Source organism: Peromyscus californicus, unplaced genomic scaffold (genome assembly GCF_007827085.1).
Source record: "Peromyscus californicus insignis strain IS unplaced genomic scaffold, ASM782708v3 Scaffold_6__1_contigs__length_162567912, whole genome shotgun sequence".
NCBI lineage: Eukaryota > Metazoa > Chordata > Mammalia > Rodentia > Cricetidae > Peromyscus > Peromyscus californicus.
Genome location: NW_026294584.1, coordinates 141,421,154 through 141,565,332, shown reverse-complemented (window position 1 = coordinate 141,565,332; position 144,179 = coordinate 141,421,154). Strand labels below are relative to the sequence as shown.

General features: G+C 44.3%; 1 protein-coding gene and 1 long non-coding RNA gene across 14 annotated transcripts; one reads left to right on the top strand and one right to left on the bottom strand.

Moving 5' to 3' along the window:
• Positions 1-53,175: 53,175 nt before the first annotated feature.
• Parp11 (poly(ADP-ribose) polymerase family member 11) lies at positions 53,176-93,855 on the bottom strand. 11 transcript variants are annotated; one of them, XM_052719789.1, is made up of 10 exons: positions 93,697-93,855; positions 75,939-76,059; positions 75,726-75,848; positions 73,866-73,994; positions 72,992-73,112; positions 70,387-70,462; positions 67,078-67,150; positions 66,861-66,991; positions 57,767-57,918; positions 53,176-56,030 (listed from the first exon to the last, which is right to left on the bottom strand). In XM_052719789.1, exons 4-10 carry the CDS (start codon positions 73,989-73,991, stop codon positions 55,714-55,716), a joined length of 996 nt encoding a protein of 331 aa, XP_052575749.1. In that variant the 5' UTR covers positions 73,992-73,994; positions 75,726-75,848; positions 75,939-76,059; positions 93,697-93,855; the 3' UTR covers positions 53,176-55,713. The 11 variants fall into 11 exon arrangements, with proteins under 11 accessions (XP_052575749.1, XP_052575750.1, XP_052575752.1 ...); XM_052719790.1 differs by having other exon boundaries at positions 75,726-75,845; XM_052719792.1 differs by having other exon boundaries at positions 75,726-75,821.
• A 161-nt stretch (positions 93,856-94,016) lies between these two features.
• Positions 94,017-112,750, top strand: LOC128098542 (uncharacterized). Of its 3 annotated transcripts, XR_008214278.1 has the most exons (4): positions 94,017-94,291; positions 95,051-95,139; positions 109,052-109,246; positions 111,968-112,750. It is a non-coding gene; the product is annotated as an uncharacterized LOC128098542 (long non-coding RNA). The 3 variants fall into 3 exon arrangements; XR_008214277.1 differs by having other exon boundaries at positions 109,052-112,750; XR_008214276.1 differs by lacking the exons at positions 109,052-109,246; positions 111,968-112,750 and having other exon boundaries at positions 95,051-97,996.
• The last annotated feature ends 31,429 nt before the right edge of the window (positions 112,751-144,179 follow it).

The window sequence follows — 144,179 nt, the reverse complement described above, 5'->3', positions numbered from 1 at the left end:
CTCTCCCACTCTGACCCTGTTCCAGTTCAACCACCCCATTCCTTTATGTTCTCATCCCCCATTCCCTACCCTCTATTGCACCCCACCCCCAGTTTACTCAGGAGATCTCATCTCTTTCCCCTTCCCAGGGAGATCCATGTGTCCCTCTTAGGGTCTTCCTTGTTAGTTAGCTTCTCTGGAGCTGTGGGTTGTAGTCTGGTTATCCTTTGCTTTAAATCTAGTATCCACTTATGAGTGAGTACATACCATGTTTGTCTTTCTGAGTCTGGGTTACCTCACTCTACAGAGACAACTGAGCCAAGCTCGTGGGAACTCACAAACTTTAGACCAAGAGCTGTGGAGCCTGCATGGAACTGAACTAGGCCCTCTGCATAAGCAAGACAGTTGTGTAGCTTGGTCTGTTTAAGGGGCCCCTAGCAATGGAAGCAGGATCTATCCTTGGTGCATGAGCTGGCTTCTTGGAGCCCATTACCTATGGTAGGATACCTTGCACAGCCTTGATGCAGGGGGGAGGGACTTGGCCTGCCTCGACTGAATGTACCAGGCTTTGCTGACTCCCCATGGAAGGCCTTACATTTTTGGAGGAGGGGATAGGGGGTGAGTTGGCAGGGAAAGGCAGGTGGGAAGTGGAAGGAGGGATGAGAGGGGGATCTGTGGTTGGCATGTAAAATGAATTTTAAAAATTTAATAAAGAAAAAATAAAATCTTTTTTTTTTTAGTTTTTTGAGACAGGGTTTCTCTGTGTAGCTTTGAAAATCTTTTTAAAAGTGTGTGTGTGTGTGTGTGTGTGTGTGTATGGGGGGGCATTGCCACATGTGTGTAGAAGCCAGAGAGCAGCTTAGTGAAGCTGGTTCTTCCCTTCTACCTTTCACTCGGGGTCTGGGGATCAAACTAAGGTTCCTGGGTTCACAGGACAAGCCCCTCCACCCACTGAATCTTTTCTCCAGCCTGGTAGAGATTTAATAAGTATTTAGCTTTAAATGATCCAGGAAGTTTCTTCAACTTCCTCATCCATAAAAATCACGCTAAGTCAAGGCACAGCTATCTGTTAAGGTTGTGGTGAAAAGCGAATGAGACACATCACATAAAAACAACTTGTCCGGCGTCTGCTTCACAGTGCGGACTCTCAGCTGGAGGAGGGAAAATGCAGAGGTCAGGGAGGGCGAACGAAAAAAAGGAAAAACAAACAATGCTCTCTCTTCCTTCTGCCAGAACCATAGGCTCCATTGCTTTAGGAGGAACCTGCCCATATTATCTTTCTTGGGCACAAAATTTGGGTAGAAATGATCCTAGGACCCTGGCAAATGTAGGATCGATTAACTTTCTAAATATTTGTTATGTTTGGTGTGTGTGTGTGTGTGTGTGTGTGTGTGTGTGTGTGTGTGTGTGCAGTTGCCCATAAAGACCAGAAGAGAGCATTATCTCCTGGAGCTGAAGTTACAGGCAGCTGTGTGCCTACGATGTGAAAATTCTGGTCCTCTGAAAGAGCAGCAAGTCCACTGAGTGATTTCTCCAGCCCCTGGTTAATTTTGGGGATCCACTGTATAGAGTTACTAGCTGACTCTGGGCTGCGTTAGACATTAACATGTTCAAAATGGAAGGAAATGCAGAAAGTCCCTGTCCCAGGGAGAGTGAACTGCAGAGAGAGAGCTGTAGGGGACAGAGTCCGGACTAGAAAGTGTTCAGCCCAGTGCCCCTCCCCACCTGCACACTCTTCCCTAGGTCAGCAGACTGAGCTCAGAGAGCAGCTTCTGGTATCAGAGAGTCGAGAGGTTAATAAATTGCTTTCTCAAAGGCAACAACAGTGCTTGTTCAGAACTGCCAAGAACAATCATGCTGTTCTGGAAATTGACTGGTGGCAGGCAAAAAGCTGAGATGTGTTTGCTCGTGAGGACGTATGTGTTTAGAGTGAAATCAATGTGAATCTGTAGTGTTCATAGCTCTTCCCACTCCTCTCTCCAGCTCTGTGTCTGATAGTTCAGTCAGGACAAGGCAGGTCATCAAAGCCTTTGGCCACCAGAGACACTCTCACTTCATCTAGAGTAGTGTTAGTTTAAGAGGTCATCTCAGAACCAAGGGAACAGACAGGACCAGCGGCTCCTCTAGTCAGAAACTGTACAGCAATCCCTGGCCAGGTAACTGGGAGGCATTTAGCAGGGTATTCTAGAAGGTGAAGCAGCCCTGGAGAGATTGGTAAAATTCTGGTGTGTCATGGCTAGCCAAAGCTTATGTGCACCTATTATACAGACAGGAAGCAGCCTAACCCCTCTGCCCAGGGTATGGCCACCCATATACAGGAGCTTAGAGACTCCAGAGGAAACTAGAAACAAGGGCAACCTTGAGGGAGGGGTCTACAGTCTAGTTCTGCAAGTCACTTACAGATCCACCAGCAAGGACTGGGAGTCTTACTTGAAAAGCCTCTAGGCAGACAAGGGACGACATTAGATTGTCAGATTAAAAATAAAAACACAAGAAATCAAGCATCAGAGTGTTGTGAGACACTATTCCCCAGGGAGAATGTGAGTAAACATCCATTCACCTCAGACACAGTCCCTACTACAGGTCAAGGTAAGGGGGATACCACCAAGGTTCACTTTCATGAACCAATGTTTTATTGGGGTTATGTGTATGAGTGAGGAGTTACTTAGGAGAACAGAAATGACTCAAAGATACTGCATCATCAAAAGTCAACCTTAACGCGGTGATAGCTTGTGAAACGGGAAACTTGGTGTAGCATGTACAGTGGACAGGCAGATCAGCAGGTTGGAGAGCAGCCTTTCTACATAGCTTTGGTGGCCTGAATCCCTTCCAGGTAGCTCCACTAATCATTGCTTCCTCTTGGAGGCTCAGCTTGTCTGAAAGTAGCTCTCCGCACTCCGTTCTGCTTCTATAAGGTTGGGGGAGAGGGGCACGGAGTGGATCTGGTCAGTTTCAGGAACTTCCTGAAGCCTTTGAATTGTTTACTTCTTGAGTTTAACAAGCTTCCTTGTAAGATGGGATGTTTTTAGCTCCCCTTAGAACATCCTGTGTCTTAACGAACTTTGCTGAAAGATGGAGAGTTAATCTCAGAGGAAATTGCTCCACAAGACAAACACATCCACAGACGCACCTTGCTGAGGCCGAAGACTGAGGTTTCAGCCAAACGACTTACTATACAAGCACACAGGACACCATCACCACTCAAGAGAAAGTGTAAATCCATGGTGGCTTTAATGTAATATGTACAGTACACAGTGCCCAAGAGCAAGCCATGCAGAGAGAGAAGATACAACTGTGTTCAGGAGGAAAACAAGCATCCAACAGAAAGCATCTCTGAATATCACTAGATGTTGGGTTAGCAGGTAAAGTCTGGAAAGCGTCTATTGTAAATACATTCCTGGAGCTAACAACAACTCTATTTAAAATTGTAGGCAGAGTATTAAAGCAGAGATTTCAACAAAAAGATAGAAACTATACAAATGGATCAGTTCAAAAACAAGGGTGTGGAAATGTGGCATTCATTTTCAAACTAGTAAAAAAAAAAAAACCCTGTCAATCAAGATTTTATATCCAACAAAATGATCCTTCACAATGAAGCCAAAGTAAAGACATTCCCAGGTGGCCAAAGACTGAACAGGTGATTTCCCAGAAGATTTACCTCATAAGGAATATATACATTTGCCCATTTCCTCCACAGCACCTGTATCTTGCTAGCCCTGTCTTTAGAGTCCCTCCCCACCCCAATGGTCCCTCTTTAACTTCCTTGTTTTGGAGATTACTCCAGGTTATATATTCAAATCTGAAGATTCAGAGCTAAAAAAAAAATAGGAGAGAAAATGTGGTGTTTGTGTTTTGGGGTCTGGGTTATCTCATTCAGTATAGTATTTTCTAGTTCCATCCATTTACCTGCAAATTTCACGATTTTATTTTTCTTTACAGCTGAGTAGTGTTCCTTTGGTTATATCCACCCCATTGTATTACCCATTCATCTGTTGAAGGACATTTAGATTGTTTCTATCGCCTAGCTGTCCTAGCTTTTTGTTGGTTGGTTGGTTGGTTTGTCAAGCTGACACAAGTTAGAGTTATACTGGAAGAGGGAACATCAATTGAGAACAGTCCTCCATAAAACTGGCCTGTAGACAAGCCTATCGGTCATCTTCTCTATTAATAACTGATGTGAGAGGACCTAGACTACAGTGAGCAGTACAACCTCTGGGTGGGTGGGTTGTATAAGAATGCAGACTGGGCAAGCCATAGGGAGCAAGTCAGTAGGCCATGTTTCTCCATGGCCTTTGCTTCAGTCCCTGCCCTGACTTCCATAGTGATGAACTATACATGGGGCATGCAAACTGAAATAAACCCTTCCTCTCCAAGTTGCTTTTGGTTGTGGTCTTTAGTATAGCAGTAGAAAGCAAACTAGAGCACCGTTCAAGAATATACCTTTTCTTCCTTTCTAGTTTATGTGTATGGGTACCTTGTCTGCATGTGTGACTGTGCACCACGTGCATGTAGTCCCTGTGGAGACCAGAAGAGGGCACTGGACCTTCTAGAACTAGATTTACAGATGGTTGCAAGCTGCCATGTGGATGCTAAGGACCAAACCTGGGTCTTCTGGAAGAACAGCCAGTGCTCTTAAACACTGGGCCATCTCTCCAGCATCAGTTTTCACATTTTTATTGGTGGCTTCCTTCATGAGTGAGATTATTCACAGATTCTTCAGGCTTATACCTTCAGGGTCCTCAGGGTGACTGGGCACATTTGGTGTGTTCCCATCATCTGGAATGGGCACCAGATAGTTGTAGGGTAGATCCTAGTGATCATGGCATCATACTTGGTGTAAGGGCTGTGTGAGGGTACAATTACCACAAGGCTGCACTGTGGTGGTATTGTGTTCCCCAAAATATTGTGCACGCTAATAAACTTATCTGGGGTCAGAGAACAGAACAGCCACAATATTAAACATAGAGGATAGGCAGTGGTAGCACACGCCTTTAATCCTAGCATTCCAGAGGCAGAGATCTACCTGGATCTCTGTGTGTTCAAGGATACAGCCAAGCATGGTGACTCACGCCTTTAATCCCAGAAAGTGAGCCTTTAATCCCAGGGAGTGATGGCAGAAAGCAGAAAGGTATATAAGGTGTGAAGACCAGAAACTAGAAGCTTGTAGCTGGTTAAGCACCCAGGCTTTCGAGAAGCAGTTCAGCTGAGATTCATTTGGATAAGAACTCAGAGGCATCCATTTCTGAGGAAACAGGATCAGCTGAGGAACTGACGAGGCGAGGTAGCTGTGGCTTGTTCTGCTTCTCTGGTCTTCCAGCATTCACCCCAATACCTGGCTTCAGGTTTGATTTTATTAATAAGACCCTAACAATTCTGCTACACTGTACACAGTGATGGACAAGGCCAGCACCAGCAACTTTGTCCAGGTACTCTTGAGAAAGGTGGAGTCTCCTAGCCCTTTTAGTCACACCCTAAATATTTTGCAAAGAACAATTGATATGTTAACACATGAAAGAAAATGGAATCACACAAAATGATCAGTGTAAACCAGAGAAGGCAGAAAAGGAACTTTTAGAAAAGAGACATTGAACAGATGAACAAATTAGGAGACAGTTATATTTGAGGTTGGAATGGATCTGATTTTAAATGTAAATGGTCTGGATATATAGATAAAACAAGAGATTGGAGAGAGAGAGAGAGAGAAAGAGAAAGAGAGAGAGAGAGAGAGAGAGAGAGAGAGAGAGAGAGAGAGAGAACCTGACTATAGCTCTATGAGAAATTGACTTTAAAGACACAGATAGATTAAAGCATAAAGAGAAACCAGATAACACCAAGCAAAAGAAAGTTGCAGTAATTATACCGATTTCATACAAAGTGAACTGCAGAATATGAAAGATTAACAGGAGCATGATAAATATGATGATGATAGAATGACGGGATTGTTCAGTCCCTGATGTGTGCACTTGACATCAGAGCGTCAAAGCAGGTGAGGCCCAGACTGACAGAACAAAAGGGAGAAATAAACAGACTCACTGGTGTGGCTGCAGATGTCAGCACCCATCCTTCAACGACTGAGATCCAGCAAGCAGAAAAGTCACTAAGGATATAGCGAGCTGAACAGCACCATTAATCAACCGAGTCTAATTGACATTTATAGACTATTTCATCTAGCAGCCGTAAAACGTCCATTTTCAAGCTCCTATGGAACCCTTGCCACAACAGAATACATTCTAGACCTGTAAACAAACCATAACAAATTTAAAAGAATAAAAAAATCATACCAAAGTATGTTCTTACCACAATAGAATCAAATTAGAAATCAATAACAGGAATAAAAAGAGATGGAAACACTCCAAACATATGAAGAAGAAACACACACAGAAGAAAATGTAAATATTTTAAATTAAATCAAAATTAAATGCAACTTCATCAAAATGTGAAGGATGCAGTGAAAAAAACCAATGGTAGGGAGATTTGCAGCACTGAATGGGTGCTTTGGGGAAGAAGAAACACCTAAGCCAGTGGTCCATGTATCCCCCATTAGAAAGTAGCAAGAGGGAGGAAAAATGAAATGCAAAGTCAGAGCTTCGTAAATTAAGATGCAAAGTTCACAGACTAGATGACATCACAGGATTAAGACATCAACTTTCAGTGAAGTGTGTTGCTGCATGCTCATGATCTTGTTGTGGGATATTTATACACTAAGTGAAGATGTATTGCTATGATTGGTATAATAAAAAGCTGAACGGCCAATAGCTAGGCAGGACTTCCAGGTAGAGAGAGAACTCTGGGAAGAAGGTGGAGTTGCCAGACAGACACAGAGGAAGCAGGATGGGCAGTATGGGGATGAGATTATGAGCCATGTGGCAAAACAAAGATTAAATAATATGGGTTAGGTTATAAGAACTAGTGAGTAACAAGCCTAAGCTAAGGCCATGCTTTCATAATTAATAATAAGTCATTATTTGTGAGCTTAGGGCCCAAAGAAAAATCTCACTACATGATCTCAGCACTTAGGAGGTGGAGGCAGAAGCATCAGGAGTTCAAGGCCACCCTCCAGTAGACATCAAATTGGAGGCGAACCTAAGCTACAAGAGACCCTGTCTCAAAAAGGAAAAACAAAACAACACTCACTACTCCCTAAGCTGTTCTATAGAAGCAACATATACCCCATCATGCTTTTCGATAGAAGGTGACAAGTTGGTTTAAAATGTATATGGAGCTACAAAACAATCTGGAATAACACAGACAATTTTGTAAGAGATCAAGTTGAAGGACTTGTCACCCAATTTCAAAAGTTATTGTAAAGCTTTAATTCCCGAGACAACTTGGCATATAGGGATGTAAGTTCTTAGAGCAGAACTGAGAATCCAGATACAAACCTTACATTCATGATCATTTGAGAGTTCACTGTAGAAGGGGTAGTCTCCAATAGTAGGGGCCAAGACAGGGATGCCCATGAACATCCTTCTCTCAGCTCACACAGTAAAAATGAACTCAAAATGAGCTGTAGTCTGAACAATAAAAAAAAAAAAATGACAACTATGATACTTCTAGGAGGAACATTTCAGTGGAATCTTGTATAAATCTCTTTGGATCCATAAACAAGAGCCATGAAAACCCTACAAATCCTGATATATTGCACTTAATTCAATTTAAAAGCTTCTGTGCTTCAAAAAACAACCCAAATTAGACAAAAAGGCTGGCCATAGATTGAGATAAAATATTTGCAAAATGTACATGAGAGAGAGGATTTATATCCAGATTCTAAATAGAGGTTTTACAACTTGATATGACAAATAGCCCGATTAAGAATGGATGAAAGACTTGAGCAAACACTTCATCAAAGAAGATATAAGGGTAAGGCACAGACCCGGGAGGAAGAGCCCAACATTGCCAGCATTAGTCATCAGGAGACGCAGACTCGAGTCATGCTCCACCAATGCTCACGGCAGAGAGCTGCCCAAACAAACACGTGCACACCACAAAGACGACAACAGACAGGTAGGCAGCATCCGTTTCCATGCAGACACGGAGAAAGCAGAGTGCCGCCATGGTCTTGGCAGAAATGAATGTTGTTCAAACTGCACAAAAACACTTAGTTTTGTGTTGTGGTTGTTCGTTTTGTTTTTCCTTTCAATTAAATGTAAACCTACTGGAGGTCCAGAAATTTCACTGGGAGAAAACGGTCCAGAATGAATGAAAATATCTTGTGAGTGAATGTTCACAGTAGCATTATTTAAACCAGTCTCAAACTGGAAATAATGCGAATGTCTGGAGAAACATTGGTACGTGGTGTGACATGGATTGACTTCAAACAGTATGCTTAAAAAAGCCAAATTCAAAGACTCTACAGTGTACATGATTTGGTGTATGTTTAATGTCCAGAAAAGGCACTTTAGAGTGATGAAATGTAGATTACTAACTAGCCAGGGAGGGAGGGGAGGGAAGGGGAGGGAAAGGGAGTCAGGTCACCTCAAGAAAGCACACTTAATGGGATTTTAGGGTGATAGTGTTATAAAAATGGATAGTGACCATGGTGTCCAGTTCTAATAATGTATCAGAAACTAGCAAGTTGCTCACTTGCAATAGGTAGATTTTAAGGTATAGAAAGTATATCTCAATAAATCTGCAAAACAAAAGAAAAATCAATACCTACCCAAAACACACCAAGCTACAGCTCCTTATGGATTCAGAAAATGAATGATCTCTGGAAGATGTGGAAACTCAGAGTGACCAGCTCAACCCATGACAAGTAAATCTGTTGTGACATAAATTCTTCAGTCTCCTCCTGACCTACACCACTCCACTCCGGCCCTTGCTACAGCCAGTCAGTCCTGTTCAGGCCATGCCCTTTCCAGCTGTCTACCATTTCTGTGGACACTTTGTTTCTGTGCCAGAAGCTCTGGGGCCGTGTGCCAGGTTTGCCCAATCCTTTTCAGCATCATTAAAAGGAAATCTCTTTGATGCCAGGAATGGTATAAACCCAGCTGAAATCAATTCTTATCTACATTCTTGGCTTTTAACCAAAACAGAGTGAAACATTAGAAACACGTATTTATTGCTCGTGGATCTCTAGCTCCGTTTCTCCATCATAAAGAACCATGGTGACAGAGACCCTGGGATGCTGCAGAGAATATGTGCAAACTTCCACTTTCTCCTTGATGCATGAGTGTGTGTGCATGCACATGTTTGTGCTTGTGGCTGTGTGTGTGTGGCTGTGTGTGTGTGTGTGTGTGTGCACCCATGTACATGCACTTGTCTATTCCTATGGCATCGGTGGAAGATGGGAGGTGAAGATGTGGTCCTTGGGTGTCTGAGCCCTTGAGTTTTACTTGGGTGACACATCTGTGAAGGAATGAGAGGCTGACATCACCACTTCCTCTGCCAACTTGGTTTGGTTTGTTGGTTTCTTATTTTTCTAACAGGAAGACACTTCTCAGGGGCTGCAGTTGGCTGCCTCTGAAGACAGAGCAAAGCGGCCCATTTTCTCTCTCCTGTTCTCTTCTGTCTGAACCAGAAGCAGCTAAGTCTTCCAGGGCGCCCGAGTCCCTCAGCTACCCGTTCATTTCATGTTTCCTCAGCAATTTGTTTCTTGATCCTCGATCGTTTTACAACTGTGCTAGTTTTGTCAACTTGACCAAAACTAGAGTCATTTGAAAGGACAGAACCTCAACTGCAAACATGTCCCTACCAAATGGGCCCATGGACAAACCTCTGGGGCGTTTTCTTGATAGGTGGTTGATGCGGGAGGGCCCAACTTGCTTTGGGCAGTGCCACCCCTGGGCTGGTGGTCCTGGGTGGTATAAGAACGCAGGCTGAGCAACCCCTGGGGAAGCAGTGTTCCTCCATGGCCTCTGCTTCAGTCCTCACTTCCAGGTTCCTGCCCAGATTGAGTTCCTGTCCTGAATTCCTTTAATGGTGAACAGTGATGTGGAAGTGTATGCCAAATAAACCCTTTCCTCCACAAGATGTTTTTGATCATGGTGGTTTGTCACAGCAGTAGGAACCCTAATAAGACAGCAGGAGGTGTTTATTGAGCTCCTATTAGGTGAAAATGTCCATCTTAGATGCTGTGGGGGGTACTGGGATAAAAGGACCTTTCCTCAGATAACTTAGAGTCTAATTAAAACAGGAGAGAGATAGGTGACATAAATGACCACAGTAGCAGGTACCAAGGACACTACCAGTCTTGAGGAAGGGGACAAGCCTTCAAACCAGAACAACCCAGGAACCTTGGTGGGAAAGTGTGCTTTAAACTAGGGCTCAAGAATGGAGAGAATTTTGATTGGCAAAGTTGCCAGAGTAAAGGAAATAGAGAGTGAAGGAAAGCCTTGTACATGGAAGGGGGTTCTGGAAACGGGAAAGCACCGGGCATGTTTGGGAGGAATGCAGAATGTACATCTGCTTCCGAGAAGCAGATAAGTCTATAAATACAAGTCAGAGTCATGGTATGTAGGACATTGAATGTCAGCTGCAATTTTAACTCATCCCTAGACAGGCAAGTTAACCTCTCCACTCAAAAGGCATTTAAATGATGGAGACCAGACTCAGCTCTCTTTTGACAGGATGCATACATTACCCCTGAAAAACTTCCCAATATGACCACAAGCAAGCATATGGGTGGATGTGTTCCACGAGCGTCAGGTCTCATCCAGTCCCAGAACTGCAGCATTAGGTGGTCTCGGGAAGACTATGAACAGAAAATAAACTGCCTTTGGGTTCCATGTGTGACCAGATCTTTGAATGGCTCCTGAGTGAAAGTTCTGGTCTCTTTGAGAAGTGCCAAGGACAGGGTTTGCTCGGAATGAGCTCCTCTGGGGTATAGGAAATCATTACCATCTGTGGCACGAGGCATAGACCCTTCAGACAGGTGGCTCTGCCTGGGTTTCAAATACCAGGTAGACTGACTGGTCTATGTTACCCATATAGCAATGGGTATGTACCATATTGTCTTAGAACTGTGTGACTCTCGTTACTTTCCAAATGAAGTCTCAAATGGTACCCACGGAGGAACAGGGAGAGTCCAGGCAGACTTTGAGACAAGCTGGAGAACTCAGACAAAATTTTGGACTCTCCACCTGCTTTCCCTTCCCATGGTGGCTCTCTGGACTCCTAGCTCTGGCTGGTGCAGTGGACACAAAGCGCCTGTTAGGGTAGAAATCCTGCAATGGGTGCAGAGGGGAGAGAAAGAGGGAGGGCTTGCAGACAGAAGCACTGTGCTGCATGTCTAGGCAGCTGAGCATGGCGGGGAGGTGCTAACAGAGCAGTGGAAAGTGAGGCTAGCCACTGCCCGAGACAAGTAGGAACTGTAGGGGAACAGGGATCTGGAGTTGGAGTTGGGGGGTGAGGACAAATGAAACCCACTACCAGAATGCAGAAGACAGCAGAGGTTCGGATCCAGTGCCATTCAGTAGAGTTGATTAGCCAAGTCTGCCTTGAGCACTGTTCAAAGTCAGGCACTGGTATAAGCTATCATTTAACTGGAGCTTTCCCCTCACTCAGTTAAACTATGTGATCTTTGAAGACCTTTCTGCTTCAACTATATTCTACTTCTTTGATTTAGTAAATCTCACTACCTGGGCTCTCAGCATGTTAAAGACTTGAAAAAGCCAAGGGATTGGGGAAAAACTCTAAATGTTCTGAAAACAAAAGGATTTAATATTAGAAAAATGAAAAACACATATTTTATACAGAAGCTTGATAAGTTAAATTATATTACAATCTTCCTGAATTTTCTTTGATTATATTGAAAGGAAAATATTTCTAGAGACAAATAGTTTGAAACAGAAATGGGGAGAGGAACTAGACTCAAAAATAATATATTTAGGAGTCTATCTAATGCCTTCCCTCCGTGAACACTTCTCAGCCCTTCCCCAGATCTAGCTGGGTCCCACATCTAATGTCTCAGCCTAGTCTGCCACCCCAGGCTGCTCCACAACCAACCTCTAGGCTTCTGCCAGGACCCACCCTGCCCTGGCAGCTCCTGACCCACAGCTAACCTCCCATGCCACATCTAACCTCTCCACCCAGCCAGATGCTACACATCCTTCTCCAGGGATTAGCCTCTCACCCCTCATTGAGGAAATTTCCCTTTGCAACAGAGACCGTTAAAGAAAACCACAACCAATCAAAATGCAGAGCTGTGGAACCCAGTCCCAAATGATGCATTTACATTACTCCTATACCTAAGGCTCGGGGAACATTCTGGAAGAGGAGGCAGAAAGACTGTAAGAACCAGAGAAACAGGAAGTTTGCTGTGAGATTGTGTCTCCTAGAAATGTCAGAAGCCAACACCCATAAAGTGTCACCAATATGGCTGCCTAAACTTGAGCATAACAAGGAGAACACCAATAGACATGCTACCATGGATGGGGGGAAAGCTCATGAGGCCTCAGCTGTGCCCAAAGAATTGTTAGAATCTAAGGATTGTAAAAATGGGAGAAATAATCTTCCCCAGAGAAGAGCACACCAACTGTTTATCAAATACCAAGTGGTCAGCCTGAAAACATGTATGTACAAATAACACTATACAGACTAAGAAAACTCTAGTTATTTAGAAATACACATGTATTCCTATCTATGTAATATATGTATGTATGTAAATATATGTATGTAATATGTATGTCAAAATAATGAAAAAGAAGCACAGATTTGAAAGAGAACAAGGGGAGTCCTGTGGGATGGTTTGTAGGGAGAAAGGGACAGGGAAAATAATGTGATTATAATCTCAAAAAACAAAAGAAATAATAATATAAAAAATGAAGCACCTCCCCAAAATGATATATGTAAAGCATGCTAAAATCGCAGAAACATGAATTGCCGATTATAAATATCGGTAGCCCAATTCAATAAGAAGTTTTTAGAACCTTACTGTGTTCTACAGCCTCCCTGAAGTGTGTGTCATACCGGTGACACCATTATGGATTATCTTTTCCTCACTTCCAACTCACTGAGTGCCGAGTCTACTGACTTGGTCTGCTATGATACCCAGATGCTTCTCCTTCCCAACCCCACACCAGCTGTTTCGTCTGAACCCTCACAATCACTCACTGGACTATTGCCACCATCCCTACATGAAACATGTCCCCATACCCAAGATGTGTATCTTAAGCCAAGGTCTCTTTTAGCCTCCGAAGGTACTGTGGTGAGATGTCCATCCTTTTGTGGAAACTGTATTTGAACGAAAGTGTTAGCTAATGAAAAAGCAAATAGGTGAATGTCACGATGGTATGTTCTGGAAGGCAAATGATCTATAACAGAATAACTGAGGACTGTGAAGTGCATAAACAGAGTGGCTACAGAGGACATGTGGGAGCTGAGGCCTAAGAGCAGCCAGCCAGCCTTTCCTATAGCAAGCCAAGAATGCGGGGAGGGGGAGGGGCAGTTAGAACAGAGTGTAGAGAAATCACAGGGCTTTGCCTAGGATGATGGCAAAGGGCATGGAGAGCAGTAGATGAAGTCAGGTTATGTTTTAAACACAGACTCGACCTAATGAGCCAGTTGGGGTCAGACTTGAGGATGAAACAGATGTGCAGTGGGAGTGGCTTGGTAACTGGGTGGGTCATGGTGATGTTTAGTATGCGGAGAAAGAAAGGAAGACTTGAGACAGAAGAGAAGGCCATGCCGCTGCAGGAAGCTCTGATTTTACAGTTCTCATCCATCCCTCTTGGAGGCCATAATGTTTCCATTGCTCAGTTCTGGTCGTGATTCGACCCTGCCGCCAACGCTCTGTCTAAGACAGTCTCACCCGTTAGCCCGGTGTACATGCTGCTTCTCCAAGCAGACCCAACTCAACATCCCAAGGTCACCTGACACTTCATGGTAGGCCTTTAAAACTGTCTTGTGCTCATCTCAACACACAGGGAACTCGCCGTTAGATGAACCCGGAAGCAGGATTCTGTCACTGTTGTCCTCACAGTTTCAATGCCTGGCACACAGTGGTACTCAGTAACCTTGATGGGCAGAAGGAAGGAGGGAGGGAAAGGAAAGGAGGAAAAGAGGGGGAAGGAGGAAAAGGAGAGAGGGAAAAGGGAAGGGAAGGAAGGGAAGAAGAGGGGGAAGGAAGGAGAGGGAGGAAAGACTGTTCTTTTGGTGAGAACCTTCTTAGAAGGAGAATGTGGCAGTTAGCATCTGTGCCATCTTCCTGGTGCGTGTGGAGACTGAAACCTGGGAAGGAATGAGAAGAGCGCCATCTAGAGGTCAGAAGACTCAAGAAGGAACCTATTCTAAAAATTTTCCCCAGGAAAACAGGCAAAGCAGGAGCTTGCCCACATTGAGTAATATTTTAAGGCGGTCTGGAGTAACATCATCCAGAAATTGGTTCGCACGTGTTTCTCACATGCCTCATGGCAAAACCCGGAAAGGTAACAAAAATATTGAGTGACCTGAAAGGTGAATTTATTAATAGAAATATGATTGCTGCTTCTCCTCTGACAGCAGAGCCCTGAGTACTCTACTTCATGCAGCCAGACCTTGTGGGAGCTCCGCTCCTTCCATACCACTTGTGGCCCTTCATTAATGGCCTGATGATTCTCTGTGCAGGGAAGCCAATCGCTTCCATCACTGGGCTGGCTCACAGGAGCGTCTGTGAGACCGAGGTAGTCCCGGCTCAGGGCATGATCACTGCAGTAGAGATGGGCACAGGTCCAAGACAAAGCAGCCTCATGTCTGTGCGAACCTACCATGTCCAGGCACGGCACAGAGGCCCCCAGCAGCTCTGCTGGCTGGCTGTGAATTGCCCACCTGAATCGCTCTCTGCCCCTGAGCGGCTGTCTTTTACAATTATCCAAGAGTGGAGAGAGTGGTGGGCAGTGAGTGCAATGGACGGACGCCTTGAGCCTCTGCCTGTGGAGACCACTCTGGGGATATTTTTATCTTCTTGTTTTTGTTTGAGTCCCCTGGATTCAGGAACACGCGTAGGTTTGGTTTGGCCACGGAGCACAATATTCTATTTGCTTATTTATAAAAGACCCAGCTACGCTGTGTTCCGTGATTCAGTTAAGAACACTAAAGAGCATGTTGCAGAGGAGGAAGAACAGAATAGGGGTAAAAGACTGAATTCTTTTCCCAACTGAGTGATCTCAGCCAAGTTATGCGATTGCTTGGAGCCCCCCACCCCCACCCCCCTCCCCACACATACACACACGCACCCCACCTCCTGCACACTTTCTTTTCCTCATCCTTTTTTTGTTTATTTGCTCTGCTTTGGTTTTGTTTTGAGGCAGAGTCTTACTAATTAGCCCAGGCTAACCCCAAACTCACCATCCTATGGCTTCAGCCTCCGCAGTCCCATAGCAAGGCCCTGTCCCTAGCTCTGAACACTGTCTTCCCAGAAGGTGAGATGAGGAAAGGATTTGCTGTATTGATCTCTATGAACAAAAGCTGTAAAGAAACCATGTGAATAAAAACATTTGCTATTTTAAAGAGAATTTTACTGAGGTATAATTTGCACACAATGAAATCCATAAATCTCAAGTCCATAGTCCGATGGGTCTTGGGAACCGTATACAGGAAATTTGCTTTTTATCATGAGAGCTTTGCCTTGCCTAAACTTTCCTGTAAGAAGTTCCATCCACCACGTGGTCTGTTTCTGAATTCATCCACACTCTGTGTATTGTTGTGACCAAAGTCCAGATCTCCCAAAGACCACAACAGACCGAATCTGATGAAAAAAAAAAAAAAAAAAACCAACCAGAGTTTTTTTTTTTTTTTTTTTTTTTTTTGTTTGTTTGTTTGTTTTGTTTTTCGAGACAGGGTTTCTCTGTGTAGCTTTGCGCCTTTCCTGGAACTCGCTTTGGAGACCAGGCTGGCCTCGAACTCACAGAGATCCGCCTGGCAACTTGACTTGGGCCTCTCTGTCCATCCAATGCAGCAGCACTACGCAAGGGTTTTTATAGGGCTGGACAAAGGCGGGTCTGGGGGAATTCCAAGACTGCCCATTTACAGACCTGGGATTGGCTCAAGCCTTGGTTGGGGTCTCTGAACTGAGCTGATTGGCTCTCTTGGGTCTAGGCAATTGCAACATTGTAGCTTCATCAGAGGGACACCTGGAGCTGTTTGTCTGCTGCTGATTGGCCCTTCCCTGTGGGGGTGAGGTGTTCATGGCTTCTGATTGGCCCTCCCCTGTGGGGTGAGGAGTTCATGGCTCTCTCTATAGCTAGGCAAAGGTCAGGGGCCGTCTGGGGTGGGGGCTTCCTGCTCAGGCCTTTTTGCTGTGGCTGCAGTTCTGCTGAGGCCTGGGCCTCTCATGTCTCAGTATATTCTGATGAATGAATACAGCTCAGTGACCTTACCCGCTGACCAGTCAGTGGATACCTGGCTGCTTCTTCCAGCATGGAGCCATTCTGGATTAAGTAAGCAGCAGGGAAAATCCACAAGCTGCCAGGCAGTGGTGGCGCACACCTTTAATCCCAGCCCTTGGGAGGCAAAGGCAGGAGAATCTCTGTGACTTCAAGGCCAACCTGGTCTACAGAGCTAGTTCTAGGACAGCCAAGGCTATACCCTCATAAAAAACAAAAAAGAGAAAGAAAGAAATGAAAGAAAGAAAGAAAGAAAGAAAGAAAGAAAGGAAGGAAGGAAGGAAGGAAGGAAGGAAGGAAGGAAGGAAGGAAGGAAGGAAGGAAGAAAGAAAGAAAATCCACATGTAAGTCATTCAAGACCTTGCCTTCATGTGTAAGGGTAGGATTGCTGGGTCTTGCAGGATTTCATGATGAACTACAACTCTGTTTTCCAATCTGTATCATTTTCTGCTTCCTCATAGCAATATATGAAAGGTCTACCATCACTGCATCTTTGCCAACACCTAGTATTGCCAATCTTTTTGATCTTGGCCATTTTGGGGGGTATGTTATAGCATTTCATTCAATGACTTTAATTTGCATTTTCAAAACAACTCCATAATGTTGAATATCTTTTAATGGACAGTTCCTCATGTTGTGGTGACCTCCAGCCATAAATTATTTCATTGCTGCTTCACAATTCATAGTAATGGATCATAGTAATGAATCACAATATAAATATCTGATATGCATGATATCTGATATGTGACCCCCAAAGGGATCAAGTGAGGGAGGCAAAACAGCTTGACCACACAGCTGCCATGACAGGCTTAGAGGCCCAGACACAGCTTCTGGCAGGCAACACCTGGACCCAGGAAAAGCCATAAGCTGACCCCACCAGTGGGGGGCCTGCATCTAAGAGGAAATACCTGACATTCCAAACATTCCCTACACTCCTAGACAAATGTCAGCCAATCAGGGTCCTGAACCCTGGAAATCTCCTCACCCCAACCTCTGCTATGATAATAAGCACACCCTGCCTGGGCTCTGGGCTCTCTGTTCTCACCACTGCATCAGACAGAGAGCCCAAGCTCAGAGCTTGAAATTAAAGGCTCTTTGCTTTTACATATGGGATTCAGTCTCCATGGTGGTCTTTTGGGGGTCCCCATGATCTGGGCATAACATCGAGACCCACAGATTGAGAACCACTGGTATAGTTTTTGGCATGTCATGAAATTGTACAGTTTGCACATATCCAATTTGTGTAATTATTGATTAGTTGTGGGTTTTTTAGAACAAGATGTTCTACATACAAAATTACATTGCCTTTAAAATTATTCCTTCCAAATGTACTTCTTCCTTTTATTCCATTTTCTTACCTTACTGTACTATCAGGGCCATCCAGTGTGGTGAGGAGTCGAAGTGGAGAGGACAGACAACGTTGTCCTTTTTTTAGTATTAAAGAGAAAGTGCACAGTGGTCCACTGATCAGAATGATGTCAGCTATTGGTTTCTCATAGGTATCATATCACTTATTAGTCTAAGGAAGTTCTATTCTATTCCAGGTTTCCTGAGAACTCTTATCATGAACAAGTTTTGAATTTTCTTGTCCTTAGATGCCATCTATTGAGGTATCTGTGTGGTTTGTCTTCCTGGCTATTTAATGTTATAAATCACATTACCTGACTTTCAAAAAGTTAAATTAATATTGCATTCCTAGAATACACCCCTTTGCCAAGTTGATGGTTTTTATTTTTTAATGTTAAAGATCAATGCATGTACATGTGTGTGTTCTGGATATGTGCCCATGCATATGTGGGTGTGCCTACATGTGCACATGAATGTTTGCATAATGTATGGGGAAGCCTGAAGTCGACTTTGAGTAGCTTCCTTTCACTCTCTACAAAATCTTTTGGCTCAGTCTTTCAATGAACCTGGAGCTCACGGATCCTACTAGGCTGTCCAATGAGCTTGAGGTATCTGCCTGTTTCCACCAGTCCCCACAGAGTTACAGGTACCTAGCCCACCCAGCTCTTACATGGCTACTAGGATCTGAATTCAAGTCTCCCTGCTTGGTTGACAGCTACTTTACACATTGAGCCATCTCCCCATCCCTGATACTAATTTTTCTCTAGGTTACAGTATTAAACTTATTAGCGGTTTGTCAAAAATGTTTGCATCTATGTTAGTCAGAGCACTGAATACTAGCTTTCTAGTAATAATTTTGGCTTTGGTGTTAGGATAATGCTGGGTTCATAAAAGGAGATATGGAGTGTCCTTGATGGTGGTTTTTTTGGTCAAGTGCTGTGGGATGGTCTGTATGTCAAATGTGTTGCTGATTGGTCAATGAATAAATCACTGATTGGTCAGTGGCCAGGCAGGAAGTATAGGCGGGACTAACAGAGAGGAGAACTGAGAGAACAGGAAGCTGGGTGAGGGAGACACTGCCAGCCGCCATCAGGACAAGGAAGATGTAAAGTACCGGTAAGCCACAAGCCACGTGGCAAGGTATAGATTAATAGAAATGGATTAATTTAAGCTGTAAGAACAGTTAGCAAGAAGCCTGCCACGGCCATACAGTTTGTAAGCAATATAAGTCTCTGTGTTTACTTGGTTGGGTCTGAGAGGCTGTGGGACTGGCAGGTGACAGAGATTTGTTCTGACTGTGGGCCAGGCAGGAAAACTCTAGCTACAGTCAAGTTTATACAAACTAGAGTTATCTGGGAAGAGGAACCTCAGTTGAGAAATTCCATCAGAGGGAAGTCTGTAGGGACACTTTCTTGATTAATGATTGATATGGAAGGGCTTAGTCCACTGTGGGTGTTGCCGCACCCTAGGCAGGTGATGTGACAAAGTGGACTGGACAAGCCAATACACAGTGATCTCTGCTTCAGTTCTTGCTTGGTTTCCCTCATTGATGAACTGTAACCTCAGAGTTATAAGCTGAAATAAACCCTTTCATCCCCAAGTTGCTTTTGGCCAGGGTGTTTCATCACAGCACTAGAAACCCTAAGACAGACAGGAAGCACAGCTTCTCTTCTTTTATAAAGTGTTTCTGTAGTGTCACTATTATTTCTACTTTAAGTATTTTACAGAATTTGTCAGTTTGAAGGCATTTGGGTCTGAAGTTTGTAGAAAAGCTTGTAAATTATAAATGTAAATGATATATTCTTGAATGGGCATCTTAGTTTGCTTTCTGCTGCTATTTTAACACCATAACCAAAAGCAACTTGGTGGGGGCGGGAAGGGTATCTTATCTTACAGGTTACAGTCATAAATAAGAGAAGCCAAGGCAGGAACTGAAGCAGAGACCATGGAGGAACTCTGCTTACTGCGTACTTCCTTTGGCTTGAACAACTACTTCCCCCCAAGCTCACTTGCCCAGAGGTGGCACCACCCACAGTGGCAATTAGCAATCAAGAAGATGGCCACAGATGTGGCCACAGGCCAACCTGGTGGAGGTAATTCCTCAATGGAGGTTCCCCTCCCCAGCTGTGTCAAGTTGACAAAACTACCCATCACAATAGACTATGTTAATTTATGTTTCTCAGGGAACTTTTCATTTCCTTTAAGAGGTCAAATACATGTCATAATTTTCTAATAATATTCCAATTATCCTTTCAGTGCCTATAGGATCTGTAGTTATGCCCCTTTGCATCCTTGACATTGGTAATTTGTGTCTCATCTCCTGCCAGGCTATCTGGATGGAGACTTCTCAGCTTGATCTCATTAGAAAATCTGCTCTTGGTTCCTCCATTGGGTCTTCTCTCCTCTTGTCTGTTTTCAGTGTCTTTGATTTAGGCTTTTATCTTATTCTTTTCCTTTCTTCTTGCTTACTTTAAGTTTAATTTGCTTTTGTCTTTGGGGTTCTGTTGCTATGAATAGACACCATGACCACAGCAACTCTTATAAAAGAAAAAAATTAATTGGGGCTGGCTTATAGTTTCAGAGGTTTAGTCCATTATCTTCATGGCAGTGTGCAGGCTGACATGGTGCTGGAGAAGGAGCTGAGAGTTCTACATCTTGATGTGGAGGCAGCAGAAGCAACTGTGTGCTACACTGGGTGTATCTTGAGCATAGGAGACCTCAAAGCCCACCCCCACAGTGACACACTTCCTCCAACATGACCACACCTACTCCAACAAGGCCACACCTCTTAAGAGTGCCACTCCCTATGGGCCAGGTATTCAAACACATGAGCTTCTGTGGGCCATACCTACTCAAACCACCACAGTTCTCTTTTGTAGTTCTGCAAGATAGAAAATAAGATTATTCATTTAAAATTTCATAAATTAGGATCCGTGAAATAATGTTTCTGTGGGCACTATTTTAAGTTATGTTTCACAAATGTTAACATGTGCATCTTCATCTTCACTTATTTTGAAGTATTTTCTAATTCTTTTCAATCTCTTGTTTGGCCATAGGTTTTTGAGAAATTACTTAATTTTCAACTATTTGGAGTTTTTCTCAAGATATTTATGCTATTTTTTACTGTTGTGACCAAAGAACACATTCTATTTAACTCCAGTTACTTCAAATTCGTTGCCAATTAATCTTATGGCCCAGTTTATAGTCCATTTTGGCTTTGTGTGGATTTGAAGAAAATGTTTGTCATGTTCTTGCTGTATGGGATGTTCTATAAATATCAACTAGGTCACAGTTGTTGGTTGTCTTCTGCAGGCTAATGGAATTTTCCACTTGTTTTACCCAGAAGTGAGAGGGGAAGGCTGAAATCTCCCACTGTAATTCTGCATTTGCCTACCTCACGGTTTGTTCTATAAGATACTGGTCCCCCTATTTGACCCTCTATTTTCAGGCCCATATCCATTTAGAACTGTTTTGTCTTCTTCGTGAGCTCACTCCTTTATCACTATGGAAGGTCTCTCTGTATCGTTGATGACATTTCTGGTCATGAAATGTCCATTGTCTATCATGGATACAGTCATCCCAGCTTCCCTGAAATTAGGATTTGTGAAGTATGGCCTGTCCACCTTCACATTTTTAATTATTTCTGTCTTCAACGTAAAAGGTGATTTCCTGGATATGGTAGGATCGGGTCTTGCTTTTTTATGCACTCTAACAGCCTCTGGGTTTTAATTGGGTAGCTGAGATGTTCCATCTTGTTTTAATTCCTCTCGACTTAAGCTTGTGTTTGACCTGTCTGTTCTTTGTTCCTTCTCCTTCACAACTGAATCAGTTTTAGAATTCTGCCTCATTTTCATCCATATATGGCATTTTACTTCTCCTATGACATGAAAAACACCCAGCGTGCTCTACCTGATCCTCCTTGCTTCCTGTTAGTGTTTACAGTTTAGTGCCGCACATTTATAGACCTCACGCTATATTTAAATTTCTGCTTCAGACAGTCAATAGTCTACACAAATTTAAATATGAAAGAAGCTATCTTTTAGACTTACCCACATAGATTCTATCTTCAGTAGTCATTCTTTTTATAGATTCAAATTTACATTTGTTATCACTTTTCTTTTGCCTGAAGAATTTCACTTCGAATTTCTTTTAGCACACATCCATTGGCAATGGGTTATTTTAACTTCTAGTGATCAGAAAAGCACCCTATTTTAACTATCTTTTTCTCTTTTTATTTGGATAAAAAAACAACATAAGATCTATGCTCTTAAGGGTTCTGTTGTTTTGTTGGAGACTGTCTTACCCTGTAGCTCAAACCTGTAGCCTGCCCTCACACCTGTGATCCTCCTGCCTCAGTCTTTCAAGCCCACCACCGTGCCTGGCTCAGTCTGAACAGCTTTGAAGCATGAACCACAGGGCTGTTAGCCAGGGGCCCAAGGGTGCGCAGCTGCTTTCTAACAGTTGGCTAGCATGCAAAACTGGAACTTTATGCCTGTTGAACAACGACCTCCCAGTTCCTCCCTGAGGCCTTGGCAGCCATCATTCTAGCCATCCTGCCCTCTGCTTCTGCGTATTTGATTTTATTTCTTCTAGAAGATACTTTATGCTGGCTCGTGTTTGAGTAACTATGCCCCATTTCATTTAGCACAAATTCTATAAGGTTAGAAGGTTAATCCCTGTTCATATGGTAGACTTTGTGTGTGTGTGTGTGTGTGTGTGTGTGTGTGTGTGTGTGTGTGTGTGTCCAGAGGTTGCTTGTCTTCCTCAGTCACGCTCCATCTTATTTTCTGAGGTCTCTCACTGAACCTGGAGCTCACTGGTTTGTCTAGACTGGCTAACCAGCAAGGCCCAGGGATCCTCTTGTATTCACCTCCCTGCACTAGGATTATAGGTGCACACCATTGCTCTTGATTTTTTTTTTTTTTTTTTTTTTAGACATGTGCTTTGGGATAGTAACTGTGCTTCTATGGCACTGACTAAGCAGTCTCTCCAGCCCTTGAAATTCTTCCTTTTTAAGGCTGAGTACTATTCAGGTGCACGGAAACCTGTCACATTTTCTTCATCTGTTCGTCCATCAGTGACTATTTATATTTTCTCCATATCGTAGGTGCTGTGAACAGTGCTGCAGCGAATATGAGAGAGCTAATGCCTTCCTGAGACCCCTGTTGCATTTCTTTCCACAAATAGCTTAGAAATGGGATTGCCATGGTGATATATTGTACACCCTAATAAACTTGCCTGAAGATCAGAGGACAGAGCCAGCCACTAGATTAGACACAGAGGTCAGGCAGTGGTGGCACACACCTTTAATCCCAGCACTTGAGATCTCATGCCTTTGCTTGGGAAGCACACATACCTTTAATTTCAGGAAGTAATATGGCAGAGAGGAGAAAGGTATATAAGGCGTGAGGAAACAGGAACTCACTCTCTTTAGGCTGAGGATTTCACAGAGGTAAGAACTAGTGGCGGGCTGCTCTGCTTCTCTGATCTTTCAGCTTTCACCCTGATGTCTGGCTCTGGGTTTTTTATTAAAAGACCATCTAATATTTGAAAAACAGATTGCTGTGTATGTTGTTTCTATTTGTATTTTTGAGGTGCCTCTATGTTGTTTTCTATAGCAGCCATGTGGTTTTAGGCCCCCACCAGGGGTCTCCACAACCTCATGATTTAAGATAATATTCATCCTGAAAAGTACAAGGTGATGGCACATTGTCATTTTTATTTGCACTTTCCCTACTAGTGAGATTAAGGATTTGTTCATGGACTTCTTTTTATCCATTTGTATGTTTGTTTAAGGAGTGTCTGTTAAGAATCTCTGCTGAGGCTGGGTATGGTGGCACATATCTTTAATTCCAGCATTAGAGAGCTTGATGCCATCCATCCTGGAACATAGTGAGTTTCAAGCCAGGCCGGGCTATATAGTGAGACCTTAGTTGGGTTTTTTTTTTTTTTTTTTTTTTAATTCTCGGCTCATTTTTAAAAAGAATTTATTTTTACTTATGCATATAGGTGTTTGGCTTGTATGTATATATGTGCCCCACAATATGCACACAGTGTTCACAGAGGCCAGAAGCATGAATGGAACCCTCTGGAGCTCGAGTTAGAGACAGCTGGGAGCTACTGTGTAGGTGCTGGGAACCAAACCCAGGTCCTCTGTGAGAGCTGTTATGTTAGCTCCTGAGTCTTCTCTCCAGTCCAACTCGGATCACTTTTTAATTAGATTATTTGGGATTTTCATTAATGGGCAGAAGGACTTCCTTGTGTGTTGTGGATTGATCCTTCATCGCATACACAGTTTGAGAACATTCCCTCGAATCCCATGGCAGCCTTTCCACCTTCTCGATCCTTTCCTAGGCTACCCCAAAGCTTCTCCATTCATCACAGCTTCCGTTGTCTGCACCTGTGCTCAAACCAAGACGTCTGCTGACACGGGTGTTGGGAGGCCCTTCCGATTTCACGGGTTTTACAGTACCAGGCTTCAGGTTTAAAAGTCTGCAGTCCACTTTGAGTGATGTGATGAAGGGAGAAGGTACTGTCTCATTCTGGTGTTGCATCCATGGATGCCCAACTTTCCCAGCACTGTTTGCTGAAGGGACTAGTCTTTCTCCGCTGTACTCTTGGCTCCCTTGTCTAGCTGAACTTGACAGCCATTGTTAACTTCCAGGGTCTCGGTCTGTACGCTTGTCTTTGTGTCAATAGCAGGCTGTTTTCATTCCTGTGACTTTGTAAAGCTTCTAGCTCTTTCTTTCTCAGGATTATTTTCACCATGCAGAGTCCTTTGTGGTCCTATAGGAATTTGGGGATTTTTTTTATTTTCCAATTTTGTACAAAAACGCCACCGGGATTTTGAGGATGACACTGACTCTATAGATTGCTTTGGTTAACGTGGACTCTTTAATGGTATTTGATCCAAAGACATGGGATGTTTTTGTTTGTGTGTGTAGCTCTCATAACCTCTCATCGATGTTTTATGGTTTTGAGCACACAGGTCTCTTGCCTCCTTAGTTAAATTCTTTTCTAGGTAGTTTGTTCTTTTTGGTATTGATGGAAACAGGATTCTTTAATTTCCCTTTGGGGAAGTATGTTTTAGTACAAGGAAATACAATTGATTTTTATAGGTAGTACAAACATTTTAACTTTAGTAAGACTTCTAACACAGAAACACGGGATGCCTTTTCATTCATTGTGTCTCCTTTGGATTCTGAAGTTTCACTGAATTTGGTATTTGATCATTTCTTCTGCTGTGTTTAGGTCTGGAAGGAATCCACATATGAGATCAGGCCATGTCCAAGCAGAGGCCATTTTATTTCTTTTCCATTTAGGTGACTGTCCTCTCTTCTCTTGTTTAACTGCTCTGTTTGCCTTTGTTTTTGAAAGAGTTTTCCTTTCTTCAGCCTTTTATTTTTTTTTTAAGAAAAACAAAAAGTCCTTTAAAAATGCTTTAGGGGCTGGGCATAGTGGCACACACCTTTGGTTCCAGCACTCGGGAGGCAGAGGCAGGTGAATCTCTGTGAGTTCGAGGCCAGCCTGGTCTACAGTGCAAGTTCCAGGACAGCCAGGGCCACACAGGGAAACCCTGTCTCAAAAAATGAATAACAAAGCAAACAAACAAACAAATTCCTTAAATGTTTTAATATAGTGGAGACAGCTGCTGTCCTTGGTTCCAGTGAGTCAATGTACCTCTGTTCTGGACCTTCTCCTATTGTATCATTTATTTTAGAAAGCTGACGCAGAGTGTCTTGAGGCCATAGTCCCCGTGCTCACACCAATTGAGATTTGTTGAAATTCTTAGAACCTGTGAGTTTGATTGGGAGCAGGGGAATTTTTAACTAAGACTTCTCCAGATTTTTCCCCTCCTTTTGTCTTGGCTGCCAATGGCGTATCTGTAGAGTGATGCTGTCCCAGGGTTCACAGAGACTCTGCTCTTCTCTTTGAGCTTAAGTTTTTCCCTGTGTCTCTCAGCATGCATCCTTTCTGGTATCTGCCTGTGCAGATCCACGCTTTCCTTTCCTGGGGTTTACAATCTTCAGTTAATACCATTCCCTGTGTTTTTGTCTTTAAATACTGTGTTTCTACCTCCACATTCTACTTTATTCTGCATTCCATTTTTCTTCTGACTATGTTCTTGCTTTTTTAATGCCCTTTAACATATTTATAATAGTGTTCTAAGAGCCTTATATGCTAATTTCATCAACTCACTCATCTAAAATCCATCCATAATGCTTTTTCTTCTGGTTATAGATTATATTTTTCCTGACTCTTTGAATGCTTGGAAATGTCTCATTTTGTGACAAACACTACGGATTGCATGGTGTGGACTGCTGGATTTCGCTATGGAGTCTCTTTGAAGTTTGATAAAAACAGATCCCGAAAAAAATGTCCGCGGTGAAGGAAAATACTTTTCTCAATGTCCTGTGTATTACAAGGTTTTCCCATTCTGGTTGGAGGTGTGAACACTGATCCAGTCTTGGGTAACCCCTGGCCTAGTTTCTAGCAATTATTTCCTCAGCCTTGAGAAATTTTATCTACACAAAGACATATCAGTACTTGAAGAAAGCCCTCTGCAGCTGTCTGGAGTTTCTACTTCAAATGCTAAGACCTCTCGCAGCTTTCTGACTCCTGAACTTTGTCCTCAGTCTCCAGGGCTTGTTGAGAATACCATACTCTGTTGGATCCCCTACCTCCCATTGCAGCCTTAGCTCCAATAGGTAAGCTGGGGTAATAGTGGGGCTCACCTAGCCTGTTTCTCTTCTCTTGGTGTACCACCACCTTGTACTGCCTAGTGTCCAATATATTCAATTCTTGGCTGAAGGAGGAGAATGACCAAGACAGTTGCCAAGTATCTTACATGCACACTAACCCTCATTCTAGCCTATTGAAACAGACAGTATTCTCATTCCACTCACTTGTAAGTGAGGGGAATTAGCCCACAGAAGTTAACATTTTTACATGAATTTGCATGGCTGTGTGGGGCAAAGCAGTTTCCTCCAGGTATGATATGATCATGGTCCCTTAGCTATGGCAAGGAAATATATGGCTGCTAGTTCTGTAAGAACGGCAATAAAGCTGTCAATACTCCCAAGCAGAAAGTGGGGAACGTCACAGGACACCCATCTAGGATTCCAGCCCTCACTCCCTCCTGCCCTTCAGCTTCCTGGGATCGTAGGGGATGCTGGACTATATAGCAGGTGGAAGGTAAACTGAAGGAGGGACTCCATGCTGCATCCTCTCTGAGGTTATTGCCTACTCTGTAGGAGGACCTTACGGAACCCCTCGCTCTAGCTCTTGTCAGCAAACACCTAAGATCTCATAGGTTCCCCAAGTTGACCTTGGATACAATGTTTCATTGATCTGTCATTAGTGCCTGTCTGGGGTGGATAGAGATGGTTTATGTCCCTGGGAGAAGCAACATGACAACGTGGTAAGTGATCGATCTGGGATTGGAACCCTTGGAATCTGATGCATACTTGGGCATGCTATCTGTCTATCTGTCTATCTATCTATCTATCTATCTATCTATCTATCTATCTACCTATCTATCTATACTAAAGGCAAGAGGCCCCAGACTTGACTCCCTCTTCTCTTCAGGACTATCTATCTGTGCTGTGGGATGGTCTGTATGTCAAATGTGTTGCTGATTGGTCAATAAATAAATCACTGATTGGCCAGTGGCCAGGCAAGAAGTACAGGTGGGACAAGGAGGAGAATAAAGCTGGGAAGTGGAAGGCTGAGTCAGAGACACTGCCAGCCGCCATGATGACAAACAGCATGTGAAGATGCCAGTAAGCCACAAGCCATGTGGCAAGGTATAGATTAATGGAAATGGATTAATTTAAGCTGTAAGAACAATTAGCAAGAAGCCTGCCACGACCATACAGTTTGTAAGCAATGTAAGTCTCTGTGTTTACTTGGTTGGGTCTGAACAGCTGTGGGACTGGCGGGTGACAGAGATTTGTCCTGACTGTGGGCCAGGCAGGAAAACTCTAGCTACAAATGGCGCCCAACGTGGGGCAAGAGTTTCCACCTAAAAACTGAGAAAAAAGATTCTAAAACGGAGCTAAAAACAGTTCCTAATTGTCTCTCTCAAATGAGTGGCAGCTGCCGGTTTGAGCTACTTGTGGGTTCCTGGCATGCGAGCTCGACCTGCAGTATGGCGGGAATGAGGCCTCTGCAAGCGACACATTAAGCTGCGTGGTGGATTTAGCCTTTGCTAGTACAAAACAAAAAAAGAGGTTTCTGGGCTACACGCTGCTTGGATAAAAGCATAGACCCACGATAGCTCCCAGAGCCGGTGGTAAAGTACTACTGCCATGTTGGGAAGCTGAGGTGGACGGAGCCAGCAGCCATAGCGCCGTTTCAGTCTTACAAATGCTGCAGTTTAAAGCAATAGATTCAATTGTAATAAGACAAATTCAGATGTAATAGTTTAAAATGTATGTAAAATATATGTAGGCTTGAAAGAGACAAAAAAGGTGATATATACAGTTATATAAACAAATACATAGTTTAAAAAAATAAAGTCTTTAAAGAGACAGTAAAATTAATATAAAAAAAGCCACATAAAGATAAATATTACACAGAAAATCTGGATTGTGTTGTCTTTGGGATTTTTAACTACAAAAAAACATTTGATTATAAAAACTGTTGAGTTATGCCAAAATGTATATTTTAAAGGTACCTTGACTTCAAAATTTAGATATAAAGATATGTTGCTTTAAGAAGGAAACTCTGCTTTTGTTTCCACAGAAAGCCAGAGGCTATAGATTTGTTCCAGATTAAGATACATCAGGTTTGACCAGCCAAGACCCCCTAAAAGGTCTCCGATGACACCATGGCCCAGATGATCCAACATCCAAAATGGTTTCAAGGCAACTGGCTCAGACAATACAGCCTCATGGACTATTCCATAATCCTAAAATTTTCTTTGTGTCCCCATAAGATACAGCGCCCCCCTCCAGCAAGAAGTAGTAAAAAAAGCTACGCCCAAATTCCCAAATTATATGTAATTTTACTTTGTTAAGGATAAAACCTTCCTTTAAAAAAAAAACAGGCAGGAAAACTCTAGCTACATATCTGTCATCCTCCTAGATCAAGACCCTTCTAACAGTGAAAGAGGTCCTCACAGTTCATCATGTCCCGGATTTATTTTTTAACCCTGTTTCTCTTATGACTGTGCTAGAAAACAGAAGTCTAAAGCACACTAAGAGATTTGGAAAGGGCATGTAGACACGTTCTCTAAGGAAGAGGATGGAGGTAAAGCTATGGGCGACAGACACAAGTTATTTTCATGGCAGCATGAATCTTAAGAGGCCTTATCAATAAAAACAACCCCGGAAGCCAGGTATTGGGGTGAATTCTGAAAGGTCAGAGAAGCAGAACAAGCTACATCTAACCTCACCCCAACAATTCCTCAGCTGATCTTGTTTCCTCAAACTGAAAGCCTCTGAGTCCTCAACCGAATGGATCTCAGCTGAACTGCTGCTAAAAGCCTAAAAGTGTAATGGACTCTAGTTCCTGGTCCTCATGCCTTGTATACCTTTCTGCTTCCTGCCATCACTTCCTGGGATTAAAGGCATGTGTCACCATGCCTGGCGGTTTCCAGTGTGGCTTTGAACTCACAGAGATCTGGATGGATCTCTGCCTCCAGAATGCTAGGATTAAAGGTGTGTGTGCCACCATTTTCTGGCCTCTATGTCTATCTAGTGGCTGTTCTGTTTTCTGACCCCAGATAAGTTTATTAGGGTGCACAATATATTAGGGGACACAATATCACCACAACCGGATGGTTTAGGTGTTGGGAATCTCCACTCTGGTCTCATTCCTCCCATTCCAGACCTGGCCCCTGAGAAAGCCCACCAAGGGTCAGCCCCATGCCTACAAGGTATTAAAGACCTGGTCATCAGAGCTTCCCTGTGATTTTCTCTCCTGCCTTTCTGAGAGTCACCTGGGAGTTGTGTTGCTCTGTTTATTAAACCTGGACTTACTAATTCGGCCTGATTGGCTTATTGCATAGGCAGAGTTACTCACTAACAGGGGATATGTTGTCTTATATTACGTTTGGAGGCAATCAGCACAGACCAGGTGTGGGCAGGTAGGTAAATGTTTTATCAGTACTAGGAGACACCATTGCAAAGGTAGACAGGAGGGTGAGGCATACTCCCAATATAGAAGAATGACCCCTTGGACTGACCTTGGCAACATCCACACTCCCAAAGAATGATGTGTTCAATTTCCTCAGCAAGGCTGAGAGTCAGCAGTTTGCAGGACAGACGTGATTGTCGAGAGAGCAAATCCGAGAGGACACTGTGCAATTAGGGAGGCTGCTGTGGAGGCGAGAAAGTCATGGCTCCGAGAAGAAAAAAAAAAAAAGCCGCAGAGCTGCCCATATAGGATAGTGACACTCTCAAGACGTGACTTCCTCTCCTCCTCCAGGGCTATCTATCCATCACCCTCTTAGATCGCGTCCCTTCTGACATGAGAAAGGGTCCTCACAGTTCATCACGTCCCTGCCCTTGCCTCTCCGCACATCATTCTTAGACTCTCCAGAAATGTCAAGGGCCTAGGGGCGTAAGTGCCATTTCACATAGTAAATGTTTATCACTTCTCTCCCAAAGTCTTAATGAAGGAGGCTCCTCGGTGTCTTAGCTCTCTGCGGTTGATTTCTTTCCTTTCCCTTTTTTTTTTTTTTAAACTCGGTTTCTCCTAGTTGAGAAGTTCTAAGTTCTAAGCTAGATTAACTTTGTGCTGGACACCTGCTCACCTGGAAATCACTCGGTCTTCTGAGCATTTCCCCACAGTGGGCTTTCTGTGGCCTTGTCTTGCTTAATCATGCTCCAGAGGCAGGCTACATTTTAAAACTCCACTCAAAGAGATGTGTTCACCAAAACCTTTTTTATTTTTTTTTTAATGTGTGAATACCTCTCTTAATCAACCTGTGTTCATTTTTTGTGATGATGTTTGGGCTTCTATCCATTCTTGGATTGAAAACTGAGTTTTCTACGTGTGCCAGCCCTCGCTATCTTTCTACAGCCTTTATGGCTTGGTGCTGGGTTATAACGACAGGGGTTGTGGAAGGGACCGGGCAGGGCTGGAGAAACAAAAGGGTTGTCTCTGGTTTCCAGTTTCCTGTGCTGTGGCATGGCCATCATCAAGCAGCTATCCCAGCCGCCTTGTGCAACAGTGGCTGCCTAACCGAGGCAGCCTCCAGACAGTGTCCTCAGCACCAGCAGGGTGGCGGGCTGTGTGCTCCGGTGACAACCAGGGACTCTCCGGGTAGTTGGAAGTGGTGAGGTTTCCAAATGCCTTCCTGTTAGCGTCGTTTAGGTCAGCTGGTGGCCACTTTCCGTCATGACTGATACATCTGCCCTTAGTTCTCTCTTCCCTTTTGTTAGGCAAGGGCACTTTACTAAATGTTGTCAACATGTCTTTATATTAACTTTCCCCTGTTCAAATTTCTACTGTTCTTTCTGTCTCTTCTCTGGACTCTGATTGATCCAACTCTTTAGCACAGTTTGGTCTTAGATTTTTATTTTTGGAAGATATTAACAAGAATAGAGGAAAATGGTGGGATATTTTTTCCATCAGTGTGTGTGTGTGTGTGTGTGTGTGTGTGTGTGTGTGTCCACATACATGTCTCTGCCACTGACACAGGCTTAAAGGCATCGGTGTGACATAATGGATCAGAACACAGGATCTGAAGCTGATTTGCTTTGTCACAGGGCACCAGCTGTCCCTGTACCTCCATGTCCTCATCTGTAAAATGGGGATACACGGGGTTGCCAAGTGAACTGTCTCTGTTAAGTCTGCATTTCAGATAAACAACAAATCCTTTTGAGGCTCTTGATGGCCGAGCTGACACATGGGCACTCATCCTGACTTGTATTTGTTAAGCCTAGCAGATCAAATGTGACATCCTGAAAGGTTAAATGAATTAATAGGGGTGCTGGGCTTGGAACAAACGTGGTGAATTACCCAATAGTTAGTGGTGCTTCAGTTTGGGGCAGTGCCCAGTGATAGAACTCTGGGTTTCATGACTATACCACTGAGTCATGCCCTGGCTCCAGGTCACCCCTCTGTTTGATGGTATGGTGGACTGTCGCCCTTCGATGGGAATTCTCTGCTGTGAGCTGTGGTGCTCCTGTTTCCTTACTATTCCCTCTAAGTGTCCCTTCAGCCCCTCCCCCTCCATCCTTCAAAGCTCCAGGGAGCATTGTGGGCAGGTGTGTCTCTCATTAGACCAAAGTGTGCACCTGACTTAAGTGAGCTGACCATAGCCCAGGTGTCGATCCAGGAGAAATACCATCAAGAGGGGACTGTCCAGTAGAGGGAGTATCTAGGCCAATCAGAACTTAGGTTGGGGAACAGGGAACAAATGAGCCCATGGGGGTTGATGGAAAGAGGAATAGCTACAGAAAAATGAGAACATTGGTCATGGGGTGGGCTCGGTGTTGCATGTCTATAACCTCAGCATTCAGGAGGCTGAGGCAGGGGGCTGGACAGGAGTCCAAGACCAGCCTGGGATGCACAGTGAGACCCCCTCTCTCTTTCTACATATGTGCATCTATCTATCTATAAATATATGTATTTATACATAAAGATTATATACAGAGAGCGCGCGTTGGCAGGGAAAGGGGGAAATGGTTTGTCCGAGTCCGTTGGCAGAGAGGTCCCACTCCCAGCTGCTCAAATGCCAGAAAGAGGAGGAAAACGAGCTCTTTCAACAGATGAAAAGCCATTGCAGGGCCCTCAGCAGCACTACAGCTTCTGGAACCTGACACTCCCTCACCCTGGTGGACAGTGGGGGAACACACTGTACCCTGCAGGCCATAAGTAGTAGCCAGGGATGAGTCAGGCATGCGCAGCAGGACACCAGGACAGTTTTTTTTTTTTAAAGATATTTGGGGTGTGTGTGTGTGTGTGTGTGTGTGTGTGTGTGTGTGTGCGTGCGCGCGCACACAGGTGCCAAAGGAGGCCAGAAGAGGGTGTTAGGTCCTCTGGAGCCAGCACTATTAAGAGGTTCCTGATGTGGGGTTCTGGGAACAGAACTCTGGTCCTCTGTACAAGGAGCAAACCGTCTTAAGCACTCAGGCACCTCTCCAGCCCCAGGACTGACTTGATTGTAGGTAGACTGTTCAGCTCCTCACATATCAATCTATGCCTCTTTTATACCACTCCACAGCACTGACTGGTCCCTTGGAGATTTATGTGCCTGGGCTCTTCTCTTTCTACTCTTCATGTGTATATATATCCTGCATGACAGCAATCACAGGTGCTGGGCTCTGGAGTTGGGAAGGTGTAAATTTACATCACTATTAGCTTTTTGACCTTGAACTCACCACATTCTAAGCTTGTGTTTGCCTGCTGTGAATGCATGATGATGTGAGTCAATACCGGTGATGAGGGTGAGGTGAAAGGATGTGCGTGTGACTAGAAGTTATCTATCCCATTATCACAGGAGTCCCCTTTAGGTATGATTTGTAAAACACACATTTCCAAAGACAGGCAACACAGTTTGGCAACAACACAAACTGACCCAGGATACTTCAAGGTCTAAACTGAGAGAAATCTCATGGCTAGCCCTGGGTAGGAAGATGCTTATGGTGAGAAAAGAAAGGTGAGGTAGAGCGGGCTTCTGAGGACAACACTCATCCAGTTTTAGATCATTCACTCTAAATATTCTTTCTTGAGCATCTGCTATGTGCACGGCACCTTACTAGACATGGACATTGGAATGAAGATTGCTAAGGCCATAAGGTATGAAGCCACCTTGGACAAGTCTCTTGAAAAAGCATATCTAAGGACAAGCACAGGAGTACCTGGAAGGAGATCAACAAGGGTACTTTCTGTGTCCCACCCACCCTAGCAGGCTGCCTCAGCACTTGCATGCCTTTTCTGCTGTTGGTGGTCTCAAAGCAATTGCAAGGTTTACCCTGGCCATCAGTTCTGTGTCTCAAGCTATAACAGCATTCCTTTCTGGGGTCTAATGAAAACATCTTGTGTTGCAAAGTGGTCTCCCATCACCTGTATCTCTGCTTCCTATATTTTCCATAACTTGCACTCAACTAAGTATGAAGAATACTAAAATGAAGTATTTGGAAATAAATCAAATATTTCAGAATACTTCATAAGTTTTAAAGTGTCAACACTCCTGAGTTGGCCAAGGACGCCTCACAGTGCCCTGCTCTGCCTTGCCTGGGATGTCTGAGTGTATCCCCATCCTGATGATTAACCTGACTCACAGTATTTTTGTTCAAGTAATTTTTCTTTTCCTTATTTCTGGGTGGAGGGAGGGGGTTCATGTAGCCCAGACTGGCCTGAAACTTACTATGTAGTTGAGGATAACCTTGAACTCTTGATCCTTCCTTCCATCTTTACCTTCCAAGTGATGAGATTATAGGTGTATACCACCACACCCGGCTTTGTTCAAATGGCTTTTATATTACAATAATAGTGGCCCTAAAGTGCATCCAAAGAGAAGCTGTAAAATGCTTCAAGGGAAAGGTGGGAGGCTCCAGATGTTTTATAAGGAAGAGGGGGAAATGATCATATCTGTGATCAGTAAAATGGGCAGTAAAGTAGGAATGAAGAAACTTCTATCTAGGAAACAGCAAACTAGGGGAAAGAAGTGCATGGTAATTTTGCTGTTGTTTCTTAAATAACAAGCCACTGCCACAGTATGCAGTATGTGCAGTGGAGGAAGAAAAGGCATCAAGTCTGTGGGCTGAAGACAAGAGCAGAAACATGTTCCAACTGATGCTAGTCAAGTTTAGTTTGCATCTGTTTCAGAACCCACCCATGGTCCCAGGATACCTACCCTGAGGGGCCTATGGTTAACTGCAACTTCTCTGATGTTCTTGAGAATGGTCACTACTGGTAATTGTCTTCTGAGTAATCACCTACTGTAACAGGCCCTCAGACCTAAGCACAACTGACGCCATGTTAGAGGCACCAAGGCACGATTTTGACCTAAGAGCCCAGCACATCGTAGTCCCTAGTTCTGGGAAATTCCTGAACGTCCTGACCTTGCCTTTTGGCTTCTGCAGCTCTGCTTACTGCTAACTGTTCTTGCTAAATGAAGTGTGTCCACCAGAATGTGGTTTTTGTGCATAAAAAGCCAAGAACACCTTTTGGGCAAGTTCCCCACGTAGCCCACTGGCTGACGAATAAAGACTTTCTCTTGGCTTTAAAAGCCCCTGTCTTATCTGAAGGAGCTACCTCACACAAACCCTCTACTCCTAGAGGCCGTTCTGTTCCTCTTGAGCTCTAGAGGCTTGACCCATCCTGGCTGCCAAGAAAACTGAATGCAGCCTTCATTTTCACGGCGGATGAGCTCCTAGGGGAATGTGGTGCCAGCGAGAACAAAAAGCATTGCCTTTGGGCACAGATGCGACATCAGGGTAGCAGCTACCAGGTGGCCAGTGATTATCTCCCAAGAACAGTAAATAGGCCATTCTATAATATACCCCATCAAATAGTCCACCTCTATTAGAACTCACAGAATTGGTGCCCAAAGGGGAGAAGTCCATCATACCTTTCATATGTGGCCAGTCATTGTTGTTGGTTGTTTTTTTACTCTTTGACTCTTTTGGGGGAGCTGCCACCCAGCTCCCCAATAAATACACAGAGACATATTCTTACTCATAAATGCCCGGCCTTAGCTTGGCTTATTTCTAGCCAGCTTTTCTTAATTTAAATTATCCCATCTACCTTTTGCCTCTGGGCTTTTCCCTTTCTCTTCTGTATATCTTACTTTCACTCTTACTCCATGGCTGGCTGTGTGGCTGGATGGCTGTGTGGCTCGGTGGTTGGCCCCCAGCATCATCCTCTCTTTGTTCTTGCTCTTCCTACTTATTCTCTCTGCCTGCCAGTTGTAACACGAATTGCTAAATGGTCTTAATAATAAAAAACCCAGGAGCCAGGTATTGGGGTGAATTCTGAAAGATCTGAGAAGCAGAACAAGCCACAGCTAACCTCACCTCACCAATTTCTCAGCCAGTCCTGTTTCCTCAAACTGGAAGCCTCTGAGTCCTCATCCAAATGGATCTCAGCTGAACTGCTGCTAAAAGCCTAAAAGCTTAAAAGTTTCTAGTTCCTGGTCCTCATGCCTTATATACTTTTATGCTTCCTGCCATCACTTCCTGGGATTAAAGGCATGTGTCTTTTGAAAGCAAGACATGAGATCTCAAGTCCTAGGATTAAAGGTGTGTGTGCCACCATTTTCTGGCCTCTATGCCTATCTAGTGGTTGTTCTGTTCTCTGACCCCAGGTAAGTTTATTAGAGTGCACAATATATTGGGAGACATAATATCACCACAGCCAGCCCCACCTATCCTTTCTCCTGCCTTACTATTGGCCATTCAGCTCTTTATTAGACCAGTCAGGTATTTTAGACAGGCAAATTAACACAGCTTCACAGAGTCAAACAAATGCAACATAAAAGAATGCAACACATCTTTGCTTCATTAAAACAAATGTTCCACAGCATAAACAAATGTAACGCATCTTAAAATAAGATTCCACAACAAACCACCCTAATAAGGTGGGAGAGCTGGTGACAAAATAAGGAGTGGAGAGAAATCAAGATTCCATTTTAGTTTAATGCTAATTCATTTTGTTTTCTCTATTCAGTGGTGCTCTGACATCCTGGGAACCTCACTGGCCAAGGAGACTGCCTTTCCCAATGCTGATTCCCGGAGAAGCAGAGGCTTCCCTTTGCTTGCCTCCCATGTACAAACCGACTAGTGCCAAGGCCCATAGCCTTTAACTGTCATGCAGTCAGGCAATACTCACCCTGTCCAAAATCATCATAGGGCCAGATACCAAACAACAGAGGCCACTCTCCTACCCCAGAGCCTGATAAAATTCAAACTGCCCAATCCCACACTTGCTCAAAGCCCCAAACTTGTCCTTCTCACCTGCATCATCCCTTCCATCCCCAGAAAACCACAATAAAGACCACAAGTTCTCTTGACTCGTGTTGACTATTAAGACTTCTTTCAATGGCTTTGGCCTCTCCAGATCTGACACCTCGACACAGATTAAATTAGACCACGAGCACTATGGTCTGCTGTGTGCTGCTATAACAAAATGCCCAAGATTGAGGAACTTATAAGTATAGATCTTTGTTTTGCACAGTTCCAAGGGCTAGAAAATCCAAGGCTAAAATGAGAGAAAATTCTGGTGAGGGTCTTTCTTGCTGTGTCCTCACATGACAGAAGGCAAGAGGCCTGAGCACATTCTCAAAAGCCCTTTATAGTGACAAGTAGCTTTAACCAGGTGACCTAACACCTCTCCTTAGGTGCCACTTCCCATCATTGTTCCATTGCAGATTGAGCCTTTCAAGACAAGGTTTCTCTATAGTTTTGGTGCCTGTCCTGGATCTCGCTCTGTAGACCAGGCTGGCCTCGAACTCACAGAGATCCACCAGGCTCTGCCTCCGGAGTGCTGGGATTAAAGGCGTGCACCACCACTACCTGGCCAGATTGAGCTTTTGAGACATGGACTTTAGAGGAAACAAACTATAGCACTGGGCAAAACCTCGAAGTGATTTACCATCTCTTTACTCACTTGACTAAAATGTCCTGGGTGGTCATCATTTTAATCTATAATATGGAATGTTGTTGGACAAGAATACCAATTTCTGGAGTAGTAACTTCAAAGTAAGAAATGCTTTGCTGTTGGACATAATGGCTCATACCTTTAATTCCAGCACTGAGGAGATAGAGGCAGGAGGATCTCTGAGTTCAAGACCAACCTGGTCTACCTACACAGTGAGTTCCAGGACAATCATTGCTACAAAGAGAAACTCTGAGGGGAAAAAAAAGAAAAAAAAGAAAAAGAAAAAAGAAAACAAAAGAAGGGAAAAAAGAAAAGGAATGCTATGCTATTAAAATACTGAGCATTAAGCATCCTTGCATTTTAACACACTCCCCTCCTGGAAGCCCATGTTTTATAGACATCAGCTTTCAAGTAGTATTCAGAAGGTCACTGTCTTAGCTGTTCCCTGATTGATATTGTACAGACATGTGGGTCTCTTCTGTCTTCAAGAACTCCGTGAAAATAAAGGGTTTGTTAAGGACAAAGAATGTTTCCATGGCATGGAAAATGATCACTCTTTTGCTGTCATCAAAACAGTGGAGTCTGCAGGTGCCTTCCACCCCCATTTGTCAGAACTCCCATCTTCCTCTTTTGCCTGTCCTTCGGATTTTCCACCCTGTGCTGGCAGAGCTTAACTCCCATCTGAGGCTCCTTCAAGGTACTTAGCCTGTAAGATGAAAGAGCTTTCCTGTAATCCACTTGTCTTCTCTGGCAGCAGAATTCAAGAGTGTCTTGTTTGTACCACACTTGTCTCCAGAGACCAGACAGACACAAAGACCTTCACAGAAGAAAATCCCATTTTGTAGATGGGGAGACAGCAGCCTCAGTTACAGGTCTCGATTGAAATCATACAATGGAGCACCAGGGAGTTCAGACTTTGAACTACTAGGCAAACAGTTAGAATCTGGACAAAAATGTTCATTATGGGGGTCAAGATCATGACGGGGGAAACCCACAGAGACAGTTGACCCAAGCTCGTGGGAGCTCACGGACTCTAGACAGACAGCTAGGGAGCCTGCATAGAACTGACCTAGGCCCTCTGCATGTGGGAAACAGTTGTGTAGCTTGGTCTGTTGGTGGGGCTCCTAGCAGTGGGACCAGGATCTGTCCCTGGTACATGAGCTGGCTATTTGGAACCTATTCCCTATGGTGGGATGCCTCACTCAGTCTTGATGCGCCGGGGTGAGGGTGGGGGAGTGGAGGGGTGGGGGGGTTAGCGTGGGGAGCTTGGTCCTGCCTCAACTAGATATGCCATGCATTGTTGACTCCCATGGGAGGCCTTACTCTGAGGAGTGGATGGTGGTGGGTAGAAAGGAGGTGGGGGAGGGAACAGGAGGATTGGAGGGAGGGGAAACTGTGGTTGGTATATAAAATAAATTTTAAAAATTTAATAATTAAAAAAGTGCTCATTATGGCCAGGCTATCAGTATCCCCCCCCCACTTTTCTATTTTAAAGACCTACTACTTCATGACGTACATAGTTTGGGAAGGTCATGAGGTCATGAAGAGTATTCATGAATGACATCAGTGTCCTTACAGGAGACAGAGGTTTGTCTGTCCCTTCTAGCAGTCACTGAGAACCTGGGTGTAGACCCTCACCAGACATTAGACCCTCCAGCACCTTGAGCTTGCAGTCTCAGCCTCTGGGACCGAGAAGAGTAGATTTCAAGTGTTTAAGCCTCGATACAGAGCACTCTGAGAGGACAGACCAGACTAAGGCATCAAGTCTGGCAAGTGGTGGGAAGATGGACGAATCTTTTTGTTTTGGGGGATGGAACCCCATGCTTCTGCACATGCTAAGTAAACACTACCACTGAGTTCCAAGCCCCTGATGTGACCCGTTAAGAGGCTTTCAGTCTGGGTGTCCTTCCAAGCAATATACTATAATAGAGTAAAATAATCATTCAATAACACTTCAGGTGGTTCTGGGTTACTTTGACCCCACATGCAGGGCAGTCCCCAATGTCTCCTCTCTATTTGCCCAATGGTGCAAGCACTTTTATGTCCTATTCAGTGGACCAATTTTTTGGATAACACAAAGGCATGAAAGATGGCTGATAGTTGAGAAAAAAATTGAGGTGAAAAAGTATTTTCTGAAAGTGGAATCATCAGTTAATCCAAGTCAGATAAAATTTGACAGGAACACTCCCTTCCTTCCCCCATGGCAGGAATCTGGACTTGTTATTATTACATGTAGTTTGAACTCTGAATTTTTCCTAACAGTATATCATGAGCATGCTGCCATGACATCAAATATTCTTCAAAAAGATCCTTTTCATAAATATGTGAGACTGTGTCATATGCGGATTATAAGAAATTTAATACTTCCCTATTTGAGGGCTGGTATATTTCCAGTTACTTATTATGCTGTGCTACAATAATCATTCTTTTGTGTACAAAATAAATAATAAATTTGAGCCAATATAAAGGCCTTTGTTTAGGCTTTAAAAATGAAACCTTAGGCGCGAGAGACGGTTTACCAGTTAAGAGCACTTGCTATTCTTTTAGAGGACCTGAGCTCGGATCCTAGCATACTTGTCAGGTGGTTCTCAACTGCTGTAACTCCAGCTCCAGGGTATTTACTACCTTTCCCTAGCCAGCCTCCATAGGCACACACACACACACACACACACACACACACACACACACACACACTAAATCATTAATTAAGAAACGTAACTGTATAATTACATACTGCTGTAAGTTTGTGGGCTTGGTTTTGCTTCTTTTTTTTTTTCAATTTTTGAAGAAAACATCTGAGATTTTGTTGTCATTGTTTACAAGTCCAACAGTGCCGGCGGGGAAGCCAGTGTGGTGCTCAGCTGAAGGGGTGTTAGTCTTCCCACGCTGATCTATGTCAGATCTGCAACGCCATGTCTGCCCGGCTGCACCTTCCACAGGGCATGTGGGAAGATCTTAGGAGAGTTTCAAAGCCAAAAAGCATGGTATTTATCAGATGATGGATGCTGGAAAAAGTGAGATCTGGCCCCGAAGAAGAGATTTAGAGCTAAGGTCATGAGATTTCAGGTTCTGGATTTCTGGATGACACAAAGCTGTGAGGGATGGCTGATGGCTGAGCAATAAAGATAAGAGCCATTCCTGAAAGCTTTATGAGGCAGATCATAGAAGATGTGACCTACAGCAGTTAAAAAACCCCACAGCTAGCAATGACCCAATGGGGTTCAATGTACTATCTGCTTGGGCTGTGAAGCATGAGGCTGGAGGGCTGGAGCACCACCAACTGCTCCCTCCTCCTCTGCATAGTCTGGGGAGCTGGAGTTCTTCATCTGGCATGCCCTCTCAACCACTTCCCTCTTAATCTTAGGGAGCTCAGCCACTTCCATGCCTGTAAAAAAATCATCTCTGAAGATGATCTATTTATCTATCTATCTATCTATCTATCTATCTATCTATCTATCTATCTATCTATCATCTCATACACAGGCACATACACACAAACATACACACATGCATGCATTATATGGTTATCTTTGCCATTTTAAAATTTTATTTTTCACGTTTTCATACATATATACTGAATGCTAAAAATGTTCACCCTCCTCTCCTTTTTTCATCCTTCTCTTTTTTTTTAGCCTCCTTTGTTTCTCCAGACCAGTGGTTCTCAACATGTGGGTCATGACCCTCTTTGGGGTCAAATGATCCTTTCACAGGAGTTGCCTAAGACCATTGGAAAACACATATTTACGTTATGATCCATAACAGTAGCAAAATTACAGTTATGAAGTAGCAATAAAAATAATTGTATGGTTGGAGGACACCACGATATGAGAACTGTATCAAAGGTCACGTCAGGAAAGTTGAGAACCACTGCTCCAGAGAGTTTTGTTTCTACTTTCATGTCATAATACATGATATTATGTATCCATATAAAACTTAGAAACCAGAAATGAGAGAAGATACACACTATTAGCCTGTAGTGGGTAGCCATTCCAGCTTTGATCTGGAAGTTCCAAGCCCCATTGGGGCTTCAGTAACTGTCACGACTACAAGGTGGGGCCGCGAGAGGACCCTGAAGACCCGAGATCCGGATGGGCCGGCTCTCTTGGTTCCTGGACCCTGGACGCTGGAGGGAGACCGAGCAGAGTTCTCCAGAGAACACTGCCAGACTGTGCTACACCTTTCCCAGACCCTATAACCTATCCCTTCATTTGTAAGTTACCCCCACAAAATAAACCTCCCTTTTAACTACGTGGAGTTGCCTTAATAATTTCACCAATATTAGCCTTTCTGGATTTTCTGTTGTGTTCAATTATTGGGGGAGGGTCTTTTGAAATGTAATATATCAAAATCAGAGCTGTCTTCCTGTCTTCACTAGTCAGGACTCTTGGTTGAATGTGTCAGAAACCCAAACCAGTTTGGGCAAAGGAGTCTCAGAATAACCTCAAGGCTACCCTGGAACTATGTAGCCTAGGTTAGCCTCAAACTCATGAACCCCCTGCCTCAGCCCCTTGAGACCTGGGATTACAAGCTTGCAGCACAGTACTCATCCTAGAAAGAGTAATGTATTGGTTCATAATAACCAGACCACAGCAAGGGTTAACCCAGCCTCAAACGCCCGGAATCGTGAAGAAGCAGGAGACCACAGTGGATCCTTTTCCCCCCCATGGGCTCTCTGCTGGTTTCCCTGGCTGAGGGCCAGCCTCCTGCACGTTACTATTTAATGTTGTCCTTGGCTCCGCCTCCTTCATTTGTTCTCACATGGATGATGAAAGCATGATGCTCCCCTCCTATGAGGCCTGTACAGCATCCTCGCTGCATTTTCTTCTTTCCCACCAAGCAGTGTCAATTACAACTTCTGCTGTGTTTACAACACATTTGGGGACATTTTCTCAAAATCCAAATCCCTCTGCAGCTGTTTTCTGCCTGTGGTCACCTAATCAGCTGGAGGAAGGGCTCAGCTGTTAAAGGCTAAGACCCACATGGACACAGTGGGAGCAATCATAAGCGACACTGTGGGCCCTATGGAATGCAGTCCTCAGATTGGATGGAGGAGACTTCTCCAACTCTGGCAAGAGGGCGAACCATGGATCTCTAAAACCACCCAGGAGACTACTCTGGAAGGGCCCTCCATTACTGAACCTTTAGTTTTGTGTATCTCGCACACTAGTGTTTTGGCTGCTTTCCAATTTTTTTTTAATTTTTTAAATTTTATTTATTTATTATGTATACAGCATGTATGACTGCAGGCCAGAAGAGGGCACCAGATCTCATTGCAGATGGTTGTGAGCCACCATGTGGTTGCTGGGAATTGAACTCAGAACCTTTGGAAGATCAGTCAGTGTTCTTAACCTCTGAGCCATCTCTTCAGCTCTGCTCTCCATTTTTTTATGGCCCAAGTCTGATCCGAAACCAGAATGACTATGCACACGAGCCTCTTTGTAGGATTATTATCTTACTCCCACCACAAATCACCACAGGAGTAGAGGAGACAGAGCTGTGTGCTACCACAAATTTTATCTGAGAGGGACCACAAAGCCCACTCCTCATCTCACAAATGTGGAACCAGGGCTCAGGACAAGGGTGTGAGCTGGCAGCCTGATAGAAGAGTCAAGGTTAGATTCCAGGTTGACCTAAGTATTTGTAAAACCATCTATGTAAATGTGGACATCTGAGGCACTGGGTAGCTGCCACAGAGACGACAGCCCAGGAGGACCTTCCAGAACAATGACATCAAGACACTGGACTGGATGGTACAAGCATCTAGATGCTGTTAGAGCAGTAGTTTCCTGTCACTGCTGGCAGTTTGAAGATGCAAGACCTGTCCACACTCTTCATACCCATGGCCATGCCTGCTTGCTGCTCACTCTCTGGAATGGGTGAGATACATGTATGACCGGATGCCAGGGGTGTGTACGGTAAGGACCCTGAAGTACACTTCTGGTCTAGTTTTTGTTGCCTGGCCTTTATCTAGTTTAGCATTTCTATCTTGCATCCCAACATCTGCACTGTCTTGGGGTACAGACGGATGGGAGAGCTGACACTACATCGTCTCCATCTTCTGGGTCTTTAATCACTGCTCTTCAGAGGCCCTGTCCAGCTAAATATTGAGCAGCTAGCAAATGTCAGACCCTGTGCCAAGGGCTTCACACCCTCAAACAGCCTCTGGGGTCTCCCCAGCAGCACTAAAGAGTGAGGAAACAGCAGTTCCAAAAATCAGGTCAACTTCTATGTGACTAGTAAGTTGTAAATCAGGGTCAGAGGTGGGGCGCTCTGACAGATGCCAGTAGCTGACTAGGGTACCTGGCTTTTCAACACAAACTATTATCAAGTGTAGGCACCATGGCTACAGAGCAACAAAGGTACAATGGAAGTAAGACCCCAGCAAGAGGAATAAAGATACAGGAAGAGGAGGGGAGAGTCTTATGTCGGACTCTGACATCAAAACATCAGACCCTCGGTCCTTTACTGTGGCAAATTACCTGATCTTGCCTCTTTTGTGTAGGAACAATATACACATCACAGCTTTAAACATTTTAGCTTGCCCAGGTCCACCACCTCAGGAAGGGAGGCTGAAACAGCACAGGTCCCACTTTTGAACTCATCTTTTCAGATGCACATTTCATAAAGAGCATGCAATGTGCAACCTGAGTGCCCAGGTGCTCTGAGCTGCTGAGTGAGAAGCTGAGAGCCTGGTATCTTATCTGCACGGGGAGGATGGTAAAGCCTGCAGGCTCTTTTAGTGAAGTCAAGGGGCAGGACCATAAGCAGCCCTGGGGAGAAGACTAACAGATTAGGAATGAGGAGGGAGTAAGGTTTCTTGGAGGGTTGGTGACTCACAGAAAACCACCACAGTGTTCACCGGCTCAGAAAGTGCCAGAAACACTTCCCTGGATGAAGTCACATCTCACATGAGGAAAGCACACAAGTGAACTCAGGTGTTATTTAGTATGTGACGTGGTTTAAGAAAACTCAACTGGCCAAACTGACAACTATGAGTCTGGGTTATTATTAGGGTGGGGCTCAGTTTCCCTAGGAATTGCTATAAATGGGGTAAATACACAACTTAGTTAAAACAAACAATGCTCTACACCCATCTGACTAGATGGTTTCTGGACAGTCCGTTAATCTTTCCTAAAATTTAGATATGAAAGCGGGTTTTTGCTGACCCAGTCCACAAGTTAGATGCTGCCACCTAGTGGATACTGCTCTCACAACACTGACCTGTCTAGACACTCACCTGTCTGAAAGCCTCCCAGGATGCCTTCTTTAACATCTTACCTGGGCAAAACAAACCCAAACCGTAAAACCAGTCAGAAAATGCAATCAACACCAAATTGTTTGCCTAACTAAAATGTCCTTTTGGGGCTGGAGAGATGGCTCAGCGGCTAAGAGGACCTGTCACATAACCATAACCACCTGTAATTCCACCTCTAGGTGATCAGATGGCCTCTTCTGGCCTCCTGGAACCATTGGATACACATGGCATACACCATACACAGACACAGACACACACACACAGAGACACGGACACACACACACACACACACACACACACACACACACGTGCACATATGCACGCACAGAGAAAATTTTTAAAAACTGAAGAAAGTTTCTTTCTTGAAAAAACAAACCATTCCTTTGAGAAGACTATAATAAGTGTAGGCAGGATATCACTGTTGACTTGCATCATCCGTGCTGGTTAGGGTTGTCTGGTCTGTTTGTTTGTTTGTTTGTTTGTTTATCACCTTGACACAAGCTGGTCATCTGGGAAGAAGAAATGTCAACTGAAGAATTGCTTCCATCACTTTGGCTGTAGGCAAATTGGTGGCACATTTTCTTGATTAATGATTGGCATGGGAGGAGCCAGCCATAGGGGGGATGCTACCCCTGGACAGGTGGTCCTGGTAGATATAAGAAAGGTAACCTTGGAGCGAGCCAGTAAGCAGCATTCCTCCATGGCCTCTGCTTCGGTTCCCGACTCCAGGTTCCTGCCTGGAGTTCCTGGCCTGACTTCCCTCAGTGATGGAGTGTGACCCAGGAGTGTTATGACAGAACAGACCCTTCCTCTGAGGTTCTTTTGAGCAGTGTTTTATCACAGTAACAGGAAGCAAGCTTGGATATCACTCATGGACCAACCATGCAGAGGTACCAGAGAGCAAACACTGGGAACTCTCCTGAGGGTAGACTGGGGTCTCAGAGTTGTAATGTACAAGGAGAGAGATTACATATGGTGATATTTTATTTGTGCTGAAATGTGATTTTATTTGTATGTTAATAAAGTTGCCTGGGGGTCAGAGCTGATAGCAAGCCATAGCAGAAGTCTGGCAGTGGTAGCACATGCCCTTAATCTGATCACGTGGCAGTCAGAGTCTGTGTGTTCAAGGACATAGCCAGCTTGGAGACACACGCCTTTAATCTCAATACCAACCATAGAGACCTGGAGGTCTGTATAGACAGGCAGTGACAAGAAGGTCATGTGGTTGGGTTTACAACCAATGAGAAAGCAGAATAGAAAGTCCATAAAAAGACAGACACACAGGAAGTAGGTCTCTTTCTGAGGGGAAGGACAGCAGCGGGTGGTAAGAAGGCGGTCTTGGTCTCAGCTCTTAGCTACTTCTCTCTGACCTCTGGGGCTTTTAACTCTGCATTTGGCTCTGTGTTTCTTATTTAATAAAACCATTCAGAATTACATCTACAATTACAAATCTAGGAATGAATTCACTTTAACTGTTCAGTGTGGTCCTCAGCAGGCAGGAGCTTCCTGAGAATCTGGACACAGAGAGTCTTTGCAGAAAGCCAGGCAAGGCATAGAAACCAGCAGAATGGCTGGGTGTCTACACCCTCTGATTCTTTCCTACTCCACACTTGGAGTTCCTTCCAGGTTGGGCTTATGTATTTTGCACCATAGTAATATGTGGAGGATAAAGTGCTTTGTAGAATAAATGAACATATTCACTTACAATTCCACATAGGGAGAAAAATAGCTGAAATCAAAGGTAAGTAGAGAAAGAAAAACAAAGACACCAACAAAAGAGCCCTGACATTTGGAAATGGCCTGGCACTCTCAGCTAAACCATCTGACACACCCAAACCAGAAAACACCCCAGTCAGACAAGGTTACTGAGCCCGTGAGGAACTGAGACAAGGCAAGGACACCACTTAATTTTGTCTAAGCAGACACAGTAAGGTCACTGTGGCACCCACCACCAAAGGCAAATATTAAACATCCACTCTTATCAACGACAGCTCATCTGGAGTCAGACTTCAGAGATGATGTCTAGACACACCAGGTCCAGCTCTCTGATAGTATCCAATCTAATGTGAAATCTCAGTTACCCAGACCACTCACAAACCACAGGACCCAAGCACACGACCCCTCCCAAAAGCTTCTGCATTCTCCTCCCTGGAATACCCAACCCACAGTGCTCCTGGTGTGTGTCCCCTTGGCTGTGGTAAGCATTAAGGCCTATTTTGGTTAGCTTACAGAGTTGCTTCTGTCGAGGTTTGGCTGAAAGACCCTGAACAAAGTGAAGGGTGTGGGGAGAAAGCCTGCCCCTGACTCTAAGCGCTGTAGGGCTCCCATAGGAGCCCGGGCTGTGTGAGGCCGTTAGATGCAGCACCCTTCCCAAAGAGGAGGGTCTTGGCTGTCATTCCGCACTCACATATCCTAAGACGGTATGATACTGTCTCATGTCTCCTTTTCCCAGTCACCCTCCGGGGTTAACACACCACAAAGAACCAAGCCTCCCCAAGGCTAGGCAGTAAGTGGTATGGCCAGGTTGATAAACAGTTTGCGAGACAGAAGAAAGGAATGTGTGTCCAAAGCAGAATGGCATGGCTGATGGCCTGAGACTGATCTTAGACTCCTCAACATCTGGATAGTAGGGCTGCCCCAAAATCTACAGGATCCCTTCTGCTCTCCCATGGACCTCTCAGTGCTCATCAAGGTTTCCTGGAAAATGAGTCCCTAGGCCAGGTGCAGGGCTTTGGGGGCAAGACATTTTGGTGGTTTTCATTCTGCTACCTTCAGTTCAACGAAAGACATGCTCCAGGCTGCCTTTAGCTTCTGCTTGTTATGTCATCAAGGATAGGGTGGTGGAGTCAGGGGGCCATCTTTCATCTCCCATCTCTACATTCCAATGTCACTCCTCAGGGGAATCTTCTATCATCCCCCAGGACTCGGCTTCTTAGAAACTGTGGCTATGACTCTATATAGTGCCTCATAACTGAATGTGAGCATCAGAGTCATAGAAATGTGATGCCTGTGGAAAATCTGGTAAAATGTTTCCAGACATGCAATGACCAAAATCAGATGTGTGATGAACCTTTGGACATCATACAGCATCGGCACAGCTCCTGTTCTGCACACAGCATCATACTTTCAGTGTGTAAAGCTGATGTAGCATACAATGCTAGCAAACACTGCCTGCCATGCCTCAGCTCACATTTGAGATGTTATCAATTACAGTGCTCTTTTTCTTTTTCAAATGACTTTATGTGTATGGGTATTTTGCCTATGTATACTTACTTATATGTACCATGTGCTTGCTGGTGCCCTCCAGAGGCTGGAGTTATAGAATGTTGTGAGTTGCCATGTGGGTGCTGGGAATCAAACCTGGGTCCTCTGGAAGAGCACTCAGTGTTCTTAACCACTGAGCCATCTCTCCAGCTCCCATCACAGGATCCCTTCTCCTCTTTCATATACCCCACAGTGTTATATAAAGTTTCCTGAACTAAGAGAAACATGATGTTTTAATTTATAGAAAACAAAAACTTCCAATATTTCCCTACCACCATTGTTCAGCACATAGGCCTCAAAGCCTCAGAATGATATGTCTTTGGATAGGACTGTGTTAGAATGTTAATTTTAAATGTTGTTTGAGTTACTGACTTGAGTTCATAAAAAAAAATCATTAAATACATTTTGGCTTTGGATTCAGATAGAATTTGCAGCAATTTCTGAAATGGCCCTAAACAGATTTCTGCCCATTCAGTGCTACCTACCCATCTATGCAAAGAGGAATTCTCAGCACTGGTGCTTATAAAATCAAAATATTGATCAAATGAATAGTGCTAAAGATGCTTCACATCCTGCAATATTGAGGATTCAGCCCAGATTTAGTTCCCTATGGAAAAATAAATAAACATATCCATTTTGTTAGTATATAAATTTGCTTTTGTCTTTAATAAATGGTAAAATTATATGTATCCCACAGAATTGTTTTAAAATAAATACCTTTATGATTATCAGTACACATTTGATTTATGTACCTATTTACTATAACTATATACTTGGGGTTGCCTAACATTTTCTTGGGTAAGAAAGAGTAGTGAGGGGTTGGGAATTTAGCTCAGTGGTAGAGCGCTTGCCTAGCAAGCACAAGGCCCTGGGTTCGGTCCTCAGCTCCAAAAACACAAAAAAGAGTAGTGAGCAGACAAAGTTTTCAAAGTCCTCCCTGGGGCTGGAGCGCTGGTTCGGCATTAGGAGCACAGAGTGCAGGCTTCGTGTTAGAAACACACGCAGAGGACGAGTTCAGTTCCCAGCACCCAGGCCTGACTGAAACTGCCTGTAATTCCAGCTCCAGATCTGATACCGCACTCTCTTCTGGTCTCCTTGGGCAACCTGCACACATGTGATCATGTACACACACACACTTACACACACATTTTTTTTTTTAAAAGAGCTCTCTGGGATAGGTTGAACACCACCTTTGTCCCAGGTTCTCCAGGTGGCTAGCAACTGTCACCTTTGGCAAAGGTGATGCTCTGGTTGTGTGCCCTCCTTGCTACCATAAGGGTACAGACGAGGTTCAAGTGGTTCCCCGCCTGGCACCCCACACGTAGGAGCCCAGAGCTGTGAACCTGAAGGGCATGGGAGGACAGCTGAATGGCAGGGCTTGAATGAGACCCGGGGCAATCCTTCCTTCTTCCTACTCCAAGTCCTTGCTGGAAATTCTGTCCCAATCCAAATCAAAATGCATTTAGTGATTTTTTAATGAACTCAAAGTCAGTAACTCACACAGCAATATTTAAAATCAGGCATTCCTTCTCTGCATGTTCAGGATGCCTCCGGCTGTATTTTCTTCGCCCAAACCGGAACACGCTCCTTTCAGTCAGATAGCACCTAGCAAAATCCAGCCATGGGCTCGGAGCCTTGGCCTTTTCCTGCTTGGTTTTTCACCAATTTCACCTTTGTCCTCTGGTGAGTTACCCAAGGTCACACTGAATCAAACAGTAAAGCCAGAAATAAAATTCAGATCAGCTGGCTCCCAAATTGGTACCTAATGTAAGTGGAGCGAGCAGGTTTACCGCTGACTCTCTGAGAGTCTTAATCAAATGTAGGCTTATAAAGCCTGCAGCTTCCCTGGTATTCAAGAGACAATGCAGCATAATAAGACCCACAGGAAAAGGTATTTTTAAAAAGGGATGGAAAAATACAAGGCGAACCATCTGGATTTATAATTAACACAGCAAAGCGATTTGAATTCAATTCTGGATTGGGACTCTGTTAAACTACATCACAGTGGAGTCAGCATACGCCAAGGAAGAAGCAGGCAGCCTGCTGTCTGATGGCTCGGCAGAGGGCACAGCAAAGCTCAGAAGCTGCTGGAAATACTAATGTCTTTGGCATAAAACTCGTGTTCTGCTCTTATGAGAAGACACTTGAAAATGAGCAAGACCAATGCTAAATTCCAAGTTACAACGGCCGCACAGTGAGAGAGATAACTGACAGCCAAGTCCCTCTAGCCTGCAGCGCTGAAGAGCGGGAGCCAGGCAATTAAAGCTGAGAAAAGACAGGAAACTTAGATCAGACACAGGCAGGACCTGCCGTCTGGTGCTGGGAACCCCGGGGGTGCTTCCTACCTGGGATGGAGCAAGCCCAGGGCAGTAAGGGAAGGGGCAAGAGTAGAGGGGAGACTGCCTGGACTCTCTGGAGTTCTCCTCCTTCCATCGGATGGGGTGACAAGGGAAACTCCCTTGGGAAAAAGTAAAGATAAAAGACATCCTGTGAGATCCTGCCCTAGATGTGCAAGGCTTGTCCCTCCCTGGAAGAATGACTCACACCACACCTGAAGCTCTCGGTTCCTTGTCCACTTCTTACTTCTCTGGTATGTCCAGGTCTTCACCTGTTGCCCCAAGTGACATCATAAAATTGTCTGTGGGGGAAATGATGTAGGCTATGTATCACCAAGATTCTTAGGATGTGCAGTGTGAAGAGATGTTTTTAAAAGAAGGGTTACAAAAAAGTAACAGGGAGGCTGGAGAGTGGCTCAGTGGTTATGAGCTCTTGCTGTTTTTCTAGAGGACCGGAGTTCAGTTCCCAGCACCCACATCAGGTGGCTATCAACCCTGCAACTTCAGCTCCAGGGGATCCTAATGCCCTCTTCTGGCCTCTGAATACATGAGGCACATATTTCAACACAGATACACAAATAAAAGTAAATATTAAATGTTTTACACACACACACACAACAACAGCAACATCACTTTGCTGAAGTTTCCCACTAGACCAATTTTTGTCAGACATGGAGGTTGACGCCTCTAGTCCAGTTACTCCAGAGGCTGAGGGAGGAGAATTTCTGGAGCCCAGTCTGGGTAACACAGTGAGACTCTGAGGACATTTGTTTTACTTCCTTTGCTATCTTTCATGACCTTTCATGTTTCCTTATTGGTGAAATTATTAAGGCCACTCCATGTAGTCAAAAGGAGATTTATTTAATGGCGTAACTTACAAATTAAGGGATAGGTAGGTCGCGGGGTCTGGGGAAAGTGTATCGCAGTCCAGTGGTGTTCTCTGGAGCTCTGCTTGGGCCACCTCCACCATCCAGGGTCCCTGAACGGAGAGCACGCTCCCTGATCCAATCCAGATCTCAGGTCCCCAGGCGCCTCTCTTGGCCCCGCCTTGTAGGCGTGACAGTTGCTGAAGTCTCAATGGGGGTTGGAACTTCCAGATCAAAGCTGGAATGGCTACCCACTACATTTCCTCTTTATCAGAAGATAAAATTTCACTGAGAAATTATCTATCTTAAGCAAAAGTATTTGCATGCATATGCATTTTTGTGTGTGCATGTGAAGGTGTGTATGTGTGTGTGTGCACATGCATGCATGTGGAGACCTGCCAGAGGAAGACTTCAGGGTGTCTTTCTCTATCAGTCTCCACCTTATTCTTTAAGGCATGGTCTCTGGTTGAACCTAGAGCTGACTCAGCAAAAGCAGCTGACCAAAGTCAGGACCAACAGAAACTCCATTTTCCCAAATTCTGGCAGTTAAACGTGTGAAGCTGGTTCTCTGCTATCAAAAGGAACCATGTCCCTTATCCCTGGCAAAGGGACAAATGGCTACCTGTGGTGCCTATGAGCATACAAAAGCACATGCTGATCTCCAGGCTTCCTCAGTATCTATCCCAAGTACCTGTTACACATTTCAGAGTCCATGCTGGCATCCTGACTCTTCTCACTTCCTCTCCTACCCTAAACTTCCTCAGCTGAGGAGCTTCCCTACGCCCCCCCACTCATTTTCCTTATAACAACACTATTCCTGCCGTGCTCCCTCTTTTGCCCTCTCTGTCTTCATCTCTCACCTTCCCTCAGTCTGCCCCCCTCCTCCTGCCCTGCTCCTGCTTCTCTCCTGGCCAGGTCCAATCTGCTGGCCATGATCAGTCTACTACTTTTTCTGCTCTGGATTCTTCCAGATGCCTCTGGCTGTTTTCTTTCAGACCTACAATAAAAACCTTCCCCTTAACCATATCATAGAATGGTCATGTCAGTTTATAGAACCAGCAAATCCCAGGAATCCTGTCTCCACTTCCTCAGCACTGGGATGGCAGGCATGCGCACCATGCCTGGCTTTTCACAGGGCTCTAGGAGTGTGAACCCAGGTCTCCCTGCTTGAATGACAAACGCCTTCCCCACTGAATCATCTCACCAGGTCCCCCAAATAGTTCTTAAGCATTTATTTTTATTGTTATTTTGTGTGTGTGGGGGGGGGGGGGTGTATGAACACAAAAGTACTGACACCCATGGATACCAGAGGCACTGGACTGCCCATGGAGCTGGAGTTACAGATGGTTGTGAGCTGCCCAAAGTAGGTGCTGTGAACCAAATTCAGGTCTTCTGGAAGAGTAGTCGGTGCTCTTAACCACGGAACCATCTCTCCAGGCTCCCCGAAGCAATTTTAATAGTAATAAAGAGCAGACTGGGCATGGTGGCATATCCTGTAATTTGATGCCCGGGAGTTAGCTAACTTTCCTGGGCTGTGTACACAGCCTGAGGTCACAGAGACCATGTAGTAAGACATTATCTCCAAAGAAAGTAAAAACAAACAAACAAACAAAGAGAAGCTGAACAAGCAAGATCCCCTTTCTCCAAGGAGAGAAGGAAGTCTAGAGAGAAGCCTGCTGCCAGGGACAGTGGATGATTACTTCTTAGGTGGCTCTTGGATGAACCCTCCAAACATTCGAGGTGACTCCACACCCTAGCTATGCCAGGAAAAGTACCTACGAAGATGGTACACTTACTATCAACCAAAGGTCAACTGAATGTTTATCACAATGAGGCTTACCATCAGTTGAACATTTAGACAGGAAAGGACACAATTTTAGGGTCGCAAACCAGGCCATGGCCACAGATGGCCTTTGTTCCATTTAGCAAGGCTGACTGTGGACAGCTGGGAGTGCAAGTGAGAGGAAGTATCTGGCACACCCCCAGAACTGACCCACTGTACCAGGACCCTTAAGGGAAGGGCGATGCAGCCACCAGGCCTTGATATGTTCCAATTTCTAACAGCAGAGGACATGACTTCATCCCCAGGTTATCTGATCAGCTATTGCTCACAACAACCTAAACGAAAACTAAGAGGACCTGGAATGAGGTCCACGGGAGATATAGGCAGCAAAATCCTGGAGAGTCTACGAAGATTGAGAGGAAAATTCCAGTTGGAACTGAGACCCAGAAATCAGAGGCGTACACACAGCACACACCAGCAGCCAAGACCTGATATAGAAAACTTTAATCAACAATTGTGGAAACAATACACTCAGACATTAAATATCGGAATTCTCCATCATCACCACCACTACCACCAGTCTAGAAATAAAATGATCCATTAATCTCAACTGTTCCTGGTGGGAGATAAAAGATTTAGGAAAATGTTTTCCATAAACACATTTCTTTTTACCCCAAGTGTAGACTCCACACAGAGATAAGACAAGTTTGTACTCAACGGAATTTATTCAGCCAGCTTTGTAGCACAGCTCATCACTATGCAATGGCTTCCCTTACTCTCCCCTCCCACTGGATTCGATGAGCAGGGGAAACGATGCTCCACTATACACTTGCCAGACAAAACAAGTAAAAGTTTAACATGAGTGAATTCTATGTCATTATAGTTTAAAACACGTATCAAAATCACATCTTTCTTGTAAAAGGGGCTGGCAGTCCACCAACAATGCAGTGCTTCCTTAGGGCGGCCCTGTGATGTGGCCTGCCTCTCTCATGCAACCCACCGAAGGAGACTGATTGTACAGACCGCCTGCCTTCTCAGTCACCTTGACACGGACACACAAGTCTAAAAGGAAACAACCCCAACTACAAGAGTCATTCCATTCAAGTACTGAGAGAAGTGTGCATGGAAAGCTGGGGGAGACAGCCTGGAGAGAAGCGGGCCTTCAATACTTCACATGAACACAGCTAGAAGAGACTGTTAGATCCTGAATGCCTAATGCCTCGAACACTGGTTTGGTGAGCAGGTAGGCAGCCTAGCCTATTTGCCTCCAGGCTCTTCTGCAGTGACCACTGTTGGTTTTAAAATGTGTCCTTTCTGTCCTTTCTTTCTTTTTTTTTCTTTTTTTTTTTTTTTTTTTGGTTTTTCGAGACAGGGTTTCTCTGTGTAGCTTTGCGCCTCTCCTGGCACTCACTTGGTAGCCCAGGCTGGCCTCGAACTCACAGAGATCCACCTGGCTCTGCCTCCCGAGTGCTGGGATTAAAGGCGTGCGCCACCACCGCCCAGCCCTTTCTGTCCTTTCTTAAACCAGTGGTGGACCTACACTGGGCCAAGAAGTCATTACTGCCACAGTGCTCCCAAGTATTGTGCATCCAGTTTCCTGTGTGCTGTTTATGTACTACCCACCGTACAATTACACGTGTTCAGGGCTACAAGGAAAATCTGGTGATATACGAAGCTGAAAGAATCACCATCCCTAATCCTGTTCCACACATGTATTTTTTCTAGATGCTTTCCAATTCAAATGATAAAGAGAACAATACAGGCAGGGGTACCAGAAGCTAAATTGTGCTCACTTTATCTCAGCTAAAGCTGAATGGGGATAGTAGAGACAAGATGCAGTATTAAGAGTTAGGAAAAGGTTCTGGGTGAATGGCCTGGGGAGTGATCTTTCCCATGGGGAATCATGGAAAAATCAATGCTGGGTAGACAATCAGACAGGCAGCTCCTTGTCTAACACTTAAACACCTGGACAACACCATGTTAGGGTGTGGTCTAACCTCTGCTAGAACACCAATGGGCAGGAGGAAGCTGGTACTGTCCACTTCATCTGCAGGACAGCACAGCAGGGAAGCAGAGAGGCAAAGCCATGAGCACAACTCTGTTCTACAGATGCTCAGGAGTTGGGATCTGTCAGTCGCTACTCTAAAGAAACCAGACTTCTTCCCAGCATCCCATGCTCTTCACATATAATCATTCAAAACGGAGATACCCAGCTACTAAGACATGTGGATTTTAGGGATCACAATGGAACAGCTATATGTGTGTGGGGGGGGGGGGGTGGACACAGATAAAGCCTCTTAGAAATGATCACTGCAGGGCCTGGAAAACAAAGAGAAAATAAACATCTTGGGGCAGGGACACAGAGCAATGGGGACTGAACTGTGAGCTGGTGACCACTGGCAGCCATGGTCAGCTCAGCTGTGGGAGGTAGGTGAGAATGCTGTGAACTGTTCTGGGGCTGCAGCCTGCCTTCCTACAGCAGTGGGAAGCAGGCTCTGTCTTGGTCTCTCTTCTGCTAGCTCACATGCCAGCATGGCAGACAATGCCTTTGTGTCTTTCCTCTGGGAGCACCAGGGCCTGTTTCAGGGTTTTAATGCCCCCTTTAGAAGACCAACAAAGGGACACGCTCATTGACAGACAATAATGCCAAAACTCAATTTATAAAGGGCTAGTTCTCCTACTGGGGAACGCAAACTAAAATCACTTGACCTGATACAAACATGTGACCTTTAAAGACCACCTGGCCTCGGTCGGTAATGAGACCTAACCCGTTCGGTTTTAAGTGGCTCTCATTGATGTATGTTAAATGGCAACAGTATTGGTCTTTAACAAAACTGTAACTGACAGAAACAGAACAACATATAACCAACCTGACAGCCAGTACTTCTTTATATATCGAGCCGCATTCTTTCCTGCATCTGTTTCAAAAGTATCCAATATTTATATTTAGCGGCTAGAAGACAGGGGGCCAAATCCTCCTGCAACGAGAGAGCAAAGCTTTGACCACTGAGCCTGGGAAGCGGGGTCAGTGAAAGTCTATCAAGTACTCGGGGTAGATCTGGTTGGCATCAAACACCACAAAGATCTTTGGGTTCCAGGTGTCATCCACACAGCTGTCATATAAATTCACATAGCTCCCGTCTTTGGAAGGAGGTCTCATGTATTTGGAGTCTCCGTTTATGTAATCCCCAATTAGCACTCGAGCAAGAAACATGGATTTATAGGTTCTGAACAGATGTCGCTGCTGCACGCTGACCCCGTGGATCTGGAACGTGTTACCATGCTTGATGTCATCTTTGCAGAAACGACTGGAGTATGCAGCGTCTCTAGCAAAATAGGTTCCTTCAACAGAAAGGGCCAAGGTTACTTTGGAGAAAAGATGAAAGGCGGGGACAACATTCTGAATGACAGGAGAACAGACATGAGCCATACCACAGGGACAGATATGGGACCTCCTCCTCTGCACACCTAAAGAACAGGACACAATTCCCACCCTCACCCCATGGAGGCAGCTGTAGGTGTCCCATGCCTCACTAGTGCCCTCTTGTGCCCTGGACAAACTAGGTGCCACACTTGTGTTTCCAAAAGAGAGCTTGCAAGGCAATCCAGGAAACAAAACACAAAAGCATTCTGGGATGAGAAGTGTGGAGGTCTGGATTTCACTGGAGGCCATCCTCCCCAGCTGGGTCCTTCCTCAACCTCTTCCCCATAACCCTCACCCAGCATCCAGTCAAGCTCTGTAGAATACTGCTCTATCCAAGGAGCTCACACTCAAGAGGCTGCTGGCTATGACAAGGGCAATCCAGAAGTAACTCTAGAACCAGGAAGTATACTCAGGAACAAAATTCTGAGACTGTACAAAGCTATAGCTGTGCCTTGGCTCTTCAGTCTTCCTGGGGCCCATGGATCAAAGGCTTAGTCTTCTGGGAGCTTGGTGCTAATGAGAGGTGTGGGGACTTTAGAGAGGGCATGCCCTTAAAGGGGGATTATGAACCAAAGACCTTCTTCCTAACACTTGCCATGGTCCAGCTGCCAGGAGGGATGGACAGTTCACTTTATATGACATACTCTGCCATGATGGTCTGCCTCAAAACAGGCTCCACAGTGCCAATGGAGCACAGACTAAAATTTCCGAAACTGTGAGTCAAAGTGAATCTTTCCTTTTTTGAAGCTGTCTTGGGTGTTTTGTTATAGTAAGAGGAAGCTATTGAGCACATTTATTTCTGCCTGAGCATTCCTGAACGCTGTCAGTTACTGTCATGAACGCTCAATAAAGCACTCAACGCTCTAGAAATGATTGACACAATCAATCAAGTGCCTAATTCTAAAAAATTGGACACAAATTGCAAAGTCTCATAACCAATCAATATCAATGGAACTGGTGTCCTGACTTTTCTGACCTCTGACAGCTACAGTGAGCAGCCGTATTAGTACTTATCCTTAAATTAATTCACTGCTTCAAAATTAGCACCTCCTAATCCTACATGTGGGGAGTCAGCTCTCTTGCTGGAAGTGAAGCACGAAGGAAGGACTGGGAGAATAAATGCCCACCCCTATCCTCCTCAGCTCTCTCCCTATCTGCTAGAGTCATGCCACAGGGTGGAGAACGGAGACTTGCATGGCACTAGAAATAAGGTGGAATTTTACCCATTTTTCCCTTTAGTGTATGTTGATATTCTTACCTATCATTTTCTAACAAAAAAAAAAAACCAACCAAACAAACAAAACACCAAAACCACTAGTTGCTATACCAGAGTGTACTTAATGTGCTTCTATCACTCTGTGCATTTGCTATGGAGCAGTTTGGTGTGTGTAGGCTCATCCATGGAAAGGGCTGACTCAGACACTACAGGTACCGCAAGGCTTCTCTAACAAGGCTCCTCATCAGGATAACCAGAACCCAGGCAGCTACTGACTATGGCAGATGTGCAAGTCTCACTTCCAACCTGTCTTAAACTAGAGTCCGCTAACTTTTAGCTTCATTGCTGCCAACTCTGAATCATAAAGCAACCGATTTTCCCTAGAGAGAGGGAACGTTCCCCTATGACTGAACCTGGACCTGAGATTCGGATTATTACCTTTTCCAAAGACAGCACCATGTACACCATTGATTCTCCAATCAAAGTTGTGAATGCAAATTGCTTCCACAAATTCACTGCTGGTGCCATGAAACAGCATTTGCTCATTGATCTGAGGGACACCTCTCTTTTTCTTGAGCTGAGCCTTTTTCCTAAAATCATAAAACATTCAGATACAAAAACAGAAAAATATACCAGTGAGTGGTATTTCTTAATTTAAAATGTTAAAGGGCAAAGTTCAATAGAAACGGTGAGATAACAATATAAATAAATCATACAAGATAAATGAGTAGACAGAGCAATTCTAGCAAAGAAATAGTTTCAAATGGTCTGGGTTACATAAAAATCATGTAATCAAATATGACAGCTATCAGTGAGGTGTGGTACTTAGTGCTTGTAATCCCAAGGTACAAGAGACAGAGACAGAAGGATCAGAAGTTAAAGGCTATCCTAGGCTAAAAAAACATTTTGAAGTTAGCTTAGGTTGCATGAAACTATTAAAAAAAAAAAACAAAAAACGAACAAACCAAAAAGTATAGCTAACATTGAGACTGAAGGTTAAAAATTACATCCCAAAAGACCGGGCATATAGCTGAGGGGTACAGTGCTTGTCTGGCATGTGGGAAAGCCTGGGTTCCATCCCAGCACTGTGGAACAAAGAGGAAAAGAGGAGAAAGGGGAGGTCAGCTGATCATCTAAAGCAGCTAAGCATTAGAAATGGTTACAAATGAGACTAGAAACAAATAGTACAAAGTTCTTAGATATTTAGACAAAGAATTCTGTCTTTGAGCTGGGACCACATTTTATTCTTTTATACCCAAAGTCTGTGTAAGCTGACTGAATTTTGAAGTTTAAGGAGCATCAAGCTCCAGTTTAACATTCTCCCTAGTGAATAAATCTTCAGTGCATCAGAGCTGGAGGACAGATCATATTAATAACAGAAAGACAAAACCAAAAGGCCTAAAAAGCTTTTGTAGAAAAATGGGTCCTTATCTATTTGTATATGAAAATAAAAAGCAGGAGCCAGGTACAGTTAATCCCAGCACTCGGGAGGCAGACGCACGAAGATCTCTGTGAGTTCAAGGCCAGTCTGGCCTACAGAGTGAGTTCCAGTCTAGCCATGGGTACAGGGTGAGAGACCCTGTCTCACAAAGACACAAGTTCAATGTAATAAATTAGATCCAGGTGCACTGTAAATATAAAAAATAATAAGCCTAAATACAATGTTGTAAAAATCAATGTATTTCTCAAAATGATACTGTGTGTTATATACACATACATACCCATGAAGTAACAACACAAAACTATAGGCCAGAAAATACCTCCTTTTGAGAAGAAACAAGAATAGCATGGGATAAGAAACAAGAATAGCATGGGATGGAATAAACGCTTTGCCTCTATCAGAGAGATGTGAGATAAAGACAATGAGCCAAGTACTGGAATGTCAAATCTGATGATGGGAATATGGGGTTTGGAAGCTATTTGCTGCATTTGGGGTTTTGAAATGCTTCACCAAAAAGATATTTAAAATAGGTCACCCCCGTACATCTCTGCTAGCTCACCTGAGCTATGCCTGAGACTTCCTTAAAACATAATACATGGAAATACAAAAGCACACTCAGGACCAGTAAGTGGCACTTAGGATTTTAAAGAGCAAGGTTCAACAGGAAGGCTGAGGCACAGAAGTCTTCTGTAATATGAACCATGAATGGACAGCAAAGCAGCTTTCTGGAAAAGCCAAGAGTTGCTTAAATCCATTCTAACAGGGAGGACTTGTGGCTGGGTCGTTCTGTGACCAACACTAACAGATATGAAGTGCACTCATCCCAACGATGAACTAGAATCCACTTCCATGTCTACTGACTGGCCTATGATATTCCTTTAAACATACAACAGTTCTTCTCTTTTATAAAATAACTCCATAGATAACCACTCCCCAAAAAGCTATGAGCAATTCCCTCAGCTTTGTTCTCTGGGAAATACACATTATCCCCCCAGCTATTCCTCACACTTCCAGCCCTTTCTCCACAGCAAAACACCTTCACTTAACCAGAATTTGCTGGATACCTCTTAACTTACAAACCTTGGGAGGGAACAGAACCCCAGCCCAGCTATCATTAGACACTGGTGACCGAAGACACTGCACTGGGCTAACAGTGTCATTGAATGTCTTCCATACTAAGTGCAGTCAAATAAAATTCTCAGAGTTTTTCAAATCAGACCTCTCTCAGCTAATCATATTGGAACAACTGACAGATAAACCTGATACTTTAGACTTACTTCAGTTTAAAAAGTAAAAATTAATTAACAAAGTAAAATACCCATATTATAAATTGACAAATTTTATCGTAACAGGTGACTAAAACACATGTACTCAAATGATGACAGAAATGAAAATGCATATTCCTCAGAGGTCATTTAGTAATATTTATCAAATTTCAGGGCATGGGCTTTGATTCAGAGCAACTGTCTTTCCAGACCACTGCTCATATAGGAAGGGCATGCATCAAGCAACTCTTTCACTCACACAATAACAGCACATTTTCCACTAAGAAATTCTACCTAGTTTCTTTTTCTAGGACTGTGTGTATGAACTGTCTCATTTTTTTTTTTAACAATGCACATATACTTCCCTTAACAGCTAATGGAAAAGAATGCTTTAAAAAAGTAAACTATCTGTTTTGGTCCATTTCCAACTTCCCAAAGTCTTTTGGACTCAAAGTTCCCTCAGAATTCAAGCTGCCCTTTCTGGTTTTGAATCTTTCCTGAGTGTGACAAGCAACCTACACTTTCACTTAAGTGCCTGATAGCGTTGCTGGGCTGAAGAAGCAAGCAAGCTTGACATCCAAGTCTTCCCAAAAGACTTCTCACCACCCGTTACTCATCGTCTTTGTACCATCACCCGGAACACTGCTTCCGTCATAAGAAACTTTCTCAACCACTTTAGAGAGGCTGAGTTAAATTATCCAAAAGGCTTTCCTTGTTAAGTTTGGTATTCATTAATCCATATTGTGATGGTTGTTTTGTGAAAGCAAACACCTGATTAATAAATACATTTACCTCTAAGGTCAAGTTTTATGAGCTGTAATGACTAGATTCCATTCTAAAAAATGAAGATATTTGGGGCTAGAGATGGGCTCAGAGGCTAAAAGCACTTACTGCTCTTGCAGAGGACTCAGGTTCTGGTCCTAGCACCTCACCAAATGATTCATAATCACTTATAACTCCAGGTTCAAGTGCTCTGGTGCCCTCTGGCTTCTGAGGGCTTCTTACAACTGTGGCACGCATCAATTCATGCAGACACACACACATAGATGTCTTTAAAAGATGCTCACTTGTCATTACATCCCAGACACAGGTTAAAGTGAATCATGGTGTGAAATGTGCATTTCACAGGTATTATAAACCACAAAATAAAGGATCTTGTGTGAAATATTCCTTTACACTGTGTGAATATATATCAACATAATTGGCTTAATAAAGAAGCTGACTAGCCAACAGCTGGACAGGATAAAGTTAGGGCAAGAGACAAACAGAATGCTGGGAAGAAGGGTGGAGTCAGAAGAGTTGCCAAGAGACACAGAGGGAGCAAGACATGCCAGAGGACAGGTAAAGCCAGAACATGGCAATATACAGACTAATAGAAACAGGTTAATTTAAGTTGTAAGACCTTGTTAGTAATAAGCCTGAGCTATTGGCCAAGCAGTTATAATTTCTATTAAGTCTCTCATGGTTATTTGGGAGCAACTGCTGGGACACAGAAAAACTCCATCTACAGTCTGGCACTGGGCATCCGCAGGCCATGAAACACTGCATGGCTACTGGAATGGAGGGAGCACATACACCAGCCAGAGGCAAAGTAGACAGGGTTTGCAACCCTACTAACAAAGCCAGGAAATGTGGGCTCACAAACCATGCCTTTGGTCTTCCAGAAACTTGACTCCTGAGTTAAACTTGCAAGGAAACACCTAAAACTACAGTAAATGCTTCCTAACCCTACCCACTGGATCAGACCTACACAAAGTACTTTGGCACACAGCTCTCAATATTGTTGTCTCAATATTCGCATCCTCTAAGGATCGAGGTTCCAAAAAGCCCAGGCTCTAGCCCATACACTGTCGCAGAGCAGCAGTGTCTCTATGCTCTGGACTGAGGACATTCATCTGGGTTTAGACCAGTGGCCCTTCATTCCAGATGAACATCAGAAACATTGTAGAATCAGGGGTTCCGAGTCAGTGGATCTGGATTGGGTGATGGATCCCTCTACCTGTTAAAGAGCCCCAGAGAGGGCTCTGATACACAGCCAGGTCAGGCATCTCTGCTTGATCAAAACCCACATACTTATCAAGACAGGGGCTCTCACTGCTCTAATACTCTGGCTATTCCAGCCATATTTGCCTTGCTGCTCTTCCACTGTACCTCTCAAGTAAATCACATGCAACTCCTCTTGGACTCCTCCAGACACCCACATGCTCTACCTTCACCTTCAGCTTAACCCTCAGTGTGGGAAATCCTGTGGTTCCCAGCTCTTCTGCCCCACTTCCCACAGTGGGCACTCAAGTCTCTCCTTTTTCTATGCCTTTGATCTACATCTCCACAGGGCTTCACTCTATGTAAGTGACTTCACTTATTTCACCATGGAAACTGGAAGGATTAGAGTCTGTAGGATAGCCAGACTCTCACCTCCATGTAAGTCTAACTGGACACGTGTCTACCTCTTCTCTGCTGGCACATGGTCATTGAATCTCATTCCATCATGCTTCTTTCAGAGTTTAATCAATCAAATGCCCTCCCCTCTTGTCCTGTCCTCTCACCTCTCCGTTTCTGTAAGTTTCTTCCAATTATAATGTTAACCATTAAAGAAATAATAATAATAAACCCTAACAAAACAAAAATACTCTTCTCTTTACCCACTTCCTTATTTCCTCTCCACCTTCCAATGCCAAACTTCCTGAAGGAGTTGTCAAACATTACTTAGCCACATGATACAACATCAAATATTACTTTCCCTTTCATTATGGTTTGTTGCAAACCCCAAGAACATGCCTAATATTCATCATCCCTGGCACTTCCTCAGGATGCGACCCTGCAGATTATCCCTCTGATTCCATTAGCTTCTGCAACTCCACGTTCTACTGGTTTCCTTTCCTCTGCTCACACTCTCCAGAGTCTGGTCCTCTTTTCTTAATGTATACACACATACTCTGGTCATCTTATCATTCCTGGTTGCTAGCATCCCATATCTTCTAGCCTTCATCACTAGTCTAGATCAATTTCCTGATGCAACCATAGAGTATCGATACTCTATGGTTGCTACTCCCTCCCATGGTCTCTACAAAGACCAAGTCTTCTGTCTACTTGTATTCCTTTAGTCAAGTAAGACAAACCAGGATCTGGGAGTGGCACTGCCTGTCTTCCTCACTCATCCAGTGTACACTGAGAATCATACACCAAGTCCTACGGTCTTACATCGTCAATACCTCCAAACCACTGCCTTTGCTCCAACACAGCAGATACCACTTTGGTTGAAAGGCTGTCTGTCCAAAGTGTCTCAGTTTAACTACAGAAACCACTTCCTAAACTGCTCTCCCTGCTTCAGGCTGTGATTGCTTAACATCAGGGCTTCTCAACCTTAGCAGAATGCTGTTTGGGGGTAGAGAGGTTGTTGTTGTGGAGGCTGACCTGCATACTGTCAGAAAGTTAGCATTCCTGACCTCTGTCCACCAGCTGCCAATAGCCCCTATACTCCACCACAGGACAATCGAAAATATCTCATTACCAAATGTTCCTGGTAGGAAGAATCACTACCAGCTGAGAGCCACTACCCTACAGCTTTTCCTACAGTATTGCCTGGTGAATTATCATTCTAAACTCTCTCTCTCTCCCACCTGAAGTTTTACAGACTTTACACTGTTTCAGAAAAAACAAACAACAATAAAGCATGACCAGTTTGGCTTATAAAGTGCTGCATGGAAGGCCCTGCTAATTTTAATTTATGGTCTGGACAATTGACTCGGAGCAATGGAGGGAAGTTGCACAGTCACCCAGCCGCACTATCAGCTCCTACGTACTCGCTTCTTGGCTAGGTTTCTAATGCTGCTCACCCCAGTGTTCTTCTATGTGGAGGTCTCTGAATTTTCTGTGTTCCAATTTTTACATACATTTTGGCCCATGATGACCCCATGTCTAAGATGCCCTCCTTCTCCCTGGCCCATGCCTGGTGCAAATAACATCAGCTTTAGGAAGCTCTCCTTAGTACCCCTGTTCACTACACACACCCTCCTTTAGGGCAAGGGTCAATCAATGCCCTCACTTTGCGTTCCCATGCATCTTTGTGCTCACCCATACATCTCGGGTCAGCAGTGGCCTGGTTCTTTGACCTACAGACCTATACATCATCAAATCCCAAGTACCTAGAATACTGCCTATCACAAAGTGGGGGCTAAGACTACTTGCTGGGAAGAGGAAGGAGAGAAGTAAGAAAGGAATGTATAATATGTAGTGAGGTGGACTCACTCAGGGCCTGCCTATCCAGAAGATGAGTTACAGCTTACATGTCAATGAGACCAGTGAGGCTATTTGAGTTCTGCAGGGAGATTTCAGAGTGACAGGCTGCCTAGACCACAAGCCTCAGTATTTTGCACTGTCATGGTAGGTGTCTGTGGGTTGACATTACAGAAGATCACAAAGGGCAAAAACCAAGGAAAATTTCTAGTAAATTCTTAGTATAAAATGCTATAGGACTCAGCACTACATTTTTTATGCTTTTACTGAGAGCTCTGAAGTATGAAGGTGAGTATGAACTCCAGCTCAGAGACTGAAATTAAGAATAATAGCACCGGGGTTGGAGAGATGGCTCCGCAGTTAAGAGCACTTGCTGCTCTCACAGAGGATCTGGTTCAGGTCCCAGAACCCACATGGCAGCTCACAACCACCTATAGTCCCAGAGGACCTGACCCCTCTTCTGACACCCATGGGCACTAGATGTGCATGTGGTGCACATACACACATGCAGGCAAAAACTCACACATAAAATGAAATATCTAATTATTTAAAGAATAAATAAGTTTCACCAACTCACTTTAGAAAAACTAACTGAATCACTGAAAGAATAAAATCATAGGGAGCAGAGGCTTCTATTTTCCCCTAAACAAACTGAATAAAACCTTCTAAATTCAGGTAAATTCAGTGACTGTCAGAAATGTAAGGTTTTTGGTCGAACACTCAAGACTATAAAAAGCACAGGCTGAAAGCCCCACTGTTACTATAATTTCTTACAACTGAGGCCCAGAGACTTGGAGCCACAGAAGAATTCCATATACCATTACTGTGATGGTGAGCTTCGATTGAGGACTTTACATAATGTAGAGTACCTGGGGATGCAGTCTCATTTAGGAGCAGTTTAGATTAGGCTGATCTGTGGGCATGCCTTTGAGGGATTTTCTTGACTAAGTTAATTGGAATGGGTCACTGTGGATGACAGGACAATCTGGGTAAGAGTGGAGAAAGCAAGCTGAGCACTAGTACGCATTCATTAATTTAAGACTTGACTGTGGATGTTTATTTATTATGTATATATACAGTGTTCAATCTGCATGTACCCCTGACCACCATAAGAGGGCACCAGATCTCACTACAGATGGTTGGGAGCCACCATGTGGTTGCTGGGAACTGAACTCAGGACCTCTGGAAGAGGAGCCAGTGCTCTTAACCTCTGAGCCATCTCTCCAGCCTGCTTCAATATTCTTAACCTTCATCACCACCTTGACTTCCCTGAAATGATGGACTGTAACCTGGAATTGTGAGCCAAATAAACTCTTTCTCCCTTAAGTTGTTTTGGTCAGGATATTTTACCATAGCAACAGGAAACAAAACTGTAACAATTACCAAAGGAAAATCAGCCTAATTCTCAAGTACATGCAAATGAAATGGTGGACAGAAATACGTTCCAATAACAAAGCAACTGATTATGTGTGGTTAATCTTGGTCTGTTTTTGGCAAATGTTTATTTGTTTGATTGGTTTTTTGAAAGTCTCACCATATAGTAGTGCAAGCAGCTTCCAACTTGCTCTGTAGCCCTTGAACTCACAGTCCTGCTTTAGCTTTCTGTGTGCTGGGCTAGCGGGGGTGTGCCTCCTCATCTGCCTGGGTAGCAAACCCTGACAGATGTTGGACAGGATCACAAGTACACAGGGCTTATTATGGTAGAATTCTACTTCTGTGTTGATTTGAAATTCTTCTGAGTAAATCCTTAAAAGCTTATAATAAAAATGTCAGAAATCAAATCTCATCTACAAATGTTTATTTAAAATACTTCAGAGAACCACTTATTCAAATATTATTTATTACAAAAGTACAACATAACAGGTTAATTTGGATAACAAATTTAAGTTTTAGGTAATAAGCTTTATATTTAGGTTAAAGGCACACTGAGAAATCTAACAGTCATTACTAATGTAGATTTAGTAATGAATTTTTAAATCCACAGCATAAACTGAGTGAAGCAAGAAATTTGAAGGTAAATTGTAAAGTATTCTTTCAAACAAAACAAGCAAAAAGCTGCAGGAAGGATAGTATTAACTGTTTGTTTGTTTTTTAAGTCAGTATTTCCAGAGATTTCTAACTCAACCTAAAGTGCTGAGGCAAGTAGCCTCAGCAAAGCTAAAGAGCTCCATTTCGACCTCTAGGATGCAGTTTCAGACCTAGCGAAGACGGAGCTTCTCCCACTGTGCTGGCTGAATGTATTCCAGGAGACCCTGTGTGCTAAGGATGGAGAGAGGGCCGAGAGGCCAGCAAGGGCCACAGAGATGGCTCAGGTGTTAGGAGCGCTTAGTCTCTTGCAGGACTCCCATAGGCTCACAAGTGCCTCTAATTCCAGTACCAGGGGACAGAATGCCCTCTCTGACCTCTGCAAACACCACACATGCACAGGGTGCACAGACATACACACAGGCAAAACAGTCATACCCATAAAATAAAATAAATGTAAAAAAAAATTAAGGCATGGCAAGAGAACACAGCTAACCTTGTGTGGCTATCCCTACAGTTTGGAAGAGTGACACAAGGAGAAAAGAGAGACAGGAAACCCACTTACCTGCAAAAGAACTCCCATAAGTCTAAGTTTTGAATCCTTTGAATCCTTTTAATTCGGTTCCGATCCATTGTTTTCCCAAAGAGACTGGCAACTTGGTTATATTCATGGGTTTGGTTCTGCAGGGAAACCAGCTGGGAGAAGAAGTTTGCAGAGTTTAGCAGTGGTTTTCCCACCTACTGCCCCAGAATGGCCTGTCCTACAGCCCACCTGCCCTTACCTGGTAGGGAACCTCAGTATTCACATTCTCCCAGTGGGTTGGCATGGGGATGGCCTCATTTTCACAGATGTAACTTCAAACAGCAAAAGACAGAGCAGAGATTCAGAAGCAGATAATTAGTGTTGGGGATTTAGTCTTTTCTTCACAGCTGAGTTTTCTGTTTGCAATGTATTCATGACAAACTCAATTAAGTTTAACCTTTGGCTTCACTTCGAAATATTTACTGAATGTCTACTTTCCTAATTTTTAAATGCTGTTATAAATTTTGATAGGAATACACAAATCTACATAGCTTCAACGCTTCAAAAACTGCTAATTCAACTTCTTTTTGTTGAGATTTCTATAAAATGTGAATAATATTTTAGCCAAAGAAAAGGAATTTCTAAGAAAAATTAGGCTGACTTAAAAAAATATTCCAAGCGTCTGCGATATTTGTATTGAATGAAATTGGAAACTCTAGCAACCATTGCTGTCCTCTATGACCTGACTCAGCCCTCCCTTCTCCGCCTCCTATTTCCTCAGACAAGGCACCCTGACTTGCCGAGTGCAGTCAATCACTTGGCAGCAAATCTTTAAAAGCCATGTAACGTGGTCAGGCCACAGGACACCAACACAGAGATGGTGGCAATGGAGGCTCACGGGCAAATGTAAAACAGGTACACTAACCTTCCTCGGAAATGCCAAGGGAGTGGGTGAGACTGACCAACTTCAAACCTATCCTTAGCTCACTTCTGTCAAATTATGGGGGAAACCCCAATACAATACATAATTTTTTCAAGATTTTTATTTGTATGTATGTGTATCTGTGTACAAGTGTGCTTACACATGTGTAGGTGGCTTCAGAAGCCAGAAGAGGGCATCCAATGCCCTGGAGCTACTCACAGTCAGTTGTGAGCTGCCTGTGTGGGTGCTGGAAACCACTCGGAAAGGTCTTACAAGTGCCCACAAGTACCGAGTGGGAACCTTTGTTCCTGCTCCAGGCAGTGTTCTGGTCAGTTCTTACTCTTCACTCCTCCCCCACACAGTCACTGTTTCTAGACCCAGACATCCTTTAGAGCTTCCTTAGCTTCAGAAAGCCAAGTTTTACTCAACACAAATGGTAGCACAAAGCACACATTTTTGCCCCTAGGTTGTTCTGTTCATTTAATCAATTCTTATCATGATCTTTATCAATATGAATGCAATCTCCTCATTCCCAGGGCCAAGGGGAGTCCCAGCACATGGCAGACACTCAGTTAACGCTCAATTAGTAAATGCCTTCTCAGCGGCACACACACACGCAATTCCGTTCATCTGTGCATGGCCAGGGGGAGCAAGAGGTAATGTGCAGCCCAGGCGCAGGGAACGGGAGCTGGGGTACTTCCACTGTGGAGCATCTTCCCTAGACCTCTTTAGTCACTAGGGGCTTGATGTGTCATCTAGGGACTGCCCAGATGGGGTTCTGCATTGGTGCAGGAACAAAGTGGGCGGTTCCCTAGGATTTGGGGTCCAAATAACAGAAGAGCTCGGAGACAGAACTGTAATTTATTTAGCCGCTTGCTTCTGGTGATACTTAGCTTGTTTCAACTTCTGCTACTCCATTCAGAATGCTGCAAAGAACAAATCTGTCCATTTGTTATTTCATATGTCCAGTAATTTCTTATAGACTGACATCTCTGAAGTGGCATTTCAGAGTCAAAGGATGCATTTATTGATGGCTGTGATAGACACTGTCTAAATGGAGTCTTGGAACACTCTACTTACTAACCTTCTCACCAGAAATGTGGAGGGTGCCTATCTTCCAGCAACCTCTCCAGAAAGGCATTTCTTCCAGTTTTGAATTTCAGTCAGTTAACAAAGGACTCTGGCATAAGTCATACTTTCCTTCATCATGAGTGTAGGAACATTGTAGGAACATTCAAATTGTCCTAAGAGAGTCCTAGAAGAACTTCAAATACTATAGGAAATATTATTTAAATTAACTTCAAACACTGAGTTGTTTTTTGCAAGCTCTCCATTTTTTCCCACTTTGTCCAATGCATCTCTCAGCTATGGGGGCAAGGTTTAACTAACTTGTATGGACCCACGGGCTTAACAGAACACACATCTGCCAGGCTTGCGATGAGTGCCCAGTGCGGTCTGCATCAGCACCTCCTGATCCTCACCCCCTTAGCTTTCACACTTAACTCCCCTCTTCATTACTGCCTCAATTGCTGTCCTCTGCTGTTTACTCCCCCGCCCCTCCTGTCTTTGTTTTACAGTTGGTACACCCTGGGACAGAAGGAAATGTTTGACCCTAGCAAGGACTTCTCACCCCCCTCAAAGGGATACCGGCTATACCAAGACACAACTGTGAAACACTTCCTGTTACTGTGTCTCACTTCCTGTATTCTAATCCTGGCACTGAGGAATGCATACATGATGTAGCAGGTAAGAACAGACTCTCTGTGTCCCAGATGCAGGAAAGCCTTCATTATCTTTTAAATCGTGATGTTAAAATATAAGCCAAACATCTTGAGAAAGAACACTGAAAGTATTTCCTTCCTTACTAGTCCTTTCAATTCCTTTCTTTGCTCGACTTTCTCAAGAGCTCCTTGGAAGGAGCAGGAGGGCATTCCTTACAATTCACACACTATTGTTTTCTTTCCCAGATGCATCTTAAGTTCTCCAAACAGAAAGAATTCGACATTCGCTTGAGGAATCATTCTAGAAAATAGGAGATACACTCCTGAAGTGTTCCACTTGTCTTCCATTCCTATGTGCAACAATATTTATTTGCCTCTGGCACTTCACAGTTTTTTTAGTCTGTATATGGCAAGGGAACCAAAATGAAAACATGCAAGCTGGATCCAGGGAAGATGCACTGCTGCCCGTGATAGAGCATCCTCCCCAGGTCTAGTCACGTGGACTGACGTTATATCTAAGAGTTGCCCAACAGGGATCTACATCAGTGCAGGGGCAGACAAAGTGGGCAGGTCTCTGGGATTTATGGTCAAATATCTGGAAAGCTCTGTGACAGTATGTCCAGTTCAAATTCAACTTAAGCTCAATAGGCCATGTTAAGGGTTTTAAACAAAAAACACATGGCACCTTGTAATGATCATGCACACTGGTCTAAGAATTGAAAAATATATATACATATGACAGAAGAGAATGAAAGGAAACAATGGCAGAAGACAATGATTATTTTATCAGCAAATGAGAGGTTTAATATTGGAAAAATCACTGTTAGTCCATAAGATGAATGTTAATCTACCCGGTTTTCTGCCAAAGAGTAAGAAAGAGCAGGGAGAGAAAGGCCCGCTCTTTGTGCTACCCCATTTACAATACCTGAAGGCACTGATGGAGAAAGGAGCCCTTTTTATCAGGCGCTGTTTTCCAGTGACGAGATTCATCTGCTTCATTTCTGAACACAAAGACAGACATATCAGATAAGCCACAGAAACACACAGTGCTCCAAGTGTCATGCAACTTAGTAGCCACAATACATGGTGGCCATGTGGCTTTGGGATGAGCTGACAGCTGGGTAGTTATGGTCTTTCATCATCCACCTATTCATTATGTTGTAAAGGTGCAGGGCCCTGCTTCAGTGCTTGACCTGGGCCCCCACCACGATGCTCCTCTCACACCCTGCTCTATGTGCAGGGTATGTACTGCTGTGCATCACACCTCAGGTAAACTGACACTAAAACACAAGAATTCTAAAGGCAGGAGACTTAAAAGCGTAGAAAGACATTATACTAAATCTTCCACTGGATTTGTTACATGGAGAAATGCACTCCGGTTTCTCTAAGAATTTGGAAATTAGAAAGGGATAGATTTCCATATAACATTTGCACAACTCACACAATTTCACAAATGTGTGTTTCTTTACTCCTCTTTAAACTGTACACCTAAACCAAAGAAAAAGGAAAAGAAAACCTGGCCAGAGACAACACATATTTACACAAAGATGGCAGTGACAGAGGCTACTATCTAGTTAGCATCTTCTGCCTGCTCCGTGGCCTTGGCAGTGTGTACCAGGTCCCGTTTATCCTCCAGGCAGGCAGTAAATCTTAACAAACGCCACTGCATTTGTCAAATGGGGGCTCTGCCACTCCTGCATTCTCCTAGACTTGGCACACCACGGCATTACCACCACTCAGGGAAAAGCAAGATCATTTCAGGACATGGCACAAAACCTGTGGAGTCTTCTTCACAGACAGAAGCTGGACAGTGGCAAGATGGCTGGAGTTAAAGGTCCTGGAAGCAATTTATGGAAAATGCTAGCAGCTGCAACTTAGACCAGCACCATTCATTTGTTTGTTACCACATACCACTGCCATACTTTAGCATGGTCTCTTTTTTTTGGATTCAGGGTCTCATGTAGGCAAGAAGGGCCTGAACACACTGAGTAGCTGAGACTGGCCTTGAATTTGTGATCCTCCTATCTCCACATCCTGAGTGCTGGAATTCCAGGCATGCACCACCATGCCTGGTTTATGCTGTGCTGGGGTTTCATGCATACTAAGAAGGCACTCTACCAAGTGAACTACATTCTGAGCATCTACAAAAGCATTTAGGAATCTTCCAGAGTATAGTTCACTAGTGAATATTCTTAGTCAGAAGTGGCCTGCTGAATTACCTACCACCGACTTCAACAATGGCATCCCCTTTACAAAGCCTGAAGTCTGTATATATCGCACTGTGTCTGTTCTGCCTCCAAAACTGTGCTTGTATCCAGCACTAGCACAGAACACTAGCAGCATCTGCCAGACACCTTCTGCTGGAATAGAACACCAATGTCAGCATTCCTTATGAGAAGCCTGCTTGCTTAATGCTATTGTTTAAAGTCAGGATTAACTGGAAGTAAAATGAAATTGTTTTCACTCTTTTCAAATTTAACTTATTCATCTATTCTTGGAATCATTCTTGATAATCAGCAATTGCAAGAAAATCAAGTTTGGTAGGATGGTATTTCCTAGCTAAGTCTATACCGTCCTTGACAAACCCCTTACCACTTCTGGGAAAGCATTTCAGACTTACACTCCATCCTCAGCACACCACTACCACCAGTCAGAAAGATACCACTCAGCAACTGGGAAAGAACAGCTAGAAGACCAAGTGTAGAGTGACTACATGGGCAGTTATTAAGAAGCTGCCCATCCCAATCTCCTTTGCCTCAAGCCATCCACAGTGGGTGAAGGCAGCCTGAGAGTCACGAACTGAATCCAACAGTTTTCATGAGACATCTGATAACATGACCCCACATGGCGGGTGAATCCAAAGAGGCACAGGTCTAAACTGAAGCTGATTGGCACAGTAGCTGGATTCATCTATGAAGGAGCCAGCGAAACGAGGAAACATCAGGAGCAGTATTCATTGAAGAGGCAGCCATCTAAGCAAACTACCAACAGGAAGCTCATCTGGCTTCATTTTGGTCTTGAAACAACTGCCAGCTACCAGTGACTTTCTCATTTAATATCAGTTTGATGTTTAAGATAAAAAGGTTCCCAATCCGATCAATGTTCAGGGATGGGGTGCTGAGTAAAATATGCACTACAAGTTAGGCGCAGCAGTACAGGCTTGAAATCCCAGCTGCTTTGGAGGCGGAGGCAGGAGGATTGTGAGTTCAAGACCAGCCCAGCAATGCACAGAGACCTCATCTCAAAAATCAAAACACGAAAACGAGAGCTAGCTATAAAGAGCTTTACATGAACTCAAAACACACAGCCAACACCACGCATGTTAACACACATGAACACAGAAACAAGCTTTTATAAATGGCAGTGCTGCTCAAGAGTCTAACAGTGCAGTTTTACAGAGCTACTTTTGCATAGAACAGGAGGATTTACTTCATGCTTCAAGACATCTTGGCTAATCCTAAACTGCAGACTGCACTGTGCCGATAGTCTAAGAATACTCTAGAAACACACAACTAGGAGGGGAAACATACCTGCAAAGTCTATCTTGTAGCTGAATTTGGAAGTAGTAAAGGAAATGGAGCCACAAGGGTTTGTTTTGAAGCTTTTTTCGATATCTTCACTGCTAACTGAACATTGAATGTTGGTATCCGGCTTTAAGACAAACCAGAAAGTTGCATTTACCAGCTGTTCACGGTAATGGGTTGGCCATAGAAGTGGAGCTGAGGTCACAGTGACAGAGAACAGAGGAATGAAGGATGCCTACTGCCTCCTGTTCTACCTCCCACACACACAGGGAGCACAACCAAATCTGCACGTGGAAAATGATTAACGGCATCCCGGGGAAAAACAGCTACTGTTATGATGGTCTCTGCGACAGTCATCTCACATACTATCATGAGTTTCACACATTACCTAATGATTACACTAAGTGGCTCAAGTAAAGCTTTCACCAGCCTGATAACCAAACAGTGGGAGGGAAAAAAACATCCCCAATCTACAAGTTCTTGTGTGGGGGTTCAAACCTCAGCTAAACTCACTCTGCAACTTGGACCAAGCAAGTGAGCTTTCCTGAGTTCCCCGTTCTTTGACAGCAGATAGAGCAGTGCCGTCTGCTTCAGAGCTGTTGTGAGGACACACAGGATGCATACAGCACCTAACAGGACACCCAGAGTGCTTCCCACCCTCTCTTTCCATCAGATCGAACCTGGATGTGATTGTATGTGCCAGAGTCCCTCACCCAGGCCTGCTCCCTGTCTAAGCTTACCACTGCTTCTAAGAGGCTACCGCCGGGGGAAGAAACAGACCTCTGGCTACTCTGGTTTCCATCAGGGCTGGTCTCTGCAGGGCCCCGTGAACATGATGACACAGCAGCGAGCCCTTGCCTGTGAAGCTCGGCCAGGGTACCTGAAACATGTGCCACTTCCCACACTCCGCCAGGTAGAACCAGCCCCACTGCGTGTCTGATGTGTCCATGTCATCCACATCACTCTCCATCTTCTTGGGAAAGAATTCCTCTGTCTTGTGAAACATCTTCTGGAAAGCCAGTGAGAGGTAGAGGAGGAAACACCCATTAATGACCAATGTGCTTGCTATGGAACATTCTACTTCATTACCAAGAACCAGGTTCCAACTTCTTTCACACAGTGACATCTGACAGCTATCTGCAGACTGGCCTTGAAGATAAGCAACTGAAAATGTTAGTGCTGCTTAACACATCAGGCTGATGATCCTTCTTGGTTGGGATATGTCAATACCCATAGAGCCCCAGGAAATAATTCGTCATTCGCTTGACTGTCAGGTGCCCCTGCACCACAACTACTTAAGATCAGATACATCTGTTTTTCTATTTTGAATAGTCATCCTATTTAATGTCATGAAGAGACATTTCTAAAATATGACCTGAGGCATAAAAAAAAAGGCTATAAAAGAAAAGAATACTATAATAATAAAGTTTTAGTTAAAATATATCTATACTTGCTTTCATAAACACATGGATATATGCATGAGTAATACATGCACACATGGACACAGGAAAGGAGTTTGAATAGATATGATAACCTGTCATAGTGTCTTCTAAGCACCAAGATGTTAAGAGGATAATGACAGCAGTGACGACAATCTCCAACCCTTATATGGCTCTTACTATATGTCAAGAATTGGTGTAAGAACTGTAGAGATGACTTATTTAGGCTTAACAACAACCTATATGAGACAGGTACTCCTGGTAGAAATTAGGAAACTAAGACAGAGAGGTCACACAATGGGGAAGCTAAGCTCAGGCAGACTGGCCTCAGGGTCTGTACATATAGGCAACATGTTATACTGTTTTATGCTTCATGATCAGTGGGTTTTATAATGCTGACTAGAACATTAACTCATGTGTACCTAATCTTTGAAAAAAGAACCAAGTGGCTGATCAAAATGATTTAACTTCACTTGGAACTTGACTTCCTATCATCATTCTCTAAAGGTTTTTACATTATTGATTTAAATTCGCACAACTAGTCTAGTCTATGGCCATATCACCCTGAACATGCTTGATCTCCAAAGCTGAGAAGGGTCAGACCTAGTTGGTACTTGGATGGGTGACATCCCAGTCTAGACTACAATAGAGAAGCCCTGTAGCTTCTTATAAAGGAGATGTAGAAAAAAAAACTAAACAAAGAACTTTCTGGGCATAGTGGCACATGCCTTTAGCCCTAGTATTCAGGAGACAGAGGCAGGTAGATCTCTGTGAGTTCAAAGCCAACCTGGTCTACAGAGTGAGTTACAGGACATCTAGAGCTATACAGAGAGACCATGTCTCAAAAAACCAAAAATAAATAAATGAATAAATAAATTTAATACATAAATAAATTTGTACAACTAGCATATGACTTGCAAAAAAGGCAGAGTACTCAAGCTGAAGGCTTGTCTGCCCACCACAGGCATTCCCTTACATTCCTTTTCCAGAGTTAACCAATGGTATCACTTTACAATGCATCTCTCAGGGGTGTGTGTCTGTGTATATGTGTGTGTGCTGTAGAATCCTGTATATACACATCTACACGGGTGATATACCAAAAATATAATCCCCTATACCTTTAATCGTCTTTAACAATGAATCTGTATTTCCCAATAAGCTGAAAAATATTTTTATGCCACTATATAAAATGTAAAAGCTGTGTAACCCAGGATAAGTCTCCACTATTTTGTTTAAGCCACATTCCCCAGCACAGAGCAGAAACTAAAGTTCCTTCCTTGCTGGGTGGTTAGGATGAGTACCTGTGCTCCGTGAAGGGACTAGTTAATTTTGATTTTTTTATTCATGTCCAGCAACTTCCCAAGGAATACTTTTCTGATATGTCCTTGGTTTCATTCCTTCATGTTTTACAAGTCGATTAACTGCTGGAAAAAACAAACAAACAAACAAACAAAAAAACAGAACAGAACAGAAGAGTCTGGGATCAGTGTTCCAGGTTAGAATGCACTATTTACCTTGTGTGTCTCCACTGGATGATAAAGACGATGACTTAGAATGTAGAATCAACGGTCCTGCTAACTAGTCCACACACCTGCTCTCCTCTTCCAGGACTCTTCACACTGCTTGGCCATTGCACTGTGAGAGAGCAAGAAAGAAAGGGGGGGGGGGGACCCAGGGTTAGCTCTTGATTGGGAAATACCTGAAAAATTGCAAAGACAAGCTTGAAGCAAATACCTAAGATAATACTGGGCCATGGTTCGGTGTTTTCTCTACTAGAAAAGGAACAGAGCCACAGAAAGGTTCCTCCTATGGCTGCAGCCCAGTGTGTGCCCTGCGCTCTGACCCTGTGCCCGAGCCGGCATTGCAGGCCCGTCTACGAACCAGGCACTGCAGCCTGTCCCAGCTACTGAGGCTGAAGCAGGACCATCACTTGAGTCCACGAGTTCAAGGCCAACCTGAGAAACACAGTGAGATCTGAGGGAAAGAGGGAGAAAGCAGAGAACAGAAAAAGAGGGAGGGAGGACGGGAAGGGAGAGAGGGAGGGAGGAAAAGAGGGAGGAAAAGGAAGAGAGGGAGGGGAAGGAGGGGAACTCCCTGCCATAAATAACTCTGACTGAGCTCTGACTAGCTAGGCCAGTTCCTGGTCACAATTTATACTATTTTTTTCCTCCATAGTCCCATGTACAGGAGAGAGAAGACATTACTTTCCAATTAAAGTCAGGGAAAATACAAAGCAGCAAATGATATGATTATTTTGTCTAAAATCACAGAGTGTGCAGTACAGAGAAGATTAAAGAAGCCCTTGAGTCATGCTGGGGTTATATCCCCCTCCAGGTGCCCGCCCCTCAGCCTCATTTCCACCGACAGTCAGTCCTCATCTCCTTTGCTGCCAAGCTTCACAGATGCACTGGCTTTCTTTCACACAATTCATTTCATATCATAAAAGCCACAGCATCTTCTATAGTGCATTTCCTCTCCAAAGGAATGGCTATTTTGTATAATTTGGCACCAAGAGAAAATTGGCTTAAATGAAATAATTTAGAATGCTGTCACTATAGTAATGATGGCTCTAGTTAGGATACGTCTACAGGTAATCAAAAGAGCACGTGCAAGTTATCTAACACGGAGAAGGCACTTAATGCATGTTAGATGAATGGGCTAGTTCAGTAACAATGCCACATTCGGCCTGAGTTTCCTCTTTCTAACTGGGAGGAAACGATGCTTCCTGTGCAGAAGGCTACAAAAAGAAACAGCCAGCATCAAGTGGCAACGCATCCTTCTCGTTTTCCAGTGTGTACACTGGTGGAGCCTGTCTCCAAGGCCATCCATTCTAATGAAGAGCTGTATTCACAGCACCTGGGCACATTCCACCTGAATCATGTAATGAAAAGTAACAGGGAAGATGAGTTCAAAGTCAAATCCTGATCCATCTGCCGGAACACAATGCTGCATTCCAGACTTACCACTTCTAGTCAGAGTGTTACTACAAAGTGTAAGTTATTTTATTAGCATAAGCATACTTGAGGAAGTCACACATGGAGATGAAGAAGAATCAGCACTGAACCTTATGACACACCTGAATTCCCAGCACTTGTGGGGCTGAGGCAGGAAAAGGCAAGTTCAAGGCACGCATGGGTATGCTGGGAGACACTGTCTCAAAACATAAGTGCATGCACATACACAAAGTAACGTTTTGTTTATTTATTGCATTTGTATGGGCATGCATGTACCATAGCACACACATGTCATGGCACATGTGTGGGAGTCATTAGACAACTTGTAGACGTCAGTTCTCTGCTTTCACCATGTGGGTCCTAGAGATGGAACTCAGGTCATTGGGGGGGTGTCTGCGTATATGTGTACATATATATGTTTCCAAACCTGCTACTAAAAGTTGGTAAGGGGTGGACTTTCCATCCTAATAGAATAAGGAACTCTGGAAGTGGATCCTCTTCCCAGAAGATTGGCTTTTCAACTAGTAAAACTGCTTTCAAAATCATTTCACTCTGGAGAGTGCTTAGGGAGTTCTGCAAGTGATGGAATACACACAAGAAACTGACCATCATCTGTCCTGGGGCTCTTCTGTGCACAGCCAAAGATGGGGCCCCTGCACCCCCAGGCTGAGGAAGGGCAGAAGTTCTGTTCCAGACAAAAACAAGAGAAGACAAACTCCCTCCCCTCCCCAGAGTCCACTTCTATTTAAACCAGGCAGCCTGAGACACTGTGTCCTGATTGCTGCCAGTCCAAATTGCTGCCGGGGAGAAGCTTCACGCCAAGAGGATGGAGCCAGGAAGGTGAAAGGGCTGCTAACTCCCTCACCTAGTGTCCTCTCAAGGAGTAGAATGCCACCTTGGGAAAATAGGGCTGCCACCCTGAGCTGCAGGTACAGAGACACAGGGACTCTGCCCAAGGGCAAATGGACACAAGGAAGAAGTCCTCAGCTCTGCCTGCGGGAGCAGCTCTGTTTGGAGGAGAGAGCAGAGGACCCTGAGGCTAAGGGAATTCTGGGCTACAGTAGATGCTTCATGAAAACGGGGAAATGGAGGTATGGACCCGAGAGGAATGGCAGAAGCGGCAGTTCATACAGAGAAGAGGAGACTCCAGGGAGGAGCCCTCTTGGATCAGGCACTGCTGCAGATGAAAGACTATGAACAGCCTGAAGCTTGTACCCACCTAGGAACGAGCAGAGCAAGACACTGGGCAGACCTGAAAATGCTCCTACGTGACAGACATCCCCGCCAACACACGAAGGCAAAGGGCTTCACCATCATTGCTGACAAACACTGACTACACAGGAAGTTACTCTGATCCATGGGCAAAAGCTGTGAAGCAGGCGCTGATTTTTTTATTGAATTTTTCAAATCTTGTTGTTTATTTAGTGTGTGCATATACATGCATTTGTGTGCCCTGCACATGTGTGCCGTGGCTCAGAGGACAACTTTCCAGAGTCACTTCTCCTTCCGCCATGTGGATCCCAGGGGTCAAACTTAGGCTGTCAAGCTCGGCAGCAAGGATCTTTATCCACTGAGCCATCTCACCGACCCCAAGAACTAATGTATAAGTTAGCTTACAAGTAATAGGTTTCATTATGGCATTTTCATACAATTAAATATATAGCTCAGTTACCCCCAGCAGTATGGAAGATGATAAGTCCATGCTTAGGTCCTCTGGGGGAGTGGTCCAAAAGGAAAACCTCTGCCAGGCAGTGGTGGCACATGCCTGTAATCCCAGCACTGGGGAGACAGAGGCAGGTGAACCTCCGTGAGTTCGAGGCCAGCCTGGTTTACAAAGCAAGTTCTAGGACAGCCAGAGCTGTTACACAGAGAAGCCCTAGATTAAAAAAACCAAAAAAAAAAAAGGAAAACCTATTTCTGAGTAAATATTAATACAGCACCTCTCCAAAAATGAAAACAAAAACAAACAAACAAAGCCTCACTCATCCACAACAGCAGCTTCTGAAGAGTTCAAACCTGACCACCTAGGGGACTCAGCACAACCTTCACCCATTACTTGTCAACTTGGAAGTGCTGCCTGAGCAGTTAGGACAGGAGGTGAAACAGTGTGAAGAAGGCTCCATTCATACATTCAACCAAGTAACCAAACCACACAGTGACGGAGCCCAAACTACAGCAGCCACCAAGAGGTCAGAACTAATACAATAAACTAACCGGTTTTCAGAGTCAGACATGGTGTTATTTGCCTGTGATCCCACCACTTAGGTGGTGGAGGCAGGAGGATCACTGAGTTCAAGGCTAGCCCAGGTTGTATAAGGAGGCTCTGCCTCAAATGAATTAATTGCTTTAACTGAATACCCAGGTTTCCACACACATACACAGAAAGGAATGTATGAAACATGCAACCAAAACCAGGACAATTAACAATGAAAATGCCTAAGCAAACAGAGACCAGCCCTAAATATGGTGGTGCATGTCTTTCATCCTTAAGCCTGAGGCACAAAGTCTGAAAGTTCAAGGCCAATCTGGGCTACAAAGCAAGCTCCAGGTTATCCTGGACTACAAAAAGAGACTTTGTCGATTAATTAATTAATTAAAATTAAAGAAAAGAGATAATGTAACAGTGGTCATTCCTTTGGGAATTGCCCTTTGCAGATTCATGTTATCTCCCTTGTCCAGTATTATAAATTCTAAAGAAAAGTCACACCTAAATGACTAGAACATTAACTCTTTCTTTGGATTTATGGAACCTAAAACATCTGGTGGCATTCAGATAACACCATGCCCCTCCTTATTTCTTTAGTTCTGGGCATGGAATGACACAAAGCATGTAAACTGCCATGAGTTTTAACTTGGAGAAAAAGTGTTTGTCTAAGGAATTACAGAACTAGTCCAGAAAGTCAAGGCTGACTGCAATGATCTGGTCAGAGCAAAGAATAGTAAGCAGAGATGTGACCTGGATGAGGAAGAGCCTAGCAACTTACAGCCTTCCGCATGCTGCCCCCTGAATATCCTTCCCTCCCTCTAAACGCCTGCTCCTGTACCTGAGGTTTCTTCCCCTTTTCTTAGGGTTCTGGCCTTTAATAAAGCTGATTCTTTTCCCAAGAGCTCATGCCCAAGTATTAGCTTTGGAGTGGCATACAGATCCAACAACAGTGGGTATTATGAAAACAACTAGAAGTTCTGGATTTGAAAAGTACTAACAGCCAAAATGGAGAATTTACTAGACTCTGAATTAGAGGAGAGCCCCAGGAGAAGCAGTCAGCAAAGTTGCAGACAGATGAGAAGGCATTCTGTGACAAATGCCTCCTAACAGGAGCACGGCCTAAGAATCGCCCTTGTGGCCTTTCCATCTTTCTCCTAGCATCTCAGTATCTCTTGTGTTGCTTTCTTTTCTTAGAACTTCTAAAGCAATTTCCAATAAGGAATGGGCATCATTGCCTTGTTCTTGATCTTAGGGAGAAATGTTGAGTCTTTCACTGAGGTGTATATCAGGAGCCATGCATGGTAGCACCTACCTGGAATTTTAGCATTAGTAATACTAGAGGTAGGAGAATTAGCTTGGGCCCAGCCTGGGCTACACAGCCAGATGTTGTTTTCAGATGTCACCTACGCCTCTCATTCCTCCTTCAGGGTGAATGATTTTCTAAGACTCAGAAGTTGTTGACGTTGTAGATTTTATTACAGACAAGGATAGAGAATACAATCAGCAAAGGAAAAAGAAAAAACAAAACAAAAAGCACAGAGATAAAGTCCAGCAGAAATCACGTGCAAGCGTCACCGTGTCCTTTCCCAGAACACAGCACAGTTGTTGCTCAGTAAACACCGCAGGATTTCTACTGAGAATCACTGGCAGCAGCACACTGGTGTGTATCAGGAGCCATGCATGGTAGCACCTACCTTGACTGACCTGGGTGGAGCTCTATAATCCTGAGGGAAAACAGACATTCCCCTGACCCACTCCAGGCATAAACGTCTGGACAAACTGCTGTAACAAGGCTCAGGGGCTCAGGGCCTCAAGCTGCACCTGTGCTTCTCTCAGGGCAGACATTTCCAAAGCTCACTTCCTACAGTTCCAGACTACAATGGAGATAAGCTTGTAATCACCTTACTACATAGAGCCAGTTCCCTTCCACCCCATGCTGCCTATAGAGTTTTAAATAACTCCAACCTACAACTTCAAGGCCCAAATACTCTTTTTTTTTTTTTTTTTTATTATAGGATCTCATTCAGTTCAGACTAGATTCAAACTCACTACACTGTCAAGGACAACCTTGAACTTCAGATCTTCCTGCCTCCATCTTACCAACCCAAAGATTATAGGCGTGTACCATCATGCCCAGTTTATGTAGTTTGGAAATCCAGGGCCTTGTGCATGCCAGGGACATACTCTTATCAGTGAGCTCCACCCCTAGCCCCAAAATAGTCCAGTTTTTAATGCTGAGATCAGGTTTTCAAACCCTACCCCAGTGTTACACTTTCCCTACACTGAAGCTGTCAAGAAATGACTGAAGAATCCATTTGTTCCTATGTTTGAAACACACTCAGAGCTGTTTAATAATGTAAGGTCATTTAATCTGACAACTGACAGAGCACTATAAAGAGTCTTCAGGGAGGAATCTACCCAGGCATCTCAAGTTGTGTTTGATCTTCAGTCCAAAAGACCTCACGGGGCAAGCAAATACAACCCACACTTATGACATAGGACTTTTTAGTCCTAATTTAGTAAAACCTCAGTGGGAAAAATATTGAAGCACCTGGGTCTAACCTACATCTTGGGCTAACCAGAGTCAAGTGAGACATAGGCGCCTTACAAGAGGCTGCAAAAATTGTGGGAGACCCACTCCAACATTTATGTCCAGGGAACCCTTTAGGAGGGAGAAGTAAGAGGTATTTAGATAGAAAGAGTTACTTAGGCGACGAAAGGAAAGACAGAAACACAGGATAGCCTCAGGAGGACCTGGATCCTTATCCACTGGACCAGAACTTTATTCCAAAGGGCTTTTTATAACAATGCCAAGAGGCGAGGTAAAAGACTTCCCCCTTGCTACATACAATCAAGTGTAGACCCTTCCAAACACCTGGTACCCAGGCCCATGGTCCAATCATTCTCTTATTCAGCCCTGCTGGTAAAGCAACCTCCAATCTCACCAGGAAACCTCTGTGGGCTCCCACAAAAAAAAAAAAAAAAAAAAAAAGAAAGAAAGAAAAAGAAAAAAAAAGCCCTTTTTTGTGGTGATAATTTCTTTGTACTCTTAACAAAATTTGCCTGAAGATCAGAAGGCAGAGCCAACCACTATATTAAACATACAGGCCAGGTGGTGATGTCATACACCTTTAATTCTAGCACTTGGGAGGCAGAGATCCATTTGGATCTCTATGAGTTCAAAGCCACCCTGGGCTACAAGAGTGGTGATGGCTCACACCTTTAATCCCAGTATTTGGGGGTCACACACCTTTAATCCCAGCACTAGGAAGGTTGAGACAGAAAGTGATATGGCTTGGCGGAGAAAGGAATATAAGGTGGGAAGAGGCAGGAACTCAGGGTTTTCCGGCTGAGGAATCAGGGGCATTCAGTCTGAGGATTCATGGAGACAGGATCTTCCCCTTTAGGCTGAGGAGTTGGTGAGTTTAGAAATGGCTGTGGCTTGTTTCCTCTGATCTTTCAGCATTTATACCACATCTGGCTCCAGGTTTTTATTATAAGACCAATTAGAATTCATGCAACATCTGGCACTGAACGTGGGGCACGATTTCACACAAAAAAAGAAAAGCCGCTTACCTTGCGGCCACAGGCACAAGCCGAAGCTACATGTAGCCACAATTACATGCAGCTGGAGTCCCTACCCTGCTGGCTATGTTTTTGTTGCAGCCTTTCTGCAGCAGACTCCATGGGCCTTTGGGCTCCAAAAGCCACAGGAGTTAGCCACATTCAAGCAAGTGCAGACGGTTGGCTTTTTGGCTTCTTCCCTCAACCGGAGGGTTGTGGCTTTCCCTGGATCCCCTCCTCAGGCTTCCGCCACACTAGGTAGCTGCCTCATTTCACTGTCACCTGAATTGTCACTGTTAGATTTGGTGAGTCAACTGAGATTTCTTAAAATGGGGAATTAGTTTAAAAAAAAAAAAGACAGTTTATTCCCACATTAAAAAATGGGAAACATGCTGGGTGGTGGTGGCGCACACCTTTAATCTCAGCACGCGGGAGGCAGAGGCAGGCAGATCTCTGTGAGTTCAAGGTCAGCCTGGGCTACAGAGTGAGTTCCAGGAAAGACTCCAAAGTTACACAGAGAAATGTGGTGGTATTTTACTTGTACTGAAATGTGATTTTAATTGTATGTTAATAAATAAAGTTGTCTGGGGGTCAGAGCTATTAGAGTCATAGCAAAGGCATGGCGGCGGTGGCGCACGCCTTTAAGGACCTGGAGGGCGGTACATTCAGGCAGTGACGAGGCAGTCACATGTTTGGGTTTACAACCAATGACAAGGCAGAACAGGAAGACTTTAAAGACAGACACACAGGAAGTAGGCCCTTTTGCGGAGAGCTCTCTTGGCTGGGGAGGATCCCTGAATCAGGAAGGGTGAGGCTCTTAGCTCTGACCTCTTGGCTTTCTTCTCTGAATTGGCTCTGTGTTTCTTATTTTATAAGACCGTTGGTTACATCTACAGAGAAACCTTGTATGGGGGGGCAGGGAGACATTATTACAATGAAGGGAGTTAGGTCTCTGTTTGACAATATGCTAGATGGTTTGAAAATGGAACAATTAAATGACAGGATAATTAACTTGGATAGGATTTACATAATGTCAATTATAAATATGATCAGTTTGATCATTCTTGTTTTTTTTTTTTGTTTGTTTTTCGAGACAGGGTTTCTCTGTGTAGCTTTGCGCCTTTCCTGGATCTCGCTCTGTAGACCAGGCTGGCCTCGAACTCACAGAGATCCACCTGTCTCTGCCTCCCGAGTGCTGGGATTAAAGGCATGCGCCACCACCGCCCGGCTGATCATTCTTGTTTTATCCCTAAAAAAGTTGGTTGATATGAGTGCCAAGATACAAGTCTTAGAAAAACTTACTGAAACAGATCATAGAGATATTCAGACCCAGACAGAGGAATCTAAAGGAAAAGCAATCTCAACAGTGCATTATAAGGTTACAGAGAAGCAGCCTAAGGCTTTCAAACAGCGATGCTAATTTATCCAGTAACCTTACAGGAACTGCCAAATGATAAGTATCCCCAAGACTGTATAAGAGCTGAATGGACTCCTGCGCAAACGTTAGATTTGAGGAGATTTGAGGAAGTGATAGTTTCATATGGCATGCACTCACCTTTTGTGAAGCAGATGTTAAAACTCTAGTCAACTTGTAATAGAATTATCCTCAAGACTGGAGAGTTGGTTACAGCAGTCTTTGAGGCTGGTTCCCCAATTACAATGGAGGACTTGGTGGAAGGATGAAGCTAAGACCCCTGAACAATGGAGTAGGGCTAGAGGTATTGAAATTTCCCAACTTCTTGGAGAGGGCAATTATGCTGAAGTACAAAGACAATCTTTATGTGATAACTACACCCTGGCTTTATGACGCAAAGAAGACTTGAATGCTTGGGACAGAATTGAAGAAATAAGAAAGAAAATTGAGTCATCTACAAAAGTTATACAGGGCTCAAAAGAAACCCTCGCTGATTTCTTACAAAGATTAACTTCAGCAGTAAATACAATGAAGCCAAATTCAGAAGCTAGACAAATAATTGAATCTCTGGCTTTTGAAAATGCTAATGTACATTGCAAAGGGGTAATTAGGCTATTAAAGGCAAGATCAGCATCCTTGGAAGAAATGATCAGAGATTCAATCAATATTGAATCTCATGATCATGATGATGCTTGGATAGGAGAAGTGATTTCCAGAGGTTTGAAGAAAAATCAAAATGTCAAATGTTTCAATTTTGGTAAACAAGGTCACCTAAAAAAGGACTGTAAACAGGGCATTAGTAGAAACAATGTTTTTTTTCAAGGAACAATGGCAAGAGAATGCCTATCCCTTCTGGATTATGCAGAAGGTGTGGTAAAGGCAAACATTTAACTAATGTATGTACATCAACAAGGGTAATCCTTTACCTCTGCAGTTGGGAAACTCCCTCAGGGGCCTCTCGCAGGCCCCCATGGCAAATTCAGTCCGGTCCTTTCCTGCCATGGTAGAAGAAACCCTTTCCCAGAGCAATTAAATAGCCAAATGCCTATTGTAAAAAACCATACTGCTCAGGAAGATAGAACAGCTATATCAGAGAGAACAAAAAATTCAGGAGACACCATACAGCAAATTTTTTGGCAAACTTTTATAAATAAACAAAGACCAAAATTAAAAATACAAATAAATGACGTTTTCATTGAAGGCCTTGTAGACACAAGTGAGGATGTAACAATAATTGCACCAGAATCTTGGCATCCAAATTGGCCTCTTTAGGAGGTAAATATTCAGCTGTTAGGGATTGGAACATTATTTCAAGTGAAACAGAGTGCAAGATGGGTCAAATTTATTGGGCCAGAAGGACAAAGAGGAGAATTAAAGCCATATGTGGCTAATATAGCTATAAATCTATGGGGCAATGATCTATTACAATGGAATACCCAGATTAACATTCCTCCAACCTCAGAAACAAACCATAAACTAACACATATTTCTGAGATAAATATCAGGAGGTATTATAAAGAACAGACACTGACCATCCAGATTGTACAAGAACAGGGCACAACAGCTGCTTATCTTTCAAAGACACCAACAGCTCTACCTTTAAAATGGTTAACAGACAAGCCTGTATGGGTTCAGCAATGGTCTTTTTTTTTTTTTTTTTTTTTTTTCCGTTTTTCGAGACAGGGTTTCTCTGTGTAGCTTTGCGCCTTTCCTGGGACTCGCTTGGTAGCCCAGGCTGGCCTCGAACTCACAGATCAGCAATGGTCTTTAACAACAGAGAAACTGCAGGCTTTAGAAGAGCTGGTACAAGAGCAGTTAAATGCTCAGCATATTGAAGATCAACCAGCCCTTGGAATACTCCTGCATTTGTTACTAAAAAGAAATCTGGTAAGTGGAGAATGGTAACAGATCTAAGAGTAATTAACAAGGTAATCCAGCCAATGGGCTCTCTACAATGTGGAATTCCTTTGCCTACTCTGTTACCTAAAGGATGGCCTCTTATAGCTATCGATTTAAAAGACTGTTTCTTCTCAATACCCTTACAAGAAAAAGACAGAGAAAGATTTGCCTTATCGGTACCTACTCATAATAATTCCCAGCCAGTTAAGAGATATCAGTGGAAGGTTATCCCACAGTGAATGTTAAATAGCCCAACCCTGTGCCAATATTTTATACGATAGCCATTGAAAGTAATATGTAAACAATTTCCCAAATCTATAATTTATCATTACATGGATGATATTTTACTAGCTGATTCAAATGTAGATACTTTAGAAAGAATTTTTAAGAAGTAAAGAAAGGCAGGTGGTGGTGGCGCACGCCTTTAATCTCAGCACGCAGGAGGCAGAGGCAGGCGGATCTCTGTGAGTTTGAGGCCAGTCTGGTCTACAGAGTGAGATCCAGGAAAGCTACACAGAGAAACCTTGTCTCGAAAAACATATGTTCCAGCATATGTCTCTGGTAAAATGAAACAGTGTTTTGTGTATTACAATATAAAGCGTATTACAGGTATACCACACAATCCTACTACAGGTCAAGCAGTCATAGAAAGATCAAATCAAACTCTAAAGGATATGCTAAATAAACAGAAAGGGGTAACAAAAAACCCCAGAAATAGATTACATAATGCTCTATTAACTTTGAATTTTCTCAGCACTAATGAGAAAATAACAACAGCTGCTGAGAGACAATGGATAATAGAAAAAAACTACAGAATTAAATCATCCTGTATACTTTAAAGATGTGCTGACCTCAGAATAGAAACCAGGATATGTGTTATGTTGGAGATGAGGTTTTGCTTTTGTTTCTACAGGAGAAGAAAAGCTATAGATACCATCAAAACTGATACAGGTTTGATTTGAACAAGAGAGACCTCTTAATTAGAAGAGGTGATAGTTTATCAACCAGCATGACCATTCAATTTAAATTAACTTAAACCACTAACAAATGCTTTTCATTTGGTCAGAAAAAACTTGCCAAAAAGGAACCTCCCCAAAGGGCTGGGGAAGGGTTTTTGTTTTTGTCTTTCAGGAGAATGAAGGCTAAGGAATCTGAAGAACACTGGACAAATGAGACATCTGAGGAAAAAGGACAAATCATCCAGAAAAAAGTGTCCCAAGAAAAAGAGTAAATTGGCCTATTGTTATATCACATATAAAAGTTCATAAGTCGGGGCTGGAGAGATGGCTCAAAGGTTAAGAGCACTGACAGCTCTTCCAGAGGTCCTGAGTTCAATTCCCAGCAACCACATGGTGGCTCACAACCATCTGTAATGAGATCTGGTGCCCTCTTCTAGCCTGCAGTCATACATGCTGTATACATAATAAATAATTCATAAGTCTTCCTAAATGTTTGTTTCTGCTCTTCTCTACAGACACTTAACACAAATGATCTTTATGTAGTCCCAGTTCAATTAAAAATTACTCTGAAAAAAAAAGATACAGAAATGATAGGATAAAAGGGTAGATTATTGAATCTACTCTGAAAAGGAAAAAGGGGAAGATATAGATATGATAAGATAAAAAGGCAGATAATTGAATCTACTTTTAAAAGGCAACTACTAGTTTTAAATACTTTACATTGGATTGGATTTTTGTATACTGCATACAAATTATGTATATTGATACAAATTCAAAATTGATTTGTTAGAAAATACTATACATATACTTCTAATCTTGTTCAAGGTAGTATACCTATACAATTCATTTAACAATGTAATGCAATTTTCTAGTCCTTGGAAGTTATTACCAACTATTTAGGATAATAAAGAAATGCAGGTTAGTAGTTAGTCATTACAATCAAACTTATTAGGTATGTTTTCAAGGTCAAGCAGAAATATATTTTAGATATACAGGTTATCTTCAAACACTTCAGAGATCTACAGAATATGGCATTTAAGATGTTTTAATAACGGATGTTTTTTTCTTTTTTTATGACAATGAGACATGTCTGCTCCTGGCAGTACCAATCTACTTCAGAGATGATGATGGGCACTGAAGAAACTCCATATGGAGTTTACTTTCATTGTGGCAAAAACTAGCCACTGGGCAAGAAAATGCCCTTGCTTCGACTGCTGACAGTATGCTGTCCAAAATGGACAAGCAGGACACCAAAGAAAGGACTGCCAATCCTTGCCAAGACAAGGTAGGAAGGCACTTAGAAAATGCTGCTTCACAGATGAGTCTGTCAAATTGCTAAGCCTGTAGGCCGAAGATTGATATCCCAACATTGCAGAGAAACCTCATGTGACTGTCCAGGCAGCCAGCTGTTTCTGTCATTCCTCACAGTTTTTGGAAGTGGCTTGTTTACAATTCCTGTTTATTCAGTTAATATTATTTCCTTCTAGGGTCTCTGAGGGAGTTGCTTGCTTTGGTCATCTCATATGATTCCTTTCTATAAGAATTTACTCAAATGTAACTTACTTTAACAGGTCTTTCCAGCAACCCAGACACCCTCAGATACCACTTTCTTACCACAAGTCACACTGCATATGGTGAGTGTCCTCATGGGCAGGCAGGCTCTGATTCAGTTCATGTTTGCACTCCCCTCTTCAAGTATCAGAATCATGTTGATTTAGTAAGTAGAAAACATTTCCTGATGACTTGCTGAGTGAAATGAACTAATGACCAAGGGTTTAGTTTCACCAAAGGGACAAGCAGTGAGAGGAGTCAAGACTAAAGATGACCCTTAGCAGGTATGTTCAAAGGACAGCCTTGGAGCTTACTAAGAAAGGACTGTGCTGAAGGAAAAAAAACTCAAAGGTGGGATGTTTCAAGAGGCCGTGCAGCTAAGTTCAAAACTGTAACTGAAAGCAAACCTCAGAAAAGGGCAGGATGACTCAGCCAGCAGAAGCACTTGCTATCCAGCCTGACAACCTGAGTTCAGTCCCCGGAAGTCACACACATGGTGGAGGGAGAGAAATGATCCCACAAGCTGTCTTCTGACATTTTATTGTGCTATGGTGTGTCCATGCACACACACAATAAATAAATAAACAAATAAATAAAATGAAATCAAAATAAAGTCGGGCGGTGGTGGTGGTGGTGGTGGTGGTGGTGGTGGTGGTGGTGGTGCACGCCTTTAATCCCAGCATTGGGGAGGCAGAGCCAGGCGGATCTCTGTGAGTTCCAGGCCAGCCTGGTCTACAGAGCGAGATCCAGGGCAGGCACCAAAACTACACAGAGAAACCCTATCTGGAAAAACAAACAAACAAACAAAATGAAATCAAAATAAAAAGGGGAAAGAGAAGAAATCTAGTGAGTGTACAGTTCCAGGAACAATGAAAAAGAAGGTTTGAGGGGAACTCTGTAATTGGCATCCACGTTGCTGAAAAACAGAATCAGCCAAAGGTACCTAAGATACTGTATGTGGTGATCCAAAGATTCTTGGAGACTACCTGGAAAGTATTGTTGGCAGAAGCCAGTCTGCAGGAGTGGACTATGGCTAAGAATGACAGCAGTCTGAAAGAATGAGAGAGACAAACTGACAGCTCCAAGGAAGCAAGAAACAGTTGTGAATATAAAATAACAGTGAAAAAGGTGGTTGTGCAGACAAAGCAGGGACCAACATCTGAAAATCATCACTGCACCAGCGATCAAAATGGAGCGGAAAGAGGGCTTGGTTATGAAGACAACTGTGGTGTGTGATCTCGGGGAAACCGTTCTCCTGTCCCTTAGCTAAGTCAGATTATCCTAACAATATGAGTCAATAAACAGAAATGGCTTTTGGAAGAATTTAACAATTTCTATAACGACATTGTCAGTGTAATAAACAGTGTGTACCCTGTGGTAGTTTGAATGAAAATGGCTCCATAGGCTCATAGGGAGTAATACTATTAGGATGTGTGACCTTGTTGGAGTAGATAGGGCTTTGTTGGAGGAAATGTGTCACTGGGGGTGGACTATAGGTTTCAGATGCTCAAGCCAGACCCAGTGTGTCTCTCTCTTCCTGCTGCCTGCTGATCTGGATGTAGAACTCTCCTTCTCTAGTACCATGTCTGTCTGTGCGCCACCATACTTTCCTCCATGGACTAAATGGACTAAACCTCTGTAAAGCCAGCCCCAATGACATGCTTTCCTTTAAAGAGTTGCTGTGGTCATGTTGTCTCTTCACTGCAATAGAACCTTAACTAAGACAACTCTTAAACAAATGTCTATTACTTTTCAGTCTCTTCATCTGTGACAGAGAAGACCTAAAGCCTACTCCTGTCTAACAATTCCAGGGAAATATTTAATCCATTCCTAGCAAAGAGAGAAGACACAGACAAACAGCCTAGAAAGGAAGGATAAAATCAGGGTTCAGAGTCAAAGCAGGGACAGTAACCCTCTAACTTTTCCTAGAGGCTGCCATTTTCGTAAGTGAGAAAATGTCCCAGAGTCTCTCCTGGGACAACAGATGGAGAGATACCAAGAACTCACAGAACTGCCTGCCACCCGTCAACCTGACTCGCTTAGGCAGAAGGCTTGGCTAAACAAAACAATACAGACATTATGTTTGGATTCAAAAGTAAAACAGTGAAATGGGATAAGACTTCTTTATGCCTCCTTGGGTATCTCAATTTGGGTTGTCACCTTTGGTACCTAGGAAATATTGTAAAATCTGCAGTAATTTTCCATGTTCTAACCTCTTCCTGGAGACTTTAAACATAGCGGACAGGAGCTGAGTCTACACCAGGGTCAGTGTTAAGATGCCCTCGAAACATTTGTGAAACAATTGTGAAACAATTTTCACATAGTAGCTATTTTATCATAGGAGTAAAAAGAGGTATCATTTTCAGGTCCCAGGTTGTACCTTAAGGCCATGGAGACTATCAAAACTACAAGGGAAACTAGATAAAATCAATTAACCATCATTTAACAAAACCTCCCCTCATTACAAAAAGAATTTGGCCAGGAATGCAAATATTATCTGCACTGATATTTATAGTACACTGTGGTTAGGGGTTTGCTTTACTTTTCTGTTTGGATTTTAAATCTTTCCAGATGTACATGGCTTAGAGTGACAATTTTATTCCCTGGAAAAGCTAAACAAGCTTTCCAGAAGCCCCTTCTGTCAAAAGAAACTCACAGATTATTGGTGAAACCCATAAATGCAAAGTTGACATAAAATAAAAATGAAATAAAATAAAAACTAAGCTGTGGGGGCTGGAGAAATGACTCCAGGGTTAAGACACTGGCTGCTCTTCTAGAGGACCACGGTTTAATTCCCAGCACCCACATGGCAGCTAACTCCAGTTCCAGGGGATCCAATACCCTCTTCTGGGGGGCACTGACTGAACGTGGTGCACAAACATTTATGAAGTCAAAACACTCATACGCATATAATAAAATAATTTTTTGAAAACTAAGCTGTGCTTGTTGACAACATTCAGGCGCTCACAGGAAAAGAAAAAAAAAAGAGAAAAGAAAAAGAAAACAGTACCAGCAGGTAATAAAACACAATAGCACTCAGCCATGTGAGAATGACAGAGAGCCAAAAAAAAAAAAAAAAAAAAGAATCAAAAAAAAAAAAAGAATCCAAGGCTGTATGTTCATTATAATTAACAAAAGTCAGCTTGCTTAACAAAACTTAAGAAAAGTCTTACATATGACTGCACAGAAAACTGGGCCTTTTTTTTTTTTTTTACAAAGAAATAGTGACATAAACCAAATACATGAGTCACTCACTAGATCCTTTGTAACTCTCATCAAAGTATAACCGGCCCGATAGTACAAATGTAAGTGTGATCATGAGGGAAAAATGAACAGGGTGAGCAGAGACCTCTTAGTGCATTACTGAGCCAGTTACTGTCAAGAATTCAACAAGGATTTATTATGCAACAGGATAACTATATTCTAGTTGAATATACTACTGTAAACATACCACGTTCACATAGAGACAATTCAGAGAATTTATAGTATGTGACCTTGAACACAATTTATACCCTGGCAATGGGCGTCTGTGGGAAATCAATAGGAAGGGACTACTAATAAAAACCGACTCCATATCCATGTATACATGTACAGAGATACAGATATAGAATGAAGATACGTGATAGTTAACAGTGAAAGTGTGTATGAACATCTATAAGCCATCCCAATGCTAACCGTTTTGCTAAAATCATATCCAAACAAGTACCTTCCTCTGACTCGAACTGATTGCAATATTATAATGTATGAATCAAAAATATCTGATGACTGTCATGATGCAATGGAATGGAACCACATGTGCACCCGAATTCCAATCAATGGGGTCATTTCTTCTGGGTACGAACTTTAAAACATCGGGGAATTTTCTGATAAACTTAACCGGAAATACATTCCAGAAGCGGGAAGAGAGGAGTTACTGGTTATAGCAAAAGGGTTATTTCAAGTAAAGTCAACTTAATGGTTAGCTCAGCCTCTGAGGTTTTACATAGTAAGTCCACAGATTTCTTGAAATGCGATTCTGCCGGTCAACTCCTACGCTCTTACTTGAGTGTACATTTTTTTCTCACTACTATATTCCCATAACAAGGGCTGAGTATTCTTGACAAACAGATCTCACTCCTCATTCGTGGCGGGCTGGAGTTTGTTTGTTTGAATGAATGAATGAATGAATGAATGAATGAATGAATGAATGAATGAAAGCAAAGTAGCAAAAAATGCCTGCAGACATAGGAACTACTGAAGGAAAACCAAGAAAAATTCCAGATCATTGTTCTAACAACGGAAAGAAAACATCCTAGAACGTCATCCTCTGAGACTCAGTACATAAAGAGGAGACTAAAACCTCTGTAGCTTCAAAAACCGGGAAGGAGCAATGAGGGTAAGGGGGCGAAAGACATTAGCAGGTTCGAAAGCCAGTAATTCCAATTAGAAAGCAAAACACAAAACACAAAAAATTAAATAAAGGAAAAAGCCAAGACGGAGAAGCCCCCGGAAGTAAAATCAACAATCGAGAAGGGTAAAGCAAAAGCGCGGAAGCGGCCACCGAACGTTCCCACGGCTCAAAGCCACGGGACCGCGACCCGCGGGAGGCCCGAGGCCCAGGACACCCGCGACCCGGAACGCAAACCTCGAGCCCGAGGCACCGCGGGGGCGAGTTCCCGGGAACGCCTCCCGCCCTTCTCAGGCAACCCCGCCCACTGGGCCCGCCCCGTCCCGCCGGCTACTCACCGGATTCGCTTCCCACATAACGGTGCGAAATCGAGCGGAGAGAGCCTGAGGGAGGGGTTAGCCGCGGGGTCGGTATGGTGGCCTTTTTCCGAGGGTCCCCGGGAGCTAAGGGACCGAAAGGCACCCTTTACGGAAGCCTTCCTCCTCCCCCTCCCCGTCACAAGCTGGCGTCTTCGGACCATCGAGCCTCCGGACTTCCGCCTAGAGATAGCCAATCAGAGGTGGTCCCGCCCACCACAAAAGATAGCTCCGCCCCTGTGGCGCCCTCCGGAATTTCTGCACAGGTCGTCGCGGGCGGGGCTTTTACCTCGGTTGTAAAGGAGTTTAAATCCAGCCATCCTCCCCCGCGTTGTGATCCTCAAGCTTGGCGGGTTGTTGTTCTTCCCTCTAGAACCGGGGTTTATTACGATCACCTTATACTGAGTGTGGTGGCCCAGTACTAGGCCTGAGAAGCTCAGCTCGACCAATGGCATTTGGGTCAAGCTTCAAACCTCTTTGTCTCCTTCTCCCTCAAAGTGGAGGTGATAGTTCAACCTAAGGGTGTAGCAAGCTGACTGACATCAAGTACTTCCGTGTTTGCAGTGTAGGGAAAAAAGTGAGTTATTGGCCAGGTGTCGCTGGGCTTGGGAGTGAACCCATATATTGTCCCTGCCCTAATGGATTTTAGAAACGAGAGAAGAAAGCAAAAAGTAATTTGGAAATGCAAGAAGGTATAACATGAAATTATAGACAGCATGGCGAGTACAGAGGTCTCTGAGCACATTTACCTAGTGCCTTGAAGGCCAAGGCCACAAGTGGGTACACGCACTGATGTTACCTGGGTAAAAAGAGCTAAGACACCCAAAATTTTTTGGGAGGGGGCGGTGTTAATTGCTTACATTTTTTATTAATTAAATTTTTTCATTTATTTTACATCCAACTGCGGCTTCTCCTCCTTCCTCCTCCCATTCCCTCTCCCCATCTCCCTCTGCCCCTTGTTCCCAATCCACCCCCCCCTACCTCTGTTCAGAAAGGGGCAGGCCTCCCATGGGTGCCAACAAAGCATGGCCTATCAAGTTGGGATAGGACTAAGTTCCTCTCCTTGTATTAAGGCTGAGCAAGGCAACCCAGTATTAGGAACAGGTTCCCAAAAGCCGGCCAAAGCATTAGAGACAGGACCTGCTCCCCCTGCCGGAAGTCCCACAAATAGACCAAACCACACGTAAAGCAGAGGGCCTAGGCAGTCCCATGCAGGCTCTCTAGCCATTAGGCCATAGTCTGTGAGCTCCCATGAGCAGGCCAGTTGCTTCTGTGGGTTCCCTTGTGATGACCCTGACCCCTGGCTCCTAAATTCTTCCTCCTTTCTCCTTAACAGGATTCCCGGGACTTGGCCCAGTGCTTGGCTGTGGATCTCTGCATCTGTTCCATCAGTAACTGGACGAAGGCTCTCCGATAACAATTGGGGTAGTTACCAATCTGATTACAGGAGATGGCCAGTTCAGGCTACCTATCCACTATTGCTAGGAGTCTTAACTGGGGTCATTCTTGTAGATTCATGGGAATGTCCCTTGCATCAGGTTTCTACCTGACCCTGAATGCCCTGCCCCCATCAAGTCATTTCTTTAATTACTCTCCCCCTCCACCCATCCCTCAACCCGATCCCTCATGTTCCTATCCCCTCCTGCCCCTAGTCTACCCAGAAGATCTCTTCTGTCTCCCCTTCCCGGGGTGATCCATGTGTCCCCCTTTGGGCCCTCCTTGTTACCTAATCTCTGGGCCTGTGGATTGTAGCCTGGTTATCCTTTACTTAACAGATAGTATCCACTTATAAGTGAGTATATACCATGTTTGTCTTTCTGGGTCTGGGTTACCTCACTCAGGATGATTTTTTTCTAGTCCCATCCATTTGCCTTCAAATTTCCTGATGTCATTGTTTTTAACAGCTGAGTAATACTCCATTGTGTAAATATACCATATTTTCTTTATTCATTCTTCAGTTGAGGGGCATCTAGGTTGTTTCCAGATTCTGGCTATTATGGATAATACTGCTATGAACATAGCTGAGCAAGTGTTCTTGTGGTATGATTGAGCTTCCTTTGGGTATATGCCCAAGAGTGGTATAGCTGGGTCTTGAGGTAGATTGATTCCCAATTTTCTGAGAAATTGCCATATTGATTTCCAAAGTGGCTGTACAAGTTTGCCATCAGTGAAGGAGTGTTCCTCTTGCTCCACATCCTCTCCAACATAGGCTGTCATTAGTGTTTTGGGTCTTAGCCATTCTGACAGGTGTAAGATGGTATCTCAGAGTCATTTTGATTTGCATTTACCTGATGGCTAAGGATTCTTTAAGTTTATCTCGGCCAATTGAGATTCTTCTGTTGAAAATTCTCTGTTTAGATCTGTAGTCCATTTTTAATTGGATTATTTAGTTTTTTGATGTCTAGTTTCTTAGAAAGACTTATTTATATATTTTATGTATGAGTGCTCTATCTGTATGTACATCGGTATGCCAGAAGAGGGCACCAGATCTTATAGATGATTCTGAGCCACCATGTGGTTACTGGAAACTGAACTCAGGACCTCTGTAGGAGCAGCCAGTGCTCTTAACCTCTGAGCCATGTCTTCAGCCCTGTCTAGTTTCTTGAGTTCTTTACATATTTTGGAGATCAAACCTCTGTCAGATGTGGGGTTGGTAAAGATCTTTTCACCTTCTGTGGGCTGCCATTTTGTCCTGTTGACAGTGTCCTTTGCCTTACAGAAGCTTTTCAGTTTCATGAGGTCCCATTTATGAATTGTCAATCTCAGTGTCTGTGCTATTGGTGTTCTATTCAGCAAGTTGTCTCCTGTGCCAGTGTGTTCAAGGACAGCTGAATATTCTTAAAGGCAAAGAAATAGTAAGAGAAAAGATTTTTCTTCACACATTTTCAGAAATAGGTCAAAGAATACCCACAGATTTAGAACTTGATTCTTTACATTTTAATATGATATCCTTCCATTCCCATAGGCATGAATCTATTTCATTAAAGTAGACTGATGGTGTTCCATCATTTACGTGTATACAAGGTTTTCATGTTCCCAAAAGTTGCTATGATCATTATTTTTGTTCAGGCATTTATCCATTAACCTCTTTGGAACTGATTCTTAGAAATGAAACTATTCAATAAGAAATTAAAGCTGGGCGGTGATGGCGCACGCCTTTAATCCCAGCACTTGGGAGGCAGAACCAGGCAGATCTCTGTGAGTTTGAGGTCAGCCTGGTCTACAGAGCAAGATCCAAGACAGGCACCAAAACTACACAGAGAAACCCTGTCTCAAGAAAAAAAAAAAAAAGAAAGAAAAAAAGAAAGAAATTAATTAACAGAAAATGTTGCCAAATGGTTAACCAGTTGTCCAAATATTTACTGCATAGCATAATCTGTTCTTTACTCACTGCTTTGAAGTTAAATTTGAATGCATATGCATATATAAATATATTTCTGAACATTCTTATCTGTCTGCTAGCCATCTGCTTATTCCTGTGCTATGCCATGATATTATAATATGTAGATTCCTGATGTACTTGCTCTTTCATAAGAAATGTCTTCTAATTTTCTTTTAAATTTTTTCCAAAATAATGAATTCTCATTCAGAACACACTTCTTCCAGTATTTAGGTTATGTATTGGTGGGAGGAGGTCTGAGTATTGAACCCAGAAGCCAGACACTTATTCTGCCACTCAGTTATACCTCTAGCTCCTAACTCTATGATATCTTTAAATACATTTAAGATATTTTTACAGAAATTTGCACAATTCTTATGTGTTTGTTTTGGATATTTTATAACTTTTTTCAAGTGTAATAGTTATCATTGCTATAATTTAGGAAAGCTGTTGATTTTTGTGGATTTAACCATCTGTCATACCACCTTGAAAATGTCTTATTAGTTCTGTAATTTATCAGCCAATCTGTGAATTTTATACATACAACAATGTCATTTACAAATAAGATAATATTCTAAAACCTCAGAAAATTTTCAGAGATTATAGGATAATAGTTATTATATAGATTATAGATAATAGTCATTCAGCTTTAATGTAATGAAACAAGAACAGGTCCCTAGCTGATGCTCAATATTCTAAATACACTATCATTTCTAAAATCAGTTTCTTTTTATCCCTAGTTTACTACAGGAAAGGGCATTAAATGTTATCAATTGTTTCTTCATTTCATTGTTATATCTGTTTGAATCTGGATCATCAATATAATGAATGACTTGAATAAATAGATTTACTAATCTCTAGTCCATCCTCACATTCCTGAAATAAACTCTACTTGTCATAGTGTGTTAGTTTTATAAGACTTTCTTAATTTAATCTATCCTTTGTTTAAGATTAAAATTTATACTGAATATGATGGCACATGACTGTAATCTCAGCATTTGGGGTGTGGGGGCATGGGGATAGAGAGTTTGAGGCAACCTGAGCTACATAAAGATAGCCTGATTGTCTTTCATAAGTTGTGATATCAAGATGATACTAGCCCTGAAAAGTGAGCAGTAGCAATTCAAGCAACTTTGGAATTCATCTTCTTAAATGCCAGAGTGAGAGCTGGGTAGTGGTGGCACATGCCTTTAATCCCAGCTCTCAGGAGGCAGAGGCAGGTGGATCTCTTAAGTTCTAGGCCAGCCTGGTCTACAGATGGAGTTGCAAGACAGACAGGGCTACACAGGGAATCTCTGTTTCGAAAACCTCCCCAACCTGCCCCCCCCAAAAAAAGCCATAGTGTGTCTTTACAAAGCAAGTTAACCAGGGAAATTAGGACAATGTCCTCGATCTTTTATGGGGTGGGGGTTATACTTCACTTCCTTGAAGCCTTAGTGTAAGGCTGACAGAGGGGTGGGGTGGGAGGGATTGACTAATGTTGATGTATGTTGGATAAATACACTTTAAAATACACTGTCACATCCCAAAGTAACAGGAAGGAAACCAAAAATAGCTACACAAATTTCAGAGACATCTTTTCTTATTATTGATTTAAGAAGTTAAGAAGTGAGTATGGGGAAGAATTGTGAACAAATGAATATCTGGTCCTTGAGTCACAAGTTAGTAGCTGGTAGGCTTTAACCGAATAGGTAATATTAATTAGATGTGATTAAAAAAAAGTATGATTTTAGAAATGGAAATGTTTACATGAAACTGTGTGTACTTCTAGTTTCCCTTTGCCAGAGATTCTCACTTACCAACCACTGGCTTCAGCCATGCTGACCCCTTTAGACTTGGAATGGGACTCTCCATCTTACTGAAATGACCTGCCTGGGCCTGTTGGGTTATTTGGGGTCATAAGTTATGATGATTTAACTCTTACATTGCTGAAGAATGAAATGAATCTTAGACTTCCTAAAATAGTCCAGTGGAGAAAAACTTCATTACTGCCTCCCACAGTTTCTTTGGTGGTAGGGGGGTGGGGGGGTGGGTAGGGTTCTAGTCACTGAGGCTCACCCTCTCACAGCCTTCCATGTGTACTGTCTGCAGTTTCCTTCTTCTGTAGTAACACAGCACCCAGTAGGGGAACACGTCTGTTACACTGTGCTAAGGGCCCAGAGCCCCAGCCCCAGCAACCCTGATCACAGGCACCTGTGTTCTAAGGAAGACCAGACATTTGATTTTATCTCTCACGCTCTTGGGTTTGTCCTTGGTGGAGATGTCATAAGCCAAGCTAAACACAGCCTGGGGATTCCTGGGTGACGAAGTGTTTTAGGTCTTTGAATGCCAGGGGAAGGGTAGGAAGAAGTGCAGAATGGGAAAGGAGAGATCAGAGGCCAGGAGTGGAGAAGAGGCCCCACTGGGGAACCTGAAAACAGTCAGATGCACTGATGAATGAAGACGGGCTCAGAGTGAATTTATGGGGGTAGGGAATGAATAACAAGGAGAAAAGAGAACCAAGCAAGGGCTGGAGAGATGGCTCAGGCATTAAGAGCCCTGGCTGCTCTTCCAGAGGATCTGAGTTCAATTCCCAGAAACCACATGGTGGCGGCTCACAACTACCTATGATGAGATCTGGTGCCCTCTTCTGGCATACAGGCATATATGCAGGTAAAACAGTGTATACATGAGAGAGAGAGAGAGAGAGAGAGAGAGAGAGAGAGAGAGAGAGAGAGAGAGAGAGAGAACCAAGTAAGTAGTAAGGCATTACCTATTATTAATATTACTATAATTGTCGGTCTTTTCATTATCTTCTTTCTTTCCTTTCTTCCTTCCTTCCTTCCTTCCTTCCTTCCTTCCTTCCTATTTTTCGAAATCCAGGTATTGGGAGTCACAGACTTCAGACTTTTGCCTTCTACCTGAGTGAGCATTCCTACTGTTGAATTTCAGGATACTTTTAATTCGATAGAATTAAAGAGACAACTTATTGAGAATGCTACGCAGGACTTCCACATGACTGTTTAGTTTCTCCAGCACGAACACTATAGTTTCAATACCATATGTTAGCTGGGTTTGTTGTAATGATTTCCCACATGCCTGGAACATACTTTGATCACATTCCTGTCTATTCCTGTCTCCCTCCCTCCCCCGGTTGCTTTTCTAAAGGCCAGATTCACAGCCAGAGTTTGAGGGGCACTAGGAAAGGATCTGGGGGGCAGGCTCCTGTATCAGAAAGGAGAAGAGGGGCCTGGAAGAAGGCTCAAAAGGAGAGAGGAGGGGCCGAAAGAGAGTGAGGGAGTGCTGGAGAAAGCGCGTTTGCCCCCATTGAATGTAAAGACCCAGTTCTGTCTGAGAAAGAGCCAACAATGGGGCCAGGCCCCAGAGTCTGCCCTGCTGTTGAAGTCTGACAGTTAACAACCCCAACAGGAATTAAGAGGTGAAAGAAGCAGGTGAAACATTTGCAGAAGCTGAGATAAGCATTCCTGGGAAGGAATTCTCCTTTAAAAACATCAAAATGCAATCCCCACAAATTTTAATTAGGAAACATGACAAGGAATTAAATTCGACCTTTACAAAAATGAAGTGCTAAGTAACTCGCCCACACTCACTGGAAGGACTCTATTGAAAATACCAGTGATTATTAGCTTTAGCTGCTGGGGGAAATTATCCAAGCACAAAGATGGGCATCAGCATTCAGCTCACAGCAGTGGGCAAAAGCAGCAGCTGAGATGCGCGGCCATCCTAATTAGAGGATGCAGCGTTCTGAAAAGCCTGGAGCCCACATTCCTGGCCGGCCGGGGCTTTCCTTCCAGGAATGCCACATTCAGGTTTGGGTCATCAGCACGTTCTTTCTCTGTTCTTGTTTTTAGGCCTTTAAAGAAATGACTGGAGCCGAGACAGCACACAGGACTTAGGGAAGGGTGCTAGAAGCTTTGATGTGGAAAACAGAAAGCTCGCCAACACAAACGCTGGCCTGAAAAGTGGTCTAGAAAAGCATGTGAGGAGGTAGGGAAAGAAAGCTTTGGAGTAGCGAAAAGAGCAGGTGGACTGCCCACGCTTATAGGTCACCCCAGATCTGTGGGTCCAGTTTGTTCCTTAAGAGCACACCCAGGGACACTGAGAAATTGCAGCCAATTATCTCATTTGAATTACTCCTCAATTCTTCATTCTCCAAATATTTATGGAGCGCCTTTCGTTTTCAGGGCACTCTCTCTCTCTCTCTTTCTCTCTCTTAGATCAGTAAACTGTTAAAAAACAAAACAAAACAAAACCAAACAGCAAAACCCTACCTTTGTGCTACTTACTAGGGGTCAGAAGGCCTTGATATGGAGCTGAGAGGAAGCCAGCAACAATACAGTGTGATAAGTATAATACAAAGGTCAGGGTAAAGAGCATTGTGAGTAGCCAGGATAGGTCTGGGGAAAGGTAACATTTGGGAGCAACTCAGAGGAGATAGGAGTGTAGGATTAATAGAGATCCTAATGAAGGGTTCTAAGCAGAGGCGACAGTCAATGCAAAACTCCTAAGCAGCAACAATGCATGGTTGCATAGGGCTTGGAGGGGAGGACACTTTGGGAATAGAGTGTGTGTGAGGGTTGCAACTCGAACAGAGCCTGTTGTAATAATTAGCCAAGCTTATGTGGAACTAAGCATTTGCCTGATGATGCTGTTGTAAGCCCTTTACACGTATGTGCATGTCTATGAGTGTACACGTATCCACGCGTTTATAGGTGTATATGCATGTAAGCAAATATACTTGCCCAACAATCTCATGAAAGAGCTACTTTATTATACATGTGTTCTTCTTGCAAGGAAACTGAGGCATGGAGAAGTTAGCTGGTTCAAGGGCAAGGAGCTTAGCCATAGTACTTTACTCCAGAGTCCAAACCCCCAGTTGCTACCTTACACAATTTCTCAGTGTGGTTTTAAGTCACCCACTTCTGGCTGACTCCTCAACCCCAAATGGATCCAGATAGCCTCCCAAGAGAAGCATATGCTTTTCCTAAAAGAAAGCCGCGTTGCTCCCTGCTGCATCGCCTATGACCCTTACCCTGCCCTTTGTTCCTCTTCCCAACTCTCGGCTCTAGAGACGCACTTTTCTGCTAGGAGCCCTTGGTGGCCAAGGCTCCTGCTTGCCAAGTCAAGCACACGCCTGTGGGAGGAGCTTTGGCCCAGTCTGTGGGGGTGGTTGGGGTGCCTCTTCGGTTAATAATGCCAACAGGTCAGAGGCAAGAAAGCATGACTTGAGTTTAAAGCTGTATTTTCCTGTTCCCTCTACTGTGAAAGATACCACAAGGTTGGGGGGGGGGTGTGGTCCCCCCCCCCCAAGCTCCAGGCTTTCCTTGCTCTTTAATTTTTTCTCTCAAGGCTGGGTACTCCATACTAAAAGCCAGTGAACCGAGCATTGTGGATAGGCATGCTATATGGTAAGTGAATTATACATCAATAAATCTATAACATTACTTTTTAAAAGCTAGAATCTTGCTTTTTCTCCTCTCATTTGTTCTCCCTCGGTCCCCATCTTTCTTCCCAGAGCTTCCGGGCATAGAGAGCCCCACTCTAAAAGTTGCCCACTATTCCCAGATCCCAAGTGCTCTGCCCACAGTTACAAGCTCTGTACAAACTCCAGGGTTCGTAGCGTTATGCCAGGGGGGAGCGGGGGTGGGGTTCATTGTACTTCTGGTTCCCACTTTCTTTGTTAGAAAAAGAATAACCTTTCATGTTTAAATAAACCTGTCTATTATGACCCAGAAGGCCACATTCATCTCCTACTTTGAAGCCCTTTCTTGCACGTGACTAGCTGCTTCAGTGGGAAGGGACGAAAGAGACTGGGATGCATCGTTAGTGAACCAAAAGGGTCAGGAGCCTCCAGCACTCCTGGCCTGCCCAACTGCATGATATTGAGCCAATCAAATTTCACTTTGGAGCTTGCATCTTTGTCTAAAATGAATGATTTGGTCTTGGTGGTCATCACGGTGGCTAGCATCTCTGGAAGTCTACAGTCTGTTACTGTAATAAGATACAATCAGATGCAAGGCTCAGGTGCATCCTTACCAAGGTGCCAACAGGTGTGCCAAAGATCCTATCCCTGTCTTTGCGGAATTTTCCACAGACTGAAGGAGATTCAAACTTTCCCACACGAACGGCTTACAAAGGCACAAGCCACCCAAACAAAACAGAAGACAAGAAGCTGCAGGAATAAATGGCCAGATCTCTGGTCTGGATCAGCTTACACTGGTGCAAATAAAGGGACATGGAGACTCTTACCCCAGTGACCGCTGGGCTCTTTGGGCCAGATCACCATAACATACCTCATGGATGGCCCCAAGTCACAAAGAACGGGTCTTAGCAGTTGCACCACCTCCCACAGAGATGTAAGATTTGGCCTAACCCCTATTCTAATATATTATTTCTTCTTGATAGATAATTCTTGACATTATTCCAGATCCTGAATAAGCCCAAAGCTACAATATAAATGCATATAATGGTCTACTTCTCAGAGCCCAGTGAAGCAAATATGACTTGGAATAGTTTGGCATGGCATTGAACAAGATCTACCTGGCAACCAGTCCTCAAATAGTATTGTACTGAGGAGAAAGACAGAAAGACAAACCCTTACCCTCTATTGTGGAGTATTAGGATCTTCTCATCGCATCGCTCCTGTCTTGCCCTCCCAGGTGACAGCTAAGCTTTCCCCAAGACCTATAGTCACATGTTTTCGCCTGTCTGAACATGCCAAAGGTTCTAAGAAAGCGAAACTAAAAGGAAAGAGGAAGGAAAATTGGTCGTGATCTCTCGCATTGAACACTTTCGTTTTCATTCATCCTAAGGATGTTGCTGTAGCTCCAGTTTTCCAGTCTTATGCTCAGACTGAGGACTAAAAACATCCAGTTTAGGAAAGGACCTTGTATAAGTCTTTCCTAGACAACTCAGGGTCATTCAGTATTTGATTTGGGGATTTCTTCCAAGCTGCATGTTCTGGGTACAGAAAGGGATAGCCTCTTTTGCTCTGTGGTTAGAAATTTTACTTATTTCCAACACAAGATGGCGCTGGCACACAGGCGATGACTTTCCTGACAGGAGGAGGCAGCCAAGCCACAACCACAAACTTTCTAATAAGCCAGAGAATTCCTGTGTTTCTGAATGGACAAGCCCAGCTTTTGTGAAGGCCGTGTCCAGAGGGCTCTGCTGTGCCATGCTGCTTTATCCTTGATGGTGTACTTAAGAACAAAGAGCCGGGTGGTGGTGGCAGAGCCAGGCGGATCTCTGTGAGTTCAAGGCCAGCCTGGGCTACCAAGTGAGTTCCAGGAGAGGCGCAAAGCTACACAGAGAAACCCTGTCTCGAAAAAAAAAAAAAAAAAAAGAATAAAGATATTTAACTAAAACTAGAAATCTCTTAAAAAACGGAGGTAGAAGGCCAGAAAAAAAAATCTGCCAAACTCAGAGGCAGGTAGGTGATCAAGAGGATTTCCTGAGTTACTATGATCAAAGGTGATGAGTCTTACATTCTGATATGGAATATGTCTTACGCACTTAGTGCCTGGCTGGATTCAGGTACTGATTGTTTTAGTGCATTGTGGTGTCATTTGGAGGTTCCTAGATTCACTATTTGAACCATAACCACTAACCAATCTCTGATACATTAACATCTGAGGACAAACCTGGGATCAGAAAGGAGTTTGCCTGGCCTCAGTCTCCTTCCCTACACCTGCATGAATCTCCACATTACAATCCCGCCCCCATCTCCAATCTGTTTAAATTCTTGCAGTAATACCAAAACTGTCCACTCAGAGAAGCAAGCAACCCATTGAGTTTCTAGATGATTCCAAGAGCTAGAATGTTCTTCCTTAGAGCCAAAGTGTGGCTGATTTGTCATAAAATATGTTCTGGACATATTGCCAACGGTGGCATGTCAATTGCTCTGTTTCTACGATTGGGGCCAAAATGTGGTTAACTTTCATGGTTATGCCACACTGATTTTTCTTTAGAACTATTGGTCAACTAAAACTCCTGTGTTATTCATATGGATATGTCCTGACAAGAACTGTTCCCACTATCATATATGAAATCCTCTGTGTGTGTGTGTGTGTGTGTGTGTGTGTGTGTGTGTGTGTGTGTGTGTGTGGTGCATGCAGGTAAGCATGTATGTGGAGGCCAGAGGTCAACACTTGGTGTATTCCTCTCTTGCTCTCTAGTTATTTTGGGGACAGGGTTTCTTATTAAACCCAGAGTCCACAGATTCAGCTGGAATGGTTGGCCAGTGAGCTCCAGAGATTCACCCTCTTCACCCTCCGAGTGCTGGGTTGGTTATAGACCTGTGCCATCACATTCAACTTTTTCATGTGCTGGGGTCCACAATCAGAGCCTCATGTTTGCACAACAAGCCCTTTTCCCATTAAGTTATTTCAAAGCAAAATACAGGAGTTAAGCCTTATGTTGTCATAAGGTTTTAAGTTGTGGAAATTATTGAGAACTGTTTAGTACCAGGTCTGCTACCATGCTGGGATCCAAAAGTCTGTTCCTTCCCTTACACTCCCACCTTGTTTATGATCTTGGACCAAAGATTTAATTTCTTCAAGTATTAATTTCTTTATCTCTAAAATGGAGAGAGATACAATTGCTACCTTCTTCATAGGTTGATTACAAGTATAATGTGATAATTACTTAGAAAATGTCTATTTCCCACAATTCATAGCAGCTAGTGAGTGACCAATGAGCATTTGCTACTGTTATTAGTTACCTGCTCAGCCCTCAGGTCCGCTGTTCTTCTTTGTGTCATACGAAAATCTGATGACTATCCCTTCTAAGACAAAAAATATTCTCCTGAAAGCGGAGAAGAGAGCTCACGGCCCCCAGTTTCCCTCAGGCTTCTCCACACACTAATCAGTACTCTGCAGGTGTAATTCCCAGCCCAGCCTCGCCTGTCCTCATGGCGCTCAGCCAGTTCCGTCTTATCACACTGCAATTATGATGGATCTTGTCAAAGGCCAGGCTGAAAGCAAGGATAGTTTTGATGTCTCTTCTCTCTACCAATCTAATATCCCTATCAAAAAAGGAATAAATGAAGACATGTTTTGTTTCAGAGATTTGGGGTTGGCTCCGAGTGATCTCTGCTTTTCTAAAGACGTACAAAGAGTCTACTTAATAATCTGTTCAGTTGATGGGTTAAAAGTGGTGAAATTGTGGGTTATTTCCCCTTCGTTTCTATTATTATAATAATGTTTGTGGAGTAAATAGCTTTTTAAAATTCTGCTCTAGAATTCTGCCAGGGGTAATTGTCAGGCTGACTGGCTTATAGTTTTTATAATATGCCCCTTCCCCCCTTCTGAAAATGGGGACAACTTTGTCCTTCTCTTGTCTGCTAACAGGCCTCCCATTCTCCATGCTTTTTCAAAGGTTATTGACAATGGTTCTGAGAGTTCTTTGAACAACCTGGGACGTGATTTGTCTAAGTCTGGAGATTTGAATTTATTAAGGGGGGTGAAAAGAGCGCCACACTGGTTTCCAGCCCTGGCTTTGCCATTCGCTAGCCCAGAGAGCACAGGCAGCTTTTGATTTTGTTTTAGCCCAAATTTGGCCCCGTCTGTGAAATAAGGCTTTTGGACCAGATGAAATTGAAGGTCAAATAAAGGTCTCATGGCTCCTATGTCATGAGTCAGCAAGCATTTCCCTACTAATTTTCCTCACTTATCTTGGTTCTCAATATCTCTCAGTGACTTTTTCTAGCCTCTTTTATTTTGAGGACCCATTATTTTACAGTCACGTGTTTGTTTATTTTGTATGCGTATGGGTGTGTACACACAAATGCCACCCAGCGAGGGTGTGGAGGTCAGATGACAACTTGGGGAAGTTGATTCTTTGCTTTCACCATGTGGGTCTGGGGATTGAACTCAGATGGTCAGGGTTGGTGGGCAAACTCCTTCCATGTCGATCCACCTCACCAGCCCGGAACATCACATCGTTTAATTTAGAATCCAGATACCTCACTGTGACACTTGGGGATCATCTCATTTAGACACTGTGTTTCATTACAGTTATCTTCTGTTCCTCTGGAGGACAAATCTGTGCACCCCATGTCACTCCCAGGATGTGTGTGTCCTGTGCATGGTCCTCTAGGACCTTTTGCTAAGGTTACCTCCCTAAGGTGGACTATCTCCTCAGCCTTCTCTCACAGCCAGATCCCAGCCATGCTCTCAGGCTACACTGAGTTCTAATTCTCCTGTGGGAAGTGTTTTGTAGACATCCTGAGTTCTAATAGCCCCCTTTCCCACATATCAAATGTGTGCTGTGCACAATTCATCATAATACTTTGTGGCATTTGGGTGTAGATGCTCTGTTGATTTTTACCCCTATGAATTCATGTGCCCTCTGTCCTGTCCCTGCTCAGGGGCAGGTGGGCACTGTTCTGGTGGGACACTCAATAAATTCTTGGAGGAACATGGCATGACTTTGAAGGCATTATCAGTAATGTTTCTCTTAATCGAAGTGTTTGAGTAAGGAATACACAGAAATAGGGAGGCAGAGGTGAGTCTCTGAGCTCGAGCCCAGCTTGGTCTACAGAGGGAGTTCCAGGACAGCCAGGACAACACATAGAGAAAACCTTCCATGAAAGACAAAAACAAATAAACAAACCCCACACAGCAATATTGTAATTTTCATCTTTGGGTTCTTAGAAAGAAGAGCCTTTGCAAGATGAGTATATATATATGTGTGTGTGTGTGTGTGTGTGTGTGTGTGTGTGTGTGTGTGTGTGTAATAGATATATATATAGTATAAACTCAAACTCATCTTATATCATGTCTGCCTGCACACCGCCATGTCCCACCATGATGATACTGAATTGAACCTCTGAAACTGTAAGAGAGCCATCTCAATTAAATGTTTTCCTTTATAAGAGCTGCCGTAATCATGTGTCTCTTCACAGCAATAGAAACTCTAAGACACCGATATTATACTAAGTATAACTCTCAGCAAACATAGGAAGCATGAATATATTAATGCACAGAAAGGGATATTTACCGGTGCCTCTGCAACCTTTGCAAAGTTTTAAGTTATTATAACTGAACTTTAAATTTTTTTTCCTAATTTTTAAAATTTTGTTTTCTGTGTATGAGTGTTTCGCATGCATGTATGTATGTGTGTGCACCAGGTATGTGTGTGGTGCCTGAGGAGTCAAGAAGCCATTTGATCTCCTGGAACTGGAGTTACAGATGGTTGTACACTACCATGCATCCAAGTGCAGGGGAAAACCTGGGTGCTCCAGCCCCTGTAAGTACTCTGAGCAGAGTACTCAGGTTCCCGCCACTGCTCTACATTACAAGGAAAATGACCTGGTGGTAAGACTTTAGCTCAGTGGTGAGGGGTGAAGCTGGTGGTGTATCTCAGTGGCAGGGTGCTTGTCTCAGTGTGAGGCTTGGTGCCAGGGTGCTTGTCTCAGGGTGGAAAAAACACATCACAGCATATTCCATTAAAAAGTCTTTCAAAAATTTCAGCTACAGGCAGCTGGAAAGATGGCTCAGTGGTAGGGACAGTTGTTGCTCTCGCAGAGGACCCAGGTTTGATTCCCAACACTCACAACTGGTGGCTCACAACCATCTGTACTCCAGTTCCAGGGACTCTAATGCCTTATATGCAGGCAAAACAGGCACACACACACACACACACACACACACACACACACACCCTTAATTTTCAGCTACAGATAAACTCATAAAGTTGAGACAGTAAATATAGACCAGACTGTGCTCTGGACACGAGTATCAGGGATGTGGAGTTCCATGTTAAGATACATAGACTTTGACACAAAAAGTTGCTGTGTTGGGAAAGAAACAGGTGACACATTTCCTGGAGAAATGCTCCCAGGGTGACTTTTGTATCCTTCCAGGGCTGGCTGCCACTAGAATGTAAGAGAAGATGATTTGTTCCTGTGGGGTGTGCCCTACTCAGCATTTGTAAAAATGCTTCTTTTTACTCCAGAAACTTCCCTCCATGTACAAGGAGAGAGTCTAGAGATGGCAATCACCTTCAAAGCCTATCCCCAGTGACCCACAGCACCAGCAGCTGAGGACCAAGTGTTCAAATCCACAGTCGTGTAGAGGGCATTTTGTATTCAACCACAGCAGCAGAGCTATTGAGAGGAGATGGAACCTTCAAGGGGCGGCCTGGGAAGAGGTATTTAGATCGCCGGGGCTGGTTCTTGAGGGAGGTTGTGGAGCCCCAACTATGTCACTTGGTTCCCCAGCTGTGAAGTGAGGTTTTATTTTGTTACATGTTCTTCCATGGTATGCCATCCCAGGTCCAAAGTAACAGAGAACCCACCAGGGACCAAACTCTCCAAAACTGTGTGCCAAAAACAAACAAAAAAACAAAAACTACAACAACAAAACAAAAAGCTCTTCTCTCTTTTGAGTTCACTTTCGTGAGTGCTTGTTACAGTGACAGAAAGCTGAGCAGCCATGGTCAGACAGAACAAAACACCAACCTCATTAAATAACAGCAGGCATTTCGTCTGCATACCAACACAAATCTGGTGACATGGATTGGGACTAAACCCAGTGTCACTTTCCAGCTCTGGGTCTCAGATCCATGACTAGTTCTGAGGCTCCGTTTCTGCCTTTTAAAAATCTAGATGATAACCACTTATCAATTTGCCTTAAAGAGTAAACCTGATAAGCCATTCCAAGCATAGGGTCCAATGACTGACATAGGGCAACTGTTGGACACCACCTGTTTTATGACACAAAAATGATTTTTTTTCCCTAAGTGAATGTCAATGCCTGATTTTTAAAATTTCATTTCCTAAACTTTAATAAGCATTAATCAATAAATCTACAAATAAGTAAGTAAATAAAATGGACATATCCTTAAAGTAAGAAAAAAATGGAAGTTTTTCCCCAGAGTTAAACAGTTCTCTGGCATTTTAGCTCCGAGAGCTTCCCAGACCTTGTCTATGGCTGTGAAAACGACAGTTTTTCCCCAGAGTTAAACAGTTCACTGGCGTTTTAGCTCCGAGGGCTTCCCAGACCTTGTCTATGGCTGTGGAAAGGATCAACAATAGGAAAAGTATCATGAAGCCACGTGCTGTGGATGAAGGTTGGGCTCCGGTGTTCAAACAGAGTTATCTGGTGGGTCCAAGGAAGTGTTTCAGAGCCCAGAGCACACTGGCTTGCTCCTCCCCAACATTTTAGGGCCTAGCCCTGAAGCCACCAACGCCAAGAGACTCTCGCGTATCTCACACAGGCTAGACCCGTGCTGGCTCAAGTCTCAAAGAAACATGTGATCCTAGGCTTCGGTGAACCAGGGAAAAGTTCATAAGAAGCAAAAAATACAAAGAAGATTTGATAACTACATCCTGCTTCCATGTCTTCCAAGCTATGGAAGTGCCCACCCTGGACTGTCAGCAACTAGAATGGGATATTCGCTTGTCTAAAGGGATTGAGCATGATGTTAGTGGTTCCTACAGGGCAAAAATGTGGGGCCTGGGATGTTCAAAAGAAACTATCAATCTAGAATTTGATGTAAAATATGAATTCTTAAATGTTCACAGAAATGCATCACATTTCTGGGCAAGTGGTCCAACAAGCTGCCTGTTAGCAGCCTGTGTTGTAGGAAAGAGAGTTGAACAGTCCAGTAGTACTGTCTGGGCTTGACTCCTGGCTCTGGGTACTGTGTCATGAGCAGTGCTATCAAACGTCACTTAACCTGTGCTTCGTCCCCTCCCTTCTCTAACATCAGGACAGAGCTTCAAGGATTGCTAGAAAGACGAAGATGATGCAGCTGGAAACCCATCTTCAGCTTCCATCTTTCTCTAACTTCTGTCCTCTCCCTTCTCCCTCCTTACTCAATAAACTGAAACTAACCTTCCTTCCTTCCTTGTTTAAAGCAAACTAAGGGACACTTTTGTAAAAAAATCACTTGTCACACGTTTTTCGAGGGAAATTATCCATGATCAGCCTACAAGGCACAGTGCTGGGCCAGCTGTTCATGTGACCCGACTTACAGCTGTGATATTAAGCAAACCTGGAGAGTTTCTTTCTGTCTTTTTACTGCTGTGTTCTTCAAAAGATAAGAGCACAGGGGCCATATTAAAGCAACAACATTTCCAAAATTAAATTCTGGCAATATATTCACCTGTGGTCCTGACTAGGAAATGAAGGGAAGACCCTGAACCAGCGGAGAAGCCCTCCAGTGCACACTCTCAGGTTTTCAAAAAGGAAGGAGGAGAACATAACTAAAGGAGAAGGGGAGGGGTGTCCTAGGCCCGTAACATTATAAGGCTGGGGCTCAAAACAAGCCTGAGACTTGCAGAAACTGCTCAGAAACAGCACAGGCTGCCTTGTGCAAGTGTATTGGGAACAGGAAGAAGAGGGGAGAGCCAGGACCAGTACTTGGAGCAGATGGTGTAATGCCAGCAGATGACAGTCGGACAGCAGAGTTACCCAAGTCCTACTCAGCTTCCATCATCTCTGTCTCCAAGAAGAATTCTCAAAGGGGAACGGGTAGTATAAACATGGTGGAGAGGAAATTGCAGCCCTGGGTGTGAAGCTTCACGGAAATGAGTATCCACCTTGGGTCTAGGATAGGTTCCTGGGGATGGAAAGAACTTGGAGATTTAATCAGAGAGCCCTTGTCAGGAATTTTGCACAAGTCTTGGTATTCATGCCAAAGGATTAGTGATGGGCAAATGTCCGAGTTGTCAAAAGTGAGGAATGTGTAGGTTAGGGAAACGCTGCACTGCAGAGCTTAGCTTTGATCCACAGCAAACTCTAACCTGCATTATTAAAGAGATTGTAATCACTTAGAAAAGGAAGTGGTGATCTCAAGCAGCCAGGGCAAGCTCTGTAGACAAACCACACCATGCTATCATCATCTTGTATTTTTCTCTTTTGAAAGGTATCCAAAACTCACAAGACTGTTTTTTAGCAAGTCTCTCAGCAAGGCTGTGGACAAACCCTTTTACAAGCTGGGTAGCTAGTGACTGAGGGACCGACTGGTTGAAGTCCTCGTTGAACAAACCACCATACCCAGGAAGCCCTCAGACAGTGTCATACTAACTCAGAGGGGGACTGAACAGGATGCCACCAGCCCTTGTTTGGGCCCAGTGACACAAACAGTATGCCGGCTTGCACATGTGGACAGACACAAAGCGAGAAGAGTAACTAACATGCTGCTGTGTGGTAGAGGCGGGATGGGCGTCTACCAACAAGAAGCCAAAGGAAACACAGCAGGATGCAATGGGAGGGAAACAAAGGTTCTTTATGTCAGTTAAAAAAGAAAAAAATGGAAAAAGCTCAGTTCTTTGAAGCACTGAAGCAAGACAACATGAAAAAGTCTTAAGAATTTTAGTTAAGAAAAAGCCGGCGTGACCAAAGAAACAGTTCTTGGTACAGACAAAGACAACTGGACAAACAAACAAACAAAAATGAGCAGACCTCCATGACTGAGAGGAATTTGTTGAGAGCAGGGCGGTGAGACTGGAGCTATTGTCTGTGTCTGAGCATCCTGGCTTACTATGGGCACCACGTTTCCCCTGCACTGCCACCTTTGTTATTCTTTTAGTCCTGAAAGAATACAGTCATCATCACAAAGGGCAGCATGGCAGAAAGAAGAAAAAAGTCACTTTACGTTCACTTCGTAGACAACTGTTGCCATCTTGGTATAGATCCCTGAAGTCTTTTTTTTTTTTTTTTTTTTAATGCCTCAAGGAGCTACATGGAGAGAACTATTTGAAGTGAGGTTTATGCACTTACATTCTGCACTAACCAAACTGGCACTGGGGCTGGGGATATAGCTCAGAATAGAGAGTTTGCTTGGCACATACAAGACCCTGGAGTTGATTCCCTTGAGTTGTAAAAGAAATAAGTGACTAAGCCAATGAATCATTAGATAATGAATGTTTCCCCATGTCGTTATACAGGCTTTGAAAACACGGCTTTGATAGATATATATTACACTATGGTACACACACACATGCTTGGTTTCAAATGCCTCTATTTTGAGTACTTGCACTTCCTCTATTTGGAGGTGCTGGTGGTAAGGTAGCATGCTGATTTTAAAGAGGATACTGACAAAGTAGTGGGCAACCCAGGGAGAACACTGGATTTGTGAATTGTCCCGGAAATCACGTCACAAGAGGGGCGTTTCCAAAACCTGTGACGGCTGATTCCAGAGAGGAGCCCTGACAGCTGGCCACTCCCAACTCCATAATGCCGTCAAATGGGGAAAGGAGTGAATTCATTTTGTGTGGCTCCAGCAGGTCAAACCAAGAGCAGAAAAGTGATTGGAGGGAGCCTGGCTTTATCCCCATGGACAACAAATCCCTGCAGCCCACCAGCAGACTGAACAGCCTTATAAGGGAGAAATGATGAAATCCTGGAAAGTGGACAATTGGAGATAAGACAGCCACCTGGATCAAGAATGTGGGAAGAAATTCCTATATTCCTTCCAACTGTAAGACTTGGTGCTTCTTTTCTGAGTTAAAAAGGGGTCAACGCCATTCACTGTACTGTTGGTATACGTAAGCATTAAAATTCACAGATACAAGACATCATTTAATTATTTTTCTTTTTCTTTTTTGTTTTGTTTTTGCTTTTTGGTTTTGGTTTTTTGAGACAGGGTTTCTCTGTGTAGCCTTGGCTGTCCTAGAGCTCACTTTGTAGATCCGCCTGCCTCTGCCTCCCTCCCTCCCGAGTGCTGGGATTAAAGGTGTGCACTGCCACACGCAGATAGGTTTTTGGGGGGTTGTTTGTTTGCTTGCTTGCTTTTGAACATCATTTAATTCTTATAACAGCTTTGGGAGATAGCAGTGGACATTATCCAACTTTCACAGGTGTGAAATTTGAGGTTCAAGGACGGCATGAGGATTCAGCAGGTAAAATCTCTTGCCATGAAAGCCCGGCTACCTGAGTTTGATCCACATAAAATGGTGGCTCCAACGGTGTGCGTCTGTGATCCCAGAGCTACGGTCATGAGGGAGGTGGTGACAGGATCAGCTGGAAACTCACGGCCAGCCAGCATGGAGTTCACAGCACAGTGCAAACAAGAGAGACTCTGCCTCAAGGAAGTGGAAAGATGGACCAGATTCTTCAGACTTGTTCTCCAGTCTCCACACATGCTATAACATGCACACACACACACACACACACACACACACACACACGCACGCACGCACGCACGCACGCACGCACCGAGCAGTCAGTTAATTAATTATAAAGAAGCTTGAGCTCCAAAGCAGCAAAGCCCAGTCCTCAACTCCTTCCTAGCACCTTCCATGATGGCCGCTGTTCCTCCTGCTCTGAGTTCCCAGTCTATCGGTCATAAGCCAACAAACATAGCTTCTTTGTCCTCTTTACTGGGTGTATTCAGAACCCATTCAGGTAGGCTTTTAAACCCTTGAGGGTAGGATTATGTGTTATTTTGCTTTTGTCTCCTATCCTCTTCTGATCCAACAATCTGTATAAAAGGCAGATCTGGTCCTGCCAGCCTCCTGCTTTAAATTCTTCGTGACTTCTCCATCCCTCCCACAGTGGCTCTTAACCCAGTTGAATGGGAACTGGGGACAAGAGATTAGTGCCTATTACCAAATCCGGGGAGGACATGAGGCCTGGGTAGAAGCAGCAGAAGCAATGTATCTATTGAAAAGAATAAGTGAAATAACTGCTTCGTAAATGCATTTCCAGGTGTCAGTACAGCCTAGTGGTCTAAGGCGTAAATGCATTTCCTTTTGGCAGGGATCCAGGGGCAGTCCTAGAACTCACAGCCTTTGGGAGAACACATTATTTTCAAGTTTGAGAAGAGTGCATGAGATTTTTTAACTCTGATCAAAGGAGTCCTAAGTTTGGCTGTTGTGTTTTTGTGAAAAATTCTCCCAGTTAGCTTTCTGTTGCTATGATAAAACACTGACCAGAAGCAACTTGGGGAGGAGAGGGGTTTATTTCCTCTTACAGGTTTCAGCCCACCCTCAAGGGAAGTCAAGGCTTAAGGCAGGAGTTGGAAACAGTAAATATGGAGAAATTCTGCTTCCTGGTTGCTGCTAGAGCTACATTAAACTACTTTATATATGTATAGTTCAGGCCAAACTGCCTAGGGATGCCAGTGCCCGTGGTGGGCTAAATCCTTCTATATCGAATAGCAATCAAGCACATGCCCCACAGACATGCCCACAGGCCAACATGGTGAAGGCACTTGTTCAGCTGAGGCTCTTTCTTCCCAAGTGTGTCAAGCTGACAACCAGAATTAGTCATCATGGGAACATTGACCTAAGTAAGACAATGCCACATGTGTCACATGCCATCTTTCAAAAATACAGGGCTCTGTGCCTAGACCCTCTTGTGCCAAGCACGACTCTTCAAAGTGTTTGATCTCTAGATCAGGTGCCCCTCATTTTTCTCCCCATAGAACTGTATTACTATTCCTGGCCCTTTGTTCTCATATGTTAATTTTACTATGAACTTCCATGAGGAAACCTCATTCCAGCTATTGGCTTCAGTTAGACCTAACCTATAGATTATGGGAGTTGATGGTGACAGAGTCCTTTATTGTAGTAGAATATTATTTCAAGGTGTGTTACTTTTGCTTATGTTGCATTTGTTTAACTCTGTGAAGCTGTGTTACTGTGCCTGTCTAAAATACCTGATGATCTAAAAAAGAATTGGCCAATTGCAAGGCAGGAGAAAGGATAGGTGGGGCTGGCAGACAGAGAGTATATATAAAAGGAGAAAATTGCGAGGAGAGATCTAAACTTGAGGAGCCAAAAAAAAAAAAAAAAAAAAAAAGGACTCCAGGGGCCAGCCACCCAGCTACACAATGAGTCACAGAGTTAAAAAACAAAAAAATAAAAAAAGAAAGCCCAGACAAAAGATAGTCAAAATAAATTTTAAAAAGCTGGCTAAAAACTAAGTCAAGCTAAGGTTGGGCATTCATAATTAAAAATAAGCCTCCGTATATGATATATTTGGGAGCTAGGTGGTGCCTCCCCCCCCAAAAAAAAACCCAAACAACAAATTGGTGCCCAATGTGGGGCACTAATTGTTGTCCTTTTTTTCTTTAATGGTTACTGTCTTTTAAGCCACAGCTGTCTAAATCAACAAATGCAACTCCATCACTACCAGCAGTGATTAGGCCACAAGGGCCATAGCCAGAGGGAAATGAAAGCTCGGCTCACAAAGCTACAGAGAAAACTTAACTAAACCTCTATCCCTCTAAAAAATTCAAAATTCAAAGGTTAAGATAAAATTCTGCTCTTCAGAGACTAAATAACAAATAGCTCACCTCCTCTCCTTGCTTGCATCCTCCAAAGAGCCCTCATGCTTCCCCTCATCCCTCCTTAAAAACCCTTTCTCACCTGGCTCCTCCCTACCACTTCCTGTCAGCTAGTTGCTGACTCAGCCTTCTGAGCGCAGATAAATTTTACTTAATCAAACACATCTTTACATCATTAAACAAACATTCTGAAACATAAACAAAAGTAACACATCTTAAAATAATATTCTACAACACTTTTTGCAGGGTCTGGGGTTGTCTACACCTCAGCATGTTACTCCTCTCTGCCCCCTTTCTCACTGGCAGGGAACTCTTCTCTCTGAATAGACACTGTACAGGTCTGAGGTACTCTTTATCTTCCCTTGATGACAGACTCAGTCCAGGGCAGTGGGACACACAGTAGAGTTTCATAGGAAAGGTTTTATTCAAGTTGATGCACAAAGGTAACAGATGCATGTGAAGAGGGCTCTACCAACTGGGAGGACAGACCTGGGGATAAAAACCATGCTGGAGTGATGAAGAAGAAAGTTAGAGACAGCCTGAATGTTTGATGGCATATTTGAGTTGCCAAATTAACCAAATCCTGGGCCCACCCATGTTAGATTAGTCTTCCTGCTGTGTAAAAAAGCATAAAATGTTGTTTACGCTTACTTACTTGGTTGTGTGCATGCATGTGCATGTATTTAGAGATCTTGGGACAACTTGGGCAGTCAGTTCTCTGCCTTCACCATGTGGCTTCCAGAATTTGAACTCAGGTCATCAGGCTTGGTGGCCAATGTGTTGACTTGCTGAAGCATCAGGCTATGGTTTGGTGATTGATTGATTAATCTTACATTAATTGAGATGGAACTCAGGACCTCATTAATGCCGAGAAAATGCTGTATTCCTAGACCTAAAAATATTCTTTTTTTTTTTTTTTTTTTTTTGGTTTTTCGAGACAGGGTTTCTCTGTGTAGCTTTGTGCCTTTTCTGGAACTCGCTTTGGAGACCAGGCTGGCCTCGAACTCACAGAGATCCGCCTGGCTCTGCCTCCCGAGTGCTGGGATTAAAGGCGTGCGCCACCACCGCCCGGCTAAAAATATTCTTTTAAGGTATGTTTTGTTGAATAATTTAACTTACATGTAAAAACACTCTAATTGACATGCGGGACATTTTTCATTTCCTTCAAAAATATGTCATCACTTACTTATATAGACATTTTGTGCATTTTTTTTTTTTTTTTTTTTTTTTTTTTGGTTTTTCGAGACAGGGTTTCCCTGTGTAGCTTTGCACCTTTCCTGGAACTCACTTGGTAGCCCAGGCTGGCCTCGAACTCACAGAGATCCGCCTGGCTCTGCCTCCCGAGTGCTGGGATTAAAGGCGTGCGCCACCACCGCCCGGCTCATTTTGTGCATTTTTGTAATCAAGACATTTTTACTCTGTAATTGTAACTGTCCTTTTTTGGAGATGAGATTTGTTGTTGGTCTAGGATCAAGCTTAGTGATCACTCATTAATGCCAATAATTTGTGAAGTCCATTAAAGGATACCATGTCACCTGTAAATAGGGGCAGTTTTCCTTTCTCTTTAAAATTCTCATATCTATTATTTATTTCCATGTCTTATTGTATTAGCTAAGACTTCAAGCATACTATCCAAAGAACTAGCTCTGCTTCTTCTTGGCGTAAGTATAAATAAATGTTCATTCCAGACCATCCACAGCATGAGTTCAGTGGGGACTATTCACAGGTATTGGGCATTACAAGTAATTTTGCAATATATTTTTATAATTATTCTTTATTAAACTAGTATGCTTCTTTGTATCTAGTGGGATGAGGCTTGGTTGTGAAGATGATAATAGGCTAAAAAGCAATTGATAGCACAAAGTGAATGCTTACTTTTCATATTCAAAATACTCAGAGGTAACTGCTTCTGGATGTAAAGAGGGTGCCACCGTCTAGCTGTCCCACCACCTAAAACACATGCTTTCCTGTAGACACGAGGACAAAGCACTCACGAAAATCTCAAGGATGAAGGGTGTGGCTCAGGCTGGAGACCTCTGCCTCTGCCTCCCGAGTGCAGCCGTATGCCACCACACTCCCTTTACCTTGGTGCTTCGGCTGCCTGCAAACTCAGAACTTTTTGTCTTTCATAGAAGTTCTAATTATATGTTAATGCACTTTAATGGCATTGCATGTTTTTATGTGACTCACTCAGTTTAGATTATTTTAGACTTCCTGTTACAGTTTCCACTTGAATCCAATGTTAACTGTGAATTTGTTTCAATTTTTGAAGACATAGTTTATTTCATGTTTTACTTCACTTGTTTTTAAAACTCTCCATTTTGTTTGTAGATGCCTAAGTAATTGTACAATGATCAAAATACATATGACATGAACTATTTGAAAATTATAAAAAACTTTTTCATGATATGACCAATTTTACAAATGTCTCAATGTCAAGTTTCTATAATCTTTATGTGTTGCATCCAGGAGTCTGTATAAATCTAATAAAAAGTTGTGAATACTTTCTTTGGATATTATAGGTTGTTTGGCTCATTTTTTGACAGAGAAATAACAAGGGTATATTTTGTATAAATTTATCAAAATTTTTATATCATTAAAAGCATGTTGTTGGGCACATGCAATATTGTGATTGCTTCATGAACTTGAAGGATCCATGTTTTAATTACCTGGTGTTTCTCTTCTTCTCTGTCCTTTTAGCTAAATTACATTTTGTCAAATATTAATGTTGCTGCTTAACACTAGATTTTTTTTTTCTCATCCTTGATCTTAAACCTTCGGCTTCATGCTTCCCCAGTGGGTAGTTCTGGTCAGATGCATGGTTGGGTCTTGCTCACTGGGTTAGATGATCCTGGTCTCAATTGTTAGCAGATGCTCTTCCTGACCCTCGTGTGGTTTGCCACACACACTCATCCAATCCCCTACATGTGCATCCTTTCCAATGTCCTTTGCAATGTGACTGTCATATGCTTCCTATCAAAGAAGTGGTGTCTGTTTCTCCCTCCTTTTATCTGTTCTTGTCTGTGAGACTTCCTTTGACCAGTGGACATTGGCAGATATGATTCCAACAGAGGCCTGATCAGTGCTTGGTACTTGAGTATTTACTCTCTCTCTCTCTCTCTCTCTCTCTCTCTCTCTCTCTCTCTCTCTCTCTGCTTTTCAAGACAGGGTTTCTTTGTGTAGCCCTGGCTGTCCTGGAACTAGCTATGTAGACTAGGCTGGCCTCAAACTCAGAGATCCACTTGCCTCTGCCTCCCAAGTGCTAGGATTAAAGGCGTGCGCCACCACTGCCTGGCTTCAGGTTGCTCTTGAACCTTGAACTAACAGCAGTTTCATGGTTCATCTTCCCAAGTGCTGGGATTCCATGTGTGAACCACCACTTAAAGAAAAAGATCCCCAAAGGAAGGTGATTGGTGTGAGGGACTCTGAAAGTGAGCCGAGCATGACCTCTTTTCAAGGGCAAAGGTGGGATCCAGGCTGAGGGGTGGGGGGCGATGAAAATACTGCACTGTTTTACAGAGGAACTCGAGCATCCACAGGTCTTGGTATCTGCAGACGCTCCTAGCACCGACCCCCATGGATGAACACTGAGGGATGACTCCGTTTGCATGTGCTGTTTCCTCCACCAGACAGCCCTCCTACTGTACATTTTATCTTTAAGTTCTTCATCAAAAGTCATTTTAGCCAGGAAGCTGGCTCCAGAACCTACATATAAACTTGTTTACCTTTTCTGAGGGCAAGAGAGTGAAAGGGCCCCAGCATACTTGCATAGCCTAACGCCATTTTTGAGCAAGGCCTGAAAAGTACGGGGAAAGTTCATGGGCACAGGAACAAACAGGGTATCTGCGGTCGGCCACCTGGCCCCAGAACAGGGTACTAAAGGTCAGAAAAACAACTTGTACCCTGGATAAGAGCCAAGTCAGCAGGCGTGTCGAGCTCGGGGAAAAACCACGAGCTGTCCTGAGTTTGAACCTGGCCTCATATGAATCGTCCAATCAGAACCCTGTAAACTATGCTTCCTGCTTCTGTACCCGCCCTTCCGCTGCCCAACCCTATAAAAACCCTCCACTCCAGCCCGTCGGCGCGCCAGTCTCTTCAGCCTCTGGAGGGACTGTGTCGCCCCGGGTACCCGTGTTCCGGAATAAAGCCTCTTGCTGTTTGCATCTGACTTGTGGTCTCGGTGTGATCTCTGGGCGAGGGTCTCTCCAGAGGGAAGACTACCTTCGGGGGTCTTTCAAGAGCACTATTAAATACTACCGTAGAGCACTTTCCTAGTCTGCTATGGTTAATTTTTTTTTTCTATTGCTTATTTCACCAAGCTTTAAGTTTTAGTTCTTGATATCTCCCCAGCTGGGCTGAGCGATTCCTGAAGTCAAATGCCATTCAAGCCGTAGCCACATGGCTGGAGGTCAGTAGAGACCTGGTACAAGGGAGGCACTCAGCGAACACGTACTGAGTGAATGAATGAATGAATGAATGAATGAGAATACATGGGAAATAGAGGAAACACGTGCTTTATTACCATGTTGTTGTCTCCACAGTAACAATCACTGTTTATGTTTCTATAACGTGTTATACTTACCCACTGCACTTAGAAATGAGGATACCGCAGTGGGCATGATTTTTCCCAGTGAAGCTTCCCTTACCATCTGGACAGTAAGCTACCAGCACAAGCCAGATAGGTAGCTACCTATCCCAAGACACCCTTTGGAGAAGTGCCGTGTTTGCAGCTGCTAAGGCACAAGAGCAAAACCAGTTGCGCATCCTTCCTCGGCCTCACAGTGCTGCATGCTCTAGAGGAGAACAGACAGGGTGTCAGCACCAGCTCTCGGATTTTCAGAAAAGCTACAAATACGGTGGGAAAGACTCATTTACTTCAAGCTCCAGTGTGTTTAATAGCCTTGACATTTATAAAATCCCAGATGTGTCAATCCATAGATTAGATTTGGATCTCAAGAGGGGGACTACTTTTTAGTCCATTTTCGACAAAGAGAAGGTCAGTTGTCAAGGAAAATGGTACCCGGTGGTATGGTGTGTAAACAGCAATGTTCGCCCAATTGTTTAACTTTCCAGGAATCCTTCAGGCTACTTTTTCTTCCATAGCAAAAGGAGCAAAAGATGGCATAGTAGCCTGGGACAAACAGAAGGATTTCCATCCTTGGAGAGTGACCCAAGCCTTATTTTCCTCCAGTTCAGTGGCACGGTCACAGTGAAGACCAAAGTCAGCTGAGTAGGATTTTTGTTCTAGAATCATCTTAATTCCTTCTCAAATCTGTGTATCTTCTAGGGAGAGGAGAAACTAATGCACTCAAACAAGCAATTAAACAAAGAATCAGATACCCCCAAACTACAGCCTTCCTCTGGTGTCTGTCTGCACCCCTTCCACATGGTCCTTTCCCAGAATGCTCTGGTCAGAAATCCCCCTATGGCATCCGCCTGGCCCAGTGGTCTTGCTGGGATGTACCAGGCAAAGCTTCCATGCCGGAAGTGTGGGCAAAGGAGATGGCGAATGTGCCATCCTCGGCCTTCGACGTGAACTTTACTCCTTGTTTCCAGGAGCTCATTTCTCTGAAAAGCTGGACTTAACTGGTGTGAGATTCTTTCTCCCACTCTGATGATTTAACAAATCCAGACTTAAAATTCTCCAAATTCCTATTTCTGCACATGCCTAATGAAAGCTCACAGCTTTATTTCACATCACCACATTTAAGAGACAATTATTAATAACTTACCCCAATTAATGTTCTACTTCCAAAAGACAAACTTTGAATCCGTGGTAAGTTCCTGGGGATGATTTAGAATTTAACTTAAGATCACCTAGAATTCCAACCTCTACATTCTACATAATACATACACTACATAACACCAAAGTCTGCAAGTTGCCTTTCCTCCAAGGCTGTCCATCTGCCCCACTGAGGTGGAGAGAGTGGACACACCCAGAGAAAAGGAGTGGGAGGAAGAGCAAAGAAAGCTTGGGCTCTTAGGAAAAAATGTTTGGGGCTTTGGGGCTTAGCATTTTATCCTCAATGCTAAGCAACCATACGTGTTTGAAAAAGAGAACAAACTACACAGAGAAACTTTGTCTTGAAAAGAAAAAGAGAACAAAATAATAGCCACTCTTTTAGTTAGGGTTTCTATTGCTGTGAAGAGATACCATGACCATTGCCAACTCTTATAAAAGAAAGCATTTAATTGAGTGGCTTACAGTTTCAAAGGTGCAGTCCATTGTCATCATGGCAGGACATGGGAGCATGCAGGCAGACATGGTGCTGGAGAAGGAGCTGAGAGGGCAGGATGAGCTACATCTTGATTCTTGAGACAACAGGAAGTGGTCTGAGACACTGGGTGTGGCTTGAGCATATATGAGCCCTCAAAGCCTCCACAGTGACACACTTCCTCCAACAAGTCCACACCTACTCCAACAAAGCCACACCTCCTAATAGGGTCACTCCCTATGAGTTTATGGGGGTCAGTTATATTCAAACTACCACAACCTCTAAGGAAAGACTATAGCTTAGAGGAAAGGCACCAATCACAGCTCCACACACAAACTGTCTACATTTAGCTTCATATCATGTTCTACTTAGTGGCTCCACTATGACTAGGAATGGCACTAAGTTCCAGAACAGCCATGTTCATCACAGATACATGCAAAACAGCCTTGTAAGTTTAGAGTTTCTATTGGCTGCAGCTCAGCAGTAGAACTTGTGCTTTATAAGGAGGAGGACCAGGGATTCACCCTAGTACCACTTAGTAACAACTTTTAAAAGAAAACATGAAATTAATATACATGTTTGTATTTGGCCCATTACAACCAAAACATTAACACATTATCATTTCAACATGTAATGTACACAACGATATTGAGCTTATTTATTTTTATCACCAAATTATCTTCAAGATGTGTGTATGTTTGTTTGTTTGTTCTTTTGCTTGTTTGAAACAATATCTCACTCTGTAGCCTGGGATAGGTGACTTAGAGCTCACTATGTGGCCTAGACTAGTCTCAAACTCTTGGCTGCCCTACTGCCTGAGTCCCTCCCACCCCTGAAAGCTAGGATTAAGGCATGCATCATCACATCCAGTTTATTGAATACCACACACAGCACAGTTTATGTTGTTCTAACCCAGAATCAGGGGTTCAGGAGCCAGGTGCATCTCTGGCTACCATACTGGACACCAGAGATACCAACAGAACCAGCACTGCTGGTTATAGACTCTTATAGGCTCACATCTAAGAACCAGAGCCTTAAGGAAAGAGTGAGAACACTAAGCCGGGTGGTGGTGGTGCATGCCTTTAATCCCAGCACTCGAGAGGCAGAGGCAGGTGGATCTCTGTGAGTTTGAGGCCAGCCTGGGCTACAGAGTGAGTTCCAGGAAAGGCACAAAGCTACACAGAGAAACCCTGTCTCAAAAAAAAAAAAAAAAAAAAAAAGAGTGGGAACACTATAGGATGACAACGTGGTGTGAAAGCTGAAGGTGTCTGTGTTACAGGACACACACACAAGGGAATGACCGTCACCTGCAGAAGGGCAGCCATCTTGCCTGAGGTCTGTGGGAGCTCCCAGCTTTTAAAGTTGCTACCTCGGCTCAGGTCCTACACCCCAGTACTGGTGCAATGAAGAGGGATCCATGATGCTCAAATTTCCATCTTGTTGGGAACCTCTTGATCTCATGGACAACCTGCTATGCAAGAAGCAAAGCGTGTATTTTGTTTAAAAAAAAAAAGATGGTTTTTTACAGCAACGGCAGATGCTTCATGAATAAATAACTGAATGTTCCTTTTTAAAACTGTTTCACTCTTTGGAGAGAGAGTCATATTTTCTTATCCAGATTGGTCTCAAACTTCTTTTGTATCCCAGGCAAGCCTCAAACTTACTATTCTCCTGCCTAAGTTTCCCAAGTGTTAGGATTATAAATATGTACTATCACCCTCAGCTACTGAATTTCCACTTTTTAAATAATAAAGTAACTAATAAATGTCTCACTCCCAACTCACCCACAGGTTTCTACCTGCTAGATGGAAGCCAGCCTAGGGAAAGGGCAGCCTAGACTTCCATAAATACCATAGTATACAGAACCATCACAGGACATGGCTCCCCCAATCCCTGCATCACACAGCCATGCTGTGTGCAAGAAGAACTATGAGTTTACATTCACAGTGATCACATACACACACAGTAAATCACAGGGTTTACATATCACAAGGTTTTCTTGGGTTTATGAATTTGTGAAATGACATTGAAGAGAGGTACCCAGCTCAGAACCCTTTCCATACACCTTAGATTACCTGTTCATCAGCTGTTGTTCTTCCGTTTCTTCTCCATCCCATACCCCCTCTGCCAACCTTCTTATGGGCTTGAGTTTGGAGAAAGTTTGTGATGGGGCTTTGAGGCTCAAGAACAAATTGGCCAGACAGAGAGATAGCCCAGGAAGTCTTGAGTATCAGGAAAGAAATCTCTGGAGCTGTATACCCATATCTCCCTTCCCAGGTCTAAGGTGGATCTGAGAATTGTCAGGTGGTGAATTTATCCATCTCCTCTACTGTGACCATTGTTTTCTGTGATGACCTGTGGCCTTCCAGCTAACCCTCCCAGCCTGCCCTCTCAGTGGGTGATGCCACTACCCTGGCATGCTTCTTGCTCTGTTGTTTACTTTGGTGTCACCAACACCCAGCAGTAACAACTTAAAAAGGAAAAGATTTACTTTGGCTCGCAGTTTTGGAGGCTCTTGGTCCATTGTGGTGGGGCCGCTCAGTTCACAGGGACCAGAAGGTATGGCAGAGGCTGAGTCCCAGGAAATTGGCTGTGATAGCAGACCGCAAAGACAAGCTCCCAGTGCAGTTCCAGCAGCTAGCTTTCACCTCCTAGCGGTTCCACAGACTCCTGAAACACCCCCAACAGCCAGTGAAACAAAGGTTCAAAATGTGAAGGGATCATTTCAGATTCAAACCGCAACACTCTTTATCTCCTGCTTGGCTGGGTCTCTGGTCACTGTCATTTGGCAGTAAATAGTGTGTTGTTCACTTAAAGGAGCTGAGTCTATCCTCACATCTTCTCAGTATCCAGGAGTCCCTGCACTTCACAGAGCAATGGGTGACCGTACTTCTATTCCCTCTAAAACACCAGGACCAACTGATGGAATGATAGCCTCTAGAACAATGGGACTGACGTTGGAGATGATGCCTGAAGCCAAGGTGGTGAATGAGACTGTAAGGCCACTGTCACACTACTCCGCCAAGCTCCATCACAGAGCTGTGTCCTCCTAGGAAAAAAGAATGCTCTCTCTCCCTCTTAAAACACATCTTGCAGGCAGGACCGCCTTTGTATACATCGTGTGTAGTTTGGGATGTGCACATCTATAATAATTCTTAGGTCTGGATTCTGAGGCTTTCTTGGGGAAACTAGAAAAAGAACAGATGAGCAAATATTTTGATAAAATCTTGTTTTCAGTCCATGATGAGCCATCTCTTTCATGACCTGCTCACTGGCATTCAGGTGGCATTTCCCTGACAGTGGGAAGCTGCAGGTTCTAGCCTTGTGCTCTCTCAAGGGTGATCCTAAGACCTGAGAGAAAGCAGTCACTCTAGATGCAGGAGGCCTTCTGGAGACAGACATCCATGACATAGTCATAAGTGGTCTTATCCTGGTGCTACTAAACCACCCTCCCAGTGACACTGCTCTGTAAACAAACCAATCACTAAAAACAATCCTACTCATTTAACTATCAACAGAAAGCGTCTGGAATATTCCCACTCTTTCTCATTTCTTCCTCTTCCCATATGCCAGTCACAACTTAGGATATGTTTTTAGTACATACTATGTGACAGAAAAGACAATAAATAAACAAAAACAAAAAATTGCACATTCTTGGTTCATACCATAAGAAAAAAGTCACACCAATGCCTCTCTCCCTGGTAAACCACTCTGGACTTTGGGCTCCTGTTGAATCTGCTTAGGATTAATATATATGTTATATATATATATATATATATATATATATATATATATATATATATATATACACACACACACACACACACACACACACACACACACACATATATATATATATAAAAAATATATAAAATGTGTATGAGTGTTTGTCCGCATGTATGTGTGTGCCACATATGTGCCTGGTACCCTTGGAGGCCAGAAAAGAGTGTTAAATCCATTGGAACTAGAGTTACAGACTGTTGTAAGCCTCCACATGGGTGCTAGGTATTGAACCCAGGTCCTCCACAGGAGCAGCTAGTATCTTAACCACTGAGCCATCTCTCCAGCCCCAGCTGCTGCTCAGGATTCTTAAAAGTCCTGTCGTTGTTAGGTGGTGGTGGTACATGCCTTTAATCCTAGCACTTGGGAGGCAGAAGTAGGCAGATCTCTGACTCCAGCCTGATCTACAGAGTGAGTTCCAAGACAGTCAGGGCTACACAGAGAAACCCTGTCTTGAAAAACCAAAAGAACAAACCAACCAACAAACAAAAATCCTGTCCTCTTGTTCTCCCTTTTATTTTGAATGAACTATTTTCCAGGGCTTTCCCTCAGCTCCTTCCAGCATCTTAACAGGGGATGCTACAGTCATAGCCTTCATTTCATCTTTGGAACAGGTTCTCTTCATCATTCTCCAAGTTCAGTCTTGTCCGAGCCTTGTTCATCCACGTTGCTTCTATCTGGAAAAACTGGAGGTTTTCAAACTCTGAAAACCTGCTTCCTTTGTATTTACAATCTCTAGTTTGAGCTATCTCCTGTCTCAAGTTCTACTGGAAGAAGTAGTCACAACCCCCTGTAGTCCTTTCTGGAGATCTCCTCATATACTACCCTGTCTGTTAGGTGCAGCTTCTACTTCCCATGTGACTGTAGGAAAGTGTGTTGCCAAACTTTCTGCCGCTTCATAACAGATTTTCTTCTTTCCAACTTCCAGAAACATCTTTTCACATGTTTCTTCAGTGCCGGATAGGCAATCTTCTTAAGGTGTAGGGTATCTGCCAACAGTCACTGTGAGTCTGTTCCAGTTGGGTGTGAAATGGACCCTCCCAGACTTGAGTGTTGAAAACCTGGTTCCTAGCTGGTGGTGTTGTGTTGGGGGATGTCGTGAGGCCAGGCTGGTGGAGGTCGGCCATTGGAAGTGGGTCTTTGAGGGTAATCACTTTGTCTAGCTTCTGGCCTCATAGTCTCACATCTTCTCCCAGGATGTGAGCTTGCTATGCTTCAACTCCCACTGCTGTGGATGGAGCTGATCCTGCCTCCATTCTTTCCTGACATGATGAACATTGTCATCTGCAACTGTGAGCCAAATCAAGCCTTCCTCCCTTCAGTTGCCCCGGTTGAATATTTTGTCAACATGACAAGAAAATATTAATACATTATGTATTTTCACTAAAATTCCCTTCAACGTCCTTCCAGCTTATACCAGCACCCCACTTGCTTCTCACTTCCTGCACCCCTTACTTTAGACTACCCTCTCCGTTTGCATCCCCAATGACTGATTATCAAGCTTGCTTTTTGTCCCAGCCTTTTGCTTCACCTCTCTCCCATTGAAGCTGCCCAGAATGACTTGGGCTTGCTTCTGTATTAACACTCTGTGAGCAGCATGGTGTCATTCCCAACCCAAGAAAGGAATCAGCTCCGGAAGAGAGACCCTGCTAATTAGCATTTGGTATACTTTACACAGTTTCTGGAGGGAAGATGTGGAAAGGGAATCCATGGAGTTCATTGGAAGGATGGAAGGATGGACGGATGGATGAAAGGATGGATGGATGGGTGGGTGGGTGGGTGGATGAGTGAGTAGATGAGTGAGTGGGTGAGTGGATGGTTGGATGGATGAATGTATGGATGGATTGATGGGTAGGTGGGAGGGTGCCCTCCTGGTATCAGTCAAAAGGCCATTGGAAAGGTCCAATGAGGAAGAAGAGTTGGATACAAATGAAAAGCATGATGAAATAGAGAGATGAGAAGAAAGCACAGTTGCAAAGTATTTAGATCAAAGGAATGTTCACTTTGGCTAGGATCAGTGCCGTCTGCTTCATGGCTCCTGATGCTGTATTTAAGGGAAACGGGGAGTAGTTAGGGAATGGCATAGACACTACAGCCAGCATCTCTAAGGATCCGTTTGCCTCCCTGGACTCCATTTGCCAAGCTGCATGGACCTCAGATGTCTCCCTTTCTTTCACTCCCTCTACTGCATCCCCAAGCCTTCCCCAACAGGGTCCCATTCCCAAGATTTCTCTCTTGCCCCACCGTTCCTACTTCTGCCTCACCACATTTTATAGAGTCACTTACCTGCCCATGTACATTTGTCCCAGGGGATAACTAACAGAGATATATGTTGTATACCCACTTGTCCATATGCCCCAGTGAAAGTGCACTGCATCTACCAATGTCACCAAGGACCCTCAGATACTTTAAGGGTGGCCCAGATACTTATGGGCCATGAGTGTTGTTAATCAGGGGATTAGGTGGGAGAGTGCTTGCTTTGCATGAAGCCCTGGTTTCTAACCCTGGCTCTAGCTGTAATCCCAGCATTTGGAAGAAGGAAATAGAAGGGCCAGCAGTTTGAAGTCATCTTTGGCTACAGAGCAAGCAAGGTCAGCCTGGGCTACATGAAACCCTGTGCCAACAACTAATAAACAAACAAACAAAACTGCAGGCTGTGGATTGTATATCCTCTGAGTACCCATAGGACTCAAGTCCTCCAGTGGCATATACTGGTGCTTCTGTGTGGTCAGCATGTGCCCTTGGGAGAGTCTTACCCATGTAGACAGGGGATGGGGCAAAGAAGCCAGTCACTGCCCCCAACCCTCCCTCTGCAGCTGCTGCCTCGAGGCTCTCTCAGAACAGACACCATCCTCAGCGCTGGAGAGCACCACCATGGATTTCTATCAGTTTATTTGTAATTACAAAAGACAAGGCCCCTCTTTGGATGATCTGGTGAGTGGGGCTCAGAGTGTCACAGCCACCTTGATGCCTTCACCGGCCTCCACGATGGTGGGTGGCTACCCAACCGCAACAGAGTTATATTTATTTTTATATAATGGAAAACTCATTGCTGGACATGGAGTTCCTCATTTTGATTTGTTTTCTTTGGAAGAAGCGGCCGGCGGTGGCGGCTGAGCCCCAAGCTGGGTCATTAACATGGCAGGGACAGCAACAAAGACCTTCCCAGCCGCTGCCTGTAAACCGTGGCTCAAGTTCAAGCAGTTATTCTGTTTGAGGCCTCCCAGCGTCTACAAAAGCCCAGCACGATTATATGATCAGTGTCAAGACCCACTTTCCCCTCTTTGTGCTCTGGGATGCGTTTCCTTTGCCCTGTCTCTCCGTGTTGCCACCGCAGCTGCTGTGGCTTTAATAGCAACCCAAGGCACAGACTATTGGAGTGTTCCTTGGGCTTTGTTTTAAACATGGTTTTTGCTTGTGTTAACTACCGCCTGGCTCTCTGACACCCGTGAATGGGGCTATGCAGGGCTGTCAATCAACAACAATAATAATGCCATCTGGGTTTGAATAATACTAATGAGAAGAAGACGAAGAAGGGTGCTGAGCATTTACATAGCACCTTTGTCCCAGAAGCTCAGAGGGCGTTCGAGATAATCATTCATTCAATGCTCCCGACTCTGCTGGGCGGTAGATATTATGATCCCACCACGGGAGACTTGAGACACGGAGAGGGCAAGTGGCTGGCCCCAAGGTCACACAGTAAGTCATAGACGACACACTGCTCAGTCATTGTGAGGCCCCTGAGCATTGGTCCTGTGGAGTCACATTGCACTGTAGCTTTCTGTGTGTCTGTTATGTCTCATGACATGTCTGATCTTGTGGGATGGAAATGAAAAGAATGTTCTAGGGTGAAGGGCAGGTTCAAAGATCTTCGGTGTAACAGAAAAGTCCGTCCAAGTTAGGGACAAGGGACCTTCACACCACCCCAAGAGGTGTATATGTAGCAAGGAGGATGGGAACAAAATCACAACTGGATACATTAGTAGAGAGAGTCTAGTTGTGCGAGAGAGCGAGCAGGCTAACCACAGACCCAAAATGTCCAGGGAGGGCAATTCAGAAGAACCTACACTGTTCTTGTACCAAGAGTGTTCTTGTCTGGCCTAAACCCCCATGCTGCCCTTTGCAGACTGTATCAGAGTGCTGGGACCTTATCTCTCCCTTCTCAACCACACCATCATCATCATCATCATCATCATCGTAATCACCATCATCACCACCATCACCACCATCACCATCAACACTACCATCTCCCTCATAACCATCATCCTTGCCCACACCATCACCATCAACACTACCATCTCCCTCATCACCATCATCCTTGCCCACACCATCACCATCAACACTACCATCTCCATCATCACCATCATCCTTGCCCACACCATCACCATCCTCCTGTCACCACCACCGTCATCACTACCATCACTGTCACATCCTCATCACCGCTGTTACCACCATCATCACCACCACAGTCATCGCCATCATCATCAGTGTGTTTATCTCTGTCATCACAATCACTATGCCACTGTCATCACCACCACCGTTATCACAACTGCTGTCACCATCACTACCGTCCCCCAAGCCTCCACAATCATCGTTGTCCTGGCCTCATCCTCTAGTTTGCTGTTTATCACTACAGATAAGGAGAAAAGCCAGTTCCTGGGAAGTCACATAAAGACGCGTAATTAGAGGAGCCGGCACCTCTGCCACGTTCATGCTGCTGTAAGTCACTGTATCCATTCTTAGGTGCTCTGTGTCCTGATTCTCCCATCTCCCAACACACACTGAACAAATGCACATAGTAATGCACCTAACTGCTCTTCCCTCAGAACCTGGCACCCACTGGATTGTAGCCTCTGCACAGAAGGCACCATCTGCTTTTCCATATTTTCTTAAGCACATGGATGCTACTAATGTTGGGGCCAAGGGGCTTCACAGATGCATTTGGAAACACCCCCATTCTGGGAGAACATGAGTTCCTTATAGACAAGCTAATCCCTGTAGGAAAAACTCTCCAACCTCAGTGCAGGGCAATTGTCTTGGAGAGCTTGTTGAAGCAGAACATAAGTTAGATGCCCTCAAATGCCCATCTGATTGTAGAAAGATCCACCTTGGAAATCTGCAGAGGACAGATAAGACAGACAGAAGTCTGAAGAATCAGTTAGAAGTAGTTCTAATGGCTAGGTAAATGCTGAGCTAAATAACTAGTCGATGGACTGATGCTGACGTCTCCCAAAGCCTCCCAGCAACTCATTATATTCTGGGTTCCATGTCCCTCGAAGAGAGCTTCTAAATGCTTGGGTTGACACCGTCTGTCCTGTAAGTTCATTATTTATGGTGTTGCCTGTCCTTTGCCTTTGTCCCTGACCCAGTTTAGAGACACTTCATCACCAGGTCTGAGTCCGAGTCTCTTCCGTTTCCAAGGCAAACCTTCTTTGCCAATGAACAAGTGATTTATAAGCTCCAGGCCTTCAATGGGAAAGCTCGAGATAGAACGCCCTCTCCATTTCTCAACACTTTACAGGGCTTCTGACCCTCCTTTGGTGCTGGGCCCAGGTCTCCCCTTTCCCGGTACACTCAGCCTTTTCTAAGGACAAAGTCCATGCTGGGCTCCATGTTGTCCAGATTGTCAGTGGAGGAGCTATCATGGAGCAAGTACTCGAGAAACCACTACCGCAAAATAATAACGACACGTTTGTTTTGAAAGTGTCTAAAATTGTTCATGGATTAGAATACTCAATGTCGTCACATGCTTGCAGTTTTTCTCCTTCAGATGGGACTCACTATACCTGCATAGGAGGGAGGGCATACTTGTAAGGTCTGCCTCCAAGAACAGAGAAGGCTCTGCCGTTAAGAGCACTTAATGCTCTTGCAGATGACCTAGACTGCCGAGGTTTGATGCCCACCACCCACATCAGGTGGCTCACAACTGCCTGGAACTCCAGTATGAGGGGATCAGAGACCTTCTGGCCTCAAAGGGCAACTGCACACATGTGGTACACATAAACGCTCTCTCTCTCTCTCTCTCTCTCTCTCTCTCTCTCTCTCTCTCTCTCTCTCACACACACACACACACACACACACACACACACACACACAGACACACAGAGTACTAAAAAAGTCTTTAGAAAAATAATATGAGATCATCTCACTAAATGTTACAGTTTTCAAAGAAACCCTCCCTCTTTCTTCCCTCCCTTTATTTGTTCCCCCCTGTCCTCCCTCCTGCCTTCTCTCCTTCCTTCCCTCTTTCTTCCTCCTCTCTTTCCTACTGCCTACTTGTTCTTCCTAGCCTTTCCTTTCCAGCTTCCCCTCATTTCCCCTCCCCCCTTTCCTTCTTTTCCGTAGGAGTCTCTTCCCTGTTCGCTGCGATCAAACACCTGACAAGAAGGAACTTCAATGAGCAAAGGCTTCTTTCGGCTCATGGTTTGATTCAAGGGTTATAGGCATCGCAGTGAAGAAGTCATGGCAGCCGGGGCTTGAGGCAGCTGGTCACATGACACACACAGCCCGGAGGCTGAAGGAGATGAAGAGGAGCAGAGCACTCAATTGGCGATTGGCGTCCTCCTTTTCCCTTCGTCCAGTCCGGGACCACAGCCTGCGGAATGGGCGGAGTTCAGGGCTGGTCCTCCCTCCTCAGTTAGCCCTCTCCGGAAAAACTCTCAAGAACAAACCCAAAAGGTGTTCCGCGTTGTGCGCTGTTTCTTAACCCAATCAAGTTGAAATAGAAATTAAACATCGCTGTCGGATTGGGGATATGTATGGCTCAGTCACTGAATCGCGCACGGGAGGAGTCAGGTTCCATTCCCAGCATCCACCTGAAAATATCTAGGTGTGGTGCTGCATGCATGTGACCTCAGTGCTGACGAGGCAGAGACAGGGGGATCCTTGGGGCATGCCGACCAGCCAGATTAGCCTAATTGGTGAGTTCTAGACCAGTGTGAGACCTTGCAGACAGCATCTGAGGAGCAACACCCAAGATTGTCTTGTCCTCTGGCTTCCGCATGCTTCCACACACAGGGCAGCTGGGAAGGGGGGCTATTCCCTCCTTGTTCCTTTCCCCCTTTCCCTCCCCCCACTTAAGAAGTCTCATCTCCAGAGAAAGATCCAGTCACTCATAATTTAATTTTATAAATTGAACTTTATTTCAGACCCAAGTAAGATAACAAAAGCAGATGTGGGCTTATGGAGGAGATAAAGCACAGAGCGTGGGCCACAGTAGGTATCAGCTGGAGCTGAGTTTTCAGTAGACAGAGGGAGGAAATGGAAAAACTGGATGTTCAACACAGGTTGTGAAGGGCTGGGTCTGGGAGCTGGATCTTAATCAGCCATAATGTGGACACTGGACTCTACTCAAAGGCAAGATCAGAAGTCTCTGTAACAGTGGTCATGAATCCTGCTTCTACTTTGAACAAGTATCCCACACCACAGTCGCCAGACAGCGTTTACCCTGTGGCTTGAAGCTATGTGTATTTTCTGTGCCCCTTGCCCCAAGATGGCAGCTGTAAGCATACATGGTGGGCACTTCCTTCTGTAATCTTGCATACAGAGCTTTGACAGGCCCATCAGAGATGGGTGGCTCCTTCCTCAGAGCTTTGCTTGAGAAAGCTATCATCTCTGAATATTCCCACTCCCTCCCTCTGCCCACCCAGGACAAAGCCTTTCTATTCGGCTGAGATGGAGCTCCAAGGCAGGGGCACCTCTGGTTTCCACAGAGGATCGACCACCACACAGGACAAAGAGCCTCAGAGCACTGGCCCTACCTCTGGCAGACTCAGTCGCCTATTCCTCACATGTCATGGGTTTTCCCGGATGCCAAACTGGCTAGTTTGAAAACCTTCCATTCTGTCTTCACAGACAGAGCCAGGAGCCTCTGGGAAGAGCTCCTGTCTGCCTCAGGCCCTGCACACCTCCTGCTCCAGCTCACTGGAACAGGCGGGAGGTTGTTATTCTCCCTTTACACACTGCGGTACTGTGGGACTGAGGCTTGTGGGTGTGGCTAGAAAACCCCAGATCTCATCCTCTCCCTTCTGCATTGGACATGGTGGCTTCTGGGGACCTTTTTTTCCCAGACAGTCTGAGCATCCCAGGCAAGAGGATCTTGGGAGGGACCTGGTAAGCTTCAGGGAGTCTAAGAATGTAGCCCTCACCCCACCTTCACCCCCTCACCCTCCACCCTGCCTTGTACCCTCTCTCTCCACTCTTAGTCGCTGTCCATGAACTTAACACCCTGTCCTGAATTCCCCCTTTCCTATCCTGCTTGGGGACTTCTTTTCCATGCTGTCCCATTTTAGGAACGCTTGTATTGTCTTCCCATCTCCTTCTCTCTTTTCTGTTTGTACCCTGAGAGTGCTGCAATGGGATTTATTGTGGTGTTTTGTTAAAGGCCACCCTAACTAGACATCCTCAGCTGCCCAAAGGCAGTGCGCTGATTATTTTGAATTGTCATCTTGACACAACCTAGAGTCACCTGGTAAGAGAGAACCTCAACTGAAGAGTTGCCCAGATCAGATTTGTCAGTGGGCGTGGCTATGGGCGTTGTCTTGATTAGTGATCAGCATAGAGGGGCTTGGCCCACTGTGGGCAGCACCACTCCTAGGCAGGTGGGTCTGGGCTATGTAAGAAATAGCTGAGCATGCGTCAAGAGAGCAAGACAGCAAGCAGCATTCCTCCACGGTTTCTGCTTCAAGTCCCTGACCCTACTTCCCTCATTAACTATGGCCTGGAAGTGTGGATCAAATGACCCCTTTCCTCTTCACATTGCTTCTGGTCAGAGTTTTTTATCACAGCCACAGAGATCAAACTACAGTGAGAGGGACGGTGAGGGCCTCGGGGGACAGTTGTGTGGATTGCGCTGCCCAACTCTGTGAGGTGCAATTCACAATGTAGTCTAAATGCGTCTTGCACAATCCTAAGCTTGGGCAGTGTTAAATCTTGTTTTTAAGCAGGTATGGAACACAATGAAAATGTCTCACCTGGTCGAAGGCAATTGCCTTTAACTTTGCTCTTTTTGCCCTGGTCAGCTAAGAAGGAAGAAACTGTAACTAACTCAGTGACTTTATAGTGAGAGCATGCCCAGTTCCCCTTGGAGGAGGTGCGGTTCTAGATCAAGTTCCCCTTGAGGGCTGCTAGTGTGGCTCATTTGCCAGAGTGCTTGCCTGGCATGGACAAGGCCCTGGGTCTGACTGCCAGCACTGTACAAACTGGGCGTAGTGGTGCATGCCTGTAAGCCAAGAGGAGGGGCATGGATTAGAAGATCAAGGTCATTCTCAGATACCTAATGAATTAGAGGCCAGCCTGGGCTACGTGCCCATAGCACAAAAAAACAGCAACAGCAAATAAGTTCCCTAGCCCCAGCATGGTCCCAGGAGGTCACAAGGGTCATAACCTAAATTCTGAGTTGCGAAGCCCTGAGCAGTGAAGTCCAGGACAGTGGATGGTGAAGGAGGTTCTGAACACAGTCCTGCCATGAGACAAGAAAAACTCATGGACCACCACACACAAGGCTGCCATCCCCTGGGCTCTGGGCACAGTGCTTTGGCTAGAGCCCAGGGGTGGGCAGGACGTCTGATTGGAGTCTTATTCTACCTTGCCCTGGGTTCTCAGGATGCCCCAAACACCCACGACCTGCTGTGGGTGTGTCTTGGGTTCTCATATGCACAATGAAATATCTTTCTTTTAGCATTTTGGAGGAGGAACATTGGCGTCATCAGGATGTCCATGAATTGGCAGTACCTGGGACCCCTATCAATTACCTGACAATCCACGGCATGCAGTGTCTTCCCCAGAACATACGTCTGCTTTGCTCCCTTCTGGCTTTATGCTGATGCTGGGGAAAGACAAGATGGCAGGGACACAAAAAACAGGTACAGGAGTCACACAGTGAGCTCAGATTCAGCCTCTGTCCTCACGAGAGGACCAAGGGGGTGGATCCCTAGGCCTGGCTCTGGAATTCAGAACCTCTCCACCTGAGTTCCGCCCCAGCCTCTGGTGCTCAGCAGTGTTGTGCTCTTGGACAAGCTGCCTGAGCTGACACTTGCTTCCCTTTGGGAGCCCAGGGCCTGGCACCACTCACATCTATCTACCTTGCAGAACTGAGGCTGGAGTTTAGGGTGTGAAGTCCTGGCCAGGGCGAGTCTGGTTCATGTGGCATTTTTGTCATCTCTACCAGGACGGCAGTTACCTCTGTGGCCCAGGGTTCTTTTTCAGTGCCTGAGAACTGGAAAAAAAGTGGACAGATGTGATAGGGCCAAACCATCCGAGGACAGCCTCAGGGCACAGCATGACAAAGCTGGCTCCACTGGACCACGTCAGCCTGCCCAAACCCCTCTTGTTATGCTGCCTTTTGCTGACGTTCTGCAGAACCTCATGTAGGAATGAGTCTCTTTGCTCAGGGCAGCCTGTGAGCAAACCAGTGACCATGTGTGCTCTGTACCCCGAGCCTTCTGCTCTCTCTCCTTAGCAGTCTTGGACATTCTGCCCCGGGGCCCCATGAACATTTGAACCTCTAAGATCGTCAAATCCCTGATATGAATCTGTGAAAACCTAGATGATTTCTATGTTGATATAGTAATCTTTCAGTGTTGGCTCTGTGTTAAGTGTGAGAGCAAGATCCTGGAGGGTGTTCATCCACCTCTTCCTGAGTTCACACATATTGAAAGAGGAATTCTGCATATCAATGCTGACTCCTATGTCTGAAAAAAGTTCTTTTTTCTGCCTGCAAAACTCCTATGTATCCCCCAATGCCCAGAGCAGCTATCACCTCCTCTGAAACTTGACTTAGTATTTCTTGGCCTTTGAGAAAGAGTTAATAATACTTTCTTGTGAAATTTTTTTTTTGGGGGGGGCTGTATTTTATAGTATACTTTCTGATACTGTGCTTTTGTTTCTTGCTATGCCCTGAACCGGGAACACCCAAATTTATCTATAAATTATTGGAGCCTGCATGTAGTAGTTGGCATTCATTAGTTTTTGTTGAGGGGCTGGAGAAAAGGCTCTGTGTCTAAGGATCTGGGTTCAGTTCCAGGTGCCCACATCAGATAGCTCACAACTGCCTGTAACTCCAGTACCAGAGGAATCCAACTCCCTCTTCTGGCCTCCATGGGCATCTGCATGCATGTGGTGAACATAAATTCATGCAAGGCACACATACCTGCATGCAAATAAAAATAAATAAATCTTTCTTTAAAAGGAGTTTGTTGAATGACATCCTTTTGCTATGTAAGAACTCTTGGGAGTCTGAAGGTCCAGAAGCTTGAGATTCACTTTTCAACTGTGGATGCCTTGCTGCCAAAGGAAGCAGAAGCAAATATGAGCAAAGATCTGCTAGTCATTGGGGCGTTTAAACTCCCGAAAAACTTACCGAAGACTCTGGAATCTGTCCTGGGTGAGCAGCCTGAGCTCCCTTGGCTCCTGAGATCTAGTGACGCTTCTGTAGCCACTGGCCATTTACTGATGTATCTAGGAGAGTGAAGACCTCACTCTGCCCACTGCCTCTCCCTCATGCCACCGTGCCCAGCAAATGATACCTAGCTCTTGCCCTCCTGGTCCAGTTGTGCCCTCCTTTTACCAACTCAAGCATGCCTCTTCCACAGAGCTTCTCTGGCCAGCCTATTCCAAAAGGAAGCCTCTTTCCTTGGGGTCCAAGGGCACTCACCAGGACCCCAGACGATTCAGGAACAAACTGCTCCTTGACTTCACAGTGAGAGCGTCCTTTGAAAGCAAAAAAGAAAAAGAAAATAGAAAAGAGAGAAAAGAATTTCTGTCAGTCCCGGTACCTATTCACTAGTGTTAAGCACAGTTTGAGACACCTTATGTGTAAGTGTGTGAGAATGTGTGTGTGTGTGTGTGTGTGTGTGTGTGTGTGTGTGTGTGTGTTGGCATGGCAACGTGACATGTACGTCCAAACCAGAGCTCCTGGTGTAACTCATCTGGAACAAAATAAACTCACTAATGACATCTTCCATCCTGTGTGACATGTGTGTCGCAGACAGTGAGCCTTCCCAAGAAACCGACTAAGCTCAGATAGCATGGAGAGCTGACATTCTTTCTGGCCTGTCCATAACCCCCTGAACACTTCCGCCCAGGCAGCTGCAGAGTTTCAGGGGAAAAGAATCTTGCACAGCTGTTGGTAGAGATCACGCAGACTTCCTCACATCTGTTAGCAAGTGGTGAGCTCATGTCCCTGGTGAGGGAGTCAACCTGTGCGGTCCACCACCAGAACAGAGCATGCTCTGGGAGGGAGAGAAGAGAAGTGGGGCTTCCCACTGTCAGAAAATCCGCTGGAGACAGCCACAGGGAGAGTGGTCCTGCAGACTCTTTCCTCCGTTGAGAAGTTTCCTTCTAGAAACACCCTGGAGTTGTGATAGTTACAGGGAGAGGCTGCTAATCCCACAAAATTTTAAATTAGAAATGTATTTTGGATATAAGAAAAAAATATTGTAAGCCTATCTACATGTTCCTATTCATATTCCCTAACGTAATCGTTAGTAATTAATTTTTATTGATTTAAGGGAATGTATAAAATAATGGGTTTCATTACAGGTTCATACCCAGTATCAATATAACTTGCTCATATTTGCCTCCCTCACCTCTCCATGCCCCTGTTTACCCTCTGGTCTCCTTCCTTCCCCAAGGTAGTCCCCCTTCTGTGTGTGTGTGTGTGTGTGTGTGTGTGTGTGTGTGTGTGTGTGTGTGTGTGTTCAGATCCAAAGTCTGCATATGGGAGAAAATGTGAGCTAGCTTGCCTTTCTTCTTCTGTTAGCTCCCTTGCCCCGCCCCCAGAATCTCCCTCCCCTCTCACTGTCCCTTATATTTTCAGTGACAATTATTTATTTTGGTTTTTAGCTGAAAGGGTGTTGAGTAGTCCAACCTGGCCTCCAACTTGATAAGTAGCTAAGAATGACCTTGAACTCCTGATTCTTCTTCCTCCACTTCCAGAGTACGAGCACGACAGGTGTGTTCCACGGCCTGCCTGACAGCTGATTTTGAAAAGGCTCCTGGTTCCCTTCAAATTACCCTCCTCTCCTCCCCAGATCTCAGTTCAACGAGCAGTTGTGATGTAGAATACCCCTACAAAGGAAGGTCATGTCATGGCCAATGGCAGCCCCCTGCCAAGTTTTCGGATGTTAAAAAAAATAATAATATTCTAGTGTTGACAGTGTTCCATTGTGTACAAAGAGCCTCAAGTGGCCGTATGGGAGATGCAGGAGAGTTGGTGCTGGAGTTACTGCCGCTGGGGCACCATCCCTAGGCTGCTGCACCTGCTTTCTTAAAGCCGAGGTTGATGGGTTTGGAAGGGATGTCCGTTCAGAAACTGTCCAAGTTTACTAGGAAGGAGAGAACTGGGACTCTGGTGCCGACTTGTAAACTAGGCACTTTTCCTTCTAGGAAACTGTGAAGTACAAAGTTGTTTCTCACAAAAGAGCAGCTCATGGAATAAGGTAATTTTTCCTTCTTCTTCCATTCCCTGGAGCTCAAGACTCATGGAATCCAACCTGAGATTTAGTTGGGTTTTGGCTCCAGACCCTGGCAGAGCCACAGTTGGATAACCTAGAAGAAATATTAAACCCCTTTCAGAATCCCATCTGGATGGTCAAAATTGGTACCCAGTAGAGTACAAGGTCAGGAGACGAGAGAACTACATGCAGGAAGCTTCTGCCTCTGCTGACAAGGTCTACCAAGTCATCCATCTATTGTGAGCCTCAGTCTTTTCACCTGTCAAATGGGTGGATCTGGCTGGTATGGACGACTATAATGCAATAACCCTGTGCATTGATGGCAGAGAGGCCATCTGGGGATGGGGAAGTCCCCTTGAGCAACTGTGCCACAAAGCCCGGCCTCTACCCTCACTCTTTGCCTGCTGTTAGCCCAAGTTAGATTGACCCTGCCCAGCCTGGAGACATCCTGGTGCAGCATCAAGGGAAGGTTTGGGTGAGGGCCGGCTGGGGCCAGCAGGGGGGGACCCACTGGGGTATTTTTTTTTCACATGCATATGTCCCCTCTCAGGCAGCCCTTTCAGAGCCCCGGACAATGCGTTCTTTTTGTCCCCAACCCTTTCAGCCGCCTGTTCATTCTCTTTGCATCTGCTGTCACACAGGACATCCCGGCTGGCAAGCGACCACGGGGACACATTGTGCTGCCTTAATGAAGCATGGGGCTGGTGATATGGGGGTGGTTGGGGCGTGCAGAGGCTGGAGTAAGCAGAGGGGCACCCCATATTTCTACATCAGACTCCTTCTTGAGGGCAGGACCGTTGTCTGCCCCTCCCTTTACTTCACATGGTCCCAACAGATGTGTCTATAAGAAAGAAATCGAAGCTTTGATGATTGGGGGCCAAGGGCTTCTCTGGAACAGAGAGGACTCCACTGCTCCCCTGGGACTGAGCAACTGAGAGGAGAGTCTGAAAGAGGATGTATTACCTAGACAGAGACTCTGTACACCTCCAACACGTGTCTGGGAAAGAAGGCCACTGGAGGAGCCACCTGTGTCCCCATCCATCAGGGGTCAGGTTGGCCAGAGAGATGGCTTCTTAAAAGGCCCTTTCAAGCCCTCACAAGATGCAACTGGGATTGAAGAAAAGAGACAGGAGATTCCACCATTTCATATCATGGCCAGAGACACAGAAAGGTCCAACAGTTTGCCATGCAGCGGCAGGGCAGGTGGTGAGCTTACGGGTCACCCTTCCTCCTGCCAAGCGTTCCTGAGAACACTTTCACCCTTCCTACCACATACCCACTACTAAAGGAAAGTGAAGTTGGGGTCTGGGCAGGGGCAGGGAGCTTTCCTCCCCGAGAAGCTAGTTGCTTGTTTCTGATCTTTGCTCTGGAGGAAGACGCTACCGATTCAGATGCCTCTCTGCACTGTAGGTGTGGCCAGAAGCCCCCAGCACAGAGCCAGTGACCAAGGCAGCTCTGGTGTTTTTATTTGGGGCTCTTCATTGCAGCATGGGCTCCACCTGCAACTCTCAGTCCTACCCCACATCCCCAACCCTTTCCTTCCAGCCACGGTTACCTAGCGGAAGCCCAGGGTGCCTCACAAGGATCTGGCATGAGATTCTTCTTTACCACTTGAGGTTTGTCTTTCTGGTCTATTTACTGCACACGCGCACCCCCTCCAGCCCAACCCTTACCCTCCCTGGCCTGCTTACCCGCCCACCACCCAAAGAAAAAAGCCTGGGTCTTGTCCAACAAGGCCCCCTGTCCCCTTTAACAAGCAAAGTGTGCTGGCATTGCGATTGGTGGTCTTCTCCCTGAAGGTCTTTAATCAGTGCAGAATGTGGACCTTGCTGCCTTGCCAGCCCCATGAAAACGCAGCTGGCAGGTAGCCGAGACAGAGGAATTCGTCATAGGTTGGATGGGCCCGGGCTCTAAGCACGAGTGTACAGCTTATGCAAATAGTTTTGCTTAGCATGGATCCTGTGTTCTTATTCCCTCTCTTTCCCCCCAGAACTTTTTTTTTTTCCACTCAAGGGTGGGGAGAGACTGGGAGAGCGAGGGAAGTGGGAAAACAAGCCCTTCCCTGCCAGATCTTGTTCTCAATCAGAAAGGAGCAAATTGCTTTTCCTAAAAAAGAAAAAGGCGTGTGGGGGTTGGGGGTTGGGGGGTGGTACAAAACACCCATCCTTTGCTCTGTGCAGCAAAGCGTTTGAAAGCTGAAGGGCTCAATGAGAAAGGCCAGCACTGAGTGTGTTTGGAGGGACAATTATCCCCACCAAGACCCATTCAGTCTCTCTGGGAGGCCCGTCAAGCACCTGGGTGGGGACTTGGACCTCAGCTCGTCCAGCCCTCTCCTTGCCCTAACAGTTCACTCTCAACCCTGCCTCACCTTTCCAGCTTTGGCAAACCCTGAGTGTCAGCTACCGGAACAATGGAGTGTCTGGGCATCCCCAAGCCCCCAGCGAAGAAAGCCGTTGTGGTGGCTTCTCTTGGCTCATGTAGCAGTAGCTGACATTATTTAAAGAACAGTAGCCACCCAGTTCAGCTGGGAATGTCACACAATTTTTCTGAGCTTCAGCTCTGCCGTGTACAAAAGGCGAGGCTAGCAGCCCCTGACCCTCCCGTTGCAGTACATGGTGTACTTGGATCATAGGAGAGACTCGGTTAACATCTGATGAGAAGGGATGAAGCCAGATAACGAGGAGAAGCAGCGAGCATGCTGCCTGGTGGGCCGTAGGCACGGTAAAAGGTTAACCACTCACGAAAAGGTCACAAAGGGAGTCAAACGGAAAGCTAAACCCATAGGGTCGTGTTGAAAGCATCAACTTAGTTCAACCCTGAAGACAGGGGTAGGGGAACCGGAGCCGGGACAACACGCCTCAAGGTCGACCTAGGATGGGTTGTGACCAGGCAACGCTGAGACTTTGGGACAGGACCATTCTTTGTGGGGGTTGAGGAAGGGGGGTAAGCAGCACCCTGTGTGTACTTGATGTCAGGGGTACGTCCCCATCTGTGATAACAATAACAACAACAACAAGTCTTCAGATAATTCTAGCTGTTCCCTGGAGGACAAGATCTCTTTAAAATTTCTAACTGACTGGTGTGTTGTTCCTGCACACTGCGGGCTTCCCTCTAAGCCCCTCCCAACACTTGGGGCAAAGCAGCAGTCACCCACCACCTGAAGGACTGCTGTGAAGAACAAAGGAGAGCTCAGTAGGGTATCATGGACTTCCTCCTGGTGTCCTGTGTGCTGCTTAAGAAGTATAGAAACTACCATTTGACCCACGAGGCAAAAAACAAACAAACCAAAAACTGAAAACCTAATTCTTCTTAGATCCATCAGACAAGTGAGGTCACAGGGTAAACGGCTGTCCCCGAGGTGGTAAAAGCAGCTTGCCAAACACGGGAACCACAAAAATGGACGAGCAGAAACCGCTGGAGGCACCGGAGCGGGGAGCAAGCCAGACCGCAGTCGGCAGGGTGCTGCAGGGTCTGGAGGGATGAGTTCAAGTCCAAGGTGGCTCCTGTGTGCTTACAGGGATCACCAGGGTGTCTGTCCTTCCCAAGGCCTGCCCTGGGGTTTGAGCAGAAGAACCTGATGCTCCGTTTGTTTTCATGATAAATTCCTTATTTCTTCCTTTCTTTAGAAGAAAAAAAAAATTGTCCTTTACTTTTCCTTGGCCTGGGAGCAGGGAAATATCCAACCCCTGCCCCTTCTGTCTATATTGTCAAGAGAGGAGTGGAGGACTGAGCAGCCCTGGTGGAATTCACAGTCAGGGTACAAGCTCACCAAAGCACTGAGACCTGATCACAGTGTGGCCTGCTTCTCCCTGCCTTACCCACACTCTCCAGAGGCCCGTGAATTGTGCTACCTTCCACTCACTCTGCCACGTCCAACTCTAGGGCTAAAGACAGTTTGAAAAGGCAGAACGAGGGTCTGAACCAGATTCAGATATGACAGGAGTGTTGAGCTTGCTGGATTGAGACTTTAAAACAAACTGATTCATATGCAAGGGCCGGAAGGGATGAAGGAGACAGCTCTCGGGAACAGATGGGCCTTGTGAACAGAGATGGACATTGTAAGCAACGGGCAGTCCAAAGGAAGCATGAGGGGCTGCAAACCCTCACCAATGAAGACTGCCTTTGATGGACTCATTAGTAGCCTGGGTGGAGCTGAGGAAATAATCCCTGAGCGTGAGGGTATGTCATTAGGAACTTCCAGTGTGGAAAATCAAAAAGAAAAAGGATTGGAAAGAAAAATAAAGAAAAGAAAAACTCAAGAAGAAAAAGGCATAATGTTTGTGAGGTGGTTGTATCAAAAGTGAAAAGGCAGGGTGGGCCGAGGACGCATGTCCTCATGGAACATTTGTTTAGCATGCAGAAGGCTTCAGGTTCAACCCCACCCCCACCGCCGAC

Coding starts and splice junctions, on each gene's coding strand:
- Parp11 (XM_052719791.1), bottom strand. CDS start 73,991: ATGTTTCACAAGACAGAGGAATTCTTTCCCAAGAAGATGGAGAGTGAT. Junction 70,463..72,991: donor CTACAAGATAGACTTTGCAG/GTATGTTTCCCC, acceptor CTTTGTGTTCAG/AAATGAAGCAGATGAATCTC. Junction 57,919..66,860: donor TTATGGGAGTTCTTTTGCAG/GTAAGTGGGTTT, acceptor TTATGATTTTAG/GAAAAAGGCTCAGCTCAAGA.